Source organism: Molossus molossus, unplaced genomic scaffold (assembly GCF_014108415.1).
Source record: "Molossus molossus isolate mMolMol1 unplaced genomic scaffold, mMolMol1.p scaffold_m16_p_12, whole genome shotgun sequence".
NCBI classification, from domain to species: domain Eukaryota; kingdom Metazoa; phylum Chordata; class Mammalia; order Chiroptera; family Molossidae; genus Molossus; species Molossus molossus.
The window spans coordinates 88,912,914-89,018,559 of NW_023425347.1; the positions used below are offsets into that span (position 1 = coordinate 88,912,914).

The window sequence follows — 105,646 nt, forward strand, 5'->3', positions numbered from 1 at the left end:
TCCATTTTTTGTACAGATAGAGTGGGAGGGAGAGAGAGAGGAAGGGAGAGAGAGAGAGAGAAACATCGACGTGAAGGAACACATCGAGTGGCTGCCACCCGCACGACCAACCAGGGCCGGGGACAAAGTGCAACCGAAGTACGTGCCCTTAGCGGGAACCGAACCCGGGTCTCTCTGGACCGCAGGCCGATGCTCCAACCGCTGAGCCAAACCGGCCAGGGCTGAGCAAGCATCTTTATCTTTATTTCAGAAATGGAGAAACTGAGGCTCAGTGGATAATGGGTCTGAGCCAAATTATCAGCCCCTTGAGAGGCAGAGATGGAATTTTAATCTTAACTACAGTGACTAACATGGTTACAGACAGGAGCAGACTTGAGACTGGATATTCCTTGGGGCCAGGCCCCTACCCCATGTCACTTTGCCCCCTACCTGGCAGCTCCTCAGGTGGGTTCCATAGGCATCTGGCCTCACTTGATTCCTGTTTATGATATGATCTCATCTGTGTGTTGGCCCCTGGCATGAATTATTTTAATATTTCATAACAAACAGCTCACATCATCACCCTTTATGCCTTAACCCTGGTGAGCTTTCAGGGGTGAACAGGGGCATGTGGGGAGACAACCATCCTGTCTCTGCCGACCAGTGGTTCTCAACTGTTTCCTGGACTCTTCTGATGATCTGATAGAGGTATGAACACTCTCTTTAGAACATAAACACACACAAATATACACACACAACTTTGCAAAGCAATAGCAGATCTCCAATCCCCTGGGAAGCCCTCGGTCTTCATAGGAGGAACTCTTGCCTCAAACCAAGAGGAATAAGACCCAGGTTGGGTCTGTCTACCTTGGCTCATTAGTTAGGTATGATGTGCTGGCTCTGGGGACAGCCACACAAGGGTGCAAATTTTTGTTCTGCCACATACTAGCTGTATAACTGAGCCTCAGTTTTCACATCTGTATAAAGTTGCTGATCTTGTTCCAGTTCTGAGGCACTTGGCCCCACATTACACCATTAGTTGCAGTAGAGCCAGGCACTGAACTCAACCTTCTATATACCCTTTTTGTCACAGCATGCTGCTTCCTGCTTGCTCAGAAGTTTCAGGGCTGTGGAAGGCTAGAAAGAGCAAGCCACTTCACCTCTCCAACCCCCTCTCCTCCCTTGCCCAGCAGCTGGTGGTTCTGGTACTGCTGCCTCCCTGGACAGAAGATAATGGTGGGAAAGTTCTTTGAAATGCATCACACACCTACAAGGTATTATTAAGCTAATTCCAAGGAAATTGCCTGTTGGGTCTGCTGAGACTGAGCTGTTCAGGTGGCTGAGACAAAAGCTGAAACCAGCACACCAATTCATTAGTCCTTAGAGAGTGAAAGCAATTTGGCCCTAAGGTCGGGAAACTCTCAGAAAGAGGACAGTGTCTTCTGTCATAACCACCTATCCAGTACTTTCCAAGTGCCAGGCTCTACTTTATGTTTTTTCTAATCCTCATCACAATCCAGAAAAGTATCATTATTTCCATTTTATAGAGAAAACAGATCCAGAGAGGCTGAATAACTTGATCCACGTCACACAGCAAGGAGTAGTAAACCCATCTTCATGTAGCTTCAAAGCCCATGTTCTCACCTCTACTCCAGGCCAGCTCTTTTCCCTCACCATTCCCTTGGCCTGGCAAATATTTGGTCTCTAGTGGGTGCTTGCTGAAGGAAAGCCCTAAGGCCATCCTAGGTGTCCCTTTCATTTGTCAAAGGATGATGGTCCCTCTATTGCAGGTTTGTGGTTCAGAGTAGATAGCAGGCCTAAAGCATCTACAAGGCTCCCTGAAATACAAAGTTCACTATTAAATGCGTGTCTTAACAGGCTTTATCGCATCACTCGGATATATGGACATTTGGAAGGAATTTTTACTTTGTAAATAAAAAAATAAACAGGCAAAGTAACTTATCCACACAGCTCCTAAGCAGCAAAGCAGGGATTCGAATCCATGCCTGCGACATGGGAGATGGTGGTGCCCTTCCTACAAGCCAGTTCTAGCTCTTCCTAGCTGTGGATGCACCAGACAGTCTTCTGTCTGTCTTCCTGGCCTCATCACCTCTCATGGCCACCATTCTTCTCCATTCCCCAGGCTACACCCTAAAACCTCCTGCTGTCCTCTTTCCCTCACAGATCCCTCTCAGGGTCCCCTCTGCCCGCTCCCAGCCCAGCAAGTAGAGAGCTGCTCAACGACCGCTTCTAGCTGGCGGGGCAGGGGCGGAGCCTCGACCCACGTGGACCCGAGCCCGGCAGTGCAGAGCCGAGTGGCCCCGCCCCTCGTCCCGCCCCCGGCCCGGCGACCCGCGCTCCCCCCGCGGGCCCTGGGGGCCGCTCGCAGGTGTTCGCTGGCGCCCGGATGTCTGAGCTCTGGCTCCGCTCTGGCTCCGGCTCCCTCCGCAGCCTGCGGGCGGGGCTCCCAGCCCATCCGGAGTCTCGCGGCGCCCCCGCCGCTCTGCCAGCAGCGTGGCCTCCCGGTTCCCAGCCTCCCGGCCTGGGGGGCCCCCCACCCAGCAGAGTCGCTGACCCAACTGCTCTCCCGCTGCCCCCAGCTGCGCTCGGGCCGCTGCAGCCTCGGCGCGCCCCCACCCTGCTTCCTGCCTCGGCAGTTTTGCAGTTTTGCCCCGGCTGAGCGGCAGCCCTGGATCGCACCCCGTTCCTTCCTTCCTTCATTCTGTCAGGCAACTCGCATTCCTCGAGCGCCTGCGATGTGCCCCGCACAAGGCCTCTCCGACCTTGTGAGTGTGGCCCGAGGCCCACTGGGGTCCTCCGGGAAGCCTCTGCCGTCCACCCGTGTCCCTCCCCAACCGCCTCAGTCTTTCCTCTCTAATGTCCTATTTCACTTAGAGTTTAAGCTTTAATTGTTCTCTGATTATTTCTCCTGGTAAGGGTCAGTTAGTGGCTGGGGCAGGGGGTCGCTTAGTGACCACAATCAGGGGCCAGTATGAAAGAGTGAGGGGCCAAGTGTGGCCAGAGTTGGGGTTCAGCGTGGCTGAGGCAGGGTTTGGGGATAAGTGTGGGTAGAAGTTGGCAGCAGTCAGTGGCCCGGGTTAATAGACAGGGTGTGAGGGTTAGTCTGAGTAGCATCAGTGGCCAAGGTTAGTGAGTCAGTCTTTGGGTAGGGTCCGTGGACCGTCTGGATCAGGGTAGTAACTCACCCTGAGACCAGGATTTGGGGGTTGCCTTTGACAAGCCAAGTAAGGGGAGGGGGGCGCTGTAGCACTCTGAATTCAGATCCACATCTCTCCTTGGCTGGGGGCTGACCATAGTCTCTCCATACACCACCCAGGTGGTGGTGGAACTGACCTGCCGTCTGGGGACACTCCCTCTCCTCCTCAACACCATCCTGCTCCTGCTTTGTGCCAAAAGCTGGAGGCAGAAGCCCTCATTGGGCCAGACTGTGGCCAAAGTGAGCCCAGACTGGCAGTAACACTGGCCATGGTAGGAAGACCTTGGGCTTCCGCCAACCAAGCCTGGAGCCACCCATATTTAACAAGTAAGTTAGTGCTCTTCCCGGTACCTTGTGTCATTTGTTCATAAATCTAAAGTGTGTCAAGGACAGAAGGGCCCTAAAAAGGTCATAAATGTGATCTGAGAGGGGAAGGAGCCTACTCAGATACACAGCAAGTTGGTAGTCAAGAGAGGAGCTGGTGTGGCTCAGTGGTTGAGCATGGACCCATGCACCAAGAGGTTGCCAGTTCAATTCCTGGTCAGGGCACATGCCCAGGTTGTGGGCCTGATCCTCAGTGGGGGGCATGCAGGAGGTGGCCAATCGATGTTCTCTCTCATTGATGTTTCTATCTCTTCCTCTCCCTTTCTCTCTCTCTCAAAATTAATAATGAAAAAAAATTAAAATAAATAACATTAAAAAGAGAGAAAGGACTCAAATCCAAGCCTCCTCGTTTCCTATGTAGGGCTCTTTTTGTGATATTTTGCCTACCCTGAGCAGGGATTGTTATTCCCACTTTAGAGATGGGACAGTTGAGGCCTCACCCACAGCTCTCACAAAGGGACTGCAAGGGGCCTGCGGACTGCACAGCCCCTCCTCCCTTCCCCTGAGGATCTGGAAATGTGAAGTCAGAGAGTGGTGATTCCCTAAGGCATTGCTTCCTTGTCATTGTCACCCAGCCCCCTCCCTCCCATTCTCATTAGGAGCAAATGAAACAAGGGTGGCCAAGCATGAGTTGGAAGCCTGGGAGGGGAGAAAACAGTTTTAAAAAACTGCTGGGGAAAAGCTTAGTTGATTTCTTATGGAAACATATGGAACTCATTATCCTAAGTCGAGGTGGTCGCTGGCCAGCTGGCAGTTGGTTGGTTTGGGGCTAAGAGTGTGTGTTGTGTGGCAATGACGGTACCCAAGGCACAGCAGGCTCCCCAGAATAACCCGCCCGCTCACTGACCCCGGTTCTTCCTAAACTGAGTTTTGTTTTCAGCGTATGTCATTTCTAGCCTCAAAAAAAGGGGGTGGTGAGATGTTCACGACACACCAAAATATGGGATCTATAGGTTATACAGGGAGGAGATGGGAGCGTCAGGACAGACAACCACATGCCCCACCTCCCCTACATATACCCAGACTCACATCAGGGGCCCTGGCAGGTCTTGCTGTGTGGTTCCAGATGTATGAAGGGTTGATCCCAGCTTCCATCAGGGATTCATCCAGATGAGCCCCCAGGGGCCTAAATGTTGGTCCCTCATCCTGTGGATTGCATTTTTCATTGCAGACTTGACTCCATATACAAAGAGAGTGGCAAGAAAGTGTCTATTTGGTAACACAGGGTTGGCCGGGGGGCTGCCTCCATTTCACCCCTTTGAGGTCACAGATATTAAGGGACCACCAAAAGTCATCCTGGAGTAAGGGTCAGAGCCCAGGTCTCCAACACAGCCTGCATATCCAGTGCTGTTGCAATCTGCAACTCTTTTAAAACTTTGTACAGCCCGGCCAGTGTGGCTCAGTGGATTGAGTGTCGGCCCATGGACTGAGAGGTCCCGGTTTGATTCCTGGTCAGGGCACGTCCCCGGGTTGTGCTCGGTCCCCGGGTTAGCAGGAGGTGGCCAATCAATGTTTCTCTTTCATAGCGATGTTTCTATTTCTCTCTCCCTTCCTCACTTTCTAAAAAAATCAATAAAAAACATATTTTAAAACTTTGTACAAACCGATGGGTCATACAAAATTGGCCTCTGCTGGCCATCGCCGCCCTCCTGGTATTTTCTGTGAGTCTGAGCATCAGAGAGCTGCTGACTGAAATCTCCGCTTTGGCTGTATCAGCCATGCCACCACAGGTAAGTTATTTATCTTCTCAGAGCCGCACATGATTTGCAGTGGGGATTAAATTAGATAACATATGCCCTGGCTGGTTTTGCTCAGCGGTTAGAGCGTTGGCCTGTGGTCCTGAGAGACCTGGGTTCGGTTCCTGCTAAGGGCACGTGCCTCGGTTGCAGTTTGTCCCCGGCCCTGGTTGGTCGTGTGGGTGGCAACCACTCGATGTGTCGCTTTCATGTCAATCTTTCTCTCTTTCTGTCTCTCCCTCTCCCTCCCACTCTATCTGAACAAAAAATGGGGGAATGTCCTCAGGTAAGGATAAAAAAAAAAAAATTAGATAACATGTAAACCACCCTGCACTTGGTAGGTCTTGTGTGACCCCCCTCATGGAGCTGGCTGGGCATCATTGTCAGATTCCTAACATAATTTCTTCCTAAGTGTTGTTGGCATCTTATAGCACCTCAGCACGGCCTGTCCAGCATCTGTGCTTCTCAGAGCCTTGAGGAATAGCACAGGGGCTAAAAGGTGGGCTCCAGCCCGGTGCCTCCACTCCCAGGCTCTGCCATCGTGGGCAAGCTCTTCACCTCGCATAGCCTCAGCCTCCCCCACAATACTGCCAGGGATCAGTCCACAGAGACATGGTGAAGGTTTAGTGAGGAGCTGATGTCAAGCACCTAGAAGCCTGCCAGCACATGCCAGGCACCCAGTAAATCACAACTAGTGAGTGTTACCTTCCTACTTCAAAGATGGAGAAACTGAGCACCAGAGAGAGGAAGTGACTTACCCAATGTCATGTAGAAAGATTCCCTCACAGATCTGGGAACGAAAACCAGGTCTTCCAGTCAGGGCCCAGCTGCTACTTTCTTCTTATTGGGATTTGTACTTATTTTATGGCAAATGTGTTATCAGCTGGTGGAAGGAAGAGCTTCAGACCTGTGAGCCTGTCCAGGCTCAGCCTGATCCAGTGCCGGCTCACTCATGAAAGAACCCCTATCTAGAAGAGAATGGGGGTGGGGTGGGATGGGTGACCCAGAGGTCAGAGGACCTGGAGACCAGAGGTGGTACGATCATGGGCATGAACAACAGCTTTGTGGTCAGACAGACGTGTGCTCACATCCCTTCTCTGCCGCTTCAGAGCTGTGTGACCAGCTAAGTGACACCACCTCTCTGAGCCTCAATTTTTCATCTGAAAAACTCCAAATAGTAACTGTTTTATAGGGTTGTTGTAGGGCTTAAATAAGACAACAGAGATAGAGAGCCTGGCACAGGGGAGCTGTGAGCAATTGGTATCCCCTGTAACTTTATCAAGAGAAGTCCAGCAGGAGCCAGCTGCTGCTTCATCATCTTTCTCAACTCAAACGTGTTTGTCACCTTTCAACAGGACAGACAATGGATAATACAGATGTTCTAACGTTTGGCTATTGAAATGCCTATGTGTGCCCAAACTCCTCTACTTTACTAGCTGTGTGAACTTGGACAAGTTACTTAACTTCTTTTGTCTTCAGTGTCTGCATCTATAAAATGGGGATAATAAAAGTCTCTGCCACAGACTGTTGTGAGGACTAAATGAATGAACAGGTAAAATTCTTAGAGTAGTGCTTGGCACATCATAGGAACCCCCAAATGCCATTTGTCATTCATCCTCTTAGCGTACTATGTGAAGTTTGTGTTCTCATACCTTCCATAGCTTTAATATAAAATCATTATCTCTCTCTCTTTTTTTAGTAAAATTGACATTTCAGGAAGATGTACAGATTTTTATCACATGGCTTTGTGAGAACTGGCACCCAGCCAAGTTCACACAGTCACACATGCGCACATAGACACACACGCTTTGAGAAGGCCATGCCATGCTGTGCTGCTTTCCAAATGGGCTGAACAAGCCTCTTTCCTTGGAGAACTGCCTGCACTCTCCCTCCCACTCATCACGCTCTGTGGAGTGAGGCAAGAAAGGGTGCTCACCTCTCAGCAGGAGCCCAGTGCTTGGCAAAACAGACCTGGGAGGAAGTCCTGGCTCTAGCTGTTAACCTGAGTGTCAGAACCTGGGTCCCAGTCCTAACGAATCACCTCCTTGCTGTGCAGCCCTGGACACAGTTTCACCTCTCTGAGTCTTGGCTTCTCACCTGTGAAAGGCAACTGACCGTGACTACCTTTCAGGGTTTTTGGGAGAATTAGCAAAACACATAAAAAGTTCCGGGCACATAGTCATTGCTCCATAAATGAGCTCAGCTGGTTTTTTAATTCTGTAAAAGCTATCTTTTCTATATTCTTTAGTAAAACAGGACTATGGTCTCTGTGCCTTACAGAATGAATATACTCTGTTGCTTTGTGACACATCTGTTAATCTAATAAAGGTGTTTTTCCTCCTGAAATTACTTTATTTCATGTTTTATTCACATTTTCAATGTCCCAGCAAGTCATTGGAGCCCACTGAGCCTCAGTTTCCTTATCTCTAAAATGAGAAAAATGCCTTCCTTGCAAGGTGGTTTTGAGAATTCATGACTTGGTGTATGTAAAAGGGCCTTGTAAATTGTAAAGTTCAACTAGTGTAAGAGATTATTTTTCTGCAAACCCCCTTCCCTCTCACTAGGCTGAATTCCTCAAAGACAGGAAGGAGTTTTACTTACCTTTGTATTCCCAGCATTGAATGTGTAGCAATAAATTTAATAATGGCGATGGTGATAACAACTTTCATTTCTTGAACCCTTACTGTGTGGGGGGGCTCTGAGCTAAGTGCATTGAATGGGAAGAGTGATAAACATTTAAAAGTGTTTGGTTCCCTCTGCTGACTCTTTAAAGGTGAAGAGATTGTTTTATTTTTCTCTTGGGCAAGTTCTACCTTCCATACTGCAGACAAATTAATTTTATTCTTGGGTCTTATATATTGTTTGGCCAATCCAGTGGAATAACAGTAATAGCAATCTTTAGTTTCCTTATCTTTAAAATGGAGCTAATAATTAACTTGCCTCATATAAATGTGTTGCATAAATGACAATTATTTTCTCTCACCCCTCTCCACCTATACATACCCTGCCCTTGGAGATGGCAAGATGATTAAACTGGGCAGCAGAGAGCTGAGTCCATTCGCCCTTTGTTTCTTTTTAGCATAGGGTAGCAAATCTGTCTGGAACAATTCCCCAATTCTGAGAACTTCCAAGTCCTGCCTCCTTCAGGAAATCTCCCTTATTTGCCATAATGCCAAAGATTCAACTCACCCAAATGCCACAAGCCCACCCTTATAATCAATCCTGTGTTGCATATTCCCAGTAGATTTAAGTCCTGGAAAGCAGGGTTGTGTGTTAGGGGTTTGATTTCTATTTTTTCAAGCATTTAAAAAAATCTTTATCTCATTTAATCTTTTATAAAGCTTTCAATGTCTCCAAATCACAGATTGGGTAGCTGAGGCCCAGAGAGAAGAAGGTCTTGTTAAGGCCACAGAGTGAGTGACAGGACCAGTCCTGTGACCCCCGACATTCCATGAGCCTGTCTGAGGTCAGGTACTCTCCCAGCACCTTCTTGACACCTGGCTGTGTGCTTGGGGCTTCCTTACAGCAATTTTGTAAAACAGGTGTTGTCCCAACTTTCAAGATAAGGAAACTGAGACTTGGACAGGTAAAATAACTTGCCCAAGTCAGACAACAGTAAGGGACACAATCATGATTTGATTAGGGCTGACTCCAAAATGAGTGCTTTTTAAAAATACCCTGAGGCCTCTGCAGGTTTGCTGTTTTGGAGCCTCAGGAAGACAGGCCTCTCGAAGTCTCTGCAGCAGTAATATTGTACCCTAACGCAAGAAGTGATTACCAAGGCTGACCCCCACACCCCACTCTCTCTGCACCAGCAGCGGGGGTCAGAGGATTCACAGAGCAGGGCACACAAGGTTCCTACAGCAGCAGTGATCTGCATGGAGTGTCCCCCACCCCCAGCCCATTGTCTCTCCAGGAAACAATACAGATAAAGGACCCAGCCTAGTGGGCTGCCTGCATCAATCTGTAACCATGGAAACCCCTAGGGAGACAATTCCAAAGCCCTCCCTGCCACCCTCCACCCTGCAGCTGTGGCTCTAGAAACCCAGCCTCCAGTAGAAGGGGCATGGCTGATAATTGCCACCCCTCACCACTACCACCACCAAATGGGACACAGCTGGGCTCCCCTCATCATGTACCCTCCCACCCTCTCCCCTCACCCTTATCCCCAGTCCCAGAACTGTTGTTGGCAAAGGGGCCCTGGATGCATTTAAGGTGTAAATCTTATTCCTTTTGCAAGAAGGTCAGTTCTAAGAAGTTCTGTACTGATTAGATATGTCCTTGGTCCCAGGGTTGGACACAGGGTAAAAAGGGCTCAGCAGAATACCTAACCATTGAACAGTCAACCAGGTCCCTGGGCAGGGTTTAGCTCTTCAGAGCATGACTTCCCCCTGGTGGCCAGTTGCTGCAACTGTCAGCTGACGCTCTTCCAGATGCCCACACATATTAGATCTGATCATCACAACCACCCTGTGAGGCCGGTGTTCTTATCTTACTTAGACGTGCAAAGCCAAGGCTTTCAGAGGATATCCTAAAGGAAGGATACAGAGCAGAGGGGTCGAGAGGGAGTACCCAACTACTCTGGCTCAAAACCTGTGACCTTGGGCAAATTACCTAAATTACCTACTCTCTGAGTCTCAGTTTCTTCATTTGTTAAGTGGGAATGATAATACATACCTCATAGGGATGTTATGAGGATGATGTGTTAAGATTTATAAGCCTTCTGAATGGGGACTGACACATAGTAAATAAATACAATTCCAGGCCCTGACACTCGAGCTGTATGCCTTCAGGCATATCATTGAACTACACCTGACCTCAGTTGTCTCAGCTGTAAAATGGGGCTAATGATGACTTCCTTATAGGGCTATGGTAATAATTGCAGTGGATTTTGGGTGTGACTGTCCTCACTTTGCTACTATTAACCTTGTTTTTTGGATCTGCCTTTGGAGGGAGGGATGATCATGGGGGCAAGGGGATGGATGAGATTAGAAAGTGAGAAGTTTATGCTTCTGCACAGGCCGGGAAAAGGGGGTACCTGAAAATTCAGCTCCCCATTTTCCCCCTGCAGAGTAACAAAGAGACTCTGACAGTGTGGCCAGAGACTCTCCTGGGAAGAGACTGGGAGTGGTCTTTCAACTATTCCAAAAACCTTTGACTGATCTCACTTCAATAATCAATTGTTGAGCCTCTACTTTGCAGTGGGCACTGGGCTGGATATTGGGGTGTGAGGATAAAGAAGAAAAGTATCATCTTTAATCTGGCGGAGAAGATAGAACAGAAAAACAACTGCCATTATGTTATCGGTGGGGAGTAATCCTTGTCCCCGCCTGTAGCTGGGGGAAATGGGTTTCTGGGGGTACCACTGGAATAAGAATTGCTGGAGGCCCCCATGGGAGGATGAGGTATTGTAGAAAACTTTATTTCTGTGGAATCACACCCCTGAGTTTCCAAGGTCCCATTTTCCTTCGTCCCACCGTAGAAGTGTAGCTGTGACTTCAGTAGAGCTAAGATTAAAGCCATTGCCCAGAGGTTCTGTTCCACGTCTGCACAGTCCAATATAGCATCAGACTAGCTTAATTGTTGCTCCCCGTTGCAGCCCATCAGTCCACTTTGTGAGGTTCTCATGACCATGCGGCTATGGAGGGAACACAGATAAATGCAAGGAGGCAGGAGCAAAACCAAAGGAACCAGAAGGCCGAGAGAGAATTCCTTTGTCTAGGGGATTATGTATTCCCAGATTTTCGTGGATTTGCAGTGGCAATGCCTCCTCTGGCCAATGATCTCAGTTCCCAGGTTTGACTGACAGACATCTTCCCTATGTCATCTCATCTTCACTGCTCATGCATCCGTCTTCCCCTTTGTCCAGTCCCTTCCCCCAGTAATCTGCAGGGAATGGGCCAGTGGTTCCCTGGGGAGTATAAATTTCCAGCTTTCCTGATAAAGGTGCCCAAATGGCAATGCCTATAATGCCTGGCCTCCCTTTTGCTCCTTTTTTATTTTTTAAAAAATATGTTTTTATTGCTATTCTAAAGAGAGAGGAAGGGAAAGAGAGGTAGAAACATCAACCCGCTGCCCCCTACATGCCCCCTATGGGGATCGAGCCTGAAACCCAGGCACATGCCCTGAGCAGGAATGGAACCCGGTCTCCCAGTCCATGGGAGGCCACTCAACCCACTGAGCCACACTGGCCAGGCTACTTTTTTATTATTAATAACTAACTAATTACAGTAGTATCAATTACTATGTGAATGATTACAGACTGAAATTCCTAACAGGAGGTGAAGAGCAAGGTCAGGGTCAGCTTCTGAGCTCGATTCCGAAGACTGAGTGTCTTGCTTATTTCAAAAGAATTCTGAGTCTTATTTTTCAATGCAATTAATTTGTATTCTTTTTTCTAAAATAAAATAAAGTTGATTTAGAAAATTACAGAGGTAGTAGAAATGAGCCAGCTGGGCTGCGTAGACTCAGGAACCGAGTTATAGAAGCAAAAGAAGGACCCTTGAAGCTGAGAGAGAAAGTCGAAGGTAATGGACCCGGGGTGAAGAAGAGGGGAAGGGAACGGTGCAGGCATGTTCCTGAGAGGGTGAGCACTGACCTGTGATCTGGAATCTTGGTTTTATGTCCCAAGTTTCAATTCTATTAGTCTGAAGAGTTAGAATATATTCATTTTTATTGATATTGTCTGAGATCACGTGTGCATATGGGGCACCCAGCATTCTTAATGACTTGTGTATCTGAGAAACTTGTATCTGAGGGCAGGCCTTTTTCCTGGTGGAAGAGGCAGAGAGAGACACGCCCAGCAGAGAGAAGAGCATGGCCAAACAGGGAGCGCAGGGGAGGCCTGAAGGGGAGTCTGAAAAAGTACACAGGTCCGAGCCTAAGGTCCCCTGTGAAGGGGGCTGCAGATCAGATGGGCTGGGGGTAGGGTGGCCAGGCCTTGGTGGGGAACTGCTTGCCAGACCTTAAGCTAGAGAGTAACAAGATTGGGTGTGCATTTTACTTTATTTATTTTAATATGTTTTTATTGATTTATTTTTTGTAAAATTTTTTTTCTTCATTGATTTTTAGAGAGAGAGGAAGGGAGAGGGAGAGAGAGATAGAAACATAGATGAGAGAGAACATTGACTTGCTGCCTCCTGCATGCCCCGTATTGGGGATTTGGCCCACAACCTGGGCATGTACCCTGACGGGACCGAACCAGCAACATCTTGGTGCATGAGTTGACGTTCAACCACTGAGCCACACCTGCCGGCTGATTTTTTTTTTTAGAGAGAGAGGAGGGGAGAAACATCAATGTGAAAATGAAACATCAATCGGCTGCCTCCAGCACGCCCCCTACTGGGGATGAACCCCACAACCCAGGCACGTGCCCCAATCAAGAATCAAACCAGGACCTATCAGTCCATGGAACACAGCTCAATCCACTGAGCCACACCAACTGGGCAGGTGTGCATTTTGAAGAGTCCCAGCAGGTACTGGCAGGTTTGGCTCAGCAGTTAGAGCAATGGCCCTCTGACCAAAGGGTTGAAGGTTTGATTCCTGGTCAAGGGCACATAGCTCGGTTGCAGGTTTGATCCCAGGTTCTGGTCCGGGTCGTGTGGGAGGCAGCCAATTGATGTGTCTCTCGCTCATCAATGTTTCTCTTTCTCTCTCTCCCCCTCCTTCCCACTCTATCTAAACATTAATATAAAAATATCCTGGGGTGAGGATTAACCAAAAATGTTTTTAAAAATTAAAATAATAAAGAGTTCCGGCAGGAAAGAGAAGGAATACATTGGTGATCACAGAAATTATAATGGCTTCCCCCAAGTTCCTATGGACACCACTATTACAACCTGAATCCAATTGCTCCTCTCCAGTGTGCAGCCACTATCACAGGACCAGCATCTGTGAAAAACATCCCCAGGGTTTGGAAACATCTGCAAAGAATCTGGCCAATCTGATAGACCTGGCCTTCCCAGCGGAGTTACATCTTTCACATCTTTTTACTCCTCCCCAAACCCATAGGGGGTTATCTTGACTAGACAGCTCCCAGAATTTTGGCAGGTGCTAGAGGCTACCTCTAGATGGCAGCCTTAACCCTTAAACCCCATCAGCTTCAACCCAATGGCCAGAGAGAAGGGAAAAGCAACTGACACAGGGGAAGGATGTTCAGCCATCTTCTCACATGTGCATCATTATCTCTATGTTATAGTTGAGAAAGCCTCTGAGGGGTGGAGCCACTTTCCAAAGATAAGCAGACACAGAGTAAGTCTGGTTCTCTGACCTCAGTTTCCTTATCTGTGAGATGAACCTGATCCACCCCTGACAACACTAATCTCCTTTCCATCTCTATAGATTTGTCTATTCTAGACATTCACATAAATGGAATCATACAATATGATTTTTGTGGACTTTTGTGTCTGATTTTGTTCAATTAGCGTAATGTTTTTAAGGTTCGTCCATGTTTTAGCATGTGTAGAACTTCATTCCTTTTTTAAAAAATTTTTTTTATCTTTATTGATTTTAGAGAGAGAGGAAGGCAGAGGGAGCGAGAGATAGAAACATCAATGAAAGAAAACATCAACTGGCCACTCCTCCTGCATGCCCCGCACTGGGGATTTGGCCCACAACCTGGGCATGTGACCTGATCGGGGATCGAACCAGTGACCTCTTGGTGCATGGGCCTACGCTCAACCACTGAGCCACACAGGCCAGGCACTTCATTTCTTTTTTATGGCTGAATAATATTCCATTGTATAGATACACCACATTTGTTTATCCATTCATCAGTTGATCGATCAGTTGGTGGACATTTGGGTTGTTTCTAATTTTTGGTTATTATGAATGATGTTGCTAAACATTCATGTACACTTTTTTGTATGAACATTTATTGTCAGTTCTCTTGGATATATATCTAGGAATAGAATTCCTAGGTCTTCATATGGTAACTCTGGGTGTAACTTTAGGGGAACTGCCAAACTGTTTTCCAAAGAGGTTGTACGAATTTATTTTCCCACCAGCAATGTATGAGGGTTTCAGTTTCTCCACATCCTGGCCAACACTTGTTATGTCAGTCTTTTTTATTATAGCTATCGCAGTGGGTATGAATCTCGTTGTGGTTTTGATTTTCATTTTCCTAATGACTAATGATATTGAACGTCCTTTTATGTGCTGATTTGGTTTCTGTATATCTTTGTTGGACAATTGTCCTTTCAAATTCTTTATCGTCTCAATTTTGGTACTATGCTCACACACACACACATAAAGTACATTCACATACCATCCCAGATTTCATTCAACCATCACAATGGCCCGATGAGGCAGCCATGATGAGCCCCATTTCTCAGGTTAAGGAAATTGAAGCCCAGAGTAGTGCAATGATACACTACAAAGCACACAGCTTAAGGAGTGTCAGGCCTAGATTTTAATTATTTTACCACATTCATATAGTATTTACTATGTGTCAGTACAGAGAACCTGTGAACCTCATATTCCAACAATTTTCTAGTAGAAGTATTATCATCACTAGCAGAAGTTCCCTGAAGCATCATCTCTCTCTTTCTTTCTTTCTTTCTTTCTTTCTTTCTTTCTTTCTTTCTTTCTTTCTTTCTTTCTTTCTCTCTTTCTCTCTTTCTCTCTTTCTCTCTTTCTTTCTTTCTCTCTTTTTTTCTCTCTTCCTCCCTCCCTCCCTCCCTCCCTCCCTTCCTTCCTTTTTTAATTCTTCACCTGAGGATATTTTTCCATTTATCATCAGACAGAGTGGGAGGGAGAGAGAGAAAGAGGGACAGAGAGAAACATCCATGTGAGAGACACATTGACTGGTTACCTCCCGCACGACCCCAACCAGCGCTGGGGAAGAACCACAACCAAGGTTCGTGCCCTTGACCGGAATCAAATCCGTGACTCATTGGTCAGTGGGCTGATGCACTAACCATTGAGCCAAACTGGCCAAGGCTCTTTCTTTCTTTTTTCAATTTTTAGGTTTAATTTTTTTTAATCCTCACCCAAGGACATTTTGCGATATTTTGTTCAGATAGAGTGGGAGGTAGAGAGAGAAAGAAACATCAATGTGAAAGGGACACATTGAGTGGTTGCCACCCACATGACCCAACCAGGGCCGGGGACAAACTGCAACCGAGGTACATGCCCTTAGCGGGAACCGAACCCAGGTCTCTCCGGACCGCAGGCCGACGCTCTAACCACTGAGCCAAACCGGCCAGGGTGGCTCTTTCTTTCTTTTTAAAAAAATAACCTTTTCTCTTCAATTACCAAAGTAATACATGCTTATTGTAGAATAGATAGAAAAAAACTATACAGAGAAGCACGAAGAAGACAGCGCAAAGATATTTCTCCCTTCCTTCCCACAGCTCCAACATGGCCTCTCTCTGGTCTTGGATTCACTGGACAGGGAATACACCGGTGAGCCCTGGAATAGGACAGCTGTGCCTTTAGGAAGCTAACATTCAGCATTTTGTATTTTGATACATAGGACTTTGAGCAGAGGGAACCAGGTGCATTTTTCAGAAGATAAACCAGGGATGAGGAAGTTTGCTATGGGCACTTTTCCAGGGCTTTGGGCCTGGCTGGAACAGGGGGTTCCTCCTTTATCAGCTGTGCAACCTCAGACAAGTCACTTAATATCCCCTATGCCTTGCATCTTCATCCGGAACATAGGACTGGGCATCCCTAACTTATCTAGCCATGGGGCACGTTTTCCATGTCCAACATCGTCTGCAGCACTGGAACCCCAGGTTCATTGGCAGAATATACCCTCCTTTACATGGGTATTAGGGCTAAGTTCTTTGTTCAAAATGGTTCAGTGCCTTGGGAGACAGATCTGAACTCTGATCCTGGTTTCATCTTTAATCAGTACTCAGTCAAGTCCTTTTACATTTTTGCGCCTCATTTCCTCATCTGTCCAAATTGTGCCTATGTTATAGGGTGTTTGGAAGGTTTCAACATAACAATACATATAAAGTGCCTGGCTGGGTGCTTTACCCTGAGAAAGTGCTTGGGAAACATGAGCTATGACCACCATCCTCACTGACTGCAGCCCTAGATGTCTGGCACGCTCAGGGAGGAGGGTGCAGGGCCTGGGCCCTGCTCTTAAGGAGTTTTAAGTTTCCCTGGATGTCTGTCTGACTTCAGACTCTTTGCTCCTGCCACTCTACCATTTGAGTTGGGCCTTGATGGATGGATCAAGTTTGAGCCCATGAGGATGGAAGGCAGGAGGGGCCTTGTGGATATGAAGCCATGTAAGCAAAGCCTGGGAAATGAAATAGTGTGGAGCATGTCAACATTAAGAAATGTCCAAAGCTGTAGATAATTTTTATGAGTTTATTTGAGTCAAGTTGACAACATATGCCGGGGAGCAAGGTCTCAAATACTCTGGAGAATAACAATTTTGCTGCTTCTTTTATGCATTTGAACTTACGTGGAAGTGCGTGAAGGCATCATGGGGCTTGTATTATAGGATAGTCAACAAGATTATGTGCTCTCTTGAGGGTTAATACCCCCCTTCCAGGGGTATTACTTCTGGTTGAAATTAGAGGTTTATTTACCTAGATGCTCAGAACAATGAACAGGGCTTGCTTAAAACCTTTCACTAAAGAAGTTACAAGCTTGGGACATGACTACCCACCATGATCTGCCCAGTTAGGAATTTATGATCAGATCACCCTGTGAGGTTACTTTCCATAGAAACCCCCCCCCCCCTTTTTTTTTTCATCCACAGGCATAAATGGAAAACTGCAAGTGTTTTAGTTCGATTCCATGTGAGGGCCTCGTCTGGTTCATCTCACATAAGCTTTAGCTAAAACTTGAAGTACCCACTATGCATGCACTCCTCTAAGGATTTTATATCCAACACCTTCTGGATCCTCACAGTAAATGGAAAGGTCACTTTTGCTATTCCCTTTGCAAAGATGAGAAAATTGATGTTCAGAGAGGTCCAGCAGCCAGACCAAGAATTCAGTGCTAGGGGTGGATAAGGCAGGAATTCAAGTTCAGAGAGACAGATTGCAGATCTGTGCCCCACACCTTTTGCAGGAATTAGTTCCCAGGCAGTGAAACTCTAAAGCCAGCCCCAGCTGCCCGAAACTCAACCGCAGAGAGCTGGCTCTCAGTCCCCTTGCTGGCTCTCTTCTTTCCTCTCAGCCCCACCCTGCCACCCCCATTTCCCTTCCTGGCCCTGGGGCTCTGCTTCTTCCCCAAACCTGCTCTGCTGCAATTTCTTCCAGGTTCCCACATCTGTAAAATGGGAATAAAAAAGAGTGCCTGTCTCAGAGGGGTGTTGTGAGGATCAGGGAAGATGCCCAAGAGCTTGGAGTCTGGCACACAGTAGGTTCCTCATAAATATTAAAGATCATCACCACCACCACCATTTTATTTTTTTTCTTTCTGTCTTTTTACATTTTTACCACCACGATTTTAATTGTGTCTCTGAAGTTCTGCGAAATAGGCCAAGTGAGAGCATTATCCATGTTCGATGGCTGAGAAGTGAAGCAGCTGTTTGTTCAGGGTCACTCAGCTAAGGAGTGGAGAGTGGGACCACCTTCTGCATGCAAAACGAGGCCCAAAACGAGGGGCATTCAGAGAGAGTTCCCACATTATCTTTTGAGGCATAAGGATTGAAAGTGCAAGAGAGACTCTGGTAAAGGGGAGACAGGCAAGGAAGGCTTCCTGGAGGAGTTGAGGTTTAAATTGGGCCTTGAAGGCCCAGTGAAATATGTAGATTAGAATAAAGAAGTCTGTGTACTAGAGATGGCAGAGATGTAACCACAGGTGCCATTTCTCGAGATTTCTTATGAACCAGGTTCTATGCTGAGAGTTTTATATGCATTATCTTATGAAAATTTCCCAGAATCCTACAAGGTGATTGTTACTAGGGATGAGAAAACCTAGGCTCAGAGTTTACAAAACTCGCCTGGGGTCACACAGCTAGTAAAGTGATAAGGCCTGGATTTAAACCCAAGGCTATCTACTAGAAAGTCTGGGCTCTTAATCATCATGCATTATTGCCACCTCAGCCTCACTATCTGAGGATGAGGACTAGGTATTAAGTGGGGACTGACTCTGAAGGGCTATAAATGACAGGCTCAGACATGCAAAAAATTACACAGCACCAGGCAGGAATCAGCAGACCTGGAATTTAGCAGCAGCTTCTAGCAGCATTGCCATTCACTAGCCAAGGTCACTTCTCTGAGCCTCAGCATCTCTAAACTGAAAAGAAGAATGTAAATGGATTATCAATGATGAAGGTTTTGAATGAGGGAGGGAGGCTCTTGTGACAAAATGATTGTTTAGGAAAAACCTGGAGATATTCAAATATTTACTGAGTGTTGGGCTCTGGGAATACGACTGTGAACAAGACAGAGCTATGCACTCTGGACCCTCACCTACCCAACTCATGCCTGCTAATGGCTGGGCACAGCTAGGGAGAGTTGGGGAGGAACCTTTTACTGGAACAAACAGGGCTCAGGAGCTGGCCTCTCCCAGATTAGACTGCTAGTTCTCAAATCAGCAAATCTCTCCATGTGACCTGGGGCAAGTTACCCAGCCTCTCAGCCTCTCATCTTCACCAGAAAGACCCTCATTCCCCTTCTCAGGATTGTTGGATTAAATAAAATAAAACAATACACGTAATCATCTAGCAGGGCACTCAATAGCTGTTATTATCTTCCTACTAAGAGGTATAAATGTTAAGCTCTGTCCTTCTTCCCCCACTCCTCCCCTACCTCCACCACCCCACCATCCCCCTGCCAAGAAAGAGAACAGATTCCTGGCTTACATTTTAGTGAGAAAAAGGACAGAAATGCATCAACGCTAGTTAAGCAACCATGCCAACTAACAAAGGGCCCTCCAGCCTGGGTAATATACTGCTGGGTCTGGGCTCAGGTCAGAACTCTGTTTGCGCCCCACCCCCAGGGAATTCGGGCCCATTCCCCAGAGCGCTCCGCACCGCTCCGCGGCTTCAGTACTATACGGGAACCACCCTCCCAGGCGGCTTCCCGAGCCACAGCAGGTGCGGCTGTCTCTTTAAGCAGCCAAACTCCTGTTGCAATAGCTGTCTGGGGGACGGGTCCTTTCCGGGGGGTGGAGCCTATGCTTGTTGCAGCGACCAACGGAAACGCCGCATTTTCCGCGGGAGATCCGAATTTCGCGGCACGCAGTTTGGCGCTAAAAAAAAGAAGAAAAAAAAAAGAGGCAGAGAAAGACTCGGGGACTAAAGAGCGAGGAGAGAGGGAGTCGGTGCAATCGGTCCCCCTCCCCCATACGAGCTCCTCGCGTCTCAGTCGAGCTCGCGGGCAAGCCAGAGACCCCTCCCCAAAGACCCTAGGCGCCGGGCCCTCAGGGGCGTGGGGCCGTCCCGGGTCGCGGCCGCCCTTGGGGCGGGGCAGCCCCTGGCTGTGCGGCCGCCGCGATCGTAGCCGCGGTGTGATCTCCTAGCGGGGATCTCCAAGCGTTGCTCCGCTGGGCCTCGGGCCAGGAGGGGAGGGTCCGGCCTTGCCCCGCAGGCGTCCATTGGCGGCTTCCCCTGGCCTCCGCACCATGCTGCGGGCCGTGTGAGCCACCGCTGGCTCCGGAGCCCGCGGGTGCCCGCGGGTGCGCCAGGGGAGGGGGCTCCGCGCTCGCCATGCTGCGAGGGCCCCGGGCCCAGGCTCCGGCCGCTGGGCCGACCCTGAAGGGGCTGCCCGCGATGAGCCCCACCGAACTGTGGCCGCCTGGCCTCGGCAGCCCCCAGCTCTGCCCGGTCACCACCACCTACTACACCACGCTGTACTCGCAGACCGTGCCTCCCGCTGCGGTGTCCGGCACCTGCCTCGACGCCACCCCCCACGGACCGGAGGGCCAAGCTGTGCGATGCGTCCCGGCTGGCCGGCTGCCGGTAATTCTGGGGACCCTTCCACCACCACCCCACCTCTTCCCCCTATGCTTTCGGGTGTGGGAAAGGAGGGAGGGGCGCCTGGGACCCAGTTCGAGAGAAGCAGGTAGAGTTTGGGGAGGGAGAAGGGGAGCTTTAAGCTTTCAGGACAATTCAATGCCCCAATGGAGAAGAGCCCTTCATTTTCAGACGGGATGAAATATTGTAACCTCATCCATTGGAATGGAGTGGAATGTACACTGGAGTGGGCACCCAACCCAGTATCCCTAGTGCACCCTGTGGCTTTGGGGAAGTCCAGGGAGCCAACTTTGCCATCATTCATTCATTCTTCATTCGTTGTTTGGCCCAGAAACCAGTACTGGGCACCTGCTATTGTGCTGGCACAGAGCTAGGCTTGCTGATACTGTAGGGACTTTAAAGTGTGTGTATGGGAGGGGGGGGTCCTCTCAGGTCCAGTATGGTATGGACAGGGTCCAACTTTTCCATCCAGCCAACTCCTTCCCAATTATCTGCCTTGGGTCCTCCCCCAGGCCCAGTCTTCCCAGACAGCCAGTAGCAGGTGCAAGTTGGGGGCAGCTCCCTGTTCAGATCGACTGTTCCTTCCTCAAGCCCCAAGTCTGTTGCCAGGGAGGGCCCAAAGTGTGGTGGCACTAGGCACAGGGTGTGTTTTGTGGGAGTGGAATTCCTGGATGGAGTCCATGAGAATCTAAACAACGGTAGGGTGAGGGTGGAGTGGGAAAAGCCCTAGGGGAATGGGGGTGGTGGTTGGAGAGTCTGGTTTCTGGTCTTAACTGCCACTAATTCACTGTGTGTCCTTGGACAAGTCTTAGCCCCAGTCTGGGCATCAGTTTCATTTTCTTTAAAATGTGTGTGTGCATGGAATAGTTGTGGGGCTGACTCATCTCGGGTCACTTACAGCTCCAGGTCCTGGATTTTGGAAGCAGGTTCCAGGGAGGGGGTGTTGTAGGTTTGCTTAGTTGTGAGTGGTGAATAAGTTCAGGTAAAGGAATAAGACCACACACCTAGAGGCATCTGGTCAGACCTGTGTCAGTCAACAGGCACAGACCCCCAGCCATTTCTGGATGCAGGCAGAGCCCTAACTCTCTGCTACTGGAATCATGCTTTGTCCATATTCAAGGCTTTAACCTTCCTAGAGCCCCTTCCTGCATGTCATTTCCAACTAGGAGGAAGGAGAGCTCTTCCCATTTTATAGGTCAAGCAGCCAAGGATAACTAAGACTGGGTATCTATCTTGCATTCAGCATTTTACAGCCTAAAACAGTTTTGAACTTTGTGAAGTATATGGCATTAGCAGTTCCATGTTGCAGGGGGAAACAGGCTCAGAGAGGGGATGTCACCTGCCCAAGGCCATACAGGGAGATATATGACCTACAGGCAGGTGATCATTAGTCTCTTCTATGCAGCCTTGACTTTTCCCAGTGCTGCCTGACTGAAGAGCTGTGCGCTCCCCAGGAAGGGGCTCAGTGGCTGGCCCTGTTTCCTCTGGCCAGCTGCTGTAAGGCACCCAGGCGGAGTTTCAGTAACAGCTGTAGTTTTGAACTGCTTCCGTCCCAGAGGAGACCTAGTGCATCTGTTTGTACCTCCCTCCCTGAGGGGCTCAGTAATCACAGCAAGAATGGCTCTCTTTTACTGAAAGCCTGTTGTGTGCCAGGCACTGCTTGTCACTCTTCACATTCGTTATCTTGGTCAAGGTGCCTGGGATGAGGCATCTTACAGATGAGGAAACTGAGCAGAGATGTGAAGTTGCTTGTCTGAGTAACAAGCCAAGAGGTGAGAGAGTCTCCTTGAGTCAGACACCCCAAAGGCCTACCAGACCCAGAGTCCCCTCTCCTGTCAGTCCTCAGATGCCTGATGCCCCCAGCCCTACGTGCAGGCCTTGGCCCCCTGCTTACTCATTTCACTAGGGTGTGACCTGGAGCAGTTCCAAACCCAACCCTGGGTGTGGCCGCTTGCTTTGTGGCCAGGCTGCAAAGTGCAGGGTGAGCAGGATTTGTCAGTGAGCTGCTGTTTAAAGGGACCTCAGGCACTGCCCAGGGACGGGAACCAAGTTCAATGGCAGAATGAAGTCCAGAGCCCAGGACTCTTCTCTCCTTGTCTAGTGCTTTTTCCACTACTCTCTGGAGAGGCTTGGGATGATCATCTGTTGAGTCCCTACTCCAGCCAGGCACACCACATCATTGTCTTTCATCTCTGCAGGAACCTGTGAAGAGGGTGGGATTCTGCACTCTTCTTTTTTTCTTTCAATTTATCTATACTATCCAAATTTTCTTTGAGAACCATGAAAGAAAATGAACATTTTAACGAATAACCCTATAAATTGGGTCAGATAAGGAAATGTAGTCTCAGAGCAGCAAGGCAGCAAATCCCAAGCTGGGATCTGGGACTGAGGCTCTCAAGCAGGGCCTTACACTTGCTCCTACCCCATCATCTAACTTAGGACTTGGGGCTTAGGAGAGGCTTGGCTCTACTCCCTGTGTGACCTTGGTCAAGTCGCTTCCTCTCCGAGCCTGGTTTCCTTACCTTGCTGCCTGCAGAGGGGTTGTGTCTGGTGGGCTCTGGCCCTCTCACTTCTGGGGCTGCCTGAGAAAGGAGCTCTGCCCTTCTCCTTCGGGATTGGCTGGGTGGCCTCAAATCTTATCCAGCCTTTAAGAAACTGCCAAAGGGGCTGAGCCACTGTGGCTCAGTGGTTGAACATCAACCCATGCACCAAGAGGTCGCCTGTTCAATTCCCGGTCAGGGCACATGCCCAGGTTGTGGGCCAAATCCCCAGTAGGGGGCATGCAGGAGGTGGCCAATCGAAGTTCTCTCTCATTGATGTTTCCATCTCTAGCTCTCCCTCTCTCTCTCTCTCTCTAAAATCAACAAAGAAAGAAAGAAAGAAAGAGCCAAAGCGGCTGCCTAAGAGGGTCCAGGTTAGAGCCAAGCTGGCCTCTGGGTGTGGTCCCAGACTTTTGCTCTTGGCACATCCCTGTCTTTTTAGCTTACCTCTGAACTTTCCCTTTTCTGGTGCCCTAGCACGTTAGTGATAGCAGCTTCCTTGCAAAGCGCTTTGCTGCACCGTCTCACTGAATCCTCAGCAGAGGTCCAGCAGCGTAGCCCTATTTTACAGGTGGGACTCAAGAAATCAACTGACTGGGCCAGCTCACCCAGCTAAGAAGTGGGTGGGAGGACTAGAGGGAACCCAGGTGGGTCTGACTCCAAGGCCTGTGCTCAGCCTCTCCTTGGTCCTCTTCCTCCTGGGCTTGTCCTCTGTCATTTGTGTTGCAGGCTCAGGCCCACCCATGAGCTGACCTTTCTCTGGGCAGTGCGCAAAGGTGTCAGATGTCCTTGGGTGACTTTGCTGCTTAGGAATTCTGAGAGTGCAGGATAAGGGTGAGAGAAGGGAGAGGGTTGGTGTGTGTGTGTGTGTGTGTGTGTGTGTAAAGTAAAGTGATGGGGGCAAGAAGGTTATGGCCAGGCCTGGGCCCAAATTCCAATAGATTCTGAGGGAATTTGTGTGGGATGGAGCTGAAGCAGCCTGGTACATGGCTTTGGAATCAGACAGACCTGGGTTCAAACTCTGGCTCTGCCCTTTGTCTGTGTGACCTTGGGCACATGGCTTAACCTCTCTGAGTCTCCACTTCTCCTCTACCGAGAGAGATTGCCAATACTGACGTTGCAGAACTGATGAGCATGTGATAGGCCCAGCACGGGGACTCTTTCAGGGTCCTCCCCTCCTTCCCATTCTGCAGGTAGTGAGGTTCTTCCTGGTGTTTTGTGAACTCAGCAGGGGCTGGCTCCTATCGGGAAGGGAGGTAGTTGGGGTTGGGGAGATTCTAGGTTGCCCTACACCTCTGCCTCAGGTAGCACTCAGACTGACTTCTCTTCTCCTGCCCTTGGCATTCCTTTTGAGGAGTGGATGAAGGATTCTGGGATCGATAACTTGATCTGGATTGAAAAGGCCTTGGAGCTTACCAAGTTTCCGTTACTTCAGCTGTAAACTGGGGATCACTGGTGTTGGGAAGATTCAGTGATGTGATGAGTGTTGGGGCATGGGCCAGGGCATGTAGAAGGTCTTGGCGAATGATTGGGCCTTTCTCTAGAGACAAGATGGGGCAGAGCAGACCACCTTCCCTAGAATCTAGGATGTCACCAGCGGAGGGGGTTAGAAAAGGAATATTCCAGAGAGACTTGAAAAGGAATGAGCAGGGAGGCATTTCACTTATGCCCAGGTCTGGGTAGGTATGGAGGAGAGAAATATCTTATTCAGGCTCCTCAAACCAAGGAGCAGTTCTTCTCAAATCAATCCAGGAAGGTTTCCTGGAGGAGGTGTGTGTGGAGGGGGGCAGCACAGAGAGGAGCTTAGAGCAAGAACTGTATCACCTCCCACACCTGTTGGCCCAGCTGTGCTCAGCAGCGGTTAGAAGTCTCAGCCCTGCCAAGCATGACCTCACCAACAAAGGTTAAAATAGGCCTCTCTGTCCCAACCAGGGGAAGGGTGACTGGGGAAGGGGAGAGGAAGAAAATAGGATCAACGACCCCCAGAAGTGTGTCAGGAAGAGGCTGAGATTGGATTTTAGAGAAGGGACTGCATTTCCTGAACATCTACTGTGTGCTGAGCCACAGGCTGAGCACTTTTTCTGCTTCATTTTACAGAGGAGAAAACTCAAGCTCCTAGATGTGGAGCATTTCCCCAAGTCATACAGCATGCCTGTAAAGGAGCTGGGAGATGCAAGCCCAGGTCTCTGACCCCAGTGCCCCAGTGCCCTGGCCCTGCCCCTGCCCAACCCTAACCAAGAGAGAGGCCCCTTCCGGGCCAGTGTAGCTTCTGGGCCTAATGGGGCCGGGTGGCAGTGGGGTGTAGAGGAGCAGATGGGTCTGTGGTTTGATTTCCCCAGCAGGTGTTTCCCAAGCTTGGCGGGAACAGGGAGGGGGAGCAGGGGGACCTCAGCTGCTTGTCCTTAAGACACAGGGGAAGGATTCATTGTCTGCCCTTCGCCACAAAGAAAGAATGGCAAATGGAGTCTATTCAGGAGGTCCTGGGGCCCTTGAGCTGGAGCCCAAACATAGGGGTGGGGGATGTTTGCACTGCTTCCCAATGTGGGCACCTCCCTGAGGTGTGGCACCGATCCAGGAAGTCCTCTGGGCCTGGGTGGATGCCCAGCCCCACCCTGATAAGGGCCAGCTGTGGGGCTGTGATGGGCACCCAGTCTGGCTGGGCCAGCTGCTTCTGCAGGAGGGGGGGCCTCTCCCCAGTCTGATGTGGTTTAGGCCCCACCCACTCCTTCCTGCATTATCCTCTGTGCCTAGGGGGGAGGGGGCAGATGTAGAAGTGACCTTGTGGCTTATTATTAAGGAACTCTGAGCTCTTGGCTAGACTGGCTTTGGTAGGGTCTCAAGTGCCCGGGCCTCAGAGGATGGGAGTGTTGTGTGCCTCTCAGAAAATAGGACTTCCTTCCCCTGAAAGGTCACTTTTCAGGTCATTGATATTTCCTTACCGAGTACAGTGATGTTTTACCAGGACTGGTGGTAAACTGAGGCAGGAAGTGGCTGCTGGTGGCCTCTGTGCTTTGGCCCCAGGTTGGGGAAAGGCCGAAGGACGAATGATTCTCAAACTCTGCCTCTCTCTCTCTCTCTCTCTCTCTCTCTCTCTCCTCTCCCCCTCTCTAAGGCCAAAAGGAAGCTGGACCTGGAGGGGATCGGGAGGCCTGCAGTCCTGGAATTCCAGACTCCCAAGGAGAAGTGCATTAGAGTGAATGGCCTCCCCAGCCCTAAAAGTAAGTTGTGCCGATGGGACATCTGGAGGCAGACTCAGGGAGGGGTAGGCAGAGGCAGAGGGCAACAGCCCTGCCCAAATCATCAGGAGTAATATTTGTAGCACACTTCCTGGTGTATAAAACAGTTTCTTGAGTGTTCTCTCACTGGATCCTGCCAGGTAGATAGGATTACCCCTTTTTTACTGGTGAAGCAACTTGCGCCTCAGCTTGAGTGTCTTGCTCAAGGTCACACTGCTGGTAAGTGGCGTGAGGACTGCAGCCTGGCCTTGTACCGCTTCTCTCACGCCGTGCGCTGCTCTTCGGCTCTGAACACGACGGCCAACGACTTGTCTGGAACTTACTGTTTTTATTCAATCTGACCTTTTCTAAAAGACAGAATCCAGCTCAGAGAGGAGCAGGGCCTTCCTCTTGTATGCAGACAGAGAGCCAAATAAGTGACTCAAAGGGAAGTGAAGCTTGGATTAATCCAACCTGTGCTACCTCAGAGTTTTTTAAGATCCAGAGGCTGCCCAGGTAGTGACTTCCTAAAGCCAAAGTGGAGAGATTTTCTGCCTTGATATTTGCAGTCAATATTCTGGTGAGAGTGGAAGTTTCAGCTCCTGTGTTAGGGAGGAATGCTAATTTTGGGGGTCAGAGACCTGATGAAGAAGGTATGTGACTGGGTGGGAAGCATGAGGGTCAGGAATTTGGAGGTCCTGGCAGGGCTGTGCCCTGACCTGGCTTGCCACTCCTCTTCTGTGAACTTTAGTTGTCTCATCTGTAAAATGAGGTACAGCTAGATCAGGAATAGTAAAAGTTTCCTTTCCAATTGATTGGTAGAAGCTGCCAGAGCTCTTTGTGGTAGGATCCTAAATGCACTGATCAATTAGTAATGTCTGCCATGGGTTTAAAAGTTGAAAAAGCAGCCTGTGTGCCAAATACTTGTCATCTGTATGTTAAGAGCTTCCGAAGTCCTCTTCTGGAGGAATCTGAGACTCTCTAAAACTCAGTTTCCTGAACTAGTTTGGACACTAGCTATATGACTTGCAAGTTACTTTATTGCAAAAGTTCTCTTGTGGTTTAAGATGTTGCAGCTGAAATGTGGTCTTGTGACATCAGCTTCATTGGGAAAGGGACCTTTTCATGAACCTGTCCCGTTTGCTATTGTAGGACCGATTCCTCTCAGATAACCGCGGGGCTGCACATAGAAAGGCAAGGCAAGCCTAGGAATGTTCTCAAATCTAAGCTCATCATTCCCTCCCTGCCCTAATTCCAAATTTCTGACATTACTGGCAGGATAGGGTAATAGTTAAGAAGGAAGACTCAGCCAGACTGCCTGAATTTAAATCCCAGCTTTGCTGCTTTCTAACCAAGTGAGCTGAGCAAGTTACTTGACCTGTCTGTGCCTCAGTATTCTCATTGATAAAATGGGGATGGTTATACACCAGATGTATAGGGTGTTGTAAGGATTAGATGTGTTGTATATGGAAATTGCTTAGAACAGTGAGCTATACATAATAAGTATTTGTTGTTGTGTTGGTGGTGGTAGTGGTGGTGATATAGCTGCCTATGCTGTGGTGGAAAAGTCCTCTAAACCAGGAATTAGGACACTTGGTTTCCAGCCCTGACACTGCCCTTGACTGTGAGACCTTAAGCAAATCACTTTCCTTCTCTAGGTATCAGGCTCCCTGTTTGGACAATGGTAGCAAATGACCCCCTGCCTCACAGTGCTCTGTAACTGGAAAGTGGGTGCTTTTGTGAAGGGTGGTATAAGTGGGTTCAAGTCAATGGAGGAGGCTCCCCAGGCTGGCCCTCTCTGAGCAGTGACTGGGCCCCTTTCCTCCTCAGCACCCAAGTCCCCTGGGGAGAAGACTCGGTATGACACGTCACTGGGGCTGCTGACCAAGAAGTTCATTTACCTCCTGAGTGAGTCCAAGGATGGGGTCCTGGACCTGAACTGGGCTGCCGAGGTGCTGGACGTGCAGAAGCGGCGCATCTATGACATCACCAATGTGCTGGAGGGCATCCAGCTCATCCGCAAGAAGGCCAAGAACAACATCCAGTGGGTGTGAGTGCCTGGGCTGGGGCTGATGGCACCAATGGGTGCATGTGATGGGGGCGGGGCTGGAGCAATATCCAGTGTGTATGAATGGGGGGCTGAGTGCAACATCCAATGGGCACAAGTGTTAGGGGCAGACCAAGAGCAACATCAATAGGCTTATATGCTGGGGGTGGAGCCAGTGTATCTTCCAGTAAAATGGAAGAGCAGGTATATATGCTGGAGCAATATTAGGAGAGCATGGCAGGGGCAGGGCAGAGAATGCTTTCTAGGATGTGTTATGGCCTAAGAGGATTGCATCCTCTTGAGTCAGAGATCCCAGGATTTCCCTCTTCTAGTTTAGGAAAGTCCCCTGGAAGCTGAGCAGTAACAACCCAGACTCCTTCCAGCTCAGAGATATGAGTACTCCAGGCTCCTTTCCTCAATTCGACAAGGTCTTAAAGAGCTGACCTGCAGCCCCTGGCACGAACCCTAAGAGAATCCGGGCAGGGGTTCAGGACAGGTCATTCTAGCTCCTTGCCATTTGGGGGAGGCAGGGGCATAGGTTGGACAGAGTTGAAAGCGCTCCACAAGTAGGGTCACGCCCTGACTTGTTTCTTTTCTCTGGCCCAACCCACAAACCTCAAGGTTCAATCCTTGGCAGCTCCCTGGGAGCTAGACAGGACTGCTGATCTGTACAACCCAGGAGCACCCATGTAGACCATGTGAATGGCTTCATCCTGGGGTTTTACACCATCTGTGCAGCTCTGCACAGCAGTCCTCGCGCTGGGGTCCCTGGTTGTGGACTGAGACTGACTCTGGTGGGCTGCTCTGTTCCCAGAGGCAGGGGAATATTTGAAGACCCCACCCGGCCTGGGAAGCAGCAGCAGCTGGGGCAGGAGTTGAAGGAGCTGATGAGTACGGAGCAGGCCTTGGACCAGCTCATCCAGAGCTGCTCTCTGAACTTCAAGCATCTGACCGAGGACAAGGCCAACAAGAAATATCCTCTTTGGTTGGGAGAAGGTTGTCAGGGAGCTGGGGCCTGCTGCATGTTCGTGTCTATCCAGAGTTAATGCAATACTTCCCTCGGGCTCTGGCATATCTGCATATCTGGTTTTTTATTTCTGGGTGGCTTTTCTTTTGAACTCTATTGAAGTTACTTTCTCATAGTAAAAGTAAGACAAATACATTTCTTTAAATCTGCAAAATGGAGAAAAGAAACAGCTGCCACCATAACCTAGCCATTTTCTTTCTTTCCCTTCCTTCCTTCCTTCCTTCCTTCCTTCCTTCCTTCCTTCCTTCCTTCCTTCCTTCCTTCCTTCCTTCCTTCCTAGAAGAAGGGGGAGAGAGATAGAAACATCGATGTGAGAAAGAAACATCGAGGATTGGCTGCCTCCTTCACACCCCCTACTGGGGATTAAGCCTGCAACTTGGCATGTGCCCTGACCGGGAATCGAACGGGCACCTCTCAGTCCATGAGATGACACTCAGTCCACTGAGCCACACTGGCTGGGCCATAGCCATTGTCTTTAACCATACGAAGGTTATGTGTTATTTTAATATAGTGTATGACTGCTGTATAGAACATTTTATATCCTACTTTTCTCAGTGTATTACCATAGGCAGTTTCTGTGTGGTTACAAATCCTTTCCACTTGGCTGATCCACATGAAATTGTTCACATGGAACCATTTTTTATCTACAAAAACAGCAATCTCATATGGTGTAACCTCATATTTAAAATAGTTTGAGATGCCCTGCTCAGACTACACTCTGGTTTGTTGATAAGTCCTAAAATCGACATTTAGATCTATTCTAGATTTCTGCTTTTATGAAGCAACAAAATGATGAGTGCCTTTGTATATAGAACATTTTCCCATTTTTTTACTTATTTCCCTAGGTCAGATTCCTAGGATTGAGATGATGAGGTCACAGAACGTGGACTTTCCTAAGGCTTTTCATACGTTTTTCCCAAATAGTTTCACTGTCTAATTGGTTTTTGGATATGGCCTTGTATTTTTGGAAGGATGTTAACATTGTGAAAAAAGTTATTTATTTATTTTTAAAATATTTTTTCTTTACTGATTCTAGAGAGAGGGGAAAGGAAAGGGAGAGAGAATTAGAAACATAGATGAGAGAGAACATCAACTGGCCGCCTCCTGCATGCCCCCCACTGGGGATCAGGCCCACAACCTGGGCATGTGCCCTGACTGGGAATCGAACCAGCAACCTCTTGGTGCATGGGTCGACCCTCAACCACTAAGCCATACCAGCCTGGCAATTGTGAAAAATTTAAAGAAATAAGACATGTTTTCCTTACTGAAAATTAGCAAGTGCAATAAAGAAAGAATTATAAAAGAAAAAAAGACATGCCTTCCTGCCTTCTGTAGCTTGAGAGATGAAGCCTTTATGGAAAAACCTGATAAAAGGCAGCATTAAAAAAATGATTTATATCCTCATTTGCTTTCTAAAGGGATCCAAAGTAGTTTATGATATTAAAAGAACAGGTTATAGTTTTGGGTTATTTCTAAGCTAAGGAGTGAGGAAAAAATGTTCAGAGGCCTAGGAGAGGTGGGTTGGACCCCTGCCTGGAGGGCTGGGGTGTGAAATTTGACTTCCCTTGACTCTTCTGCTCCCACACTGGCCTATGTGACTTACCAGGACATCCGTTCGATTGGCACCTTTAAGGAGCAGACAGTGATCGCTGTCAAGGCCCCTCCGCAGACAAGACTGCAAGTACCCGACAGGAGCGAGGTGAGAGGGGAAGCATTTGGTGGAGAGCAGGGTTAGGAGGCTCCTGGGCAGCCCTGTAGGCTCGGTCTATGCTTGTGCTCACGGCAATATTGATGGTCTCCAAGCTGCAGCAGAAATGACAGAAGCTGGAAAAGGCAACAGATTCTGTCCTGAGAAAAAGCTCTGTTCTGTTTGTTTGTTTGTTTTTTATCCTCACCCGAGGACATTTTTTCCATTTTTTGTTCAGATAGAGTGGGAGGGAGAGAGAGGAAGAGAGAGAGAAACATCGATGTGAAAGGGACACATCGAGTGGCTGCCACCCGCACGACCCAACCAGAGCCGGGGACAAACTGCAACCGAGGTACGTGCCCTTAGCGGGAACCGAACCCGGGTCTCTCTGGACCGCAGGCTGACGCTCCAACCGCTGAGCCAAACCAGCCAGGGCGAAAAAGCTCTGTTCTGTTTTCTCTTTCATCCCACCAGCCCCTGGTTCCTTTACACATGCATATGTGCCCACACATAGGAACATTCATACTCACAATAATCCTTTTATGCCAACCATGCTGTCCTGGATTAAAGACCAAAATTCTTTTTTTTTTTTTTTTAATTGATTCGAGAGAAAGAGAGAAACAACAATTGGCCACCTCCTGCATGCCCCTCACTGGGGATCGGGCCCACAACTTGGGCATGTGCCCTGACTGGGAATCGAACTGGCAACCTTTTGGTGCGTGGGCCGATGCTCAACCAGTGAGCCACACCAGCTGGGCGAGACCAAAATTCTTAACACTCCCTACAAGGCCCTCTGTGTTCCGACCTCGCCAACCTCCTCTCAAATGCTGCCCATCTTCTCTGTCTTTGCTTCAGCCACCGACCTGCCTGCAGTTTCCCTACCACACTAAGCTCATCCCCAGTACGGGACCTTCACACATGCTGTTCCCTGCAGCTGAAATGCCGTTCCCTCTCTCTGCCTAGTTTACTGCTGTTGATCCTACAGGTCTCAACTCAGACATCACTTCCACAAGGAAGCCTTTCATGACCACCCCCAGACTTCATTACCGCCGGTGCTTTCCCACCACACGTACCCTCCCTCCGTTCGCCGGAATATCTCGCTTCCGTGACTATGTTCTGCTTTGTCCATTAGAGTGTAAACTCCACAAAAGTACGTTCCTCTCATGTGGTACCCCCATCCCAGCGCCTGACAAAGGCTCAAGAAATAATTTGTTTAACGGAAGAACATTAAGATAAATAAGGCCCTGCCCCTACCACCTCGAGAGGGAAAAAGACCCAAGCAAGCAGTGATGCTGATTTATAGACTGAAGAGGGTGGGGAGAAAGGAGAGTTGGAGAAAGCAGCCATAGGTGGTGACAGTTAAACTGGGTCCTAAAGAATGAATAGGGTTTTGTTTTTAAGTCTTACTTATTTGTTTACATGTAGTTGTGCACAATATTGTATTGGTTTCAGGTGTACAATATAACGACTTGACAATATACACCGTCCTGTGGGATCACCACACTAAGTTTAGTAATCATCCGTCACTGTGCAAACTTGTCTCAACATTATGGAGCAGGATTTTTGCCAGGGGGAGGAGGGGAAGGAGGCTGCTGCGTGAGCACCGGCCTGGAGAGCGGAGCGCATGCCCAGACGGCAGGTGTGTAGTAGTCGTGGCTTAGGCTGCTGGTGCGAGACAAGAGGCAGAGGTGGGAAAGCCGAGTATCAGGACTCGTGGTTACGAGTAACAGAAAGACAAGTCCAACTGGCATAAGTGAGGGGGAAGGTGGGAGCTAAGTGACACGTCCAGGGGGAAGATGTGGGTCGCAGGCACGGCTGGATGCGGGGGCTCCCATTAGGACTTCAAGTTCGCCTCACGCTCTCCATCTTTCACTGTGCCGTGCTCTGTGCTGACTCTGTTCCCAGCTGGGCTCTCCCCCTGGGGCAAAGATAGCTTTCATGATACCAGCTTAGCAATCCCACTGGAAAGGGAGCTTCCATTTTCAGGATCTGGGCCTGATGCTGGTGGGACTAACCCGAGTCATGTGCGACCCTGCACCAGTCACCGTCACTCTGACTTTCTCATCCTGTATCCGAAGCTCACCCATTGGAGCTGGGGGAGGGTGCAGCCTTCTGCTCCCAATTACGTGACTTCAGAGTTGGGGAGGAGTGATTTCCCAAAGGAAAATCCAGGCATTCTTCCTAAAAGAAGGGGGCCTGGGGGCCAGGCAGGCAGAAGCAGCAGATGTTCACCACGGGCCGGATGGAGCAGGCCTCAGTGCCCAGCTCAGGCGTTTGTCCGTCCATATACACGGACCCATGAGTAAGTGTGCAGCTGCCCAGAGCCATGACCTGGCTTTTCTTCCTCCTCCAGGAGAACCTGCAGATATATCTGAAGAGCACGCAGGGGCCCATTGAAGTCTACCTGTGCCCAGAGGAGATGCAGGAGCCAGATAGCCCTGCCAAAGAGCCCGTCCCCTCCACATCCACCCTCAGCCCCACTCCTGACTCTGCCCAACCCAGCAGCAGCACCGACCCTGGGATCCTGGAGCCCACGACATCCCCAGGTAAGGCCCTCTGCCTCCAGGTCCTCGTTTGTTGGGTATGGACCTCCTACCCTGTGGCCGAGGTGTAGTCCCCCGGGTGTGTGCACTGCAGTCTACACCCTGCAGCGCTTGTGCATTCCCTGTCTCCTTGGCTGGCCGGTCCTGCTTCAGGGCGGTGGGGGAGGGGGCTTGGATTTGAATCCCAGCTCTTCCACTTCCCAGCTATGTGGCCTTGGACAAGTTATTTAACCTCTCGTTGCCTCAGTTTAAGTTGGGCCTAGTAATTAATAAGCCCTACTTCATAGGTTGCTGTGAGAATCAAATGAGTTAATGTATGTAAAGTACTTAGAACTGTGCCTAGCAATAAGTGTTGGCTGTTATTATCATTATTACTGCCACCGCCACCCGTACAGCTGCTTCTGTGACAGCCCCTGACAGCAGAGCTCCTGGCACGCAATAAACGCACAGTAAATGGACACTAGGTTTTTTGAGGAAGGCTCAAATCAACACTTACTTGAATGATAATAACTAAGGTTTTTTTTGAACCACAGCTGTACCAGGTACACCCATTCTTACATTATTCCTCACAGCAGTCCCCAGTTTAGAGATAATAAATTGAGGCAGGCAGGTGATGTGACTTGCCCAAGGTCTCCCAGCTGGGAGACAACAGAGCTGTGCCCTGAACCTTGGTCTCCACATTCCTAGCCCAGCCCTGTCTCCACGAGGCACAGAACAAATTGGGGCAGAGGCTCGTGGCTCAGCCCTGGCTGGCAGGGGGACGTATACCTGAGAGCTGGCTGGCTACTCTTGGCAGGAAGTGTACGAGGCAGCTGCCGGGAGTAGAGGTGGGAGAGGTCCCCGAGTCCTCCCAGGGAGGGTGGGAGTCCAGAAGGAATAGAGATGAGAACCTGTGAAGGCCCCTCCACTAGAATGGTGTTTGCCTTTTACTGGGATCACGCGTCAGGTCAGACTGGCAAGAGTCCTTGAAGGCCAGTGTTCCATTTTTTGTGTTCTTAGCAGCAGAATTTCCTTAAGTAGAACCCTAGTGTTTAAACAAATGCAGAACTAGAACTGGTCTGATAGAAGAGGTGTGTTTGGGAGGGTCTACAGAGCATAGGTTTGGATGCTATTTCTTTGTTTAACTCAAGGATTGACAAATTATTGCCTGTGGGTCAAATGTGGCCTGTTTTTGTATGGTTCGTGAGCTAAGAATTGTTTTCATATTGTTAAAAGAGTTGTAGGGGGAAAAGAAAGGAAAAGAAAGCGACTGTGACGGAGACCATAAGTGTCCTGCAAAGCGTAAACTACTCTCAGCCCTTTACAGAAGCTTGCTGACCCCTGGTGTAACCCTTCATTTTACATATGAATAAAACTGAAGCTCAGAGAGGGCAAATGACTTCCCTAAGGTCACACAGCAAATTGGTGGTAGAACTTGTACATCAGCCCAGATTCCCAACTCCTCTAGTAATCTCTCTTCTGTCCTGGCCTGGTCCAGGGACCAGGACTTCTCCTTGCACCAGCCATCTGTCCCTCTGGGCACCTCCCAATGCCTATCTCTGACTCCAGACCTGTGCCCCACCCTGTTCTCCCTCCTGCTTCATTTGCCTTCTCACTCCACTGTCAACAAGTACACAGCTGTCCAAGGTTAGAACCACTTTCACTTCAGTTTTCCTCTGAGACCTCGGTCAGAGTCGGGGACCCTACGACATGAGCAAGGGAGAGGTTCTTACCTCAGTTGTGCAGATTCAGAGCCTGAGGCATGAAAGAAGTAGAGGTGTACAGAGCAGTCACGGTGGGGCCAGCCCAGAAGCCAGCTCTGTGCCAGGGCTTGTGCCAGGGCTGTCTCTCTCCACCTGTGCCACATGGCCTCTTTTTTTTTTTTTTTTTTATCCTCACCCAGGGACATTTTTGCATTTATCTTCAGATAGAGTGGGAAGGAGAAAGAGAGAAAGAGAGAGATCAATTTGGAGAGACACATCGACTGGTTGCCACCCACATAACCAAACGCATGGGGCCAGGGACAAACTTCAACCGAGGCACGTGCCCTTAGTGGGAACCGAACCCGGGACTTTCTGGTCCACGGGCCGACGCTCTAACCGCTGAACCAAACCAGACAGGGCTGGCCTCTTAATGTTATCCCTGCTGAAGGGAGCAGGAGGAACTTCCTGGATGGTGTACGCATGTGCACAAGCTCCATGTTCTGGCCTGAAGGAGGGTCATTGTGAGGTCTGAGTGCCAGGGGCCTCACCCGCAGAGGAGGCCACTGTAGTCTTGGGGCCCAGCTTCTGGCATCATCGGGGGAGTCCCTAACCCTTTGGGGCCTCAGATTCTGTCATCTGTAATGAAAGGGGTTTGAACAGAAGTCATCTCTAACATCCCTCCAGGCTCTGACCTTCGGAGGTAAGCCTAAATGTGGTTGATGGCACAGGAGTTAAAATTCTGAGACTTGGGTCTGAGTCTGCACCTTACCTCCTATGACTTGGTGACAGTGTGGTGACAGTGGGCAAGTCACTTTAACCCCACTGAGCCTCTGTGCCCACATCTCTGTTTGTTTTTCTTCAATCCTCACCCAAGGATATTTTTCCATTTATCATCAGATATAGTGGGAGGGAGGGACAGAGAGAGAGAGAAACATTGATGTGAGAGAGACACATTGACTGGCTGCCTCAGGCACAACCCGACCAGGACCAGGACAAACCGCCACTGAGTGCCCTTGACTGGAATTGAACCCGGACTCATTAGTCCGTGGGCCGATGCTCTATCCACTGAGCCAAACCGGCCAGATGTTCCCACATCTCTAAAATGCGGACACGTAACACTCCCTCATGATCATTGGGTGAGTTACTGAGATGATCCGGTGTGAATGTGGTTTTTAAAAATATGCCCTGGCCAGTTTGGCTCAGTGGTTGGAGCGTTGGCCTGCGGTACAGAGAGACCTGGGTTCGGTTCCCACTAAGGGCACGTACCTTGGTTGCAGTTTGTCCTCGGCCCTGGTTGGTCGTGTGGGTGGCAGCCACTCGATGTGTCCCTTCACATCGATGTTTCTCTCTCTCTCTCTTCCTCTCTCTCCCTCCCGCTCTATCTGAACAAAAAATGGACAAATGTCCTCGGGTGAGGATTAAAAAAAAAAAAGTTTTTATTGATTTTTAGAGAGACAGGAGGGGAGTGAGAGAGAGAGAAAGAAAAACATCAGTGAGAGAGAAACATCAATCTGCTGCTGCCTCGCACGTGCCCCCTACTGGGGATTGAGCCCAAAACCCAGACATGTGCCCTGACCAGGAATCGAACTGGGGACCTCTTGGTGCATGGGACGATGTTCAACCAACTAAGCCACACTGGCCAGGGCCAAATGTGATTTTTAAAAAGCTTATGTGAGTCCTGGCTGGTTTTGCTCAGTGGTTAGAGCGTTGGCCTGCGGTGCAGAGAGTCCTGGGTTTGGTTCCCGCTGAGGGCACATGGCTTAGTTGCGGTTTGTCCCCGGCCCTGGTTGGGTCGTGAGGGAGGCAGCCACTCCATGTGTCCCTTTCATGTCAATATTTTTCTCTCTCTCTCTTCCTCTTTCTCTCTCCCACTCTGTCTGAACAATAAATAGGCCCTGGCCCGTTTGGCTCAGCGGTTAGAGCATCAGCCTACGGTCCAGAGAGACCCGGGTTTGGTTCCCGCTAAGGGCGTGTACCTCGGTTGCAGTTTGTCCCCGGCCCTGGTTGGGTCGTGCAGGTGGCAACCACGTCGATGTTTCTTTCTCTCTCTCTCCCACTCTATCTGAACAAAAAAATGGAAAAATGTCTTTAGGTGAGGATAAAAAAAAATTTTTTTTTTAATGGAAAAATGTCCTCAGGTGAGGATAAAAAAAAAAAAAACTTATGTGAGCTCTGGCCATGTGGCTCAGTTGGTTGGGCGTCGTCCCGTGCACCAAAAGTTTGCCGGTTTTATTCCCAGAAGATGGAGCGGAAGCCTCTCCTTGAGAGCAGAGCAGGGCCCGGTAAGCCCTGGGTAAATGGGAGCCACTGTAATTATCGGCAAGGGCCGCGTGCAGACCAAGGCTGGGTTTCTGCACACCAGCTGTTCTCTGCCTGCACTTACCATTTAATCCTCTCAGCACCCCTCTGAGGTTGGTGGAATCATCCTTTTTTAGAGATGAGGGAACAGACTCACAAACATTAAGTCACTTGCGCACAGTTACCGCAATTAGTAAGGTCAAGCAGTCGGGCATAGCAGCACGGATGCATTTCCCGAGCAATGTTTGGTTGGGCTTTAAGGAAGGACTCAAACGGTGAGATTCTAGGCATTGGGATGTATTTGGCAGGGGATATCCTTGTCCTATCCACATCTCTGGGTAGGAAATCACCTTCTTACCTCTATGTGGAATGAAACTTGGTGTCTGAAGAGTAACTGATGACCAGTGTAGCTAGAGTGGTTGAGTGTGCGCTGTGGGGGGAAGGTAGGCAGGGGCCAGATCATGTAGGACCTTCTCAGCCCTGGTCAGAACTTGCATTTTATTTTAAGTTCTCTTTATATCAGAGCACAGCCTTTAAGGGGAAGAGTCGAAGCAAGGTGACGGGCCAGGAAGAGGGGCTCGGACAAGGACCGCAGCAGCGGACTGGGGAGAAATGGGCAGCTTGGGGAATTCATTTGGTTGTGGAGATGAACTTGAGGCTGGATTGGATGTAGGGGGAACGACAGGATTATGGGATTCTTGGGCCTTTTGGCCTAGGCAATGGTTCCTTCATTAGGAGAATGAGCACAGCATTTTGTTTTGTTTTTAACACAAAATGTCTTCTTTTTTCCTAGTTTTTAAAAATTATTGATTTTTGAGAGCAAGAAAGAGAGAGAAACATCAATTTGTTGTTCTACTTATTTATGCTTTTATTGGTTGGTTCTTGTATGTGCCCTGACTGGGGATCGAACCCGCAACCTTGGCGTATCAGTATGATGCTTTAACCAACTGAGCTACCTGGCCAGGGCAGGAGGATACTTTTTTAAAGACAGGAGCTACTGGAGTATGATTCTGTGTTGATGGGAATGATCTAGACAAGTGAGAGAAATTGATGACGCAGGAAAAACAAAAAAATGATTTCAGGGACAAGGGCCTTGATAATGAAAGAGGGTGAGTTTTGAGAGCAGGAGAGGAGAGGACAGTGTGGGAAATGAGGGCGGTTGCTAGAGCTGGTGCCGGGAAATGGAGGGTGTCCTGTGCCACGAGGTGTGGGACAGGGTGGGAGAGAAGAGAAGGGCACACGGTCATCCAGAGAACCAGAAGGCTGTTCTTGTGCTCTGAGGTCTGACCAGAGGCTTCCGGGCACCAGGACCAGTCATAACCCTTGTCTGTTTGTCTCCAGAGCCATCGCTGACTTCCCAGCAGGTCCTGCCGCCGCCACCATCCCTTGTCCCTCTGGAGGCCACTGACAGCATGCTGGAGCTGCCGTACCCCCTTCTGCAGCAGACCGAGGACCAGTTCCTGTCCCCAACCCTGACAGAGAGCTCCCCTCTGATCAGCTTATCTCCGCCCTTGGACCAGGATGACTACCTGTGGGGCCTGGACGGGGGCGAGGGCATCAGTGACCTCTTTGACTCCTATGACTTTGGGGACCTGCTAATTAATTGAGTTAACCTGCCTGCCCCCAGCAGTTCCACCACTGTCTCTACCTCCTCACAGACAGACTGACAGGCCCTCTGCCTGCGCAGGGACATTGGACACAAGATGCTACCCTTTGGGTATGGGGGTCTCCTCTCCTTCCTGCCCTGCCTTCCTGCCAGCCGAAGCTGTCTGATGGGGGTTTGTGGAGGGTCGGTGAGGATTGTATCAGGGGTTGGGTCCTGTCCTTCCTACTAGAAGTAGGGCCTGGGAAGGCCCATTCAGTCTTCTGACCTCTGACCTCTGACGCGAAGGGCCACAGACATGATCAGGTCCAGGGAAAGGCTCTGCCACTGCCTTTGGAGGGGTAATTAGGACCCTCAGTTTATCGAAGAGCACTTACCGCCTTTGTATTTATTTCAGGTTGAGTTTTGTTTGTGTGTCTTCCCTGAGTTTTAGCAGGGACCTTGTTCTAGTTCTACAAGACTTGTCAGATGGGCTCAGCACTGTCTGCCGTCCAAGGGCAGTCCTGGGCTTCCCGGGCCCCGGGCCACTGGTTCCCCCCCTGCGGCGAGCCGGGGTCTCCGGGGGCCGTCCAGCGGTGGAAGGATCACTGCACTGGGCCCCTAATTCTAGTCAGAGCTGCTGAGGCTCCCTGGTGTCCTCTGTCCCCAGATGGTTCCAGGGAGTCATCCCGGCCCAGGGGGCACTGAGGCTCCTGAGGAAACAGGACCAGCCAGTTACGGAGCCCCCCTCCTGTGGAGGTCCTTACTCCTCTCCCTTAGAGTGTCGGTGTGGCCCTCCAGGGAGGCAGCAGGGGCGCCCGTGAAGCAGGGACAGCAGTGTGGAGGCAGCTGCGATGGTCGCCGCAGGTGCCTCTCCGTTGCTGCCTCTCGCTGGGATGGGCTGTTTTACATGAGGACCCGGGGGCAGAGGCGGCTGCACCTCAAGAAGGGTGAGGCTAAGACCAGAAACCCTTCTGTACACACCCTTCTGTAGCAGCCGATACCCTCCTCCTCCTCCTCACAGGAGGATTTTTCCCTCCTGTTTGTCCCTTCCCCCCCAGGGACAGAGGTGACCAGGGCATGATGACATGCTGGCTCCTTTTGTCACAGGAATGCAGAAAGGGTGACAGAGAGGGGTCTTCGCTGCAGACCAGACTTAGGGAGCTGATGGGGAGATGGGTTCATGTTATCTCTTCGGACCTGGGTTCTGAGAAGGTCTTTTGGCCTCACCCTGTCATCATGCCCCCCCCATGCTTGACCATCCCACATTGTCTCTGTAGCCCAGTTGGGGGGGTCACTCTCTGGGCTGAACCAAGGCTGTGCCTTCTGGAGGGAGGCAGCCAGGGCAGTGGTCTGAGAGGCCCACTACCCACCCACCCTCAGGGAGCTAGGTTTCCGTAGGGGCTCAGCTTGGCAGCACTTTTTTTTTTCTTTTTAAGTTTGTAGCATTAAGTTGGCTTAAATATGAATTTGACCTTGTGGGATTGCTCTTGAGCTGCCCTATGGACATCTGAGTTTTTGGACCAGGGTCCAGTGTGAGGTAATGCCCCCCTGAGGACAGCTGTGTCTTGTCATGTGCAGGTCAAAGGTGCCAGTTTTATAAACAGGGCTAATTCTGTATGATTAACAGAAATGCCTTTGGTCTCTCCCCCTCCACAGCTCCACACTGCTCTCATCAAAAGCCCATTTCGAAGCCCAGCACGCCCAAGACCAAGGGACCCCCTTGGCCCTCGCAGGAGAGGGGTGCTGCCTGGTCTGGCTTGGGGCTTGTGGGGCTGGAGATGGTGTTGCTGTTCTGAGTTCTCTCTGGGCTGCGTTTAGCCACTCACCATCTCCAAAGGCAGGGGTGTTTGACTTCCATGCCTTGGGCTCTTTCTTGGGCTCTTTCTAGAGCTTTCTGCCAGAATTAAATCCAAGAGAAGGAAGAAGAGGCCCGCAGGAGCCGCTGGGAATGAGTTTAAAGGTGAGGTCTGGCCAGGATTCAGGCTCATTCTCCAAATGCCCAGCCATAGGGTTGGGCAGAGGGGCTGTCCCTTGGGCCCCTGGCCTGTATCCTGGGCCCCTGCCTTCTCCTATGTTGTCCCCTCACTCAGGGGCTGGACCACCCAGACCAAGCCTCAGACTCGGGGGAGGAAACAAATCCAAGCCTCTTTCTTCCTAATGACACCTGAAATCTCCCAAGTTCACTCAAGTGCTTTAGGAACATATAAGGCACATTATTTTTGCCAGGAAATTCCCCAGCTCTGTTGTCAGCCCCTAAGTCACCTGTGCCGAGAGGGACATCAAAGGCTCGGGGCTCCAGGGAACCCAGTAGTATTAAATTGTTGAGTAGAGTCAGAGATTCTAAAAGATTTCGTAAAACTAGGGACATGCTCCCGTGTCCCTCCCCATCGAAAGTGTTAGCTGGACCAGAGTGGCGTCCCGTCCCCACGGCAATGCTGGTCTGACTAGCGCAGCTGCAGGGAAGAAGGGGATGGGGAAGTTCGTAAAACTGGCTCTAGGATGGTTTGGGCTTTATTTTCTTTACCCAAGTGTTCGCAGCATCAGCTCTGCACAGTGTTTAGAGTTTAGAGTGAGTTTGGATGTCCCTGTGTCCGAGTGTTGTATGGCTTAGTGCATTTGAAGTGAAAGCCTCGGGGGTTGCTTGGTTCTTGTCATTGCGTGCCGAGGTCCCCAGCTCATCCTGGGACCCTGTTCTCCCATGAGGAGCCTCAGTAACCAGAAACCCAGCCAGCCCGGTGAGTGAAGAAGCCTAGTATGTGGCACATGTATCTCGAGGGTGAGCACACCCGAGGGAACCTGGTCTTGGTACTGGGACTCTCACTTACCTCTGGTCCTGCTTTGATGAACACCATGTAAACCTCCTTGTGTTGTGATAATCGGGTATTAAACAGCAACTCTGGGCGCCTTGTCTCTGCTGTGCTTTCTGAAGGTCATTACCAGTGTGGGTCTGGTCCTATCGTCATGGGGACTATCCAGACCCACTGGCTGATTTCTCCCCAGAAATAGCCTCCCCTTTCCACATTGGCTTATTACCAGGCCTGAAATCTCACCATTGAGACACTGAAAAGTTGGCAGCACGCAGATTTAAAATGTGAGCACCTGCCCTGCTCTGCCTCCATCGCCTCCCATCAGGGCTATTTCAGTAGCTTACTTAATATCCTCTGGCTACTCGACCTCCATCTCACCCTCTCTGGAAGTGGTTTCAAAGTGTGGTCCACAGACCAGCACTACCTGGGAACTTGTGAGAAATGCATATTCTCGGTCTCCACTCAAGGCTTTCTGAAGAAGAAACTTGGAGTAGGACCCAGAACCACATCTCAATAAGCCCTCCGGGTAAATCTAATGCAGCTGAAGTTGGAGAACCATATTCTCTGCTACGCCAGAGAGATCTTTCTAAAACACCGTTCTAATTGCGCCGCTCCCCTGCTTAATGGACGGCTCCTCTCTGCCCTTAGGATTAAGTGTCTCCCTTTGCTTGGCATGAAAGTCCACTCCCAACCTTACAGCTGTCTCACCTTACCCTTCCAGCCTCACTGGCCACTCCTTCCCACCACTCAGCCACATTGGACCTCTTTATTAGTTCCTGAAAACAACATGTGTTTTCTCCTCTGGGCCTTTACACGTGCTGTGCGCTCCACTTGGCAAGCCCTTCTCCGTTTCAGCTGAACCAGCTCCTGAGTATTCTTCAGGGTCTAGTTTAAGAGTCTTGTAGTTTTCCCTGATACTAACATGTAACCTTTAATACTTTGTACACAAATATGGTTGTTTATGCTAGGCACTGGGGAGATAGAAGTGAATAGGAATAATCCCCATACTCGGGATGCTCACAAGACACAGACACATAAAAATATCAGTACAGCCTGGCCGGTGTGGCTCAGTGGTTGAATGTCGACCCATGCACCAAGAGATCGCCGGTTCAATTCCCAGTCAGGGTACATGCCCAGACGGTGGGCCAAATCCCCAGTGGGGAGAATGCAGAAGGCAGCCAATCGATGTTCTCTCTCATCGATGTTTTCTTTCTCCTCTCTGTCTCTCTCTAAAGTTAATAATAATAAAAAAAAAATCATTACAAATGATGTGACAGTTGCAGTAATATACATTATAGGAGTTGAGGGGTCAACAGGGAAGGCTTCCTAGAGGAGGTGATGTCCAAACTACAGGAGTAGCCTGGAGTTGGACATGTAGGGGACAAGAGCCCTTCCAAACAGAGTAGTCAGTATGTTCTGTCCTGTGGTCCAGCAGACGTAGGTGGGCATTACACGGCACTGCTCGCTGCCCAATGCTGCTCGCTTGGAGCTCTTGCCCTAGGAAAGCGCACTGAGTCAAAGAGGTTGACACAGACCCTGAGGGCAGTGGGATGAGGGGACAAGGTCCTGTTAGACCATAGGGTCTGGAACTTGACACCAAGAAGTCAGTTTACATGTAAGGCATGAAGACAATCCCAGGTAAGCAAAGCAAGGTCTAATTTAGGACATTAGTATAGACAAGGGAAATTAAAAGATGCCATTTATTAAGTCTCTTTTTGTTGTTGTTAGTCCTCACTTGAAGACATTTTTTCATTGACTTAGAATGGACACTTCAATTGGTTGCCTCCTGCATGACCCTGACCGGGGTTGGGGATTGAACCTGCCACCCAGGTACATGCCATTGACCGGAATTGTACCTGCGACCCTTTGGTCCATAGGCCAACTCTAACCACTGAGCCAAACTGGCCAGGGCCATTTGTTAAGTCTTTATGAATGTCTGGGCCCAGTACTGTGCTGAGTCCAAAACACAATCTCATTTAATATTCACTTTATGAAATCAGTACTATTATTGCCACTTTATAGATGAGGAAACTCTATTTTTTAAAAATATAAATCCTCACCTGAGGATATTTTTCCATTTATTTTTCAGATAGAGTGGGAGGGTGGGGTAGAGAAAGAGCGAGAAACACTGATGTGAGAGACACACATCGACTAGTTACCTCCTGCACAACCCCAACCAGGGCAGGGGACCAAACTGCAACCAAAGTATGTACCCTTGACCAGAATCAAACCCGTGACTCTGGTCTGAGGGTCGACACTCTAATCACTGAGCCAAACCGGCCAGGACAGGAAACTCTATTTTAAATATGTTCCCAGGTAGCTCTCACACTTTGCTGGTGGAATGTAAAATGATATAGCGATTTTGGAAAACAGTTTGGCAGTTCCTCAAGAAGATAAACAAAACTACCATAGGACCCAGTAATTCCACTCCTAGGTGTCTACTCAAGAGCAATAAAAGCATGCCCATGCAAAGACAAGACTTGCACATGAATGGTCATAGCAGCGTTATTCATAATAGCCCCAAAGTGGAAACAGCTATATATCCACTAACTAGTGAACAGAGCCAAATGTTAGATTCATGCAGTGGAATACTATCCAGCCATAAAAGGGTACAATATGGATGCTCGAAACAATATAAGTGAAAGAAGCTAGTCCCTAAAGATAACATACATTCCATTTGTATGAAAAATCCAGAAAAGGCAAATCTATAGACAAAATAAGTTAGTGGTTGCCTGAGATTAGATGTAGGAATGAGATGAAGTAAATGGGCATAATGGCTCTTCTGCATAGAAATGCATTCTCAACAAAACACTAGCAAAACAAATCCAGCCACAAAAATAAAACAAATTAGGCACCAAGGGATTTATCCCAGGAACGCAAGGTTGGTCTAAAATCTGAAAATCAGTTAATGCAATACACCAAATCAGTAGAATAAAGGATGAAAACCACATTTATTTTGGGGAAAATCCTATGAGCTGGATATTGTTATTAGCCCCATTTTTACAAATGAAGAAAGTGAGACTCAGAGTTTAGGTAATGTACACATGGTTATAAGTAAGTGACAGAGCCCAGGCTCTGGGTCCCCAAGAGTCCCTACTCCTTTCTTTTTTAAAATATGTTTGGATTTTTTTTTTAGAGGAAGATAGCAACATCAATGTGAGAGAGAAATATTGATGGGCTGCTTTCTGCACGCACACCCACCACCAGGGATCGAGCCCACAACTCAGGCTTGTGCCTTCACCAGGAATTGAACGAGAACCTCTCAGTCCATGGGACGACTCTCAGTCCATGGGTCGACGCTCAATCCACTGAGCCACATCGGCTGGGCAAGAGTCCCTACTCTTAACCTGTAGTTAAACTGCACCTAAACAAGCGATTTAATGATGTGTTATAAATGCTACCATTAAGGAAAGAATAGGGTGCTGTGGAAGCCCAGATGGACTCCTTCTATGGAAGAATGAACTCAGAGAGGTCCCATTGGGGATAGACCTGAAGGAGACATTTGCCAGAGGAAAGAGAGGGAGAAGGCTGTGCAGCAGGCAGAACAAACCACTCTGGAAAAGGCCAGATTGTTTCATAGTTAGAATATATAGGATAGAGTGTCCCAGTAAATTCCAATTCACAGGTCTCAGGCTCGTGCCAATCCTCAAGTGACCATAGCGGAGAGTGGGAACATAACCAGCAGGATAGGATGCCCAGTGTATCTGCTGGCCGGTTGCTGTGTTGACCCATTCAAGGCCAAGGCCATCCCCCACCCCCACCCCCCTCGCGCGCACACGCACACGCACAGTGTGTGTGTTCCTTCAAAGGGATCACTGATCACCAAGCAGATTATTTTCCCAGCATAGAGACCGCTGCCCTCTGGTGGCCACTCTGATAAATGCTGAAATTGGGAGGGGAGGGGGGAAACGACACTGTATTGAGACTGTTAAGGATCATTAAAGACCAGGTTTGATTTTCTTTAATCTCCCAAAAATCTTATTGAGCCCTGGCCGGTTTTGCTCAGCGGTTAAAGTGTCGTCCCGCAGTCCAGAGAGACCGGGGTTTGGTTCCCCCTAAGGGCAGGTACCTAGGTTGCAATTTATCCCCGGCCCTGCATGGGTGGCAACCAGTCCATGTGTCTCTCTCATGTCCATGTTTCTATCTCTCTCTCTTCCCCTCTCTCTCCCTCCTGCTCTATCTGAAGATAAATGTAAAAAAGGCCTCGGGTGAGGATTAAAAAAAAAAACCTTATTGAATAAAAATCCTTATTGAATAGATATTGTTCTCAGTGAGGCTCAGAGAGGTGAAGTTACTTTCCTAAGGTCACACAGCTGGAAGTGGTGAGGCAGTAGGGTGAGAGGCGCCTCACCTGCCTCATCCTAGTCCCAGCACTGGTGATGGAACAGGACTGGAATTGGACCAGCCAAACTCCAAGACTCATGGTCTTAACTACCCTGTGGCCCAGACTCCTAATTGGCATTAAAGGGGTTCCATTCTGACCTTGGACATTTCCTTTGTGTATACAATGCTAGATATGGGTGGAACAAAGACACAGCCCTTTACCCATGAAGAGCATGATTTATTTTCTGTAAATGTAAATTATGAGAAGACACCATACTCCAGGATCAGCAAAGGAAGCGTTATGTCTGTGTGTGTGTGTGTGTGTGTGTGTGTGTGTTTACATATGTGAGTGTGCGTGTGTGTTTGGTGCCCTAAGGGAAGTCTGAAGGCAATGTCCCAGCCCCAGGGAGTCTTCACCAGGCAGTGCCAGTTGGCTCTAGGCAAGCTCCTTGGAGGTGCTGGGGAAACATTTGTTGGATAAATAACCATGAACTCACGACATAGTTGATCTGCTGTCCATTGTGATGATACACATGATTGTTATTGTACTGTGTGGTCATGAGGCATAGAAGAAAAATGCTCACCAGTGTGAAGGTAACTAGCATTCCTTTCACCCTAACATACCCAGTTTGGCAATTTTAGTTCTCATTTTGCCAGCATTTTTCATCAGGGTCCAAGTCAGTAGTTTTCCCTAAAACCAATTCACAAGTTTTTGTTTTGTTTTGTTGGTTTATTTTTTCTTTATTGATTTTTAGAGAGACATCAATGAGAGAAAACATCCACTGGCCACCTCCCGCATGCCCCCCCACTGGGGATTGGGCCCACAACCTGGGCATGTGCCCTGACCAGGAATCGAACTGGCGACTTCCTAATGCATGGGTCAATGCTCAACCACTGAGCCACACCGGCCGGGCAATTCACAAGATTTTTATTGAGCACCCACTAAAAGGTCCAAACTTGGGGAGAGGGAAATTATAGAGGTAGAGCAATGAGGCCATTATTCAGCACCATCAAGATACACAGCACACCCTGGCCGGTTTGGCTCAGCGGTTAGAGCATCAACCTGCGGTCCAGAGAGACCCGGGTTCGGTTCCCGCTAAAGGCACGTATCTTGGTTGCAGTTTGTCCCCGGCCTTGCTTGGGTTGTGCGGGTGGCAGCCACTCGATGTGTCCCTTTCACATCGATGTTTCTCTCTCTCTCTTCCTTTCTCTCCCTCCTACTCTATCTGAACAAAAAATGGAAAAATGTCCTCGAGTGAGGATTAAAAAAAAAAAAAGATACACAGTACTGTCCTGAGCCTGTTACTCCTTAGTCAACCTAATGTGGGGGAGGGGTGAAGGCAGCTCAGAGAGGGCAAGGCTGTATCCCAAGTCACACAATGGGAGGCAGAGTTGAGATTTGAACCCAAGTCCAACCTCATTCCAATACCTTGACTTCTGTGCCTATGGTCCTCAAAGTGTGAGAACCATAGATCTATAGTAGGCCCTGTGCTTCAGCTGGCCACAGTCACATGGGGACCAACTCAAAACAGAACATACACAAATAAATCCAGTGAAGACATTTTATAGTAGTGCCAAAGGAGGGAGAGTCATTCTGAGGGTTCTAAAGAGGCTTCATGAAAGAGATGACATCTGAACTTGGCCACAATGAATGGAAGGACTTTAAAAAGTGGAAGAAAAAGCCTTTCAGGTAAAGCAGAGGCCAGGAGGCCAGAAAGTGCCTGTTCATAAAAGGCCTTCGTGAAAGGCCTTGCCTGCCAGGCTGAGAGGTCGTGGCCTTATCCTGAAGGCAGTGGGGAACCATGGTAGGTTTTTGAGCACAGGTAAGCTCATAGCTCAAAGTCTAAGTATGTCACTGCCTAACAACAGCGTTTTCTTACTTACCCACTATGGTGGGCAGAATGTTCTAATCCCTAGAGCCTGTGAATATGTTATGTCACATGGCAAGGGGAAATTAGGATTGCAGATGGATTTAAGGCTCCAGTCAGCTGATCTTGAGATGGGAGATCCTGGATTATCCAGGTGGGCCCAGTGTAATTACAAGGGTCCTTATAAGTGAAAGAGGAAGGAGAGTCAGTGTCAGAGTCAGGAAGAGATTTCAAGATGCTACACTGCTGGCTTTGAAGATGGAGGAAGGGGTCACAAGCCAGGAAGGCAGACAACTACTAGAAGCTTGAAAGGCAAGGAAACGGATTCTTTGCTTTGAAGGAACACAGCCCTGCCAACACCTTGATTTTAGCCCTAAAATCACAGCCTTTATAGCCCATTTCAGACTTCTGACCTCAGAGCTATAAGACAGACCTCCAGAAAACTTCGAGGTTTTTTTTCTTCAATCAAAGACAAATAAAGCCCTGGCTGGTTTTGCTCAGCGGTTAGAGTGTTGGCCCCCGGACCAGAGAGTTCCGGGTTCGGTTCCCGCTAAGGGCACGTACCTTGGTTGCAGTTTTTCCCCGGCCCTGGTTGGGGTCGTGTGGGTGGCAACCAGTCAATGTGTCCCTCTCACTTCGATGTTTCCTTCTCTCTCTCTCTCTCTCTCCCCCCCTCCCGCTCTATCTGAAGATAAATGCAAAAATGTCCTCTGGTGAGCATTAAAAAAAAAAAAAGACAAATAACAACATCAGTCACCATTTTCTGAGTGCTTACAGTGTTAAGTACTTTAATCTTCACAATAGCCCCATGAGACAGGCATATTATCTCCATTTTCCATATAGGGAAACTGAGGCTTGTCCAAGCTAATAAGTAGCATAGCCAGCATTGAAAGCCAGAACTGTCTCCAAAGCTTGTCTCCACTAGGCTTGAGAAAAGACTTTAGACCACCCATGACATCCTCCACTGGAAGTTGCCTGGATGGGCTTCAGCCAAAGGTGCTGGAGGTCTTTCCTGGCTGGAGCAGGGGCAGAGAGTTAGAGGACCCTGGAGATTCTCCCCCACAAATGAGGAAGTCAGTGAAGAGGAACTTTTCAGTGTTCCTCCCTGGCTTGGGTCAGTTTTCACCCAGGCCAAGGGAAATAGAAGCCCAGGCACTGGGCACCGGTTCACAGCCAAATTGCCTGTGTTGTCTCCTGGTTCCATCAATCACTTGCTAGTAACCTTGGGCAAGTGCCTTACAGGTCCCTGTCTTAGTTTTCTATTCTGTAAAATGGAGCTAATAATAGTACCTATCTTTGAGAGAATTCAATGAGTTATTGCACGTAATGGGTTTAGAAGAGTAACTACACAAAGTAAATCTGATAACTGTTATTATTTTCATTATTATTTCAAGTTGTGGAATTTTGCAGATGTGATTCATTTAAGGATCTTGAGATAAGGAGATTATCCTGGATTATCCAAATGGACCCTAAATGTAATAACAAATGTGCTTATAAAACGGAGGCTGAGGGAGATTTGACCACAGAAAGGAAGGCAAAATGATGCCTTTGCAAGCACAAGATGACCTTGCAGATAGAGGAAGTTGGCTATGAGCCAAAGAATGCAAGGTATGCAGTTCTAGGAGCTGGAAAAGGTTAAGGAAACGGATGCTCCCCTAGAGCCTCTGGAGGGAGTGCGACCCTGCTGATACCTTGATTTCAGTGCTGTGAAATGCGTTTCAGACTGCTGACCTCCAGGACCAAAATGTAAGAGAATAAATGTGTGTTGTTTTAAGCCACCAAGTTCGTGGTAATTTGTTCCAGCAGCAATAAGAAACTAACACAGAAAACATCAACATTAATGGTGTAAAGGAATCTGGTGGTGTTGGATGAAGGTGTCCAAGAAGCCTGGGTAGAATGAGAAAGAAAAGGGTCCAGCCGATGGCTCCCAATGACTCCAGCATTTAGGATACATGCAAAGGAAGAACATCTTAGAACACCTCTGAGGAGGAGCAGTCAGAGAGGAAGGAGGATCACCAAGGAAAATGTTGTCCCAGAATTCAAAGGAAAGTGTGTTTCAAGGAGGGAGTGGTTAACAGTGCCAAATGCTCCTAGAAGTCAAGCAAGAGAAGTTAAGTACCTGTTGCATTTTTTTTTTTATTCTCACCCAAGGACATTTTTTTGTTCAGATTGAGTGGGAGGGAGAGAGGAAGAGAGAGAGAGAGAAACATCAATGTGAAAGCGACACATCGAGTGGTTGCCACCCGCAAGACCAACCAGTGCCAGGGACAAACTGCAACCGAGGTATGTGCCCTTAGCGGGAACCGAACCTGGGTCTCTCTGGACCGTAGGCCGATGCTCTAACCACTGAGAAACCGGCCAGGGCACCTGTTGCATTTTAAGAGGAGATCCTAGTCTTGGCTGGTTTGGCTCAGCCATTAGAGAGTCAGCCCACAGACTGAAGGGTTTCAGGTTCGATTCCTGGTCAAGGGCACGTACCTGGGTTTGATCCCTGGTCCGGGTCAGGGTCCGGGTTGTTCGGGTGGCAACTAATTGATATGTCTCTCTCACATCAATGTTTCTCTTTCTCTCCCTCTTTCCCTCCCTTCCACTCTCTCTAAAATCAATGGAAAAATATCCTCAAATGAGGATCTCCTCACACACACACACACAAAGGAGGAAATCCCAGTTGACCTTGAAATAACTGGGTATTTGGGTCTGAAAACAGACTGGAGTGTGTTGAAAGGTGCCTGAGGGGTGAAACAGAGTTGTATTTCACAGCACATTTGTGCTATCGCCTCTGCTAGATTGTACATATTTTTTCAACTTTTTTGTTGTTGCTGTTAATCCTCACTCGAGAATATTTTTCCATTGATTTTTAGAGTGGAAAGGAGGGGGGGGGAGAGAGAGAGAGAGAGAGAGAGAGAGATACATCGATGTGAGATCAAGGCCAGGTATGGAAACTACAACCCAGGTATGTGCCCTTGACTGGGAATCAAACCTGTGACCCTTTGGTCTGTGGGCTGACGCTCTAACCCTCTGAACCAAATTGGCCAGGATCATTTTTTTCAACTTTTAATTCTATTACACAAGTAGTATATGTTCCTTACAGAAAAGTTAAGATACACAAATTAGCCAAAAAAAAAAAAAAATTACTCATAATATCCTCAGATGGTAATATTTTAGTGTACATCTTTTCAAGTTTTCCTTTTCTACACAAAGTATATAATTCAATCACCTTATGGGGTAAAATGCCATTAAGCCATTTTAAGAGGAAGAAATTCAGTGTTTGAGAAGCAAGCAATTTCCCCTGCTGCACAGAGCTGGTCAACAGCAGCACCAGATTGGAACTTAGATATCACAATCCAAAACTAATGTTCTTCACTTACGTGCTTCCCTGACACTTTTTACCTGAAGGAATCTTTTCCAGAGGGCCTCAGGGTCCAGAACTAAATCAAAGTAGATTTCTATTCTGAACCCCATCTGTCACCCACTCTAAGATATAGGTAGTTGCCAAGAGGAAGAAGTTAGTGCGTGGAGAGGAGTGGCAGTCTTTAGCCTGGTAGGGATGGTGAGCAGGGTGGAGTGGGGAAAGGCACCAGACTAATCCCAGGAAGACAAAAGGGTGTGGGTGAGAAGACCAGGTAAAAAGGAGAGGGTTACTGAGCACCTATTGGGTACACGCACGTGTTAGATTCTTTCCTCACAACATCGTAACAGAGTGGGCGTCAGACTTCCCATTTCGCAGGGAAGGAAACAGGTTCCAAGAAGGGATGTAATTTTTCTCAAATCACAGTTACCCAGGGGCATCGAGCTACACGACCCGGGAGGCGGGGCACGTGGCTGGGGGTGGAGCCAAGGAGTGTTGGGAGGGTGGAGCCAAGGGGTGGGAGGGTGGAGCCAAGGGGTGGGAGGGTGGAGCCAAGGGGTGGGAGGGTGGAGCCAAGCGGGTGGGAAAGTGGAGCCAAGGGGTGGGTGGGCGGCCCCAGAGGCGAGCAAAACCGGAGGCAGTCAGCTGGGTGCGGGGAGCAAGGGAGAGGTGGAGTGATTCCGGGTGGAGCTGGGCACGGAGACCTGCAGGGCTAGGGGGTGGTCGTGAGGCTGAAGGGGCAAGGTCATGGGGACTGGGAACGAAGGGAGGCGGGTGGGAGGGAGGGAACCAGGGAGCGGGAAAAAGGGAGCGGAACCTGTAGGCGCCGAGAAGGCGGCGGGTGACCGGAGGGGCTTCGCGGGAGGCCGGGGGCGGGGCAGCGAGGCAAGGGGCGGGTCCGAGGAGCCCAGTGAGAGGCCGGGGGCGGGGCAGTAGCCAGAGGCGGAGCTCTCGGGCTGGGAGGCCAGGGGGCGGGGCCGAGTAGTTCGGAGAGGTGCTTCGACGGCTGTCCAGGTTAAGCTGGGAGTCTGGAAGGCCGGGGCGGGACCGAGAAGAGGACCGAGTCGGGAAGCGCGGGGCTCCGGGACGGGAGGGGATTGGGCGGGACGCTGGGAAGGCGGTCGGGGGCGGGGCGCGCGGAGGGGGCGGGGCGCGGAGGCCCTGACGGAGCCCTCGGAGAGCTGTGAGGCCAGCCCGACGCTGTGTAGCGAGCGCGCCCCGCGCCCCGCGCCCGGCTCTCACAGCCCAGGAGCCCCCGCCCCGCGCCCACCATGCCCGAGCAGCTTAGCGTCGCGGAGTTCCTGGCCATCACAATGGAGGACCTCAGCTCCCCGGCCGGCGCCGCAGCCTTCGCCGCCAAGATGCCCCGGTGCCGGGGGGCGGCACTGGCTCGGGAGGAGGTGAGGGGGTCGAGGCGGGAAGGGTCGGGGATCCCGGCAGGGCCTCGCCTTGATGTGCACAGGTGTGACCGGCCCTCGCCGCTCCCCAGAAACCTGCTCCCTCCCTAAATCTGTGAGAACCGAGTGCATCTCAAACGTCCGCGTCCTCACCGTCGAGGCCTTTGGGAGGGCTGAAGGGACCGTTTGTGGGGGCCTCGAGGTCACCTCGATGACAGACTTCACAGGTCGGGGGACATACCCTCAATGCTCTTTCTTGGTGACCTGCACTATCGCATGTGTTTGCTTAGCTCCTCACTGCATCTGTTTGGGTTTTCATGCTCGGAGCCCCACAAGTTTGGCCCCCAAGTCACTCCCCTTCTGGGAAGCAGGCGTTCCCGCTTCAGTCAAGAACTTACTTCTCCCAGGCTGCAGGGAGGCCCCCTCCCCCTGGCTGCTGGCTCCGAGATCTGGCCGGTGTTTGTGGAATGAATGCGAATGAGAAGGCGCCAGGAGCCGGGGTTCACCTTGGCCAGGCTGTTGGCAAGTTTCTAGTCTCCTCCCCCCTCCCCTCTCCTCTTTGTCTTTCCCAGCAACGAGTCCCAGGCCTTTTCTTTCACCCTTGCAGGCTGCCCCACCCCATTCTCCTACTCTTTGGAGTTCATTGCTCTTTTCTGACCGGCTGCACTTTACCAGGCCTCTCCTGCAGGGAATATTCTAGGGCAGACACCCTGTAGCTTTGGGCCAACAGAGAATAATGTGTTTTTGCCGCTCCCTTTCAGAGGATGTCCTGAATTTGGGTGACAGTTGGACCTCAGCCTTTGCTCTCACCTTCCATCCTTCACCATAAGAGTTTTGAGCACCTACTGTGTTGCTGATACAACACTCAGTAGTTCATAATACCCTGGATCAGTGTCTTGGGAAATTTCTTTTCCTTCTCTCCTTTGGCAGTCTGAAGCCCCTTCTCAGGGTCTGTGTCTGTCACTTTGCAGTGGGATGATAGAAGATTGTGGAAAAGAGCTTCAGGGGAGGCAAACTGTGTTCAAATTCTGACCCTGCAGTGTCTGGCAGTTGTGTGAGCTTGGGTATTGTGACCTGATTTGTTTGCGCTCTACTTTTGGCATCTGTAAAATGGAGCTAATAATATTTACCTTACAGGACTATGGTATTACATGAGGCAATGTATGTATGTAAAGCATGCATATTGATAAATGGAATGATGATCAGGTTAATTGACAGACCTCTTTAGACAATGACTGGATCTCTTTTGTTCATTTCTGTCACAGAGCCAGCCTAGTGCTTTGCACATAGTAGGGGTACATGTTTTAATTCAAATAAGAAGAAGCCAATGATCTTTGGCCTTCCTTGGGCAGAACCAGTTTCTTGGAGTCCACCACCTATGACTATGAATTGTATTTTACTGGGAGGCTCACAGGGAAACTGCCACAGAACCTCATCCTTAGGAGGGAGTTCACTGAGGTTTCTCTTATAGTCAGTCTTTCATGACCTGAAAGGATTCAGTGCCTTCGGCACCCTTAGGGCTGTCCTCTCTGGGTTGTTCATTAAAATGTTAGGTCAGAGCCAGAGCAGGAGAAGGGGATGTACTATGAACCTTCTCCAGGGACAGAAATGCCCATTTATGCCTGTGCATCTGGCCTTGCCTGGCTTGGTGTGTGTAAGCACTTGTGTGTGCCTGGAGGGGATGGGGGAGCCCTTGGAATGGGTCTAGAGGCCAAAGCAGGCTCTGGTCAGGGCTCAGCTTTGCCCCAATCCAGGCCCCGACAAAACCTGGTCCCATTTGCCTTTGGGACTGATTTGTTGCACGCAAGGTTCATTTTTACAGCAGAAAGCCTGTGGCACCCAAACAGCTTTTCTCTTCAGTGTTTCACTGCCCAAACAGTCAGAATCTGACCTTTGGATTGAACTTTCTGGAGGTTTCCTGTTTGGTTTTGCATTCATGTTTATATTTACATGTAGTTTGAAGCTGGCATTCCCTCTCCCCTTTTCTGGACATGACTGACCCACCCCCTGGCTTGAAAGGGTGTGAATTTGGCTGAATCAAAATGCAACTGATTCTTTTTTTTAATCCTCACCCAATGATATGTTATTGATTTTAGAGAGAGAAGCAGGGAGAGGAAGAGAGAGAAAAACATTAATGTGAGAGAGAGAGACATCAATTGGTTGCACACCCTGATGGGGGATTGAACCTGCAACCTAGATATGTGCCCTGACTGGGAATCGAACCCGTGACCTTTCAATGTACGGTACTGTGCTCCAACTGAGCCACATCAGCCAGGGCACAACTGATTCATAAGTCAAGTCTTCCAGTTCCAGCTGGAACTAGGGAGGAACTAGGGTCTCTGTCCTGGGACTTGCAGCCTTTTTTTGCAGTACTTCTGGGAAAGACCCTGGGCAGGTCACAGGAAACTAGAATATCAGTGCTGAAGCACCCTTTAAGATAGAGATCACCTAGGAAGGCTCTTATCTGAGATGAGGAAACTGATGTCCCAAGAGTGCAAGAAAATTGTCCAAGCTCCCACAGCTGGGTATGGGAGGAATTGGCATTTCTACCCAAATGTTCAAATCCCTGGTCCTGTTCTCTTTCCTTCTAAAGCCCAAATGCTTGTCCTCCCTATGTAACTTATCTGAACTTCAGTTAATTTACCCTTAAAATGGGTCTAATCATCGCTCCTTGCTTACCTCTGTTAAAGTTTTTTGTTTTTAATTGTGAAACACTACAAATGTGAGGGAGTCTTAAGACAGATTATCATTCTGTCAACCACCTCCTTCCTGTTCTGGGCCCCTTTACATCCATCATCTCATTGATATTCACCATAGCACAGGTGAAAATGGGCCCAGGGAGGTTAAGGAAGTTGCCTTGTGTCACATAGTTGGTCTGTCTGACCCTAAGGCCTGCCAGTTCTGCGTGCCATTTCTGTGCTAGGCACCAAGGACATTAAGATGCCGCTCTCATTTGCTGACTGTTTGGGGAGAAGTAGCTTATCTTAGGGAGATGAGTAGGAACCCTAGAAATCTGTCCTGAGTGCCCAGAGAAAGGTACAGTCAGTGCCATAAGAGGCCGGTAAAGTAGGGCAGGGAGATAAACAAAAAAAAGAAAAAGAGCCCTGGCCGGTTTGGCTCAGCGTTTGGAGCGTCGGCCTGCGGTACAGAGAGACCCGGGTTCGGTTCCCGCTAAGGGCGCGTACCTCGGTTGCAGTTTGTCCCCGGCCCTGGCTGGTCGTGAGGGTGGCAGCCACTCGATGTGTCCCTTCACGCCGATGTTTCTCTCTCTCTCTCTCTCTTCCTCTCTCTCCCTCCCGCTCTATCTGAACAAAAATGGAAAAATGTCCTCGGGTGAGGATAAAAAAAAATAATAAAAAAAACAAACAAACACAAAAACAACAAAATGTAAGGCAAGGAGAGAACAGTGAAGACTGGTACAATCAGGGAGTGCTTCCTGGATGAGGGGATGCTTCCAGATGGGTATTGAAGGATGGAAGAACTTCATTAAGTGAAGAAGATAAGAGTGAATTTTGAGACTGGTGGGAAGAGAACATATTCAGGAACCAAGTAAGCCATTTTGACCAGTGCTGAGAATTTATGTTATATCATGCATCTCAAACTACTAGTGAACTCAATTCCTAGTGAAGCAACCCACCACAAACAGGAGATCTTCAAAAGCTTGTGTTTCATATACATTAGAGATTCAGTGAAATTTTAATTGCATAAAGGACATAATAATTTTTAATTAAAATTTAAAATAGCATAACTGAAAAGTCTAAAGTCACCTCTGACCTTGTCTCCCCAGAGGTAATTGCTATGGATATGTGCATGTTTCACAATATGTGTGCTCAGAGAAAATAAATTATCTGGGAGGGGGAGATAGTTAAGGGGAATATTTGCCTAAATTAGTATCATGTCTTATAATGCACAGTTTTAAATTTTAATGCAGTCAAATTTATCTTTTCCTTTGTGACTTTTGCCTTTTTATTATTTTTTAAGTTTATTGATTTTACAGAGAGAGGAAGGGAGAAAGAGAAACATTGATTTGTTGTTCCACTTATTTATGCATTCATTGGTTGATTCTTATGTGTGTCCTGACCTGGGATCAAACCCACAACCTTGGCATATCTGGATGACTCTAACCAACTGAGCTACATGGCCAGGGCCAACTTTTGCTTTTTGAATCTTGTTCAGAAAGGATTTCATTGTCTGTTGTTGTTGTTAATCCTTACCTGAGGATATATATATATATTTTAAAGGTAAATGCCAAAGTTATTTTTTAAGTTAGTTTATACATTATTCATAAAGGCATGATATTTATTATCAATTAATTGAGAAGAAAGCAAAAACTCTAATGGGAGAAAATAAATAAATATAAACAGCACATAATAACTTAAATTATCAATAAACATAGGAAAACCACTCACACTAACCTAGTACCAAAGATATTTTTCCTTTTTTTTAGGGAGAGTGGAAGGGAGGGAGAGAGAGAGAAACATCGATGTGAGAGAACCACATCAATTGGTTGCCTCCTGCATGACCCGACTGGGCCAGGGATGAACCTGCAACCCAGGCGCCCTTGACCAGAATCAACCCTGTGGCCCTTAGGTTCGCAGGCCTATGCTCTAACCACTGATCCAAACTGGCCAGCGTGGGATTTCATCTTTAATTCTCTCTTTTTTAAAAAAAATATGTTTTTATTGATTTTTTAGAGAGAGAGGAAGGGAGAGAGAGATTGAAACATCGATGTGAGAGAGAAACATCCATCAGCTTCGTCCTATACACTTTCCTACTGGGAAATGAGCCTGCAACCAGGACATGTGCCCTGACTGGGAATTGAACTGGGATCTCTCAGTCCATAGGACGATGCTCAGTCCACTGAGCCACACCAGCTGGGCACATCCTTAATTCTTAATATTGTAAATTTTACATTCTGCTTTGTCTATATTAGTTTTACAAAAAATAATAAGAATTACATCATCTCAGAGATTGTAAGAAACATAAACCCTCTCAAGCTTGTTTACATTGTAGGGGAATTTGTTTTAAGGAATTAGAGGTGCTTCATGGGACTGAAGAGCAGTCACTAAAAGTAAACCTCACCAGGGCCTCATTGGAGGCTGGAAACTCCCCAGGGCCTCAGTGGAGGCTGAGAAGTCTATAGGAACAAAGGCAGCTGTTTAATCATCCTCTCTGTCTCTTGCCTCTATTTCTTTCTGCATATCTGAACAATGATTTTGATCACAGTCATCACACAGGCCCCTTCTGGAGAAGACAGGCACCTTTAGCCCCCACATTCATGTGACCTCACTGGTCCAGCATCTAAAGCTAATCAAGCCCGGGCAGTGTGACTCAGTGATTGAGCATCGACCCATGCACCAAGAGGTCACTGGTTCGATTCCCAATCAGGGCACATACCCAGGTTGTGGACCCGATCCCCAGTGGGGGCATACAGAAGGCAGCCAATCGATGTTTTTTTCTCCCTCTCCTTTCTTCTCTCTCTAATATTAATAAAGAAAATAAATACATAAAGCTAATCAAGCCAGTCTTGTGTGCTACATCAAGTTCTAGGCAGAGAGGTTAATTGCCTGGCCCAGTTCTGGATTGGTTCCAGAAGTTGGGTCTCCACCCTGTTTTCAACAACAGAGGTCATGGAGACTTGATCGGGTAAACATGGCACAGAGATCTACACTGTGGAGGGGTGCACTTCTCAGAGAAGAGGGGCAGGGCCTAGAAAGTCCCCCCACATGTACATGGCAATTCTTTATTTGGTACAACCTAGGATCCAAGGAGAGGCACTGTGCTCATCCTGTTTTGTGTCCACCTAGCTATCCAGGTGTAGATGAACCCCAGTTTGGAAAGCTCAGCTGTGCCCTGGCTGGTTTGGCTCAGCAGTTAGAGCATCAGACTATGGACCAATGGGTTGTGGGTTTGATTCCTAGTCAAGAGCACATGCCTGGGTTGCAGGTTCGATCCCCAGTCCTGGTTGGGGTCATGTGGGAGGCAACTAATCAATGTGTCTTCTCTCACATCAATGTTTCTCTCTCTCTCTCTCTCCCTCCCTCCCTTCCACTCTATCTAAAAAGCAATGGAAAATGTCCTTGGGTGAAGGAAAAAACAAAAAGAAAGCTCAAGTGTAAGGGAATTAAAAAGATGGATTGGAGATCTCAGGGGACACAGCACGACTTGGAGGGCCTTTAATGCCAATTAGGCATTTGGGCTTTTGCTGGGCAGGAGGGACCAGTGGACCCAATCATGTTGGAGTGGATGAGGCTGGTCCTGCCAAGGGACACAGCAGCCAGCATAGTGCCTAGGGACTGTTCCATGCCAGACCCTGAATTAGTCACTGGGTAACACACAGCTCATTAAAAGAGATACAGTCTTTGCTCCATTGATCTTACAGTTTTCTGAGTAAGACAAGTTGTCAACAAATAAACAAATAAGTCAGTAATTGTATATTGTGATAAGTGGCAATGAAGGCTCATCCTCCTGGTCAAGACCTTTGTTGAGGTTTGGTCTGGTGTCCTCATCTCTTCCATGCTAGTCTCTCTCCCCAGGCAATCTCACCCACACCCATGGCTTCCCTCTTCCATCTTTAGATGACTCACATTTGTTCCTCCAGCCCAGACTCTCACGTCCAACTGCTCATTTGGCTTTTTCACTTAGACGTCTCAATATGTCCAAAACCACACTCTTGGCTGCCCCTCAGGCTGCCCTTCCAGTGTTTCCTTCTCAGTGAGTGGTACCTCCTACTATCCTGTTACACAAGCCTGAAGTTTCCCACTTCCACATGCACACTTCACCATCAAGGATCATCAGTTTTACATTCTAAGCATCTCTACCCATTTCTCTCTATCTCTGCCCTAGTCCAAGCCACCATCATCTCTCCCCTGGACCACCATGTGACCTCCTAACTTGTGTCTGTACTTTTACTCTAGTTTAGTTCTCTCTAATAGCACTGTATCTCTCTCCTTTGCAGCACACATCATAGATAAACTTTACATTTATTTGTATAATTCCTTTATTAAAATTTGGTTTTTCATTAGTATTTGACTTCCAAGAGAATATAATATATCTTACCATTGTATCCCTAGTGTTTACCATAGCACCATAGTAGGTGCTCAGAAAACATTGGTTAAATAAAAAATGCCCTGACCAGTTTGGCTCAGTGGTTGGAGCGTCGGCCTGTGGACCAGAGAGTCCCGGGTTCAGTTCCCACTAAGGGCACCTACCTCGATTGCAGTTTGTCCCCGGCCCTAGTTGGGGTGGTGTGGGTGGCAACCAGTCGATGTGTCTCTCTCACATTGATGTTTCTCTCTCTCACTCTCTCCCCACCACCTCTCACTCTATCTGAAGATAAATGCAAAAATAAATAAATGAAAGAAGAAAACTAAAAAGGATCAGGCAAGCAACATGATCTCATTTATGTTTTAGGAAGACATAGCAGATGCTATGTAGAGACTAGATTGGAGGGGGCAGGAGAGGACCCAAGGAGGCTGTTGCAGTTCATGGAAGAGATGATAGTGGTGTGGACAAGGCCATGATTGGTGGAGGAGAGAAGTGGCAGATTCTAAGATTCTACAAGTATTTTATAAGTACAGTTGTCCCTTAAACAACACGAGTTTGAACTGTGTGAGTGAACTTTTATATGGATTTTTTTCAATAAATACTGTAAATGTACTTTTTCTTCCTTATGATTTACGTAATAACATTTTTTCTAACATAGTTCATTATAAGAATACAGTATGTAATATATATGACATATAAAATATGTGTTAATTGACTGCTTATGTTATCAGTAATGCTTCCAGTCAGCAGTAGGCTATTAGTAGTTAAGTTTTGGGGGAGTCAAAAGTTATATGTGGATTTTTGACTGTGCAGGGATGTGGGGATCGGCACCCCTACAGAATCATCTAACATTGCATTTCTCAGAATGTATACCTGTTGTTAAGTGACACATGACTATAGTAACACCAAGATTTGTTGATGGAGTGCATGTAAGAAGTGATCGGGAATGGTTCCCAAATTCCTAATGGGAGAGTGCCATTTACCCTTCTTAGGAAGGGGAATCTGGGAGAGGGACAGGTTTCGAGGAAAGTCAAGAATTATGTTTGTACATCTTATAGGCCTTTGAGACATCCAAGTAGAGATGTCAAGAAGGCATTTGTATATATGAGTTTGGAGATCAAAGGAGTGGGCTGGAGATACACATTTGAGAGTTGTCAGCACTGAGATACTAGGTTTCAGAGTCTGTGTAAGAATCACCTGGCATCATTCCCAGAGAGTCCAATTCAGTAGCTGTATCTTACTTGGGCTTCTTATTGCAAATAACAGAAACCAACCTGAGCTGATTTAGAAAAAAAAGAGTTCTTTAAAAGGGGATATTCATCAGTTAGTAGAATTTCTGGGAAGCTGGAGACTGGAGTTAGGCATCAGGCAGGATCTCAGCCAAAATCACTCCACTGAGCCAGTTTGGCAAGGATGCTGCTACCACACACTAAATGTCACAGCTTGTACTGCTACCATCCCCTGGAGACTGGGAATCTTCACTGTTAATGCCACCAGCACCAGAATGGATCTTCTACTCTCTCTGCTCCTGATTCAAAGTTTGCAGTGAGTGACTCTGATTGGGCAAGCCTAGCTCATACACCTGTACCCTAGCTGCAAGAGAGTCTGGAAAAGCAAGAATTTGGTCTTATCAGCTTTCATAGAAGGCAAACTGCCAAGACTTATGCAGCAACTAATTTCCCAGACAGGAAATAAAAAAGCCAAATGTCGTTGGCAGGTTTGCCAGCATGCAGGAGAGTATCTGGGAATCTGCATTTTAACCAGAACCTCAGGAAATGCTCGTGCAGGCAGTCCATGGACCACATATGCATACATTGAATTAGCTGGTGTTTAAAGCTGTGGGAATGCACCCTGGCTGGTTTGTCTCAGCGGTTAGAGTGTTGACCTGCGGTCCAGAGAGACCTGGGTTCAGTTCCTGCTAAGGGCATGTACTTCGGTTGCAGTTTGTCCCCGGCCCTGGTTGGGTTGTGTGGGTGGCAGCCACTCGATGTGTCCCTTTCACGTGGATGTTTCTCTCTCTCTCTCTTCCTCTCTCTCCCTCCCACTCTGTCTGAATAAAAAAGGAAAAATGTCCTCGGGTGAGGATAAAAAAAAAAAAGTAAAGCTGTGGGAATGGATGAGATCACCCAGGGAGAGGAATGAAGAGGGCCCAGTCCCAAGCTATGGGGAACCCCAAAGTGGAGAGATCAGAATGGGAAGAGTCATTAATAAAGGAGACTGAGAAGGAAGTGCCAGAGAGGAAAGTGGGAAATCAAGAGAGTCCAGGGCCTCAGAAGCCAGGAGAGGAATGTTTCAATGTGGGAGCTTTGTCACAAACATGCTGCCTACATGTCCAGAAATAAAATAAGTGACAGACATGACCCCTGGCTTTGACAACATAGAGGTCATTGATGACTGTAAGAGCAGATTTAGTGCTATTTTCCCCTCCACACTGGCCTGGATTGATTTCAGGAGGGGCAGATGAGAAGTTCTCCCCCGTGTAGGGGAACAGAGACATGGATGGTGACCAGGAACCTGGGCCAGGGGTTTTTCCAGTATGGAGTTAGAACCTAGCTCTGCTGAGCCCAACCTCTTCCCATACCAGGCTGGCTCTGCATTAGGGCAGAGGGTCTTCCTGGAGTTGTCAGCCTTGAGCCCAGTCTCTCAAAGTCTCCTCCCCACTCAAATTTCAGTCTTCGGTGTAATTCCTTGCCTGGTGTTGAGCTGTTTCTGACCAATGAGATGACATAGGTAGGTTTGGGAACTTGAGGTCAGAACAGAAGGAAAAAATGCTTTTCCCCCAAAGACAATTTGGTAGTACAGGCACACCTCAGCGATCTCAGAGTTTGGTTCCAGACCACTGCAATAAAGTGAGTATGGCACCAAAGTGAGTTATAATCTTTTGTGCTGGTGGAGAGTCTTGCCTTCAATTTGTAAAAAATGCAACATCTGTGAAGCACAGTAAAGTGGAGCACAATAAAAAGACATCTGCCTATGTAGTCCTCAGACAGTTATTGCTAGAAGTTTCCTTTGATGGGCCCAGTGCTTGGGCCTAGAGCACATGGGACAGGGAGGACCACAGAGGCACAGTGAGTTCCCTGAGACTCTAGGGCAGGACTCTGGGGTCTGTTTGTCTGGGGAACATTGTAATTGGGCCTCACTGGGGTCAGTGAATGGGCCTCACTGTGGAGGGGATGGGAGGTCGAGCTGGGAATGGCTGCTAAAGGTTCTTTGACTCAGCTAGTTTTTGACCTTGTCTATGCTTTGAAGAACTTCAGGCTCCACCCAGACATACTGAATCAAAATCTCCTGGGGTGAGACGTGGACAAAAGAGTAGTTCAGAAGTTCCGCAGGCTACTCTGATGAGCAGTCAGGGTGAAAACTATTGTGGTGAGCTATTGCACTCCCACTTAAAGTTAATAATCCATTAAACTCTATTTATTGAACACGCCCTGTGTACAAAGGTGGGATGGTAGGTTCTGAGGGCATGGAGATGACAAGACAAGGCCCCCATCTGGGAAGGAGAAGGACTCATGTCCATGAAAAGATGGTTGACAACCCACAGCCTGTAGGCTCGTGGCTGAGGTCTGTGGAGACAGTACAGTCACTGCAATCAGACAGACCTGAGTTTGAATTCTTACTGGTTATGTGACTTTGGGCAAATGACTCAACCTTTCTGAATCTCAGTTTCCCCATCTGTAAATCAGGGATAACAATAATTCTTGTGGGCTTGTTTGAGGATGTTACATATAAAGAATGTAGCATATACCCAGCACATAACAGATATTTAATAATTTTTTTAATTCCCTTTTATTAAAAGCACAAGTATACCTGCACATGGGATAGTTAAAGAGATCAGAAACCACACAGAAAAAAGGGGGAGGTAATTGCAGCAGGGATGAGGTAGTTACTACAAGTGAGTGCTAAAATTGTCTGTGCAGTCCTAGTTCTAGAGCAAAAAGAAATCTTGTGTGCCTTGAAGGTGTCCAGGAATGAGTAGTTGAACCTAGTTTTGGACAAGGGAGGTTCTCTGCCCTAGCTCTCTCCCATTCATTCATTTCTTCATTAAACATTTGTTGAGAGCCTATCCAGTTCTCAGTCCTAGCTGGACATTATAATCCCCTAGGTTGCTTTAGGTAAATTTTCAAAAATTGAGAAAAATCCTTCATTTTATATATTTTATTTTTTAAATATGTTTTTATGGATTTCTTAGAGAGAGAGGAAGGGATAGAAAGATAGAAACATCGATGTGAGAAAGAGACATCAATCAGCTGCCTCCTGTACACCCCCGTCTCCCCCGGGGACCAAACCCACAATCCAGGCATGTGCCCTGACTGGGACTTGAACCGGGACCTCTCAGTCCATGGGATGATGCTCAATCCACTAAGCCACACTAGGCAGGACATTTTAACTATGTTGAAGTATACAGTTTCAGTGGTCTTTATTCAGTGTTATGCAATTATCACTATCTAATTCCAGAACATTTCCATCACCCCCAAAAGAAAACCTGTGTTCATTAGCAGTTATTCCCCATCCCCACTCCCTCAGCCCCTGGCAACTTTTTGTCTCTATGGATTTGCCTATACTGGACATGTCATATCAATGGAATCCTGCAGTATGTGGCCTTTTGTATCTGGCTTTCAGTTAGCATGATGTTTTCAAGGTTCTTCCATGTCATCTGGATTGCTTTAAAAGCAATAAAAATAGGAATGGCAACCACCAAGCAGTGTTGTAAGCATTTCCCATTTATAGATTCATATAATCCTTATAAGGAAACAAAGACACAGAGAAATAAAAGAACTTAATAAACAGGGTTGCCAAATAACATATAGGATGCCCATGCAATATTTGGGGCATATTTATACTAAAAACTTATTCATTGGTGATCTGAAATGCAAATATAACTTCATGTCCTGTATTTATTTTTGCTAAATCTGGCAACTCTACTAGCAATAAGTGGTGGAGCCAGGATTTGGACTTGGGCAGTCCAAAGCACTGGGGAGTGCTTCACCTCACTCCACTGGTGATGCCTGGCTCCCCCTCCCCTGCCCAGGGACTTTGATTTAACGGGTCTGAAGTGAGACTCTGGCATCCTTACTTTTTTAAATGTTCCAGGTGATTCTACTGGGCAGCCTGGGGGTGTTCAGGGAATACAGAGATGTCTGCTGGGCAGGATAGCTACCATGCAGCCCTCCCTGTATGTCCGGCACTGGGCTAGGTGCTGTTATTATCCCATTTGACAGATGGGGAAATGGAGGCTCAGAGAAACTAAGTTACTTGCCCCAGGTCACACAACTAAGAGTATGGGAACCAGAATTTGGACCTGGGAATAGTGTGAGGTAAAAGGTAGAGTCCTAGCCCTGGCCGGTTTGGCTCAGCAGGTTTGATTCCAGTCAAGGGCACATACTTTGGTTGCAGTTCACCCCAGCCCTGGTCAGAGTTGTGTGGGAGGCAATCAGTCCATATGTCCCTCGCATGTTGATGGTTCTCTTTCTCTCCTTCTCCCCCACTCTATCCTAAAATAAGTAGAAAAAAATATATATCCTCCGGTGAGGATTAAAAAACAAAAAGGTAGAGTCCTTAACTCCTATCTTTTCTGTGTCTCCATAGGGCCTTGCTAATATCCCTTCATTCATTTACTCACTCATTCTTCTACAAACAGGTACTGCTACTCATGTGCCAGTCCCTATGCTGGATACTGTGGATGCAAAAGCAAATGAGCCAATCCCTGCCCTTTTGGAGTTTTCAGAAGTCAGACATGTGGGGTAAATAAGGACCATGAGTGCTCTGATAAAAATGGGCACAGGGTGGCATAAAGGCAGGAGGGGTGAGTTCTGGAGGGGTGAGTTCTGTGTGGTAGGGATGGGGGTGATCTGTAAGCTGAGTGAGGAAAGATGAAGTGTTTACTAGGCAGAATGAGGTAGGGCTCTCTAGGCAGCGAGAGCAACATGAGTAAGGGTCTGGCAAACTGAGGAAATTGCAAAAAGTTGGGCGGGCCTGAGGTTTAAGGGATTAGTGATGGATATCAAGTCCAAGTTGGGGGCAGGGAGGGATTCCTCCAGGCCGCAAGGGAGCTCAGAGGATGGGAAGGCATAGGAGGACCCTTTGCCACTCTGTCTAAGAGGGCAGGCTGGGCTCTCCCCAGGTTTGGGTGGAATTCAGGGCTTGGGGCTAGGCTGGGGTTGGACTGGAATCTCTGGTGGTCGGTCTGCAGAGTTCATGCTCCCTTAGCTCATCACTGCTGAGCAGTCTCCTGAGGAAAGTCCCAGCCAGGAAACTTGGGGTTTGCAGAGGCCTCAGCATACAGTGAGGGTGAGGCTCCCTTCCTGCAGCCCCTTTTCCTCCCCGCTTCCCACCACCCTGCAAGGGGCAGCTGGTGAGGCTGAGCTGGCAAGACTGGACAGGTTCCCAGGCAGCGGAGAAGTCTGTAGGGGCCCCACCGAGGGGCACAGGCCAGTCACAGGCTCCAGCAGTGCAGGAAGGGAAACAGCGAGCGGCTGAGGGATTCTGAAGTAATAAATGGCAGAGCTGGCAGGAGCTTCCACATCACCGCCCAACCCCTTAGTTCCAGACGAGGAGTCAGGCAAGGGAGGGAAGGAGACTTAGAGAAGTCACACCAGAGACTGGGGCTGGCCCTGGGTCCCGGCTCCCAGCCTTGCAGTGTAGCCACTGCAGGGGCTGCGGGCAGGCAGGCAGGGCTGGGGGTCCTTCCACATGAGTGATGCAAAGGGCAGCTGGGAAGAGCCGTGCTCTCCTCTGACGCCTCCGGACTGGCCCAGCCTGGACTCTCAGGTGCTGGGCCCAGGGGCTTCTCCACGTGAAAACCATTTTGAGACTTGCTCCTGCTGGTGGCTAACGTTGGAGCAGCCTTGCAGGTACGGTTAACCTTGACTCTGAGTCCCAGAGCCTTGACCTCGAAGGGCATTTGGAGTTCATGTATGCCAGCTGTAAATTGTACAGCTGGAGAAACTGATGCACAGGAGAAAGGAACTTGCTCAGAGGGGCTAATGGTGGAGGCAGGCCTAAAACTCAGCAACGCCCGTCCCTCACCATGTTTTCGTTGTCTCTCAAGATGCTCAACATCCTGCTCTGACTGGTTTGGCTCAGCAGTTTGAGTGTCGGCCCGTGGACCAAAGCATCGCAGGTTCGATTTTTGTCAAGGACACGTACCTCAGCTGCGGTTCAGTCCCTGGCCCTTGTCAGGGTCATGCGGGAGGTAGCCAATCGATGTGTGTATGTCTCTCTCTCTCCCCCTCCCACTCTTATCTGAAGATATATGGGAAAATATCCTTGAGTGAGGATTAAAAAAAAAAAAAGATGCCCAACATCCACCATCAGACAAAATATGACCTAATTTAATCTTCACAGCAGTCCTTACAGAGATAACAGGGGCTCAGCAAGGTGGGATTTACCTCAGGACAGTGAAAGAGGGCTTGGGGGCAGAGGGCTCTGTGCTTCCTAGAGCTGCCTTCTAGTCTTTTTTTTTTTTTTTTTTTTTAATCCTCACCCGAGGACATTTTTCCATTTTTTGTTTAGGTTGAGTGGGGGGGAGAGAGAGGAACAGAGAGAGAGAGAGAAACATCGATGTGAAAGGAACACATCGAGTGGCTGCCACCCGCACAACCGACCAGGGCCGGGGACAAACTGCAACCGAGGTACGCGCCCTTAGCGGGAACCGAACCCGGGTCTCTCCGGACCGCAGGCCGACGCTCTAACCGCTGAGCCAAACCGGCCAGGGCTAGTCTTTAAGCCAGTTGCCTAACCTGCCCCAGCCTCAGTTTCCTCCTCTGAGGAAGGATAATAAAAAGGGGAAGGATAATAACTACCTCACAGGGTTATTGGGAGGAATAAGCGAGGTGCCTGCCCCAAAGCCAGCACTCAGTAAGTGGGTGGAGGTTGGATTCCTTTTCGTAAGTGGACTCACCCTGAGAGCTTGGAATCGAGTCCTTCCTGTTGGGTGATGTGCTTAGGGCCGGGCTGGGCTGGGCTCCCCTCGCCCTGTCATGCCTGGGAGACACGGCACACCCCTTTTCTCCCACCTGGACAAGAGTCTACAGCTGAGCCCCAGAGGTGATCTTTCTACCATGAGAATTAATCAAGTCATTCCTCTCCTGTTTAGAACCCTGCAGGAGCTCCCTGTTATTTGTGGGGTGACATGTAGAGGTTTTGGTTAAAAGCATGGACTCTGGAGCCTGACACCGTGGGTTTGAATCTAGGTTCCACTACTTGCTAATTGTATGAGCCTGGGCAAATGCCATAACTTTCCTGGGCCTCAGTTTCCTCATCTGTAAAGCCTCTAGGGGTTGTTGACAGGATTATATGCAATACTATAATGTATGTCATGTACTTCGAAAAAGCCTGGCACGCGGCAGTGATGATACAGAAGCATCTGTGCAGCTCTGTGAGCACGGTCACCAGCAGGTCATTCTGGGCCCTCTGAGCCTCACTGCTCACCATTTCCCCACTGGCCCTAGAAAGTGCCTGTTCCAGTAAGCTCCTGACTGTGCCCAAATGTGCTGAGCACTCCTACCTGGGTGGCCAGCAAGGAGGAGAAAGGGTGGGACTTTGTAGAGGTGCCTCTCCTTTCTTAGAGTCATCTTCCTCATCCCACTTTACTTCACCAACATCTCACCTTTCAAGGCTCTGGGGAAGCATCACTTTATCCCAGGATGGGGTGGGTGCTCCGCGTCTCTGCCCCACACAGCTTTCTCTTCTGCTCCAGGCTTGCCAAGGCCTCCTCAGCCCTCAGACAGGCGTATCCTTCTGTCCTTGTGAGCACTTCAGGGCAGCGCTGAGCCTGCCACCCCTCTCTCCCCAATACCTGCGCAAGGCCTCGGGTACAGCCAGTCACTTGGTAAGTGTGAATGAGCTCCTACTCTGTGCCACTGACTCTGTTAGAGACTTTACCCCAGCTGCTCTGCCTCTGCCCCACTGCGTGGAGAGGAGCAGGTTTGCAGATTTGAGATTCTGGACACTTAAGGGAGTGGAGCTGAGCTGGGATTGCCCGGAAGTGGGATGCTAGCAAATACTTCTGAGTCCCACCCTTTCTCCTCCTTGCTGGCCACCCAGGAAGGGCCTGTGGGGCTCCCTGTCTTTCTTGAATCTGGTGGTTGGACAGGTGGGTGAGAAAAACCAAACTTAGAGCATGACATGAATAGGACACCTCATGTTTGTGTGGGGTAGAAATGTTCCCAGTCTGTGTGATTCGATTCTCAGTGAGAGGGGGCTGGAGCCACAGCGACTGTCAAATTGCAGGTGCAATTCGCCTAGAGAGGCAGAGACTTGCCCAGGGTCTCAGAGCTAGTGAGAAAGTGGGTCTGGAATAGAACTCAGGTCTCCTCACTCTGTATCTTGTATCCCGTGCTCTTTCTACTAGTGTCCTCTTTGTATTTAGGCCACAGATCTTGGCGGTCACCTTTAGCCAGCAGATCAGCCTTAATCCCTTCCTGCCTTCCCATCAAGGACCTTCCCACCTCTTCCTTGCACTCTATTGGTCATGGGCCAGCTCTCAGGCTTACTTCTCCAAAACTCCCTCTCTCCCATCCCATCCCTCTGTTGGAAACCTTGCCCAGACACCTGCCCACTGAAAAGGGGCAGATCAGTGTTCTAAGGTGTCAAGGACTAGTTTCAGATAACTTAGTGCAGTGGTTCCCAACTTTTCTGCGTATAAGAACCTCTTGTCTTCTTTTATTAACTTAGTATTTTAGAAATTTTCAAACATACACAAAAGTAAACTCACCCAGTTTCAAGGATTAATATTTTGCCAATCTTGTCTTTTCATCTACTATCCCTCTTTTTTCTGATAATGTATAATTTAGAATATTCAGAACAGAATGATGAACTGCCTCATTTACCCGTAACCCAATCCTGCCCTCTCCACATCTCCACCTGCTTCCTTGACTGTTGCTTTATTTTGAAGCAAATTCCAAACATCATATTGCTTCACCCTTAAATATTTCAATATGAATCTGTAAACAGTAAGGACTTCATTTTTGTTTACATAACCACAATACCATTATTGTACCCCAAAATATTAACAATAATCTCTGTCATTTACTCAGTTTTCAGATTTCTAGTTGTTTCATAATTATTGTAACTTCTTTTAGAGTTTATTTTCAAGTCAGGCCCATGTCTGTCCACTTGTTGATGAGTGTTTTAAGCATCTTAAGAGTCCCACTCCATCATTCATGCTTTTGTTTTTTGCAGACTGCTTGTTAAAGAAACGGCGGCTTGTCCTGTGGTTTCACACGGTCTGTGCTCGCTATTGCATCCCTGTGTAGTTTAACGTCTCCATCTCCTGCCCTTCCCATAAATTGGTAGCTAGATCTAGACATGAGAAACCCCAGGGTTTTGTGGGTTTTTTTTTTTTGCAGTTTACATATTATTTCATGAAATGTTTTGTCTTTTAGTTTGCTCATTAAAATATTTTAGCCCTGCCTGATTTGTCTCAGTGATTAGAGTGTCAGCCCGTCAACCGAAGTGTCAAGGGTTTGATTCCCAGCCCTGGTCGGGGTTGTGAGGGAGGCAGCCAATCGATGTGTATCTCTCACATCAATGTTTTTCTCTTTCTCTCCCACTCCCTCCCTCCCACTCTACTTAAAAATCAATGGAAAAATATTCTTGGGTCTGTAATAACAAAAAAAATTTAAATATTGTATTTTAATGTTCACATTTAATATGTCCACATAATTTAATCTTCTTGTGGACATCAAAGTCAAAGGTCACAGGAACCAGGCTTCTGCCACCTCCTGGGAGGACCCCTTTTTAATGTCAAAGTGTCACTGACTTTCCCTCAACAGTTATACTTTTAGTACTGATTGATTAAGAAATGGACCCTGGCCGGTTTGGCTGAGCAGTTAGAGCATCTGACTGTGGACCAAAGAATCGTGGGTCCAATTTCAGTCAAAGGCATGTACCTTGGTTGTAGTTTGGTCCCTAGCCCTGGTCGGGGTTGTGCAAGAGGCAACCAATTGATGTGTTTCTCTCACATTGATCTCTCTCTCTCTTTCTCTCTCTCTCTCTCTCCAAAGATAAATGGAGGAGTGTCCTTGGATGAGGATTTTAAAAAAAGGAAAAATGGCAAAAGACAACCCTGGATGGCGTAGCTCAGTTGGAGTGTCGTCCCATACACCAAAGGGTTCGATTCCCAGTCAGGGCACATACCCAGGTTTTGGCTTCGAGCCCCGGTTGGGGCACGTGTGGGAGGCAGCCTATCGATATTTCTCTCTCTTTCTCTCTGTTTCCCTTCCTCTCTCTGAGATCAATTTAAAAAAACAAAAGAAATGGAAAAGGATAAAAAGCTACCATTCAAGAATGCTTTTAAAGATTTCTGGGTCTTATTGATCATAACAGCTGCATACATTTTTGGTCATAATGATTTGTGAGACTTTTAAATTGGTCTATAGTGCTTACTGTAAGTGCGGCTTTGTTTTGTTTTGTTACTGCTCACCAGAGGATATTTTTTTCCATTGATTTTTAGAGAGATGGGGGGGGGGAGAAACATCTATATAAGAGAGACACATCAATCGATTGCCTCCAGCATGACCCCAACCGTGGCTGGGGAGCAAACGTGCAACCCAGGTATGTGCCCTTGACCAGAATCGAACTCGAGACCCTTCAGTCAGTGGGCTGATGCTCTAACCATTGAGCCAAACCAACCAGGGTTGAGTGTGGCTTCTTAGAGCCCTGGTAGTAACTCCATGATCTGCAGTGCCTAGGGCCCACAACTGGAAATGAATAAGGGAGTTATAGTCTAACAGTTGGGGTCCCAGGTCCATCTCCGCCATTTTCTGTCTGTCTGAGCTCAGGCAACTTTCTTTACCTCTCTGGGCCTCACTGACTAATCAGCCAGATGGGAACAGAAACAATGACAGCCTCATTGGGATGCTGTGAGTCTTAAAGGATGAGTGTCAGACTGCTTTACAAACTGTAAAGCCCTGTATAAGATTTGGCATGTAGCCCTGGCCAGTTTTGCTCAGTGGTTAGAGCGTTGGCTGGCGGTCCCGAGAGACCCGGGTTCGGTTCCCTCTAAGGGCATGTACCTTGCTTGCAGTTTGTCCCCGGCCCTGGTTGGGTCGTGTGGGTGGCAGCCACTCGATGTGTCCCTTTCACATCGATGTTTCTCTCTCTCTTCCTCTCTTTCCCTCCCACTCTATCTAAACAACAACAACAAAAAAAAGGATTTGGCATGTATTCTTTTTTAGTTTGCATTTCCAATGAGACCTGGGACAAGAAACTCATCTGAGCCTTTGTTTTGCAGTCTGTAAAATGAGGAGGTAATGTTAGATTATCTCTAATATTCTGTGACTTTGTTTCTCAAGGGATAGCATCATGGTCCAAAGCAAAGGTAAAGGTTTTATCTCCGTTGCAAATTCTAGTTTAATTGGTAAGCTGTGTTAGCAGAATGATGAACCAAACCCAGGGTCAGTGGGAAAAATACTGTGATTGATTAATGATGGCTGTAATGGTCATGGGATGCTACAAACATGGTGCGTACTTCTTATATTATAATAGTCCAAAGGAGTGAATGTCTAATGTGGAATTTAATCTACAGCTCCTAAGGCCTTAGCTTTAGCTGTTCTGCCCCCTTGGCTGAGTCACCATAGTAACCACAGCTGGCTCTGAGAGATCACAGGAATGAAGAATGGGTCCTATTGATGAATGCTGACCCAGGAGGGGGCCATGCAGAAGGCCTTTCCAAGCAGGACAGCTGGGCATGGCCCTAGTGCTGCCATCTGTGGTCTTTTGCCTGTAGAGAAGACAAACTAGAGAGCCAGAGAACGGGGTGTGTGTGTGTGTGTGTGTGTGTGTGTGTGTGTGGTTTGGGTGGTGTGGGGCAGTACCACCAGCTGGTCTAGGACCAGCCAGGCAGGGCTATCTGTAGTCCTCCAATTGGTTTTCCAAGTTCAGACACGTCCCTGATACTCTTTGTCCAGTGCCTGCCCAGGCTGTTGCATGGAACCATAGACTCTTAGCTTTGAGAGAAATCTAAGTGGTCATCAATACTAATCCCAAATCCAGTGCCTGAATCACTCTCTAGCACCTGAAGTTCTCAAATACTTCAAGTGACGGGAAGCTTGTTCATTTCCAGGGATCTTTTGTTCTTCCTTAGGAACTTCTTCCTCTGGTGGAGCTAAAGTCTATTTTTATCTCCCTAATTTCCACCTCACAGTCCTGGGGATCCTCTCTAGGGCCAACCTGAACAAATCTGTTTTCTCTTCAGCAGGGTAGCCCTTGGAGTGTTTGCAGTTGGAGCCCCCTACTGTTGTCATCTTTGCTTTCTTTAGATGGGTTTCCCTCTCTCTCTCCCCTTCCTCCCTCCCCTAAGTTTGAGAGGATGGTGAGAGGATATGGTAGAGGTGGTGGAGTTGGAGTTCAGGTTCAGAGGCAGATCTAGTCCTAGGATCAAAGAAGCCATGTCCCCTAACCTTTGTGGGGCAGCCTGTTGGTATGGAAAGAACATTGGCCATGGATTGGCCAGATCTCAGTTTAAATTATGGATCTGCCATTGTTCAGCATCTGGGACCTGGACAGACCTGGACATGTTCCTTTCTTCTGGCAGCTCCATCTCTAAAATGCTAATGGTGATGACTACGTCAAAGGGTGGCTGGGAGAGTGACAAGTAGCGTTCCTGGCACAGAGCCAGCACTCGGGACATGTGACATCTTGCTTGCACTCTGAGGCTGCCCAGTGGCAGAGGTTTCACAGTTACCCCTCTGCACCTGTGCTTCCCACATCTTGCTGAGCAGGATCATTGGGGGTGGGGAGAGGTATCTTTAATTAGCTCAAGGAAAGTTGAGAAATTCCTATACCAAGTTGAGTTTAATTTTGAAATGGGTAACATTATTAGCTATTAAACTATAGTGTTAGAAGCACTTTACCTATGTGAATTCATTTAATCTCCCCAACAACCCTGTGTAGAAGGACCTCTTGTCACTTTATGAATGGGGGAAATTGAGGCACAGAGAGGTCACAGCAAATATCTAAAGAATTAATATTCAAAACCAGGTAATTTGGGACCAGCCCCATACTTTTAGCCATGATGATTTGCTGCATCTCTGAAGGGTAGAATTAGACCAGTGATTCCCAAACTTTAGTGGGCATCAGAATCACCTGGAGGGCTTGTTAAACTACAAATTGCTGAGCCCCAACTCAGATTTTCTCATTCAGCCAGAGAATTTACATTTCTAACATGTTCCCAGGTGATGCTGATGCTGCTGGTTCAGGGACCCCACTTTGAGAATGACTGACTGTTGGGGGTTAAATGGACCCACTACAAACCAGACCTGATGTTTTTGCCCTTATCTATCTGGGCTCAGGCATGAGAAATAAGGGTCAATTTCACACAGAAGCAGAAAACAAAACACAGTAAGAGTCATACTCACTTTTTCCGAATGCCTTAAGCCTTGGCACACTACTGCAATCTCGTGTAAGTCTCACATTAACTGTGAGTTAAGTGGAAAATGGACCCCCCCCCATGTTATATTATTTTTCTCCCATTTTAAAAAAAGAGGAGGTTTGGAAAACTGGCTGGGTTAGTATCTCCCAGGGAGATCGTTTTGGGGAAACTGGAGATAGCATCTCAGCTTGTGATACATCACTGCAGGCGTTCTAGACACCTCTGTGCCTTTCCCCAAATACCTTCCCATCCCCAGGCTATGATCAGAATTTCCTCCTTAAAATTATATTTCTTTAGCTTAAATATCTTTGCCCATTGTATGGTAGAGGGTAGTTATCCTTTTTACCCCCGTGTGAATGATTTTCAGATATTTTCTTGAGAAGAGAGTGATTAGAATTTTCCCCTCTTGTCCCTCCTTCAGGCACTTGCGTGGTTATATGTCTGTGAGCCTCTTGAAGGAAGGGGCCTCCCTAACTGAAGAGGTACCAATAGATGCTTGTTGAAAAGAATGAATGAATGAACGAACGAGCAAACTATCTTAATCTCCTTGCCCATTCTTCTTCTTCTTTTTTTTTTTTTTTTATATTTTGTTCAGATAGAGTGGGAGAGAGAGAGAGAAAGAGAGAGAGAGAAACATCGACGTGAAAGGGACACATTGAGTGGTTGCCACCCTCACAACCCAACCAGGGCTGGGGACAAACTGCAACCGAGGTACGTGCCCTTAGCGGGAACCGAACCCGGGTCTCTCTGGGCCACAGGCCGACGCTCTAACCGCTGAGCCAAACCAGCCAGGGTAGTTTCTGTTTTCTTTTTAAAAATTTTTTTATTGATTTTTAGAGAGAGAGAAACATGGATGTGAAAGAGAAACATCCATCATCTGTCTCCTGCATGCCCCCTACCAGGGATGGAGCCCGAAACCTGGGCATGTGCTCTGACCAGGAATTGAACCAGCAACTTTTTGGTCCACAGGATGATACCCAACCAACTGAGCCACACTGGCCATGGGTCCTTGCCCATTCTTCCCATTCTTCGAAAACTGTCGTTCTAGGTAAACAATTTTGAGCATCTTTTGTATGCTAGGTATACAGATCTACCTTCTAGGGGGGGTTATAAATCTCTTTGGATTTTGTTCTTATCCTTCCTCTAGTAACCCTACCATTATACCCAGTGCTCCCCATGCTGCCTCACAGTACCATCAGTCTTAGTTTCTTTTCTTCCTGTCCAGTTCTAGATTGAAGCATCATAGTTTAAAGGAAGCCTTCCCTGCTCTTCCTAAGCAGACAGAGCTCTGCTTCCCCTGAGCTCCCAGGTGTCTTGTCCATCTAACATTATAGCCCTAATCACATTGCTTTACAAGTATCTATTTACTTGGCTCTTTCTCCCCTTAGAATAATTCTACCTTCCTAATACCGCAATCCTTTAATACAGTTCCTCATGTTGTGACCCCCAACCATAAAATTATTTTTGTTGCTGCTTCATAACTGTAATTATGCTACTGTTATGTCTTAGGCGACCCCTGTGAAAGGGTTATTTGACCCCCAAAGGGGTCGCGACCCACAGGTTGAGAACCACTGCCTTAGATGGTGATGTCCTGAGAGCTGAGATTGTGTCTTTTACACAGGGTATGAATGCATGGCAGGCACTCAATAACAAGGTGAATGAATGAATGAATGAATGAATGAATGAATGAATGAATAGCTATGTGAACCTTGGCTGTTAAGAACAGTAGAGACAGGAATGGTATCTTTCTGGGAAGCCATTTCCTGATGTATGTCTGACAAGGCTATCAAGGGACAGTTTGTGGGTGATTAGGGTGACTTACCTGCCTATACCAGTTAGAGTTAGGTTCAGCTACAAGTGACAGAATACCCAACTTAACAGGAGCTGGAAAGTTACCAAAAACCAGGGCAGCCCTACTCTTCTGCCTGTCTGTGGCAGTATGAGTCTCATGCTTCTTTCTACATATCTGTTCTTTTTTGTTTACACATGATGGGCAAGACATCCCAACTTAAGCACTTCCAATAAATTAACTAACTTCCCAGAGCCCAGTTCCAGATTCCTTGGAGAGAGAATCTGATTGGCCTACCTTGGGTCAAGTGTCCACCCTGGTCCAGTTAACTCTGGCTAGAACAAACAAGGCAGCAAGGGTTCACCTCTAGAGGGGAGAAGGCAGTTTTTAGAGAATGGGCATCATGGGGTGGAAGACTCCCCAAAAGTATCTAGAGCATGGACATAGTAGACCTCTCAGGTCCGTGTCCCAGGACTTCGAAAACTGTCGTTCTAGGTAAACAATTTTGAGCATCTTTTGTATGCTAGGCATACAGATCTACCTTCTAGGGGGTTTTATAAATCTCTTTGGATTTTGTTCTTATCTTTACCTGGTAGCATCTTTTGAAGTGAAATCAGCTCCTTAAGTTGATCACCTCTTAGCTTTCCCTTTTCAGGTTTCAAGGTGGGGATCAAGGGCTTTGACAGACATGTGTCTCCCCATCCAGGTCTTTGGGAGATGTCCATATTCTCTCCTGTTGTTTTTGTCTCTCCAGTAAGAAGTGTCTTAGTTCTTTAGCTGCTTTGATTATCGCCTCCCTCCCCAATCTCCCTAAGTGCTTAACTTTCTTCAGCCCTGTAGTAGGCCTCCACTGGTCCCAAACATGAAAGCACAGTCATCCCTCCTTTATCGCGGTTAATCCGTTCCAGACTCTAGTGGTTGCACCTGGCGCTGAAGGATTCCTGCGGTGCTCGAATACATAGGCCTACAGTCCATACATACAGTAATTTTAATTTTAATTGTAATACAGGGGTGTATAATTGACTCAGACAACTGAGTGCATGCTGTATCATTTTCACTGTCTCAATCAACTTTTTGATGAACATATTTGAACAAACCGTGGTAGAGTGAAGCCGCAAAAGTCAAACCGCGAAGTGGCGAGGGACAACTGTATCTCAAGTTCATACTCAGGGAGGAGACTGTGAGGTAGCTAATCCATATAGGGAAAATATCCAGCTTCTGATGGCCCTTTTTATCACCATCAGCAGCTGCTGGTAATGGTCATAGATTCTCTTCATTGAGGACACGCTCTGCTTAGCACCATGTAACTCCTTTGCATGCATCATCTCCTACAAAATAATCCTCATAACCTGAGGGGTGGCCATTATTTCCTCTCCTTTGCAGAGAGCTGATCTGGGAGCTCAGAGAGAATAGGCAACTTGCCCAAGGTCACGCAGCGTCTGGGGGTCAAAACCGGACCCCCTCCCTTCAGAGGCTTCCCACATGCCAGAAACTTCTGAGAACACTCCATATGGCCTCTAAGCTCTGCCCTGTGCATGTCCTTCTGTGAACATTGTTTAGAATCTTTGGAGATACCATTCCAATGTGTTTGCTAACTCTTGTCACGTTGCAGTAACTCTTTGGAGATGAAACTCTGATCCCATTTTAGACACCGGACAAAACAGGTGGGGCTGGGGTCAGGGTGGGGCTGTGGATAGAGCACCATCCTGGAGCACCCCTGGAGGCCCAGCTCTTCTGCCTGCCCACTCTTTGACTCTGGGCACTGCCTTCCTCTCTTGACCTCAGATTCCGCCTCTATGGTTCTATGGGCCCTGTGCGGCCCTAACATTCCAACTTAACAATGTATGTCATAAGGGTTTCACGAGGTTGGCAGCTTCCACACCCCACTGAAAAGAGGGGTGGTTTCCATATGGGGTGAGTCTGCTGGGGTGTGTGAGGCTTGCTTCTCACCATCATATCTTCTGGCCGTCCCCATTCTGCTGTTTGTTTTGTAGCCCCTGGACTCTGAGGTTGCCTGATGTCCTGTCTCCAATTCTTTCCTGTGGGGTGTTGAGTGTGTGCCCTCTGCCCACCCATGGTATCCCACCTCTGCCTCTTTATCCTCACATGGCTGTTTATTGAGCCTGGGATTTAGGGAGCGAGCATTCCCCAATCTGTGTCTTTCGAGAGTGTAGAAATGTCCATGTTCTCTCCCTGGTCTTTTGCTAAGCATTTTTTACATAATCATAAAATTATTAATTCTCTCAGCAACACCTCGAGTCCACAGTATTATCCCTATTTTGCAGACAAGGCATCCAAGGCTCAGAGAAGTTAACAGATTTTTCTAGGTTGACACACTATTTAGTGCCAGAGCCTAGATTCAAGCCAGGTCTGGTATATCCCACTATCCCACATGCCTTGGAATCTCTGTGTTCATTCATCTTGCATTGGAATCAGGAGAAGTCTGTGGTCCTCCCGGAGTGGTATGACTGGTCTATGGTTTCCTGTGTGGTCTGGGTAGAAGTGGGTGGTCAATTTGTGTTTGAGGAGGGTACAGGGGAGCCCTAGGGAGGAAACTCTATTTGTGTGTTTGGAGGGTGGGATCGTGGAGCCAGGCACCCCTTCCATCTGGGCATCCCTGAACCTCTGTCCACGTTTGCTTCCAGATGCTGGAAGGAGACCAGGCCATCCTGCAGAGAATAAAGAAGGCTGTGCGAGCGATCCACAGCTCTGGCCTTGGTGAGTGAGCCCACGCAGTGCCCAGCCTGGCCAGGCAGCCCCTTCCCCAGCCTCAGCCTGGAGCTCATTCTGAGCTCCCTTCCCTATCTCCACAGGCCACGTGGAGAACGAGGAGCAGTACCGAGAGGCCGTGGAATCCTTAGGCAATAGCCACCTGTCCCAAAACAGTCATGAGCTGTCCACCGGCTTCCTAAACTTGGCTGTGTTCACCCGAGAGGTGGCCGCACTCTTCAAGAACTTGGTGAGGCCCTAATCCTTTCTCAGCCAGCCCCTAGCCCAGGCTCAGGGTAAATCTAGTGGGCTTAAGAACCTGGCCAGAAAAGGGTTGGTTTCTACCCTTCTCCCAGGTTTCATTGACCTCTAATCTCCCTTGACCTCTGACCCATGACCTGAAGTCCCTTTCTAGTTCTGACCTACCTTTGCATTCTTCTTCCTCTTTGACTTCTCACCTATGTCTTGTCTCTTTGTCTGTCTCCCTTCCTCCCTCTCTGCCCTCCTCTTTTTTAAAAAAATGTGTTTTTATTGATTTTTTTTTTTTTTGAGAGAGAGAGAGAGCCGAAGGGAGAGGAAGTTAGAAAACATCAATGTGAGAGAGAAATATTGATCTGCTGCCTCCTGCATGCCCCTTATTGGGGGTCGAGCCTGCAACCTGGGCATGTGCGCATGTGCCCTGACCGGGAATCGAATTGGGACCTCTCAGTCCATGGGATGATCCTAGTCCCCTGAGCCACACTGGCCCAGTGTCTGCCCTCCTCTTCGTCTTCTGTGGTCACTGCCCAGGAGCAGAGGGGATCTCACAGTGAGGAAGAGCCCTACGGACGGAGGGCTCCCTGGAGGAGGTTGGGGAGAAAGGAGGGTGGACTCTGTTTTTTTTTTTTAATTTATTTTTTTTGCGGGAGGGTTCCTGTTTTTATGCCACCACCTCTCCTCAACCCTCTTTGTCCTCTACTTTCCCAACTGCATCTGCTTTGACCTCAAAAGCTAGAACCTGCTTTGTCTCAACAAGCCTCTCAACTCTGCAGGGGCTCAGTGGCCTCAGGTTCTTGCCGGAGACTGCCTCCTCCCTGTGCAGGCCTGGTTCTTAGTACCTTACGTGTTAACTCAGTTAATCCTGGAGCACCGCTTGGTGGGGTTGGTTTTACCATTGTCTCCACTTAATAGGCCAGGAAACTAGGACATCAAGCAATTGCCTGAGGTCAGACAGCTGGATTTGAATCCAGGTTGTCTGGCTCCAGGGTCCGAGCACAAGCCTGGCTGTACCCCTTCCCAGGAAAGCCCTTCTCCCAGGGGCTTCCTTGGACCAGCTCTCAGCTCTTGTGGCTTGATTCCACCAGTATCCTCCAGGGCTTGCAGGGCCGCATCTCTGAGAAGCATTTTGCTCAGTGGTTAAGTACCTGGACCTCGGGCTTAGACCGAGGCCTTGAATCCCTACTCTGCTGCTCACTAGGTGTGTGGCCCTGGGTGAGTCACTCAATCTGCCTGAGCCCCAGGCCTCTCATCTGTAAAACTGGGATCGTAATGGTACCTGCCTCACAGAGTTGTAATGAGGATCACACAAGTTAAGTTCCTACTCCGGAGTAAGCACTCAGTCAGTAAGTGTTAGCTAATGTTGCCGACTGTCACCCTATCTCTTGTGTGGCATTGCCTCGCACACTGGGCTACACAGAGGCCTTTCACCGCGTTTGAGTTCAGCTGAAGTAGTGACCTCCTTTGTCTCTATCTTTCTTTCCCTTGTGTCACTCAAGCTGGTGTTTGCTGAGGGTCTATTCTGTGGTTGGCATTGTACCAGGGGCTGGTGACACAGGGGAGAGTCAGGCTCTTCCTCAGAGAGCCACAGTCTAGTGGGAGAGACAGGAACAGGTGTGAGATGATACCAAGCAACACTAGCAGCGTGGCACAAACTCAAGGACCCAGCAGGTTGGGCCAGAGTAGTGCTACTTGGTTCAGAAAAGGGGAGGTCAGCATAGGTCACGGGCAGGAGTGGTCAGGAAGGCTTCCTGGAGGAGGGGAAACCTGGGCTGTACCTTGAAAGGTGGGCTGAAATATTAGACAGGACATTTCAAGTTGCCAAATGACAGAAACTCAACCCAAACTAGGTTAATTTTTAAAAGGGGAATTCATTGGCCCCTGCAGTGGAAAATCCAGAAGTGCAGCTGGCTTTAGGCTCCTTCATTCTCTTAGACAGTTTCTCCTGTCTCTGCTCAGTGGGCAAGGTGGCCCAGCAGGCCCAGGGTCATATCCTACCTGAAGAAAGACAGTCTTTCTCCCATGACTTTGGCAGAAAAGTCCCAGAAAGGATCTGATTGGCTGACGGGCCGTGTGCCTGTTTCTGATCCAACTACTATAGCCCAAAGATGGGGTATATTCTGGTCAGCTCTGACTCCTGTGCTCACCCCATGTGACCACAGGGAAAGGGTTCTCCACATTAATGGGGAGACAAAGAACTAGCCAGACAAAAACAACAGGTAGGTATGATAGGGGGACTTCAGAGAGTCAGAGAAGGGAGGGAAGGTGCTCCTGGCAAAAGAACAGAGATGGGACTGATCGTGGATGTCCCTGGGGCAGTGAGGTGCTGAGTCCGGGTTAGTCAGGGGAGGCGGAGCAGCTTTTACGGGAGACCGACTGTGCCACCCGCTTCTACCCTCCCACCTTCGCATCTTTCTCTCCCCTGCTTCCTTGACCCCAGCGATGTCCTTTGCATCATGCTGCTTCCCTGTACTCAAGCCCCTTGGGGCTGGACAGACGGTCACCCAAGGTGGGGCCTGGGGGTCTCTGCTTTTTCCAGGTTCAGAACCTGAACAACATTGTCTCTTTCCCGCTGGACAGTCTGTTGAAGGGGCAACTAAGAGATGGGCGACAGGTGAGTTTCCATGTGGAGAGCGAGGGGTTGGGGGATACTCAGAGGTGGGGGGATGGAGCAAGGCAGGGGTGGGCAGGAGGCCATAGGGGAGGCCAAGCAAGTCTGTCACAGGGGAAGTACTGACCCCATATTACTGACCCTCAGAAGGATAGGAGGACCTGGCTCTGGGGTCAGCCTAGGAGGGCTTGCCTGCTGTCTGCCAGGGCCCTATGTGAACTAGCTCGTGGAATTCTTACAGCCCTATGAGGTGAGCTCTGTGGGTACTATCATCCCCATTTTGCAGTTGAACAAATGGAGGCCCAAGGAGTTTGGCCACCTGCTTACAGTTCACACAGCTAGTCAGCGAGGAGCCCATGTGGGATCGGACTTCCGACTCCCGTGCTTGGCGGCTCTCTCCGCACTTGGCAGCGCCTGGCTTGAGGCAGAGTGGAGCTCAAAGAAGTGACCGGAATCTCCCTGGAAAGGCTGCCCCAGACAGTCCAGGGCTGGAGCTGTGCCCCTCCCGCAGAGGCTTCCCTCCTTGCCCTAGGCTAGACACTGATTGGGAACCACCCAAACCAGACAGGCAGCTTTTCACCTGGCTGACTGGGGCACCCAGGAGTCAGGACTGTTCTGAAGGTGTGCGCAGCCAGGCCCAGGCAAACTAGGCCAGGGATCAGCCAGGTCTCACTGGCTTGCTGTGTGGCCTTCGGTAGGAGACCACAGGGCACCACTTCTTAGCCTCTCCCTGCACCTTTCCTATCGAGAGGGTGATCTAGTACCAGGCAGGAGGAAATGGTGGGATAAAATTGGGGGAAAGTCTAACCTTTATCCCCCCATCCTCATCCTCATGGTGATCTCTGTCTTCTGAGGGAGGGAATTCAGGGCAGACCCCCAAAATCTTCCCACACTTGGGCCTGGCCCACCAAACCCGGTTGATTCTTGGCAACTGTGGGAAGAGGTCATGTGGGAGAAGCTCAGCCTGAGAACGAGGGTGTTTCTATGCGGGGGCAGGTTCGCATCAGAGCTATGGGGACAGGGGCTGGTTGAAGTATGGCTCTGAATGGGACAGGGAAGCACACATGTAGGGTTCCCCTAACGGTAGCAAAGTGTACTGTTGATTCCACACTCCAAGTACCCCTTTGGGCAAATTGTTCTCTTTAAATCACAGGATTCCAAAAAACAGCTGGAGAAGGCGTGGAAGGACTACGAAGCCAAAATGTAAGTGGCAGCGGCCAGGTGGTTTGTCCAGGAGAGTGGCGCTTATGTTGCAGCAGGAGGCTGAATTGGGGAAGAGCCTGAATGCTGCCAGGATGTGTCGCCCCAAAGCGCATGACACCTTGCTTTCTAGAGGCGTTTACAGGGGGTGAAGGTGCTCGTGGTCGTGGTGGTTTATGACCAGGCCTAACTGGAGTCTGGGGGCTGGAGCACAGGACCACCAAAGGGGAGCTATTGTGAAGAGACCTCAGAATGCTGCTCTAGAGACCCATCTGCTTGGGGGTGCCAGGTGTGGCAGAGACAGAGAGGAGCTACCATTTACTAAACACCTCCGTATGCTGTTTATTTAACCCTCACAATCACCCAGCCCTGTGGGGGAGATATTAGTATCCCAATTAACAGAAGGAATTGGAGGCTCAGAGAGGTTGAGTCACTTTCCCAAGGCCACAAATCTAGGCAGAGGCAGAGCTTGGGTTTGTGTTCCTTGATCCTCTTTCTGCAACACCAGGTGTTATCTATAAACATTTAGGTGGACATAGAGGAGGAAAGGGAGTTGATATCATGCCCTGGTGTCTTGTGTGCACCACTGATGACATCAGGGGGACAAAAGGAGCCTCGGGCACCCAGTGACCAAATCCCTCTGAGGAGAGACACCTTGGGCTCTGTTTTCTGGACTCTTTACAGGTCCTAGCCCTGCCCTCTCCAGGGCCCAGCCAGGCCCACCGTACGCCTTTGTAAAATTTTTTCTCTTGCATTTTGCAAAAGCTATACATGTTCACTTATGAAACTTAGAAAATATGAAGTAAAAAATAAAAACTTTTAATTATCCTGAGGAAAGTATTAGGGTCATGTGGGGAGGATCTAGTACTTCTCTGTGGTCTGAATTTTTTTTTAAATGGTGTGAGTAACAGTAATTTTATCACTTAAAAAGAGTGGAGGAAGGAGGAACTACCAATAACTAGGAGGAAAATCCTTAATTTCCAAGGCTAAAGTATTAACATCTTTCTAGCTATTTTCCTCTTTATATTTTTTAAAACCTAGATCATAATAGTCGTACTGTTTTGTAATCTTTTTCATGCTTCAAAATGCATTGTGACCATCTCTGCATCATTACATTAAAAAAATTTTTTTTTCTTTATTGATTTTAGAAGGAGAGGGGGAGAGAAAGATAGAAACATCAGTGAGAGAGAACATTGATTGGCCGCCTCCTGCATGCCCACCACTGGGGATTTGGCCCATGACCTGGGCATGTGCCCTGACCGGGAATCAAACCGGTGACCTCTTGGTGTCTGGGTCGATGCTCAACCACTGAGCCACACTAGCCGGGCTCATTACGTTTTTTTTTTTTTTAATTGATGTTAGAGAGAGAGGAAAGGAGAGAGAGAGAGGGAGAGAGAGAGAGAGAGAGAGAGAGAAACATCAATGAGAGAGAACATCAACTAGCCACCTCCTGCATGCCCCCACTGGAAATCGAGATCACAACCTGGGCATATGTTCTGACTAGGAATCGAACTGGTGACCTCTTGGTGCATGGGTCAACACTCAGCCAGTGAGCCACACCCGCTGGGCTCATTACATATTCTTATACAATGTCACTTAAATGATGCAAGTGCGCCAACATCTGCATAATCCACAAGGTATTTCATCCACCCCTGTCATTGGGGAAGCATCCTTGGAACAATATCTTTGCTGCCACCTGTAATTATTTCTGTAGGTTCGATTCCAAGAAGTAGGTCTTGGAGCTTTATTGTTCCTCCAGCTCCCAGAGCCACGGGACCTCCCCGAGTCTGAATGAAGGGCATGACTTCTCCCTCCACCAGCTTCTCCGTCTACACTCCAGCTGCAGGTGTAGATCCTGTGGTGACGGGTGTGGGAGCTGTGATGGGCGTGTCCATTTGCCCTCATTACAGGCCTAGGGAGAGGCGTGGACACACAAGCTGTCTTTTTCTTTATAATTTGATGTGGGTTACATGGCCTTCCCGAGTTACCCTGAATAAGACCTTAACCTTTCAAGGCATCATCTGCCAAATGGGAAGAATAAACTTTACCCTGCCGACCTTCCCCAAGAAGCTCTGCTTCTATCAGGCTTATATATTGAGTTTGCCTATAAGGTTTCATTTAAAGAAAATAAGTTGTGTAATTGATGAGAAAAGGGGATTGGCTGAGATTATTTAGTGAGTTATTAATAGGGCCTGGTTTAGAACCCAAAGCTTCTTAGTTCATTGTTTTTCCTGCCATGTTGTATGGTCTTCTGGCTCCTGACATGCATATTACATCAGTACATGTCCTGGCACAGGTGTCTGGTACATTTTTTTTATGAGCACTCCAGCTACAGCTAGCCATTGATGAGCCATGAGTCAATGAGTACTTCCACCTCATACTTACAAACCACTCTGGGCAGCAGCTCAAAAGGCCCAGGGCCCTGATAACATCTGTCTTGTTCATATAGGGTTGTTCATATAGGAGGGTTTCCCTCTCCACCAGGGGCTTCTGAGAAAGGCATCCCAGGCCCTGTACAGGGCCAAGTTTATCTAGTCTGTTCCATGTGCAGGACTGTCTCCTCATCTGCAAAATGGGACTGGTGAGACTTTGCAGGGTTGACGTGGGGATGAAATACGTGCAGTGCATGTGAAGCGGCTGGCACTGCAGTTCCACAAGAATTTACTGACCATCTATCTGAGCCAGAACTGACCAGAATAACCCAGCAAGGGGCTGAGAGGCAGGAGCCCAGACCTCTGCTCCTAGCATTTCCCCTGGCCAGCGTGGGATCGTGGGCAGTCACTTCCCTTGTCCAGGCCTCAGCTTCATCATCTGTAAAATAGTTCCTGACCATGATCTATCAGAAGACACTGGCCCTGGTTGTTTTGGCTCAGCGGTGAGAGCATTGGCCCAGGACCAAAGGGTCGCGGGTTTGATTTCCGGTCAAGGGCACATACCTGGGTTGCAGGTTCTATCCCCAGCCCTGGTTGGGTCGTGCAGCAGGCAACCAATTGATGTGTCTCTCTCACATTGATGTTTCTCTCTCTCCCTCCCTTCCACTCTATCTAAAAATCAATGGAAAAATATCCTCAGGTGAGGATTAACAACAACAAAAAGACACTAAGACTATCAGGCAGGGAAGGAGGGGTGACACAAATCTGAGCACAGTGTTGGTTACCAGTGCCATCCCCAGGGCTCTAGCAGGATTTGGGTTCAAATCCTGCTGTACCACTTAACAGCTGTGAGACTTGGACAAGAGACTTATCATCTCTGGCTCCTCATCTATAAAATGGGGTTACTGCTTTAGTGCTTTAAAATAATACTAATTAATAATAATAGCAGCTAATACTTTTATTTACTTGAGAGCTTCCCTTTGTACCGGACACTGTGATAGGCCCTTTACATCTGTTATCAGATTCATCCCCCCTGGCAGGGAAAGATGCTGTTATTATCCCCAATCTATAGGTAAGTAGAGAGGGGAAAAAACACAACCCCCACCTTAGTGGATTCCACTAAAGTTTATAAGCAAGAAGAGAGGTGGCTCAGTAAATAATGAAAGCACGGTGACAGTGCCATGAGAGTAGCCCAGAGGTGGCAGAAAAGGCAGGTAGTTTTGTTTGGGTGGAGGGAAGGGTGGTTGGAAGAGGCACCACAGGATAAGTGGGTTAAGGTCAGTCTGGCGGGTACATGATCCATTTGATTCCTTTTCTCTCCTATCTGTCCCTGTCTCCTGAATGTTGCTGCGGTCAACCCTTCTCCAGTTACCTCGGGCTTCTTAGTAACTAGCATTTCAGCTCCTTTCACTCACATTTCATTTCACTCCTTCTGCTGCCACTTCATTCAAAGGAAATAGAAAAGTTTAAAATGTTTATAAACGGTGGTGAGCCTCTGAGAACAAGGAAGGAATGGGAGTCGCTATTTTATGGGTGTGGTAGGGGGTGATGGAGTTAAAATGAGAAGCACTCCCCAGCTATTAGTTTGAAGTTCTCAGATCATCTTAGGTGACTGTGTCAGACTCTGTGGGGTAAATCTGTAAATTACCAGAGTTGAGGCTGAGGACAGAGCTATGGTAATTCACAAAGTCATCCATGTACTTTACAGATTATCTTCATCCTGAGCTCACTAGTTCTGTCCTTTAATTTCCACTAGACCCTGTATTTAAATTATTGAATAAATAACTAAGGAACTACCCTATACTAAAAAGATCATCTAAAGGAATCACCAGTAGTGCTTGTTTAATCATTAGTATCATTATCATCATCATAATCCTCCCATTTATCGAGGGCTTACCATATGTCAGAGACTGTGCTAAATGTTTCCCCTGTAATCACATCATCTGAGAACGAGGCAGTATTAGTCTCATTTTTGAAATAAATAAACTGAAGCTTAGAAAAAATTATAAAGGTTAAGTAAGTGAGGGAGCTGCCATTCAGATCCAGAACCCACATTTCTAGCCACTGTACTATATAGTGGCTTCTTTTCTGTCCATTTACTCGAGGAAAAAAATCTTTCCACGCCACCATGTATGGAGAGCCTCCTCATCCTTTTTAAGAGCTGCATAGTATTCCTTGGTAGGGACATAGCATAATTGATTTAACCACGTCCTATTGATAGACATTTAGCTTATTTTTCAGTATATACTTGGGAGAGTCCCCTGCCCCCTCCTAGCTGCTCTGCCCACTCAGTCTCCCACTCTACTTAGCAAGCTGCCAGGCTCATTGTTGCTAACACACTGCAGGCCCAGCCATTGCCTCTCTCTCGACTGCACATCTTCGGATCCAAAGAGAAGCATGTGCCCTGATCCTCAGACCTGGTTCACAGATCCAGTCCTTACTCCCCAATTCCTCCAATCTGCCACAAACTCTCACTTGGAATGAAAAATAACTGCTTGTGAGAAAATGTAAACAAAATTTAAAAAGCCTACGGAACCCCGCTCTGGAGCAGTGGTTCTCGCCCAGGGGTGATTTTGCTCACCCACCCTCACCCTTAGGAGATACTTCTGGTTGTTACAACTCTGGGGAGGCTGGCATCAAGTGGGTAGAGGTCACGGATGCTGCTAAGCATCCTACATCCGCAGGACAGACCCCACAAACAAAGAATTATATGGTTCAAATGTCTTTAGTTCTGAGGTTGAGAAACTGCTCCAGGAACCGATTCTGCATATAAACAGTATCCCAGAGGTCTGACTTCGGTGAGGCTTGGAGCTTTAGTGCCCTGAGGAACCATTCTAGGTCATTGCTCTCTATTTACAGATGGGAAACTGGGGCCTAGAGGGGCCTCGAATCTTCTATGTACTAAGTCTTTTGCATACTTGCTCTTGCCTGGGTACAGATAAGGGTCCTCAGGCTCAAAGAAGGAAGTAATGCAGCTTGTAATGTATCCCACATCTGCTTCTCTGCTCAGGGCTGGCACCCACTTGGGAACAGAACTGTTAAGCGAGATGTCTCCTTTATACCAGACTGTGGTCTCATGCGCCCAGCCTCCAGTGTGGAAATACTCTCCTGGCTGGAGTGGGTGGTCCGATGGGTATGGGATTTCCAGGAAAGCATTTACACACAGTTCCACCCATCCCCAAAGAGAAAAAACAGACAACACTTAAGATCTGCAGGGAGAAGGCCCAGGTTATTTTCAATTACAAGGATGGGAAGCACTTTCTATCTTCACTTACAAAGAAAAGAATGAAGGTTTTCTAAGCTTTAAATGGGAAGTTCCACGCCTCAGAAGAATGAAGGTACTTAGTGATCTTCTAACCTACATGGTACTAACTCCCAGCAAAACCATAAGTGGTCACCCCAGTTCCCACCCAGCCCTTATCCGAGCCCGTCACCTCCCTGCATAAAGCCCTTCAGTCCTTCCATCGCTCTTGGGATAAAGACCAAGAACCTTGACAGGGTCTGAATCAGGCTCTGCGTGGTCTGGCCCTCTTTAGCTCACCTGGAACCACCTCCCTCTCCATCTGGGCTCCTGATCCCTCCTGCCTCCGGCCGTCACATGCTATGATCCTCCTACCCAGCCCTAGATTCCTCCAAGGCAACTTCTCAGACTTCAGATCCCAGCTCAAACATCAATTCCTGAGCAGCCGGAAAAGGTCGAGTCCCCCATTTTACTCTCCCACTGCACTCCTCACAGCTGTGTTTTGATCCATGTCTTTCTCCCCCACAAGCCTGTGGGGTCCCTGAACCTCCTTGTGCACTGTGTACCCCAGCCCTGCTACACAGCCGGCACACAGGAGGTTCCCTCGCTCTCTGTGCCTGTGGCAGAGAGGAGGATGTGGGGATGGTGGGCTGTGAAAGGGGCTGGTGAGAGATGTTCAGGCCTCTCTTTCCTTGGGGCCTAGGGCCAGGCTGGAGAAGGAGAGGGACCGGGCCAGAGCGACAGGAGGGAGCCCAGGGGAGGTGGCCCAGGACACACAGAGGGAGCGGCGTGTCTTCCAGCTGCACATGTGCGAGGTAACAGGTGCTCCAGAGGAGGGTGGGTGGGATGTGTCTTCCTGTCTGCCTTTCCTGAACCTCCACAGCCCAGTCACGGGCTCAGCTTGGGGCCTGGTGAGGTGGCCCTTGGGATGTCACCAAACTTCAGTCATGGCCAAGAGGATTAGCTGGGGGGGGGGGGCGGTTGTAGCCCTTTGTGTTGAGGATTCAGCTTCTTGCCCTGCCCTCCTCCCAGTATCTGCTCAAAGCTGGGGAGAGCCAGATGAAGCAAGGGCCCGACTTCCTCCAGAGTCTCATCAAGTTCTTCCACGCCCAGCACAAGTAGGTTTCTCCCCTTGTCCCCAACCCTATACCCACGTTCCTCACCCCTTAACCTGTCAGGCATCAGGGAACAAGGCCCATGTCCAGGGTCTAGCAGACCCTCAAGGACTCTGTATGTCTATACCTTGTTGGTAACGTTTTTATAGCTCTTCTTTATTGAGCACTCTCCATGCGTCAGGCACTAAGTACTTGACTCACTTGATCTCACTCAATCCTTCAATGCCCTGTGAGCAGGTGCTGTTATTATCCCCATTTTACAGATGCAGAAACTGAGGTTCAGATTTACTAAGATCACACAGCTAGTAAGTGGGATCTGGACCCAGACACTCTAACTCCAGAGTGCCTATCCTTGACCATCAAACTTACTGCCCATGATTCTTGGAGCACTTTCTCCCATACTTCATCTCTCATCTTCATTTCTCTCTGGTCCTTTGTTTGGCCTCATACCTCTTAGCTTTTTCCAAGATGGCTGGAAAGCTGCTCAGAGCCTGTCCCCCTTCATCGAGAAGCTGGCAGCCTCGGTACATGCAGTAAGTTAGGCTACACCCTTTGGCATGTGGTCAAGCCCCCTGTCCTTCCAGGAGAATCTGGGGGTGTGGAAGAGCTGGCCCCTGCCCAGAGAATGAGGCTCCTATCCTGCTGCTCTGGTGCTGGACCCTGCACCTGGCACATCTGCCGGCTCATGATGGGGTCCTGCCCTCTGTCCCACAGCTCCGGCAAGCCCAGGAGGAGGAGCTACAGAAGCTGACCCAACTTCGGGACTCCCTCCGAGGGACGCTGCAGCTTGACAACAGAGAGGTCAGACCCTGACTCATCCTAAAAGAAATGCTTTCCCCCAAGGCACAAATGTGTGGGGTGGGGAGAGAAGGAAAACTTCTCAGAGTCCCTTTAAGTCTTTTTGCGGGAGACCCCTGCAGAATGGGGCTCTTCCCAACTGAGGTCTCCTTTGCATGTCTGAGGAACAGGAGAACATGAGCCGGAAGAACTCAGGAGGTGGCTACAGCATCCACCAGCACCAAGGCAACAAGCAGTTTGGGACGGAGAAGGTGGGCTTTCTATACAAGAAAAGTGATGGGTAAGTGATCTGGAGAGCTTAAGTAAATTCCCCAAAGCCACACAGCCAGTAAGTGTCAGGCTTGGAGTTGCTGACCAAAGGGAATATTCTTGTCATTTGTGTTTATCCTGATGTTCCAGGCGCCTCCACTGTGGCAATGCAAAATCATCCCAGTCCTGGGCACATGAACTTCTAAAAGTCACTGGTTGTTCTTAACTTGAAGAAGAAAAATAGCATCAGCTAACACTTTGAGTGCTTATTATGCCCCAGATAATCTCCTTGCCCTCACTTTTAACCTCTACAATATACTGACTGTGCCTGGAAATGCAAGTGTTGCCTTTGCCTTGCTCCTTCATGTAAAAAAAAAGAAAGAAAGAAAGAAAAATATCAGTCTGTGAAATGCAAAGGCCCTTATGGGATGTGTCCATGTTTCTACTGTCTACTCAGTTTTTATTAGAGAAGAATAATTCTGTTAAACCAAATATTTACTGAAGTGTTAAGTAGCTTTGGACAATGGATTTGCTAATTGTATTTGGGGAATCTCGATATTTATCTTGCTTTGTCTTTCACCATAATTTGTATGTAACGGTTAAGAGCCTGTTCCTTCTCTCAGATAAGGAGCTCCCTAAGGTTGGGAGCTGTGTTTCCTCCATCAGACTAGAAGCTCTTAGAGTCACGGTCACATGGTCACCTTTAGAAAAAGGATTCCCAGAGAGGGAGGCCGTTTTCCCCATCAGACTGGGAGCTTCTGTGGGCAGAGCTGCGTCTCCTCTTTCAGAAGGGAGCCCCAGAAAGGGCTCTAGGGATCAGGGGTCAGAAGAGGTGAAGAGGTGTGGCTGGAAGTCATTTGGGGGCCTGGAGACCTGGCCCCAGATTCTGGTTTTGTAATACAGGGGAATTAGGTGTGAGCCTTGGGTCACTGTCTCTCTATCCCCCTGGGCCCTAGAATTCGAAGAGTCTGGCAGAAAAGGAAGTGTGGAGTCAAGTATGGCTGCCTGACCATCTCACACAGCATGGTGAGGCCTGGAGGGGTGGGGGTCTTGGAGCACCATGGGTCCTTTGTCCTCCTGGTGTTCTGAATAGAGAAGTGTCAAGCCCTCCCCTTAAGACTGACCCCCAAACCAGGATCCGGGTTGCGGGAGACCCTTTGTGGAGGGAAGGATGGGACCCAAAGCTCCCAGCCGCATCTTGGCCCACACTCCACAACCTTGAGGTGCTGGGAGAGGGGAGACATAAACTGGAACAGGACTATGCCCATTTAACAGGTTGAGAAACAGAGGCTTAAGAGTTTAGAAGTCCCAGAGGGTAATGTGTACATCCTCCACCTCTACTTCCCACAGATAAACCGGCCCCCAGTGAAGCTGACGCTGCTGACGTGCCAAGTGAGGCCAAACCCTGAGGAGAAAAAGTGCTTTGACCTGGTGACTCGTGAGTAGTCCTTGCCCCTTCCCCACAACTGCCCAAGGCTTCTCTTGGAGCCTTGTCAGCAACCAGGAGGCTGCAGTTAGGGGCCTGTGTCCAATTCCACGTTTATCAAACAGCCGCGAATGCAGGCAGAAAACTCCTTAGGCCCTGGACACTCTGTGAAGCTTTGGATTTGGATCATCTAGCTTTTGGAATTATTCTTTCTTTAAACTGTTCGCTTTTCAGCCTTTGGAGCTTTTGGTGCCAGGCTTTCCTGGGGGCAGGTGTAGGCTGAGAAAGGCCTAGGTCCCACCCTTAGGCGCCCTCTCCGGCAGGGCTGTGACTGGAGACCCAGGGCTGTAAGATGAGGGGCTGTCTAGAAGAGAGGTACAGACACAGCACTGTCAAGGATTAAAGAGAGGATGACCCACCCTGCTGTGGGGAATTGGAAAAGCTGCTTAGAGGAGAGAGCATTTGACATTAGCCTTGAAGGCACAGGAAGTAGAGTTTGGGGAGGGCATTTCAGGCGACAGGGTTGGCATGAGGAAAGGCATAGAAACAGGAGAGTGGGTCTGGCCAGGTGTAGGGTTCACATAGGAGCAGTGGGAGATGAGGCCTAGGAATGCCTCGGAAAAGTCTGGACCTTATCTCCGGCAGAAGGGAGCCGATGGGGTCTTGGAGCAAGGGAGTGGTGTGTCAGAGCAGAACCTAGGCAACAACAATCTGGCAGTTGGTACAGGCTTGGGAAGGAGAAGAGATGAGGAGCAGAGAGACCAGAAGGGGGCTGTGGGGCCAGGTGGGGTGGTGGCAGTGGGTTCAGAGGAGACGCTGCCTCTGAGCTGGGTGGGGTTCTGTGCCCTAGAAGACCTCCCCTGACCCTGGAACCCCAACTTCACACAGAGAGCCTTTTTGGAATCCTACTTTGTAGGCGCCTTTGGGAAACTGCCCCCCCTGCTGGCCACTGCCATTACCCGCCCACTCCTAGCTTGGCAGAGGCTGGCTCATAGGGGCAAAGCGCTGCTGGATCCAGAGGTTTGGGTGAGGGCTCCCTGGGCTCAGGGAAGGCTGGCGGGACCCTTGTGGGCCAGACATCTCTTCCTCTCCCAACAGACAACAGGACATACCATTTCCAGGCAGAGGATGAACATGAGTGTGAGGCGTGAGTGCTCCCCAGCAACCAGCCTGGGGTGGGAGCAGGGGGCCTGATGGGCAGGACCCCACGGCCAGGGGTCTCACCTGCTGCACTCTCCACAGGTGGGTGTCAGTGCTGCAAAACAGCAAGGACGAAGCTTTGAGCAGTGCCTTCCTTGGGGAGCCCAGTGGCAGCCCTGGGCCCTGGGGGGCCGCCGGGCTGGATGGGGAGCTCCAGGACCTCACCAAGCTCCTCATCGCCGAGGTGAAGAGCAGGCCCGGAAACAGCCAGTGCTGCGACTGCGGGACTGCAGGTCCGAGCCCTGAGCCGAGGTGGGGAAGGAGGTGGAAGGGGAGGGGGGGGCCACGCCTCCAGGAATGAGCGGCTCTCCTTTGCAGACCCCACGTGGCTCAGCACCAACCTGGGCGTGCTCACCTGCATCCAGTGCTCCGGTGTCCACCGTGAGCTGGGCGTCCGCTTCTCACGCATACAGTCCCTCACCTTGGACCTGCTGGGCCCTTCCGAGTTGTTGGTGAGGGTGGAGGGGTCGAGAGGGGATTTGGGGCGTGGTTTGACTTGGAGGTGGGCATGGGCAGAGTGGCTCGGCCAGAGCTTGTGGGGTCCAGTGGGGCGTGGCTGAGGCAGGATCTTGACAAGACAGAAAAGGGGTGGGGCCTCGGGGAGGGAGGACTCAGTCCTACAGGGGGCGCTGTGCTAACCACCCAGTCTTTCCTGTAACTCCAGCTGGCCTTGAACATTGGAAACACGCGCTTCAATGAGGTCATGGAGGCCCAGCTGCCCTCACACGGAGGTCCTAAACCCTCGGCTGACAGTGACATGTAAGGGGACTGTCAGATGGAGGGCATCTTGGATGGGAATTCTGCTTCCCCAGCTCCCAAGGTCTCAGAAGGATATTGGACCAGAAGTCTGGGGAGAGGGAAGCCTCAGACCTGGAAGAGTCTAGGACAGGTTCTGGGGAAAGGAGATCCGTAGCTCCTGTGGGATGGTTCCAGGGGTCAACTGGGTGGAAACGGTTTTTGCTCTGAGATCCTGTGGTTGCCTTTGGCAGGAGTACCCGCAGGGACTATATCGTGGCCAAGTATGTGGAACACAGGTTTGCTCGGAAGTCCACACCCGAGCCACAGAGACTCTGGATGGCCATTTGTAACCAGGACATCTTGTCCGTACTGGAGGCCTTCGCAAATGGGCAGGACTTCGGACAGCTGCTGCCAGGGCCTGAAGGGCAGGTGAGAACCCCCTCCAAGGACCACTTATAACCCACCCGCACTCACATACTCCCTGGTCCTCCAGGACCAGCTATTACTCCCCTCTGCCCACCTCTGACATCTGCTGAAACCCCACCCTTGAGAGAGGTAAACAGGAAAGAGCACAAGATTAGTCAAGCAGACCTGAGCCAGAATCCTGGCTCTGTCTTTTCCTAACTGTGTGGTCCAGAGCAGGTCACTTAATTTCTCTGAGTCTCATTTTCTCACCTGTAAAACAGATTTATGATAGCACCCACAGCATTAAAATGAGAATAAAGTCATGTGAGTAAAGGACCTAGTGCATAATATATGTGCAATAAGTTATTAGTTGCCCGGCCAGTGTGGCTCAGGCACCAAGAGGTCACCGGTTCGATTCCTGGTCAGGGCACATGCCCAGGTTGTGGGCCCGATCCCCAGTGCAGGGACATGCAGGAGGCGGCCAGTTGATGTTCTCTCTCATCAATGATTCTATCTCTCCCTCTCCCTTCTCTCTCTAAAATCAATAGAGAAAAAAAAATAAGTTGTTAGTACCTATTTTTTTTTTTTCTTCTTGAATACCCTTAGAAATGGATAAAGGTGGGTCAGATTAGAGCAGGGAAGGCCACTGTATGGCTTTTCCAGTAACGGACATTTGTGAACTGGGGAGTGGGGGGCAGGATGTCAGGGATATTTGAAAGATTAAATCAACAGGAGTTGCTAAACATAAAAAATTGGATGGCATATCCTTGAGCTGTCTGATGTGCGTGGGCTGTCCAGTGGGCAGTGAACGTGCAGTATGAAGGTGAGCTCAGAACCCAAAACACCTACATGAGTGACAACCGAAAGTGTGAGGTCAGTTGAGGTCCTGGGTGGCAGTGAGAGGAACAGAGGAGCCCAGGGCCAAGAATCAAGTTTGGGGAACATCTACTGGGGACAAGAAAGAGGAGCCAGAACTATTGAAGGAGGAGATGGAGGAATGGTCTTTCACCTTTCTCTCAAACATGAGGTCTAGCCCAGCCAGTGTGGCTCAGTGGTTGAGTGTTGATCCATGCAACAGAGGTCCCGGTTTGATTCCGGGTCAGGGCACATGCCAGGGTTTTGGCTCAATCCCCAGCAGGGGGCGTGCAAGAGGCAGCCAATCAATGTTGATGTTTCTCTCCCATTGATGTTTCTATCTCTCCCTCTCCTTTCTCTCTAAAAGAAATAAAAAACACATTACATTTTTTAAAAACAAAAACAAAGAAAACCATGAGGTCTCTCCATTCAGTCTCATCCCTCAGGGGTTCTGACAGCTTCGTATCTGGAGGTGTCAGGGGACAGCAGTATCGAGTTGGGGGCAGGTGAACTGGGGTAAACTCAGGTGTGGATGTGTATTTAGGCACCTGGAGAGCTCGCCCTGCACTTGGCTGTCAGAGTCGCCAACCAGGCCTCCCTGCCCCTGGTGGATTTCATCATTCAAAATGGGTGAGAGCCTCCCTGTCTGTCCAAGTCCTGCCCACTTGCCTTGCTCTTCTCCCACTCTCCTCCTCCTCTCTTCTGCCTTTTTCCCTGACATTGACCCCTCACCTGTTTATTCCCCTTCCTTCCTCCCTGACCACACCTCCCTAGCGGTCACCTGGACGCCAAGGCTGCTGATGGGAACAGTGCTCTGCACTACGCTGCTCTCTACAACCAACCCGACTGCCTCAAGCTGCTGCTGAAAGGAAGAGCTTCGGTTGGCACAGGTGGGCTCAAACCCCTCCTCTATCAGACTCCCATCTCTGACCACCCCCTCGCCTTTTTCCCCAGACAGAGAGCAACGATCACAAGCATGGACTTGTAGTCAGACTGGGGTCCAAATCCTGGCTTGCATCTAACCACCTGTGGGACTGTGGGGTTTGTCCATTCAGCTCTTGAACCTCAGCTTCCTCATCTGTAACATGGGAATAATACCACTGGCCTAGTAGGCCTGCTAAGAGGGTAAAATAAAATGTTGTTTCTGAAAGTAACTAACCAAATAACTATGAGCTGAGCCTGAATTATAGTGATTATAATGGCCACCAGTTACTGTTTAACATGTGCCTGGTAATGTGGCAAGTGCTCTATACATATTAACTCATTTGATTTTCACAACAACCTAGTCAGGTAGTTACAAGTATCATACTCATTTTATAGATGAGAAAATTAAGGCCCAAGGTCACACAGCCAGGATGTAGCAGAGCCAGGATTCAAACCCAGACAATTTGATTCCCGTGGCCCATCTTAACCTCTAAGCTATCATGAGACTTTGACCTGACCCTGGCTCCTGGCTTTACCCCTCACAGTGAATGAGGACGGAGAAACAGCCCTGGACATAGCCAGGAAGAAGCAGCACAAGGAGTGCGAGGAGCTGGTGAGGTCTAGGAAGGAGGGGTACCCTGACCCTTTCCCTTTCTCCTCTGAGCCCTGACCCTTTCAACTGCCAAGGCTTTGTTTTTGGCAGCTGGAACAGGCCCAGGCTGGGACCCTGGCCTTCCCGCTGCACGTGGACTACTCTTGGGGAATTTCCCCAGAGCCTGGCTCTGACAGTGAGGAGGATGAGGACGAGAAGGTGGGTCCCAGCCCCTGCTGCTCAGGCCTGTAGACAGTAGGAGGGAAGAGCCAGGTTGGCCTGGAGTGGGGAGGGTGGGGTGAGCTGGAGAAACCAGGCTGCCCTCCCTCCCATACTGTTGCCCCAGCAGCACTGCCCTCCAAAGCCCCTGGCCCAGGCCCGCTGGGCCGGTGGGAGGATGGACATCAGCAACAAGACCTATGAGACTGTCGCCAGCCTGGGATCCGCTGCTCCTCAGAGCCAGAGTGAGGACTGTCCCCCACCCTTACCAGTCAAAAATCCTTCTCGGACCATGGTGCAAGGCCGTGCGGGACATACCAGTGGAGGTATTGTTGGCTGTCCAGAAAAATGCTCATTGTGCCATTCACTGAGGGCCTACTGTGCAAGGGAATTGAGCTCAGAGTACATATGTCAGTCTGTTCATCTTCACAATCACCTGACAAGTTGGGGTTATCATCTTCCCCGTATAAGTACAGGAACAGAGATGTTAAGTAACTTAAACCAAGATCCCACAGCTAATAAGTCCCTTATGTGGGATTCAAATCCAGGTCTGTTTTTATTCCAAATTCATCAATGCTTCACTTAAATAAAAAGAGAGAGAGAGAGAAGTCCGGCTGGTGTGGCTCAGTGGTTGGGTATCGACCCATGCACTAAGAGGTTGCCGATTCGATTCCTGGTCAGGACACATGCCCAGGTTGTGGGCCAAATCCCCAGTGGAGGCATGCAGGAGGCGGCTAATCAATGTTCTATCTCATTGATGTTTCTATCTCTCCCTCTCACTTCTTCCTTCAAATAAATAAATAAATAAATAAATGAGAGAGAGAAGCATTTGTTGAACATCCACTATGTCTTGAAGCCTTTGGGGCTACTGAGACACACTCCAATGGGGAGATGAAAACTGGAACACAATCCCTTATAATATAAGGCACATTGTAATATGGAATGTAAATCCCAAAAGGACAGGGACTTTGAGTGTTTGGTTGACTACTATTTCTCCAGCACCTAGCATGGTGCTTAGCTGTTCTCAAGAACTATTTGTTGAATTGAATGAACAGGCTTGTTCTGGGAGTTCAGGGGAGGGAGAGAGCATGTCCTGTTGGGACAGGAGGGTGGTTTAGGAAGTCTTGCTGCTCGGGATAGCCTCTGAGCTAGCCTGAGGGATGAGCAGGAAAGCCCACACCAAGGAGAAGGTATAGTAGCAGCAAAACAGTATATCATTGTGGCCCTGGCTGTTGTGAATGAATGCTGGGGATGAATAAGACTGCAGCATGATGGGGAAGAGTTGAAGAAGAGTGCTGGAGAGATAGCTGGGGGCAGGGGAATGGCGAAATCCTAGAGGCCAAAGACCACTTTGATATTGAGCAAACTAAGAGATAAAGACGGGCTTTATCACTTCTGATTACAGATCATTCCGAAGTCCCCAGCCTCAGCTCAGAGCCTCCTGGGGCCCCTGAGAGCCAGAGCAGTCCAACGTCCTCCTCCTCTAGCCTTACAAGTCCTGTGGAACTTGGGGGTACCAACCAAACCCCACCCGGTTCTGAAGAGAGCCTCTTGGAGCCCCCAGGCACCTCCCAACCCAGCCTGACGTCTGGAACCACCCCTGCGGAGATATATCCCCCTGTCAGGTTCAGGTTGGTGAGAACTCAGCTATGCAGTCTGGGCCAGTGTCTGACCTCTCTGAGCATCCATTTATTTCTCCACCTCTAAACTGTTTGTCTGAAGACTGGGGTACCTTCCAGCTCTGAGGCCCATGGCTAATGCAGAAATGCTAGACCTAAGTGGAGAGTGATTGGACCTCTTTCCCCTTTACATACCTGCTCCTGAGTCTGACTTGGAATGTTGATTACGAATCCATGACCCGCCCTGGCCGGTTTGGTTCAGCAGTTAGAGCATTGGCCTGCGGTCCAGAGAGACCCGGGTTCGGTTCCCAGTAAGGACACGTACCTCGGTTGCAGTTTGTCCCCGGCCCTGGTTGGTCGTGCGGGTGGCAGCCACTCGATGTGTCCCTTTCACGTAGATGTTTCTCTCTCTCTCTCTCTCTCTCTCTCTCTCTCTTTTCCTCTCTCTCCCTCCCACTCTATCTGAACAGAAAATGGAAAAATGTCCTCGGGTGAGGACAAAAAAAAATCCATGACCCACCTTGGCCAGTTTGGCTCAGTGGTTAGAGCGTCGGTCCGTGGACCAGAGAGTCCTGGGTTTGGTTCCTGCTAAGGGCACGTACCTCGGTTGCAGTTTGTCCCCAGCCAGTTGGGGTCGTGAGGGTGGTAACCAGTCGATGTGCCTCTCTTACACCGATGTTTCTCTCTATCTCTATTCTTCTTTCTCTTTTTCTCTCTCTCCCCCTCTTTTCCCTCTATTCCTCCTTTCCACTCTCTCTAAAAATCAGTGGAATAAATATTCTTGGGTAAGGATTAACAACAACAAAAAAACGAATCTGGGATCCAGACTGCTAAAGCTGGAGTAGAGAAGACCTAGTCCCACCTGTGTGGCTTGTTCTAGAAGCTGTCAGTGGGGTCTTCACTATGTCCTCTCTTCCTTACAAACTTTCAGTTTGGAGTTTGAGAAGTAGACATAGGGAAATCTCAGAGCTCTCTTGAGGTCAGTTCCAGGCCTCTGGGGCCTGTGATGGATCCAGCCAGGGAACCTTGTGGACTCTATCCACCCGTCCAAAGCCCCCAGCTTGCTCTCTCGCCATGGGGTCACATTGGCCTTTCCTTGCTTTCCAGCTCCGAGAGCACTCGCTCCTATCGGCGGGGGGCGCCAGAACCTGGAAGACTGTCCCTCAGCCAGGCAGCCTCTACCCAGAAGGAACATGCCGGTAGGTAGGAGCTCAGGACTGGTTTGAAGGGAGCTGGCAGAGTACCTGGGAGGCAGAGTTGATTCAGAATAGGTGTACTGGGGTGGGACACCTCCCCAATGTCAGGGTGCATGTGGACCGAGGTGGCCATTCTCTGTCCTGGTGCTCCTCCTTCCACTCCAGCCCAGGATGGGTGGAGCCGAGGAGCACCCAGGCCTTGAGGGATTGCAAAGGTGAGGAGGCCCAAGCTCTGGCCAAGCTGTGTCACCCTGGGTGGTTGCTCAGAGAAGGCATCACTTTCCTGCAGTTGAGGGGGATTGGGATGGCTGTGTACCAGCCCTCGGCTTGCCTAGCTCTCCCCTTGCACAGGCGTCTCCTGGAATCCACGGAGACTGCTGGGCATAGCGTGTGCATACAGTCAGTTGAGGAACCTGGGAGCGGCATAGGACAGAGCCAATACTTTGGGGAAGGACGCCTCCTCTCTTCCTTGTTCCCCTGGGAATTCCTCAGGGATGGCATTGGTTGTCTGTACTGGGAGTGGGGGCAGACAGGGGCAGGGGCAGGAGCTGGATCTCTCTGGGGAATTGTCATCCTCAGTCCATCAGTCAGGCACCACACACTAATCTGTCTCCACAACCAGGTATCTCACCCAGCATTCAGCTGATGCCTGTTGTTGAACCATGAAGAGTCTCAGCTTTAGAGTTAGGAGACTTGGGCAAGTGGCTTCAATTCTTCAAGCCTCAGTTTCATCGTCTGTAAAATGGGGATATTTTCACCTACCCCCATATTATGATATCATTACCATAGGACAGTCATGAAACTGAGTGAGATACAGTTGGTATATAATAAGTGCTTTAAAAATGTCAATTTCCATCCTTCTCTTCCCAGGTTGGCTTCACTGAAGGAAGGGGGCTCAAGAACTGGGGTTCTCTTGGCAAATTCTGTGCAGCTTTCGCAAGACTAGCTCCTTGCTGGTCCTTGCATGTCTGACCCACCCTCATGCTAGACCCTGATGTTCAGAGCTAGGACTTGGGCCCACAAGACTGGGGAGCTGAGATGTTCATTTCCTCTGGTCTTGTTCTCTCTGTCCCTATGCCTCTGTGGCTGGCCTTCCTCCCTGCCATGGGCCCATGCCCCTGCCAAGGACACTGGACCCTTTCATGTTAGGGCTGATGGTGTTTTTTTCCCCTCTATCTCATTACCTGCCAGGTACCAGAGGCCCTTTGGCTGGATCTCAGTGCTCCTGAGCTAGCTTCAGCTGCAGAACCGTCAATCCCACCTCAGTCCAGGACTCTGTCTCTTCATCAGTCTGGGGGCTCCAAAGAGAAGGACCAGCCAGCTTTCATCATTCTCCAGACCAGGGATTCTGCCAGACTAGGGACTGTCTCCATTCATTAATATTTCTTTACTGAGTTCTGGCTCTATGTCCAGACCTACACCAAGCACTGAAGATGCCACATGAATAAGACAAGGGTCCTGCGAATGTGGCCCCTTGCTGGGAAGCTGGTCCCAAGGGTTGAGATTGGGAATGGGCAGGGTACATGGTTCTGGGATCAGGGGCAGACTGACAAGCAGCTGTATGACATTGTAGTTGTCTACAGCCACATCCATTCTGGTTGGTCAGTGTCCATGCCGTACTGCCCGTTAACCACACAGTCTGACTCTCACTCCTTTTGAGGGACAGCACAGCCTTCCTGGGGACCTCTACCACATTCCCCCCATTGCCCACTCTCCTTGACTTAGCAGGAAAGAAAGGGGTGGTCCTGGATGAGGGTCCTCACTTCTCTCCTCTTTCTCAGTCAACTCAGGAGCCTTCCAGCCCCAGGGAAGGAAAAGGTAACACAAGGAGAAAGGAGTGTGATAGAAATGGGAGGGCAGAGACTTCACGGTTCTGCTTCCCAGTGCCAGAGATTCCACCCTAGCTTTCAGCCCTGTCTTAGAAAACATCCACCGAGCCCTCAGCAGTCTCTAACGCCTCATTGCTGATGGGCCTAGCCAAACCGGGGAGGCCAGAGAGTGCCCGTGCCACCATGGCAGCCCGGCCGGAGGCTAGGCTGTTCACCTGGAGACCTGGCTGCTCTGGGGCCCCACAGGAGCAGAGTTGTCTTCTGAGCTCCCAGCATCTGGTTTTGTTCATCTCTGACTTGTTCTTTCACTCATCTCTAATAAAAAAATTTTTTTAGTAAATCCCATTGGTTTTATGTATGTGATCTGAAGAACAATAAGGAAGAGGAGGGAGTCTTGGGGTTTGGAATTCTTTCTCTGGACCCTGTGAGGGAGACAGCCTGATGTAGAGCAGTGGTTTGCAACCAGGGGCAATTTTGCCCCAAGGGACACTTGGCGATGCAGATTTTTTTTTTATTGCTCCCAATGGGACAGTGCTACTGGCATCTAGTGGCTAGAGGTCAGGGATGCTGCTAAGCACGCTTACACTGGTCAGTCCCCCGCCCCCTTAGTGCATGATCCAGTCCAAAGTGTTCATAGCGCCGGGGTTGAGAAAGCCCGGGGTGGAGGAAAGGGCACGGACCGGGAGTGAGGAGACGTGCAGTTTAGCTCTGCCCATTCTTGTCTCAATTTGATTTCCCTGAGACAGGTGTTTGGAGGTAAGTAGTTTATTGGTGAGGTGATCCCAGGAAGCATAACAAGGGAGTACGGAAGTGAAACAGAGAAGGTCAAGAAGCAATAAAGGGCATGTTAATGAGAAGCTATCACTGTGAGCATCTAGGGCTTACCTTATTGGGGACGTTTAAGAGACCCTATAGATTAGAACGTGACTTCAAGTTGTCCCATTGAATGAAGAAATTGGTGTCTTTACCACCAACTCTGGTCTCTTGTTGGTTGGGAGGGTCCTTATTGGGGGTATCAATTCCCAAGCTCTTTCGGTCTGCCCTGAAGCCCTCAGCCAGAGAGGTGTAGGAAGATGTCAGAAGCTTGTCCAGGAATTGCCTTCAGGTGACCCCCAGCAAGGACAGGTAAGCAGAGAGAATATGATGGGTACCAACAGTGTCTGAAACAGTTGAAGAATGCAAGCCTGGGCCTCCTGGGCCTGTCTTCCCGTCAGTATAAGGAAGGGGTTGGATTCATGTTCTTAGGGTCCTTTGAGCCCTGATGATGTGGGAGTTTTGGCTTCTTTTGTTGTCATATAACTCAGAGTGGGAACTGGGTGGAAGTCTAAGGAAAATCAAATTTTTTGTTTGTTTTTTTATCAAATGATCTTTAATTGAAATATTTTCTTTTAAATATATTTGTATTGCTCTGGTCGGTTTGGCTCAGCAGTTAGAGCGTTGGCCCGCAGACCAATGAGTCGCGGGTTCGATTCTGGCCAAGGGCACGTACCTTGGTTGTGGTTCGTCCCTGGCTGTGGTTGGGGTCGTGTGGGAGACAACCACTTGATGTGTCTCTTTCACATCGATGTTTCTCTATCTCTCTTCCTCTCTCTCCCTCCCACACTATCTGAATAAAAAATGGAAAATGTCCTCGGGTGAGGATTAAAAAAAAAATAAATATAATGAATAAATATTTTTTATTGATTTTTTTATTGATTTTAGAGAGAGAGGAAGTAAGAGGAAGAGAGAGATAGAAACATCGATGAGAGAGAACATCGATTGGCCGCCTCCTGCATGACCAACAGTGGGTACCAACAGTGTCTGAAACAGTTGAAGAATGCAAGCCTGGGCCTTCTGGGCCTGTCTTCCCATCAGTATAAGGAAGGGGTTGGATTCATGTTCTTAGGGTCCTTTGAGCCCTGATGATGTGGGATCAGGCCCACAACCTGGGCATGTGTCCTGACCGGGAATTGAATTGGCGACCTCTTGGTATATGGGTCGATGCCCAACCACTGAGCCACACTGGCCGGACTTATTGATACGTTTTAGAGAGAAACATTGACATGAGACAGAAACATCAATGACTGCCTCCTGCACGCCCCCTACTGAGGATCAAGCCCACAACCCGGACATGTGCTCTGACTGGGAATTGAACCAGGACTTCTCAGTCCATGGGATGATGCTCAATCCACTGAGCCACACCGCAGGGCAAAATATTTTCTTTGTAGCTCTTAACTAACCAGGCATTCCACTGCACTACTCTTGACGTCATCTATGATATCATGAGGGTGGCAGCCATCAACATTGCAGCCCACAGGCTTGGCAGTCCCTACAATCTCTTTGATGGTTCCAGAGTTCTCTAGCCAAAGATCAGCAACACGTCTGTTGGGCAATGTTCACAATCTCATCAAAAGTGGTATTTCTGCCCTGGCCAGTTTGACTCAGTGGTTAGAGCGCTGGCCCTCAGACCAGAGTCTCGGGTTTGATTTCAGTCAAGGGCATGTACCTTGGTTGCACTTCATCCCTGGCCCTGGTTGGGGTCATGCAGGAGGCAACCAGTCAATGTGTCTCTCTCACATCGATATTTCTCTCTCTTTCCCACTCTATCTGAAGATATATAGAAAAAGATCCTGAGGTGAGCCCTGGCCGGTTTGGCTCAGCGGTTAGAGCGTCGGCCTGTGGTACAGAGAGACCCGGGTTCAGTTCCCGCTAAGGGCACGTACCTCGGTTGCAGTTTGTCCCTGGCAGCCACTCGATGTGTCCCTTCACATCGATGTTTCTCTCTCTCTCTCTCTCTCTCTCTCTCTTCCTCTCTCTCCCTTCCGCTCTGTCTGAACAAAAAATGCAAAAATGTCCTCGGGTGAGGATTAAAAAAAAAAAGATCCTGAGGTGAGGATTTAAGGATTTTTAAAGTTTTTATCTTTGTTTTATTGATTTGAGAGAGAGAGAAAGGGAGAGGGGGAGAGATGTAAACATTGATGAGAGAGAACATCGATTGGCCGCCTCCTACATGCCCCCCACTGGGGATCAGGCCCACAACCTGGGCATGTGTCCTGACCAGGAACTGAACCAGTGACCTCTTGGTGCATGGGTCGATGCTCAACCACTGAGCCACACCAGCTGGGCTCTGGTGAAAATTTTAAAAAGTGGGGGGAAAAGTTATATTTCCACTGTGCTTAATGTTTTTTTTTTCGTGGTGGTTCTTTGAGGGCTCTGATGATCAGGGCAGAGGCAGAAGGCACTACCTCAGTCTGGGCCTCTCTGTTCTGAATGGTCAGTTTCACTGTAATCCTCAAACCTTTCAATGACCAGTTGCTTTGGCGATGTCATCACCAACCTTTTTTGGAGACAGACCCAGGGGACAGATCTTGGGGGCCAGGGCAGATGTGGCACCAACTTCCCCACCAGTGCATGGTGGAGGCAACTGGTGTCGAATGAACCTGGATTCAGCACGATTGAAGAAAGCTGCACCTAGGTCTCCTCCAAACCAAAAGCTGAAAGCAAAAAAAAATTAAAAATTTCAAGGCAGTCCTGAGTAACTGCAGACAGCTGGCCCTTCAGCCTAGAGGGGCTTGCTTGGGGGTTGGCCAAAGGACTTCCCCAAATCCCAAACTATTAGTCTACACTCCTAAAAGTGGCCTGCAATGTTTTGCATGGTTGGGCCCCACCCATATCTGATTTTTTTGTCTCATTTCTCCCCACATTCCTTTCAATTCTGTGCTCCAACCATACCAATTTTCAGTTCCTCCAACCCTGACACACCAAGCACCCTTCCATCCCTAAGCTTTGCACATTTGAAACTCTGGGAGGACTGCTTTGTTCCTCTGAATACTCAGGGCTAGAACTAGCTGTCACTAGTAGGTGCTCAATAAATATATATTTCATGAATGCATGTCTCTTCTCTCATATAAACACTCCCTTCCTCCTCCCTCCAACTCCCACTCTGCACTTCTGCCCAAAGTTTAAATTTTGTTTCTTCAGAGGACATGACACTCCCTCAAATGTGTCCATAAGGTATCCTCCCCTTCTTCCTGCCCCTGCCCCCAGTTGTGATAATACAGAATTCATTGTGTTCTTATTTGTTGATGGTTTCTCTTGCTCGCAAACCCAATCTCAAGTTGCTGGGGCTGGGGCTGTGTTGTTCGTTGCTTGGATGCTCAATAGATTTGTTGAATGAATAAAAAACCTCCCAACGTCCTACCTCCATCCTAGAACAGACAGCAGCAGTTAGAAGCCATATGAATCCACACCACACTCTCTCTGTGTCTGGGCTGGGCTGGGGATCTCTAAGGTTCTGTCAGGAGAATCTGGAGATTTCAATGAACATCCC

The 105,646-nt window shown here is 48.9% G+C and overlaps 2 protein-coding genes across 5 annotated transcripts; both read left to right on the top strand.

Annotated features, from left to right (window-relative positions):
* The first annotated feature begins 19,921 nt into the window (after positions 1-19,921).
* E2F2 (E2F transcription factor 2) lies at positions 19,922-41,729 on the top strand. Of its 4 annotated transcripts, XM_036255111.1 has the most exons (8): positions 22,933-22,955; positions 23,315-23,390; positions 25,856-25,961; positions 27,789-28,008; positions 28,820-28,978; positions 30,617-30,731; positions 33,073-33,265; positions 38,584-41,729. In XM_036255111.1, the coding sequence occupies exons 1-8, from the start codon at positions 22,948-22,950 to the stop codon at positions 38,847-38,849; spliced, it is 1,143 nt and encodes a 380-aa protein (XP_036111004.1). In that variant the 5' UTR covers positions 22,933-22,947; the 3' UTR covers positions 38,850-41,729. The 4 variants fall into 4 exon arrangements, with proteins under 4 accessions (XP_036111002.1, XP_036111003.1, XP_036111004.1 ...); XM_036255109.1 differs by lacking the exons at positions 22,933-22,955; positions 23,315-23,390 and adding an exon at positions 19,922-20,188; XM_036255110.1 differs by lacking the exons at positions 22,933-22,955; positions 23,315-23,390 and adding an exon at positions 19,922-20,188 and having other exon boundaries at positions 27,789-28,002.
* A 10,630-nt stretch (positions 41,730-52,359) lies between these two features.
* ASAP3 (ArfGAP with SH3 domain, ankyrin repeat and PH domain 3) lies at positions 52,360-101,637 on the top strand. The gene is made up of 25 exons (XM_036255888.1): positions 52,360-52,574; positions 78,430-78,502; positions 78,598-78,743; positions 81,288-81,362; positions 82,513-82,562; positions 88,876-88,987; positions 89,205-89,290; positions 89,745-89,820; positions 90,002-90,088; positions 90,256-90,365; positions 91,291-91,360; positions 91,685-91,772; positions 92,859-92,907; positions 93,003-93,193; positions 93,279-93,412; positions 93,625-93,719; positions 93,950-94,127; positions 95,503-95,588; positions 95,733-95,848; positions 96,428-96,495; positions 96,586-96,693; positions 96,824-97,019; positions 98,099-98,324; positions 99,420-99,511; positions 100,700-101,637. Exons 1-25 carry the CDS (start codon positions 52,446-52,448, stop codon positions 100,735-100,737), a joined length of 2,679 nt encoding a protein of 892 aa, XP_036111781.1. The 5' UTR covers positions 52,360-52,445; the 3' UTR covers positions 100,738-101,637.
* The last annotated feature ends 4,009 nt before the right edge of the window (positions 101,638-105,646 follow it).

Bases quoted from the DNA above. Each gene is read 5' to 3' on its own strand.
- E2F2 (XM_036255109.1), top strand. From the start codon at position 19,937: ATGCTGCGAGGGCCCCGGGCCCAGGCTCCGGCCGCTGGGCCGACCCTG. The intron at 28,979-30,616 runs ATATCCTCTTTG...TTCTGCTCCCAC, and splicing joins GAGGACAAGGCCAACAAGAA to ACTGGCCTATGTGACTTACC. The intron at 30,732-33,072 runs GTGAGAGGGGAA...TTCCTCCTCCAG, and splicing joins AAGTACCCGACAGGAGCGAG to GAGAACCTGCAGATATATCT.
- ASAP3 (XM_036255888.1), top strand. From the start codon at position 52,446: ATGCCCGAGCAGCTTAGCGTCGCGGAGTTCCTGGCCATCACAATGGAG. The intron at 90,366-91,290 runs GTAAGTGATCTG...CCTGGGCCCTAG, and splicing joins CTATACAAGAAAAGTGATGG to AATTCGAAGAGTCTGGCAGA. The intron at 94,128-95,502 runs GTGAGAACCCCC...ATGTGTATTTAG, and splicing joins TGCCAGGGCCTGAAGGGCAG to GCACCTGGAGAGCTCGCCCT.